The sequence below is a fragment of the Pleurodeles waltl genome, chromosome 3_1 (genome assembly GCF_031143425.1).
Source record: "Pleurodeles waltl isolate 20211129_DDA chromosome 3_1, aPleWal1.hap1.20221129, whole genome shotgun sequence".
Taxonomy (NCBI): Eukaryota; Metazoa; Chordata; class Amphibia; order Caudata; family Salamandridae; genus Pleurodeles; species Pleurodeles waltl.
The window spans coordinates 385,524,920-385,669,098 of NC_090440.1; positions in this window are offsets into that span (position 1 = coordinate 385,524,920).

The following is a 144,179-nucleotide window of genomic DNA, read 5'->3' on the forward strand; positions in this document are numbered from 1 at the left end:
CACTGACCACCTATGTAAGAAATAGGGTCATTGGTTGGCAGGGGTGGAAGCCCCACTCAAGCAACAACCAAAGTCCTTGTCAGGGTAAAACCACAAAAGTTACAATATTAACCTGTGCTTTGCTCTCTAGTAGCCTGGCACAAAAGGAGTCAGGCTTAACTTTGAGGCAATATGTAAAGTATTTATGAAGCACACAAGACGTAATAAAGGGAAAATACAACACAAATCCCAAACCAATTTTGAAAAATAGTACATAAAAAGATACAGAACGAAAAAATAAGAAGAACCAGAGATATTGAATTTTAAAATTTTAAGTAAAACTAGAACCAAGAAGCACGAAGTGACACTCGCATTTATCTTGTCGCGCAAGACCAGAGGAAAGCCACAAGTTCAGGCCAACTGTGATGGTGTGTGTGCCTGATACAGCGTCCAGGATAGTCCAGCTGATGTCCGTTGAAGGCCTCAAGTCCGGCACAAATAATTCCATTTGCATTGGAGGAGGTCAGGAGGAGAAGACTTTTGGTGAGAACAGCAGTTTGAGTGTTGCTGTCAGTCGTTGCTGTAGCACGAAGATCCAGCCGTTGCTGGAGCTCCGCATTGATGGATCATCGCGGATGGTTGATGTGAGGGCAAAGTGCAGGTGTCTCATTGCCAGTCATTGAGGATGGTCACTGTTGACACAAAGAGCAGGTTCCACTAGAACTTCGCATTGTGAAGGGCAACATGCCCATTTGTGGTTGCAAAGAGCCCAAACAGCAGAGTTTTCACTTTTTCTTTTGGGAGGTGCTCTGTCTGATGACAGCCAAGGGTCCAAGACCTTTGGGACTTCTCTTAGGGATAATGACTAAGTCAGCAGAGGCCAGCAGAAGGGCTCAGGCAGGTTCAGTTGGTGTTGTTCAGCTGAACTAGGCTTCTGTATTCTTGTTTTGTCCCTGCAACTCACATAGTTGAGTGGTCAACTGACCCTTGGAGTCACTCTGGGTAGCCTGGGAAGGCAAGCAGGTTGGATCTTCCTTCTTCAGACAGCAAAGGACGTCCCTCCGGCAGCAGGGCAGTCTTTGTGGCAGCAGGGCAGTCCTTTTTCTGAATCTCTCATTAATCCAGGAGTGTTCTTAATAGGTAGCCTTCTCAGAGCCATGGTCTTCTTGGGCAATGCTTGCTTTCAAGGCTACCATTTTCTTATGCCTTACCTGTAGGAGTGGCCTAGAATTTAGTTGTAAATTTAATAAAAATACCTTAACAGAATCTAACATCCTTTAAAAATGGTTTGCAGAGTTCAACAGAGCATATATTTTTCACCTTAAGCACAAAGACAAAATCCTATGGTTCATTTAGAAATTTACCATGTCAATAGCTGTCAGATCAATTGAGTGGTTGGCTCCGACCTCTGCCATCCTCAGTGTTTGCACAAGGTAACTCCATTGCTTCCTATTAGAGACTAAGCTCTGATGTGAGTGTGATGATCAGCTCTGCTTTAGTTAATGTTACTGATTTATATTTAGGCTCAACAAAATACTCAATGTCTGGGCTGCTCTGAATACAAAAGATCAGGTCTATGCTAGACATTCCCTAGAGTCAGTATCTCTCAGCTATTGTTGCTCTGTTGTTAAATGTGGCGTGACATTGTGAGTGTTAGGTTCTTGATGAAAATTAATACGTGTTGCAGGATGAAAGATGGCACTGGACGAGAAAGAAATTCCTTGTTTTTCGCCTCTTACCAATGACATTACCTCCATGTACCCCCATAGGAAGGAATAACTTTGCTTGCTGTTACAAAGTATTACAAATCAGTATATCTCCCAGAGTGTGAATGGCTTGTCCTGACATTGGGCATTATTCATTAGCGACTTGTATGTAGTGCTCCAGTAGGATTTACAGGGTTTGCTAGGGTCAGAGCGACGGCGACTGTAAACACAAAAATCCTTATCTATTACAACGCTCAAACATGAACCATAAACATCATAGTGTGAGAAGATGATGGTGGCCTATCCTGACAAATATATTTGACAACCTGTCCCCATCTCAAGGGGATGTATAGTTGTTTGTCCTTGCTTTATTTCTTGTACTACCTATATCACTTTTTTCCTCCTCATTATCCATTCTCTCAATTTTCTATCTGCTTTTTCTCAACACTCCCCTCTCAGGTACTCTCTCCAGTTTATTTCTAATTTGTTGATGGCCCTCCACTCTCAAGCTATTTCTTTTCAAGGATCATTCCTGTGTCTCTCTTTCACTCTGTTTCATTTGCATCCACTTTACTCACATGATTGGCCTCTCTCTTCTGTCCTCATGTTTTCCTACACTAACATTCTGCATTCGTATTTCCTCCTTCTTAAGCAATATGACCCCATCTGCCCTTTGGCCTGACACAGTACCCACAACCAATGCCTATCATTTCATATCTTGTTTTCAAAACCCCGCCCTTGCTAGCAGCTGCAGTTACTCACCCAAGTTTTTCTGGCTTTCCCCTCAGAGCAGCATTCTGCAGCATACTTAGAAAGAGGAAAATGCTCCAGAGGATTTTTTTTGTGCAGAAAGGTGCACATTTCTGCATAAAAATAATTCTGCCAAAAACGCAGACACCCTTGCATCACAGCACAAGGGTGCCGGCGCTGGTGCTATGCAGCTAAAAGTGCCCCACGCAAGGAAAAGGCAGGAATGTGCTGCATAATGTTAAATATGGTGGATTCCTGCTCTTTAACACAGCGCAGCAAGGTGGCTTGTTGCGCTGCGTGAAAGTTTGATAAATCGGTCTCTAAGGCCCATATTTATACTTTTTTAGCGCCGCATGTGCGTCGTTTTTTGACACAAAATTGGCGCAAACTTACAAAATAAAATTGTATTTTGTACGTTTGCGCTGCTTTTGCGTCAAAAAATGACGCACATGCAGCGCTAAAAAAATATAAATATGGGCCTAAGTGTCAGAAATCAGGATACATTTTATCTTGAATGCTCCTTTGCCCTTAGTTTATACTGTACAAAGTCTCCTTATATTTTAGCTGTGAGGGTGTACCTTGTGCGTTTTTTACACCACGGAACCATTTCTAGATTCATACCCTGGAAACGAAAACTAACGTGATGTTTTGTTACAGTGGAAGAGCAGCTTTTGACACCGGTGTCACATCTCACATCAGTCGATGAAACCACTGACACAACACAGAAGGAAAAGCCTGCTGCATTTCGTAACTCGCCTATTGACTCTCACCTGCCTTCAAATAAACATTTCCTTTATCCTATAGAAACCTTACTCACTCGGGCAGGTCAGCATATCAATTATCGTCCGCTTCAGACTACTGCTGCACAAAAGTCTTTTGAAGTTCAAACAACTTTTGTTTGCCTTGGGCCAACCGAGCTGACTTTATCCTTACACATCACGGAATATCTTACTTCCATGTGTCTCCCTTTGACCTTTTTTTTCTGTTTCTCATTTATAGGTCATCCGTCTGCTGCACCCTCACCCAGCTGCCAGGAACACAGGTCAGCTTTCAACAAAATGACTGGCTCTTTGCCACGCTCTGTTCACATGGGAATTGTTTTACTGCCTGTCAAGCGCATTCAGTTCACGATATGATCTGCGAGGCGACTGAGATTGATTTCAAATCCATCTTCAGAAAAGTCTCATATTTCTTTCTCCTAATTGTTGTTTCTTTTGGCCCATTGAACTTTTCTAGGCCAGTTTTTCATCTGTATTCAACTCTTAGAAAAGAAAGCAGTGGAAAAACTACACTTGCCAAGATTGTATAGACAAATATATTGTCATGTCATTAAAATAATGACGCATCGGGGATAGCAAACATGAGCACCTCTAAAGGAAATCATTTGAAAGAAACTTTTTAGACAAATTCCACCTTTTGAGAAAAGTATGGTAGGCACATCCACAGTTAAGATGAGAACAAGGCGGATCTTGCGGTGGTGGCAAAGGCTACAGAGGAATAACAAGAAATACAAACATGCAAGGCTGGCAAAAACAGAGATCAGGAAATGACCCCAGTTGACGGAGACATAAGGTGCCAGACAACAAACAAGAAACAATGAACAGGGTAAACAGTAATGTGATTGTTCTATTCAATAGACAATTAAACTCTAATGAACTAAGAGTGCTAGGATATGCTTATCTTTGTTTCACACTAAATGTTGGTGATGCCACAACTCAGATTGGTGTATTCCAGCCTATGCACACACTCAAACTGAAAAAGCCCTCTAACTTGAAAAGGGGTGGCATGAATGAGAGCGAGGGATAACCCTGGAGGAGCTTAGACTCTGAACATGTATTAGTGATGTTGGCATGTTCATAACACTCCATGAACTAGAATATGGGGGTGATATAGAAAGAGACAATGTGAAAGAGTTTTTGAATTATGCTAATAGAATCTGCATCTATAGTGGGTTTGAACCTATATTAAAATATATGCCCACATCACCCTATGATGTCATACGCAAATTCCAATGCACTGTCATAAAAAGCCTGTAAGACTTGAGGCACAGAAAGTATAGAGCTAATAAGAACTTTACATGGTGTCGGGGGAAAGATCTAGACTCCATAGTAACTAACAGGGAAATAGCTAGAAAACCGTCAGATATGGGAGGTTATATTGTCATCAGAGCTAGATGTTGGTGCATGGAAGAAGCACAAAGACATTTCTCAGATGGTAAATGCTATTGTGTGATTGAAAGCAAGGAGTACATTGCGACTATTGAAAGATACTGGGAGAGGTTGGAGAACTGTAGGGACTGTGGTCTGATTGAGTCAGAAGAATTCAGCCATTTGAAATATGACTATCCCTCATCTGCCATTATTATATCTTTTATCTAAACTTCACAATAATGAATACAGTCATTTTGGTGGCCCACAGTATAATCTAGGGGTAGTCTTAGAAAATACATCCAAATATATTGATCATTTCCTGAGACGTTTTGTAATGATTCTGCCCTCCTTTAGCTAAGATTTCCAAGCCCACATTGAGGGGTTAACATGGGAGAAGGATTATCTTCTTATGACTGTGGATCTCATATCCATATACAGAAGCATCATGTGGAACTACGGTGGGCACTTGCTTTTCCCCCAGCTACATGAACTTGCAATTGTGCTGGTGGGAGCAGCAGGTATATATTTCACCTGGCTTGGCAGAAGGGGATGGGTCATGTGGCCTCCTGACTGTGAATTATCGATGATCTCTTCATCACCTGGAATGGCCCAGAAATCCAGACAGAAACCTTTGTGGACAAACTTAATGAGAATTAATTTAACCTAAAGTTCTCATACAATATAAGTGAAACCAGAACTGTGTTCCTAGATGTTAAGGATGTAGTTGAGGAACAGAAGTTAGTAACCAAATTACACCACATACTCCCAGCACAAAATAGTGTTTTACATGCCGGAATAGCCACTCTGATCAACTCTAGTGGCATATTCCGTATGGAGAGCTACTAAGAGCCAAATGTAGCTGTAGCAATACTAAAAACTTGCACCAGGAACAAAATATCATGATGGAGATATTTTTGGAATTAGGATATCCACAATGTGTATTAGGCAGGGCTACGAAAAGAAAAATTGCTAAATTGAGAGAAGAGATTTTATATGGAAAAGATGTTGACAGTGAAAGAATGAGAGTGACATAAGTCTGATTAACACATACAACAGCAAAACACAGGATATCACAGGGATTGACAAGAAAACACATGGAGATTTCAAAATGTGACAGTGTTGTAGCTGGCATAATCAGCAACCAACCTAAGATTACTTACAAGAAAAGCTGCTCACTTAAGGACATACTGGTAAGAAGAGAGATCAAACACAGAAAAGCTAACACACTTTCTTAGATGAAGGAATCTTTTGTCTGTGGCAAATGCAAAGCTTGAAAAAATAGAGCGTGAAGAACGTGGTCTCATTTAGCATGGGCAAAAGGACAATGCAATGATTTATTATTTGCAGTATGGACCATGTTATCTATGTTCTTTTATGTCTCTGCAACAGAAGATACATAGGAAACATGATTAACCCTGTAAGAAAAAGGGTGTTGTAACATGTGGAAGACATTAGCAACAACAACAAATTTTGTTGTAATTGCAATTGTAATTGTATTTATATAGAGCTTACTCCCCCTGATAAGGCGTTGAAACGCTTTTCGGCTAGTAGCACGCTACTCCAGAACCCAAGAGGAATTAGTGGTGGATTAGTATAGTGAAATCTGAGTACAGTATTAGTATTATTATGAGTTAATTTGAGCAGAGGATATGTGAGTTTGTTAGTTGGATTGATTAGAGTAATGGAGGAGGGAAGAATCCAGAAGTGTTATTTGGGAGTTTTTAGTTATAGGATGAGGCTTGAGATGTGTAAAGGAGAGATGGAGGAGGGGAGAGTCTGTGGAAAGGGGTTAGGGAGATCATAGTAGCAGGAGGGGTTTTGTATGAGTCAAAGGTGAGATAGATGAGGGAGAATTTAGTAGGGTTGTTTGGGAGATCATGGTAGTAAACTGAGGTTTGGTGTGAGCTAGATGCGGTAGAGGAGGGAATAGCTTAGGCAGGGTTATTTTGGAGATGAAAGTAGTAGAATGGGTTTGGGATGACTCTGAGTGGGGATGGAGAATAGATTGATAGAGACATGGGGTGATGGGGAGACAGAGTAAATCATACGAGAGAGAAAAATGTATATTATGTTTTATTTATTTTATATATATATATATATATTCATTTATTTTTTATTTAATTTCATTATTTATATATTGAATTTCATTGGTAGATTTTTTTTTCTCTAGTACAGGAGGACTAGAATAATAAATAAATAGATATGTAAATACATAGTAAGGGAATATATGTGTAAGGAATATAATAATAGGTATAATATTTATGAGAAGAAGAGTAGTATGGTATAAACACATACCGTCAAGATTTGTACTATTTGATGTTAATTAATAAGTGTAATTTTCTAACATGCATTTATCTTTCATCAATTTTTCAATAGCTAAATGCTTGCTGTTAAATAGTTAAGATAACATTAGCTCATTGTGATATAAAAAAGAATGCAGGCATTCATCATTATCTAATATATAACAACTTATCTAGGAGCTATCCAATGACGTATGAACAAGTTAAGCATAGAATAATATACACATATGCATGTATATACACATATATATATATATTTATATATATACACATGCACACACACACACATACACACATATATATATTTAACCATGAGTAAATATTCATTTGTTAAACAGGCTTAAAGAGTATGTGTATAATTTATTAGTATGAAATAATAACTATACATATTTTTGAAAGAACCATACATATCTAGAATATACTCATAATAAGATTATAAATATTTATCGAGTACTGCTGCAGAGCGTGCCTACAACGACGCACATAGGAGGACGCGCAGCATAGTCGAGAGGACCTTCGGCATCCTCAAGTCAAGGTTCCGGTGCCTCGACATCACTGGTGGTAGCCTCCTATATTCCCCGGAAATGGTCTGTAAGATCATCCTAACATGTGCAATATTGCACAACATTTGAATCAAAAGGAACATTCCCCTCCTGGAACCAGAGCCACACATGCTTGAAGAGGAGGAAGAGGAGGATGCTGGCCTGCAACATGAGGGGAAACTACAGAACACGGCCGCTGGTATACGCAGGCGGCAACATATCGTCAACAATTTCTTTGAAATATAATCACCTTCGCCACTTTAGTTAACTAATTTAAATAAACACCTATAATAATTACCATATCATGGTCTGGCTAATCATTTTTGCACACCTTCATCTTTACATTGCTGAAATACTGATTAGGACACTGAAAATCCCAGAGCTAATGTGATGCCTAACATAAAATGGTCACATGCACACACATTGTAAATGATATTTATCATGTACATTTCCCCTTTGAAGGGCAATAGCAGAGGACCACACCTATTTCACACATACATGTTGAAATCAAGGTCCAACGCAGCATATGGCACACAACTAAGACACCATCACTCAATAAGGGGAAAACAAGCCTCATACATGAGGCAGTCGATGTGCTTTTGCATCAGTAACAGGAATATCTGACCAGACCCTTGACAGCAGTAAGTCCAACTGCATCCAATATTTGCAAGGACTATCTGTGACTAGAAGCAGAGCATAGACAGCACAAGTGCCATTCATATGAGCAGCATTGCACACATGACATTCCATGTACATGTCAGCCCATTTCCTAACTCCTGACACACCCATGCACCTGGTCACAACCCACCTGTCTGAGGAGGTCCCTGGAATACTAAGATGTGTACCCTGATATTACCTCCTCTACACACACAGACTAACAATAGCAATCCAGTGTGCTACACCCTTTCCTATGGTATGCCATTGTCATAGAACATCTGACTGCATGGACGTCAGGTTAATTTATACACTGTCTTCTAGTTTCTAAGCCCTGTTAGCACCTGTAGATTGCTTCCCGTGTGAAAAAGGATGTTGGCTCTTAGAATGCAAATCTCACCTACAGGACTGGTGAGAAACAGATGCAGCCCACACCTGTGATCACCTCCATGCACACCACCCATTTCAACAAGCACTGCCCCTGCTGATGCCTGGAACAGCATAGGAGTTGCCATTATGTCAAATACACCGTTAAGCATTGATACTAATTAAGCCGTGTAACACAGCCCTTGGGTTCATTTGTCACCTTCAAAAACACAGGACATAAACAGTTTGACATGTCAACTGTCTAGTTCGTCCTCCAAACAGTCTGAGTCAGACCACTGATTATGTAACTTGTCAAATTGCTGGATCCTGAATCACCCTGCATTCTGTCAGTCTGACTGGCATCTGTCTGTGCGTCACACTAAAGTATCCCTGTGTATACATATGTATCACACTTGCGTTAGCAAACCTCTCATTCATCAGGGGGTATTGGGCATGGGCTTCTTCAATGCATACCCAAATACATTGTATAGCATCATCTGCCTTTTAACTGTACCATTTGAGTAAAATCCTCTGGGAAAAGCAAAATTCATAGCCCATCCCTTGTCTGGGTCTCATTTATGCATGAATGACAAAGTGTGACAGTGTCCCAGGGCCGTATGCAGGGATTGGGTACGGGGCCTTCAGCAGAACCAGCAACCTCTGATAATGTCCATAAAAAATCCACACATGTCAGGACCCTGACAGTTCACACACGGAATCACAGTGCTCACAACATATTGATGGGCCGTGTGTGGTTAATAGCTGCGTGAATAATCAGCACAGAGGCTATGATGTTCCCAGATGCAGTGGGAATTGCAGAGGCTAACCTGTGTACAAATGTTGTAATGACACCTGCCGGAACATGACACCTGAGGCATTATCTCACTCAGCACACCAAGGTTGCCCTGTTGACTGTCTCATTACACGTCTTTAGTGACAGGGTGGGACCATCCCCATGTAGGTTCACATGTCCTCATCCACTTTACTCACATTGATCAACCAAGGATAGTCAGTAGATACAGGAATAGCTGCCACTGACTCATTTTGAGTCCTGGACCGAACTGTGACAAATTACACCCCAAACTATATACAGGATCATCATTGGACCACACACATGAACAAGACACCTATGTGCAATTGATCACTGGAAATATGTGGACACGTGCTGCCTTGTATGCTGGTCCACCACAGCCACTTGATAGTTGTGGCTCACTTCTATGGCCTCAACTGTGGTGTCATCATACATTTGAGAGTCACCCTCTGTGTCTGTGCAAACAACATGGTACCCACTTCCTCAATGCATGTGTATGACTCACTGTGGGATTCACCAACTAGTGCCTAGGAAGCTGTTACCAAAATTCTAGGACATAGGATGTTGAAAATGTGGACCATTGACATGAACAAGCGTCTGCCATCTATCTGGTGCATGCTTTGTCACATGTGGTGTCTACGTTACCCTAAATCTTGGATGTCCACATTACGGATGTTGCTACATGTATGACTAACACATGCCCTCTCTCAGTTCCACAATGACTTGCATCTAAGGATTGGACACATGAACGTCACATTCATACAAGCATATGTGCAATAATGCTTCACGTGATGCACACACACACTTGGTCAACAAATACATTAGTTGCCAAAGCACACACTTTGAGCCGAAGGCATTTAGGTATTGTACATATGTGCGTCACATTGCTATCTTCTCCTTATGCCAAACATGCCCAATTTGTGCAACACATATAAGTAGGCCACACTTATGACCATCTATTGCGTCAGCCAACCGTAAAAATACTGTGAAGGGAGTAGGGGATCATGGTCCGCTGCAGTATGATGTCACACGTGTGAACATACACCATCAACACCATAGTGTGTTCCATCAGCCTATCTCTGATGTGTCCCAAATGTAACATAACAAAAAATCAGAAAAATTGCCCAAAACCAGTTAATGCACTAATATTTTGACATTCCTAGCGATATGCGTAATTTTTTGGCCACCAATACGGTATTTGAGTCATTTTTTTGACGCACAGGAGTGAACATTAGGCCGCATCCAGATATTTGTACAGGCCATGTACTATTATTTGGATGCGGGCTAATTTTCACTCCTGTGCCTAAAAGAAATTACGCACATACAGTATTGGTGGACAAAAAATGACGCATAACGCGAAAAAGGGCGGACATTTCATACAGGACGTGATGTAATAGGATATCCTGTTTACAGATCATGTACAGTGGGTGTACTTTCACTTTCACTTTGCAGTCTATGATTCTTCTAGACTGTGTGGGTGTGTAGAGAGTGCTGTCCTGAGATTTTGTGCTTTTTTGTCCTGTGTGCTATCTGTATTGTCAATTTGTGAAATAAATATTGTTTGTGTATACTGTACTACTGTGTTTTGTGTCCATTTGTCCATTTACCTAGTGTTTTTCTTGTTTGTGGGAGTCTGTTGTGGGTAGTGGGAGTTTGGGGATAGTTGGGCTCTTTTAGTGGTTAAGTTTACTTTTCATCTGCATTTGTACCCCTGCTTTCCCCCTTTTCCCCTGTCTATTTCTTTAACCCCTATTCCCTTTCACATTTCCACTATGTCTGGTAGGCCACGTCTTGGCAGGATGGGTGAAGAGGAGTTGGGGGGGTTCATTTGGCTTGTGTGCCATTTCTTGCCACTCATGATCGAGGCAGGGGGCAGGGTGATACAGGGGTATCAAACAGAGGCGCGCAGAATCCGGTGGGGAAAGGTGCTGCATCACCTGCAGCGTGTGTATGCCAGCCAGAGGAGTGACCACCAGCTGAAGCACCGGTGGGCTGACCTCATCACCAGGGAGCAGGATCTCTTGGACCACCTGAGAATCGTGATTGGTGGCACTGTTGGTGAGTACTAATCATGTAAATGTGCACGATTAAATGCTCTGTAGTGACATAAGAGGATTTGTACTACATCTGCCAGCTAACTTGCTGACTATGTGTAATGCTGGGGAAACATACAGGGATAATTGATGCACTATGGTAAGGATCACAATTGCTAGCTGTCAGGTAGCACATGCTCAGCAAACTTACAGGATACTTTTCCATGAAGTAAATTTGTGCTGCCTTTGTGTCAGACAACCAAACAAAATAGGAGCCAATCTTGTCTATATAGGGCACTTTTGACACAGAAGTAAAGATGTACCAACATATTGGCTAACTTTGTTGACGCAATAGCTAGACTGACTTTAGAATCACTACATGATGCAGAAAATGAGTGCTGCCTTCACGTCAATTGATAATAGCAAAGTGGCTCAGACATATGTCTCAGGTGAGTCTGGTGAGTGTGGAAGGAAAGCGTTCACGGAAGTACTATGAATGTTTGGGATTATTGTGTTCCTTTATCTTTTTGGATACATGTCAGATCTGGATTTGAAAACATTGTGAAAAGGTGTAAGGTGCCCTTAGCTAACATCTTAGAATGTTTGTTGGAGTTAGTTGTGCCACATTCCAAATATGGATGGCAGTCCAAAGGTATGCACATGGCTTCACATCTCCATGTTTGGTGCAAATCACCATAGCTGGGCCACATCAATTGAATCAAATGTAACAACAGGAGGGCTTACAAAAGTCCCTGCCCCTCCCTCTGTACATTGTACCTATGTGTAATAAATGTGTCATGGCCACAAGGCATGTTTGACTGGTAATGCAGTCCTCAAGTAACCAGGCTTTGGATGTCTCTCTTGGATGCACATGATGAGACGATTACACTCCATATTTTTTTCTGGTCACCAATTACGGGGCATGTTTGCAACCACATGATAGTTAGGGCCAATGTATGTGTGCAGATATGTGTGTAACTGTCACAGGAGACCCATGCTATGTACAAGTTGGCCGTGATATATTAGATGCAGTATCATCATGTCTGAATGGCTGCCATTTACTCACACATTGTATATGTTTATGAAATTGTTGCTCTGTGTACAGATTTTGACCACATTTCTTCCTTCCATGCCTTACAGGTGGACCGGCACCCTACACTGTGGGAGAGGTGGCGACATTTGAGGACCCCGACCACTCCAGTAAGTGTTGATATGTCTGTTATATGTTGTGTTTGCTGTTTATGGACTCGTGTGTGTTGAACGCATAGCAAGGTGTGATGCGTTGGGCAATAATTTCTCTTGTTCCATGAGTGGGATTTCAGTTTCTCAAATGTTTTGAGTTGGCCAATGCGTATCCAATGGTATTATCTAGAGATTGTATGCCATTCCTGGAGGCCCCACTGTGAGTACTGGGGCTAGTCATGTGGATGACACTTGTATCAACAAGAGTCGCACTGGAAGTCAGCTCCGATTTAGTCAGCCTGTCAGACCCACATTCTCCAAGATTGGTACAGCAAATTGCTTTCCAATAGACTTCTGCTTCCCTATTTACCAACGTACTTATGAAACTGTAGGTAGAACCTCCTAGCAGCATGTACTTCCACATGTAGTGCTACAAGTATGTGGAACTTGAGTGCAATGGCCTAGGTGTGCATGCAAATCATGATCATGGGTGTTCTTGCAACTCTGTGTCTGATGTAAGTCAGGCCTTACTGGAAGTATATGTTGTGTACCAAGTTCTGCATTTCCTGACATGTGTGGCCCTATGATTGGTCTAGGGTTTGCTGACTCCTAATTGTTGATAGACCTTACCTGTGGTGTGTGTGTGTAGAGCCAAACACGTGTGGAGTTTTCTATACACTCCTCGGTGTACATGTTGTTGGAAATTGATAGTTGTTTATCCACCCTCAAACACGGGCATGGGTTTGTGAATGGGGTACCTAGTAGTGATGCTACCAGTATGTTACACATACATGTGAATAAGTGACTGTTTGGTTGGATCCTAGTATACACACTCAGGTATGGCACTTGGTACTATACTGGCAAGTCCAGTTACAAGTTGCAGACCATGTGGCTTTAGTTTTGCATTCCGTACACTGACATTTGTAGCCCACGTCTTGGCGGAGGATATGCAGCATGATTGTTAGCTGATAACTGGCAGAACTCAGGTGGCAAGTCAAAGCCAGTTGTTACCCACCTTGTAGGTTATGGATGTGCTATGTGTGATGTGACCTTTGTAGGCTGGCCTGCCATCTACTTCCTCAGGGACATTCAATGATCTGTATTGTGATATGAGCTGTTACAAGTACAGTAGATGTATTGTCTGATTAACTTCTTGTGCCATTTCACACAATGCAGTTACTAATGTAGAATATTTGCATTTGTCTTCACAGCTGCAAACATGACTCCAGACCAGATCCGTGAATTCCAGCGCTGGGCCATGAGATGCCAGCACATCCTGCTGGTGGAGTCGGGGTTCAGGAGGATGGCCCATCGATATCGCCATGAACAGGCCTCCGGGACATGGATGGCCTTCCCACAGGGTGGGCCTACGTTGCCCACCACAGCCACCACCAGCACAACCACCACTTCAAGCCAGGTGGCCCCATCCACAGCTGGGACTGTTGTGCCTACATCTGCTGGTCTTCCAGGCCCCAGCATTGCTACAGGTGCAGGACAGCCCACTGGGCCTGGCTCCACACACACACAGACCTCCTCCACCGGTACCCAGACTGCCACAGCTCCATCTGTTGACCCTGCAGCCTTCCACAACATGGAACGGAAGATGGACCGTGTGCTGCGCAAGTTAAGCCACCTGAGCTGGGATGTGCACCACATTAACCGGCGTGTTAAGTCAATCAAGAGGACCCTCCGCAGGGCCAACCTCTAGACTGTATTTGAAATGGAAATGATTCCCTCCCCTCCCTCCTCTTTCCTTGTTCTTATAGTTAGTGGGCTTAGGGGGCTTAGTATTAGGTTAGTATGGGCTGTTAGTTTAGTTAGTGTTAGTGGTTGGGGGGTGGGGGGTCCTGATTCTTTCTATTTTTACTTATTAAGTTTGTGTGGACTATGTTGGGGTTCTTGTGTGTTTAAAAAAAAATACAAAAAAATAAAAATGAGTACAAAAAAATATATATATTTGTTTAGGATAGTATAGTATGTGTTTAGGTTAGTATGTGTTGTCCTCCATGTATCCCGTCTCATAAGGGGGGTGCGGGGTGGATGTTTAGAACGTTTCGTTACATGTGATAAGTAAGTGTAACTTAGGTTAGTTAGAGACAGTTGTGGGTAATGAGTAGGCAGGGTAGATTAGGGTAGGTAAGATTTTTCCCTCAGTTTCCTCTTCTGTGATTAGCATTTAATAAATATTTGGTTAACCCTTAACAGTATGTGTTAAATGGTACTTGATCCTGGGTTTGGAATCAGTGTACATGAATTTTGTACTATTACATTTGTGTCCTATGCTACAAACAAATCCCAACTGAGCTGTATGATTGGCAGCTAGCCCAGAGCTACCTTGCAAAGTGTCCACCCTTCGTTGCAACCACCAATCACAGTTAATATGGATGACAATGTGTTTCTGTTGATAAGTGTGTTTTCAAAGTCAAAAACAGTGCTTCCAGACTGGGTATTGGGGGAACAGGTTTAGGTCTGACTGCAGTGTGATGATCAAGGACACCCTTATAAGATGAGTTCTCATTGGCACTCTTGTATTCTTGTCTTCATGACTCTCATACGTCATTTGTGACACAGTTCAGCATGATTACCTATTTGTATGTAAACCCAGACACCTTCATTTATGCAGTTTTTGTAGTGTTTGCTTAGATTAGTGTGCACTGTTATTTGTGTTATTATTGCATGGTGACAACATTTTGCAGTCACTATTTGATGACTTAGATATCCCTTGAGTAAGCATTCTTCTCTCCAGCACCGCATGATGGTGTATGGTTTCTCACTTCATCAGATCTTACCCTCAGGAAGGGCAGAGTATGATGCAATCATGGGCACTGTGCTGATTTATCTGACTACATAATATCAGGACAGTTGTATTGACAAGCTACGTAATTTGACAGTAGGCACATTTCAGTTATCTACTGCACAGTTGATATGTCACATTACCCAGAGACAGATTTGTTGTGTAAGTGCTATTTATTGAAAAGTGCTGTAGTGCTATCTGTACATTGTCCATGATTGTGAGTCCATTATAGTGACACCTTACATTGTGATCCTACACAAGGGTTTACCGAAATGCTTTTGACATGCTGGGGTTGATGTTTCAGACAGTGCAGAGGGACAGAATTTGCCAATGAGTAGGAGAGAGACAATCAATGAGCTGGATGACAAGATATACAGTGGTTTGCAGAACAGTGCTTGAGTACAGTTGTTGCAAGACTGGCAAGTTACAAAGCGCAGGACCTTGGTAATAGTTGGCCATGTGGCAGGGACTAGTGATTCCGGGTACTTTTCTGTGTGAAAGTAATCTGTTCCATGTCTTCTTCTTCTGATGTGTGTGTTGCCTCCTCTGTCCTTGTTGGTAGTGGTTGTGAAGGGGCAACACACACCTCAGTGTTAGAAGACGTGGAGTCAGACATCCCGGTCGCTGCTCCCTGTGAAGGTCTTAAGGGCAGTACTGCAGCAAGGAGTATCTGCTGGTTCTTGAGAATAGCAGCCACATCACGATGGTAGGCAGCCAGGTCGGCCCTGAGGGGTTCAATGTTGCATTTGTGCACGCGTTGACAGGATTGCTGTTGTAGGTGTTGGGTCAACTGTATTACAGCTGTGCTGATTTCCTTCTGGGTTTTTTGCAGTTCCTGGAAGATAGATGTTAGGGCTTGCATAGCTGCTGCCTGATCTGCAGATGACATCATGCACGAACGCACCCCCTCTAGGCTGGCTGCCATAGTTTGCATCCCCACCCTCACCTCCTTGGCCAGCTTCCGCTGTACTCCAACTACACTTCTCTCAAAGCTGGTGCCAGTGTCGTCTGAGTCCTCAGCTGTATTGGAGCTGGCAGGTCTTACAATTGGAGTGGTGGGTGGATCCTCTGCGATGGCTGCTTGTTCTGTGCTCCTCCTTGAGACTGAAGGTGGGGTCTGGAGGGTTTCAAGGACCTTTTGTATAGTCTCCTGGGGAATGTTTATCGGCTCGTCATCCATGTCATCAGGGTAATCTGGGACAGGTAAATCCGCAGGAGATCCATCTTCCTGTGCAATGAAACAGGGTACAATTAGTGTGTATGTGTTGTGGCATGGGTGATGTGACATGCGTGCCCTGTGATGAATTCACATTGTGATCTTGTTTCGTGTTCATTGCTCCAGTCCTTCAGATGGGCATTCTTCCAGGCCTATGGCCCACCTGCATGTCACATGTGTGTTATTGAGTTATTATACTTGTCGGCATTATCGCCTCTAGGTGTTGGTTTAGGCCAAATAGAGAATTGCTACCTTCTTGTCCTACTCAAGCCTCCGTCTACATCCATTCTCATGGTGAGACCTTTCACTGGCTGTGGGTGTTCTGATGGCCCTGGCAGCACACTTAACAATCTGGACCTGCCCCAATCTCTGATCTTTCACATCCACTTAAATGTATTTGACATGTGGCATATCCTATGCATAGCAATGTTATGACACAATATGGATGTTGGCATTGGTAATGTGTACAGCTGATGTTGGGGAATGTGTGTTATATTGAATTGCCCTGATAATCATATCAGTGTCCTATTTCCTCCTCTGACTGTGCAGGTGTATTTCAGTGACCAGTTACATGTGTCCCCCCATCAATGCTGTTGTCTGAGCAGTATGACATTTGGGATGTTGCATTGTTACCCAGGCACAGGATGGACCCTGACATATGCAGCATTGGTGTGTCCTTAGTGCTGTGTAGCTCCTATTCTTGTTTACATTGGCTGATGTTTGCGACAACTATGGGCATTGACATTTGACAGTACTGGGGCCTTTGTCTTGTTTCTGGGGATTGTTGAAGTTGTCATTCTCAACCCCCTAATTTAGATGTGTATGATCCATGGGGAGGTTACTGCCATTGGCTACTTGAGCTGCACACAGAGCGGAGGTGGTAGTGGCAACTGTTGTCGCAGTTACATTCCAGTTGTCAGTATGGCTAGAGGTTGTTAAGAGGGCCCTAGTTAATGTATGGGGTATGGTGGCTGACGTGTGCCAGGATGTCAGTTTGACGTTGTGGCTTTACCTTTGCTCCATTGTTGGCATGACATGTCTGATAAGTGTTCAGAGTAGAGAGTCATATATTAGTCCTTGAAAGCCTTTCTTCTTCCCTACTTAAATGCTCCTTTCCCCTCTCAAGGTAGATATGCTCTTGAATATTTGTGCTCTCTCCAGTCTTCTAGCCAGTAGATAATTAATTTTATTGACTTGTCCATAAAACATCTGGAGCTAGCACAACAGTGTTTTTTTTACTTCTCTGTTACCAAAAGGCCTAAGCGTTCTTTCACTCTAGTTAGGAATCAAAGGGAGCATATCGACCCATCCTCTAAAATGCATCCTTCCCTAACTTTAGTTCTGCCTCCAGAATTTCTCGGAGAGAATTATATTGCTGCTGCAGTTGAGTGCTATGCTATACCACCTATTCTTAAATGTGTCCCAAATTGTGCTCTGGGTGAGTGTCTCAGCATCATTCTGTTTAAAATAACTTGAGATGGATTCCCTCAGAGAGTAGAGTGCCAACCTGTCTCTTAGGAGTGTTTTCCCTCTTATGGACTTTATGAGTTTGCTCACCCTCCCATATCAACATGGCATGGTTTGATCCTACAATTGGCCTGTAAATCACATCCACGGTGCACCCCACCCAGTTATGTGACCACTAGGCTAGGCCTTTGCTTTCGCATGATCAATGGACATGGGAAGAAAAAAAGTATATTCCCTCCCAGCTGGTTTCCCTCCTCTGCCGAGGTCTATTTAACCAGAATCTCTAAACTCACTCAACAGAGACTTTGAATTTGCACCGTGGGAGTATCTGTTCTACAAGTGTCTAGTTTTACATCCGGTGCTATATTAATATCCCCCATCCACAGAAGGTTACTGGGATTCGAGGCCTTTACTTGAGGGTCGTCTTTAGAGAAAAACCTCCTGGGCCACATTCGGGGCATAGACATTAGGACTGCTAACTGACCCTTCTGAGTATGTACCTTCCAAATAGAAGGCCATTCACTACCTTTTTTCCACTCAAATAGGAAGTCTCTATGTAATTCTATTCTGACTACACCTTTTTTTTCTTGTCAGTGGCAGAGAAGAATTGCGGGGGACACATCTTTTTTACACATTAAGTGGACATCAGAAGAACGCAAGTACATTTCTTGGAAACATACTGTCAGGCAGTACTACCCTCACCTCTCTCCAGATTTTATAGCATTTATTACATTCCAAGACAAGATACTCACCACATTCTCAAATGTATTGTGTCAGAAATTAGGTAACTGGTTGAGGGGGATGTAACCCTTCTTAAGCAGAAACCACAATTCCTGTCAGAGTGAAACACAAACAAACCCCAACTTAACATGTGCTCAACACTCAGGTAGCTTGGCACAAAAGCAGTCAGGCTTAAGCAAGAGGCAAGGTGTAAAGTATTTATGAAACACACAAGCAGTAATAAAGTGAATGCACAACACAAGAAAAATCCATTGCCAAATTAGAAAAATAGAGTAACATTTTATAATTTTTTCACACTAAAACAAAACAAATCAATCAGTAGAACTGGAGATACAGTTTTAAAGATTTCAGGTAATTAAAGTGCCTAAGAGCACAAAGCTTCACTATTGGTTATCTGATCCTGCAAGACCTGGTGAAAGTCACAAGTTCAGGCCGACCTCAATGGAGCACAGAATGGATACAGCGACCAGGTTAGTCCAGTGGAAGGAGTTACCTTCAAAGTCCTGTTCGAAAAGTTTCATTCAGGGTAGAGCTGTGAGGGGCAGGGAGAGTGAACAAATGGTCGTTAGTGTAGCGTGAAGAGCAGGCCTGGTGTCACGGATGGTTTTCATTGTAACACGAAATCACTGTTGGACATAGAGGACGGTCATAGTGGAGCTGTGCATTGGCGGTCACCTTGATCTGTGGAGAGCTTGGTTTGCTGTGGTGCGAAGAGTCGGTTCGCTGGAACTTCACATTGATGGGTGACACGGGCAGCAAGATCTCTATTTGAATGGGCCTGTTTGCATTCACATAGGACCCAACATTTCAAGAGAGCTCAACTCAGCCCACACCAAGGTTTCAGGACCTGAGGGACACCACTTGGGGGTCTGGACCTCACTCCAGCACAGGCCAATAGGACTCAGGTGCATTCAGTTGCAAGTTAGGTTGAAGTTCCAGTCAGCAGGTCACCTGGGCTGTTACAGCTAGCCTATGGAACTTGCTGTATCATTTTAGCTCAAAACAGGTGCAATGTGCAGCCTTGCATTACTTTGCATCATGATCAATTCCATGGGTGGTGCATGGACGTTCCCATGCAACCTACCAAAGGTTTGATGCAAATCCCTGGCTATCAAGAGTTCTAGACTAGGATTTGTGCCAAACTCCTGTACCTTCATGAGGCAGCCGTAATGAGGAGTAATGTTTTCATTTCATACTTTGCATGTGTGCTGCACTGTACTGCATACATACAAAATGGGAAATTCCTTAGGGCATAGTTTGTGTGCCCATTCCAGCACAAAAAATATGTTTTCCATAACACAGACACACTTGCACTATAGCACAACAGTGTCTGCATTGGCAAATGGCAGCCAAAAGTGTGCCAGCGCAAGGACAGAGCAGAAGAGCACTATATCTTAGAAGATATAGCACTGTAGTGTAGCCATTTTTAATGTAGCTTTCTGCATGTTTGCTTAAAGTATTAGGCCTCTGTGCACTTTGCCCTAGATGCATTTTATTTAGCCTCGCACTGTTATTTTACAATAACCAGTTTCACAGTCTTGTTTCATTTTCTTCTATCACACTGTTTAGCTTACTTCAGCACTGAAGTTCTCAAACAATACATTCTTGCTCGCTCTGTGCTTCAGTCAAGGATACAGTCTGGTACATTGCCGATAGACGTGGTAGAAGTTTAGCCTTTAGGGTTAGTAGAAAGTACACATTCTTACGTGGGGACGTTTCTTAGAACACCGGCGTGTTCGTTATAAAAACACTTCCTAGTCCTGGTACACGTGAGAGGGAGATTCCGACCAGGAACCCACAACTAGACGCTGACTGCCCTGTTGCAGATGCTGATCCCAATCACAGGCCTTTGCTCAGGTATGTGGTGCCAAAGAAAATTGTTCTGTTTCTATTGACAATGTCAAGTTACAACATGTGGCCGATTCTGCACAGCAGACCAAGAGGAACATCCAGTAGTTCCCGAATCCCTCTCACTACTGGGTAAGATGTTGTGCTCCAAGTTATCAATACCAACACTGTTGCCTCTTCAAGCTTGGGGAGGGTGGATGATGATCTCGCTTTAGTTCCACTGACAACAAATAATTTAGAAACATTTGATCGAGTCACCATGACTACTGACATTGCGGATGGTGCTATCTACAGTGTACCATCGCGAGAAACACCAACACCTACATTGAATACGGCGACACCTTTTGCACAAACTACCTCCGGATACTTTGCCAACAACAACGATGGTCTATCGGACTCGTTTGCCTCTTCAACTACTGACCCAGGTCCACGTAAGCTGATGTGTTGGCTTAAAGATACGTATTTTGTTTTTCCTTGGGACTATCTGTGGCTCTTATTGACTATGTCAGCATTTTTTCTCTGGATAGGGTTTGTCATTACCTTTTTTCTGTTGATACATGGTCATTTTCTTCCTGAGAGATCAGCGGTTGAACAGGTGGAGGAGGTGTTGAAGCCACATTTTTCATCGCATAAGGTTCGAAGAGACTTGTCCTTTGTGAACATTTCTGCAGTGCCAATTCCGGATGGGATTGTGTGGGATAAAGTAATGTTTGATATATACGGTCCCACTGAGATAATTCAAATACCGTATGTCCTAAAATTATCTATGAATGATATCATAATACCTGGCATTGTATCTGATGATTGGGATGTGAAGACAGTTGATTCCGTGATGACTGAATTACAATGTTATACTGTCTATGAAAATGAAGATGTTTACCAGTTTAAAGACAATTATGGTGACATGTTTTGCTATAATTATTATGGGCACCATTTTATACATAGGGCAAGTAGTCCAAAAACGATATTTGACTATACGCAATGGGAACATTGCCCAACTCCCCCGCAAGGGAGTTCCAAAACTTGTTCTGACAAATTTACGTATTTTTCTGGGCATCATCAAATGAATGCTAAGTCATATTATTTTAAGTTAACTCCGTCTAAAGATAAGCAAATGTTGTTGACTAATACGAAATTCATATACTCAGATTCCTTTGTTTCCCGACTGTCGATTGAAGGTTATGAATATTGGTCAAATAATGTTGATTTGAAAAGTGTTTGGGGAACAAAATATTGGCAGACAAAGGGTAGAGAAACATTGTTTAGAGCATGTCTCATTCCCGTCCAAATTTTTTTTTTTAATGAAACAGTACAACAGACTAGCTGTTTAGGCTTAGCAACGATTAGAGAATTGAACATGCCTAGTATACCTGTCCCTGAAAAAATTAATAACTGGCAGAAATACATAAATGCCACTTTTAGTGAGCTTACAGACTGGGTCCATAATGGTACATTTAACACTTAATTGACACATCCGGGCGGGTGGTTATTGTGGCCTATAGACACCAACGAGTATCATCAACGTTTTGTCACCTCATCTGGGGGTTTCAGGGCGAGTCGGGCAGACCCTCGCTATATATCACCAGAACATACTGACATAATTACTACATATAGTGTGGGAAATTTGTGCCAACAATGGTTAAGATCATCCTCACTAGATGCAGTCAAGACACATCTCACTCTCCTGTCTAATAACATTGACTTGTAAGATTTTTTGTCAGGCCCGAAGACACCACGTAGGAAGTGTTTCTTGTACGAAGTGTACAATGAAATAAGGAAACTTTCCCAACAGGAGGCTGCAGCCCTGTTAAGGCAAATAGATCAGGATAATTTGAAAAAGGCATTAGCTGTTGTGGATAATGGAATTCACACCTTGTCCGACCAAATCTATACGATTAACAACATTGTTTCTTCTGCTATAGACATTATACGATCTGATATGTCTTCTTTATATCATGGACAAAGTCAGACTCGGTCCATTATGCAGTTGGGTTGGACACTTCAGACATTGAAGGCGGGTCGCGTTCCATGGAAGCACATCAGTGCCAGGGAGATATTACGTGACAACAACAACTAATGGCTAAGAAGGAGGCGACTTATGTCATGCTCAACATTGAGAAATTAGAAAGATTGCCTTTTACCGTGGCCGAAATACCGTCTGCTGAGTGGTTGATACACGGGGTTATTAATCTGCCTATTTCTACATTACAATTCACTTCTTGTTTGAAACATGTTCCGGTAGGCAGATATGAAAAGTTGGGAGATAGTTACATCCATGAGGTGTGGGAGCTTCCCTTCTTGTACAAATGCCTCAATGGCATGAAAGAGATCTTTCTTAGCGGCAGTGAATGTGAGACTTCAGTCAGCCATTCGTGATTTGTAAGCAGCTGTCCTCGCATGGGGCATGTAATGCCTCGGTTGCGAATTTGGCTTGGTATCTGAAGGGAGTCCCAGTCCCCTTGATTAAACGCATGTTCCAGGTGCTTTCAAACGGCAGCTACGTCCTCCTCAATAGTGAAGACTGTTGCGGCATGCGGGCCGGAATAGTTTACATTGTTTTGGTCACCAAGGTTGTTACTTGCTGCGGGAATGTGTTGTTTTCCCCCACTAAATTAAGGGAGGTAGCGGATATATGGCCTCACATTGCTACTTCCAAGAAGAATTTCGACAAGTTAAGTAGACCAAAGGCTTTATTGTTTCAAAAGCATGTGGCCCTTACATCTGCACGCGAGACCTACGCACTTCAGGTGGCAAGGTCATCAGCAGAAATACAGTCCCTGTTAAATACAAACTTTCCGAGCCACTTTGGTGAACTCGTGGGACGTATATTTAATGCGTCCAGCACGGCTAGCACATTTTTTCAAAGCTGTTGGTGTTGGTTTCGTTCACACCTTCTCTTCCATATTTGGTTTAATACCTTCAGCTATTCATTAAATTTTCGGAAGCATTTTTGGGGGATTTCCGATAACTTTGGCTTTATTAGCCGGTATTTTGCTGTTGCTGTTGTTTTTCCGCAATGGCTGTCCCGCCGCAACAAGGACGAATGTGGGCGCTCCCACCAGCGCAGCTGTGTCGTGAACGCATGATGCAGCACTTTGGAGCAACACTCCTGGAACATTTGAGGTGTGACTGGTCTCTGTCATTCAGACGGGTTTTGGATTGTGTGTAGCCTGTGTTTCGGTGCCGTTGGTGCTTTTTTGAACATGCACTAGACGTCTGTCTCTCACAGCAACACCCCCAGTGGTTGACGGCGATCTGTTGATGTTCCAGATGAGGGCTCATTCCCAGACTTGCACGCTGAGACTGCGTTTGCTTTGTGAGGCTGATTACGAAATACCCTTCCTGGAGGAAGTTGATATTAACTCGTTCACGGACTCTGTACGGGATGCCGTCTTGGTTGACACTGGGGCTTTGGAACACACCTGCTCCTTGATAGTCTTTCGTGTGGATTTTCCGGTCTTGTCATTTGCCGAAGTGGAGAACCTCCTGCTTTCCATGACCACTGCTTAAATTGGATCTGGTCTAAATTAACACTGTCACATGAATTTGGCTCTTAGCCGCATGCTTATTTCTAAATTGAGGATTAATGTGCTTTGGTGTCCTCTTGACTTGTTGAAATTCTGTAGGGTTTTAATTATCTTTTAGCGCAGGGCATTTTTAGCTTCAGCTTAAACCACTTTCTACTGACAAGGGGAGGGTGTAGTGTAGCCATTTTTAATGTAGCTTTCTGCGCGATTGCTTAAAGTATTAGGCCTCTGTGCACTTTGCCCTAGATGCAATTTATTTAGCCTCGCACTGTTATTTTACAATAACCAGTTTCACGGTCTTGTTTTATTTTCTTCTATCACACTGTTTAGCTTACTTCAGCACTGAAGTTCTCAAACAATACATTCTTGCTCGCTCTGTGCTTCAGTCAAGGATACAGTCTGGTACATTGCCGATAGACGTGGTAGAAGTTTAGTCTTTAGGGTTCGTAGAAAGTACACATTCTTACGTAGGGACGTTTCTTAGAACACCGGCGTGTTAGTTATAAAAACACTTCCTAGTCCTGGTACACGTGAGAGGGAGAATCCGACCAGAAACCCACAACTAGACGCTGACTGCCCTGTTGCAGATGCTGATCCCGATCACAGGCCTTTGCTCAGGTATGAGGGTCGATGTCCTCCTGGAGGAACCTGAAAGGCAGGCTTAGAGCTTAACATGCTGTGCTCAAAATAGAACTTAGAAGAGAGAACGTAATCTAGTTGCACCATGATAGCGTTATTCTTATGTTTCACTCTCCTCGTTACTATTTCAATCCTACTGTGTTGTATGGTTCTGGTTATTGCGGCTCACGCCTTGTTATCTAAAATGCAGTCGTTTTTATAAACCAATCTTTAAAACTCAAACTGCCTTTGTGATTTATATATGAGACCACACTGTGTATGAGAGAACTGGTTGGGATCTGAGTGACCACGACTTCCCTGGGAAGCACTAAGATGTCATGCGCTCGGCTGCCCAATTGTCTCTTCCCTTTGGGAGAGATGAGGCACTGCTAGTTAGCCGGAGCTCAACCCGGATTTGGGGTGACAAGGGTCCTTCACCGTGGGTTAGACTTAGTCCCCCACACTGTGAACGATCTTGCCACCCAAAAAAACAGTAGTCTCATTAGGATAATGAGAGCCTACGCGACAGCACTGTTCTGCTCCTTCCCTTTTCACACAAAGCAGTTCAGCGCAACAACTTTACTTGGTGTGCTGCGTCATATTAGTTCTCTGTAAACTGGAGTTTTGTTAATGAAACGTGTTACCCATGGTACCAGTTTGTGAACATGAACCCTTTATGAGTTATTGACAAATGCACAAATTGATTATTTGAGAATTGATTGGGTTTATTTTCTTTGCAAATCTAATGAGGATATATTGAAGACCTCCTGGTCAGCGTCTGCTGCCCTTCCCAGCTCCTCTGGCTGCTGCTGCTGCCTCTGCCTTGCCTGTGAATGATCTGAGAGCCTGCCTGACTCTCAGCTCGAGGCCCTCCTCCACCCGCAGGCTCCTGCCTGGACTTCACTCCTGGTGGTCTAGTGGCCATAACACGTATCTCTTGCTCCTCTCTCCTTTACTCCTGCTTCTTTATTTCTGCCTTTGCTTGTGTGTGTGCCTTTTCTTCACTTGTCTTTTGCTTTTTGGCTTTTCCTCTTTTTCTGTCTTTTTTGTTTTTTACTCTTTTCTGTCCATTCCCTGGCCCTCTCCCTCCTGTGCCACTCATGCAGCCCCACCCCCTCCCCGTGAAGCGCCTTTGCCGCCCTCCCAACTCCCAGCTGACTGGACCCCTTACCCCCTCCTTAATTGCAGCCATACGCAGTGGGCGCGCCGCTGGTGCACCCGTCTGTGCCTGTCCGTGCCCGTACCATGCCCAGTGCCAGGAACCCTGGAGATCCGTCAAGCCATCCCCTGGCAAGCATCCATTACGACGCCATGGCCCTCCACCACCTTAACACTGGACGTCTAAGGGACTGCAGCACCACATCCCCCAGGGACACCCACGGACCTTTTTTGTGCAACTTCCGTGCCGGCCACAAGCAGCAAAAGGCACTCCACACACCCAGAAACACCAACACCCACCACAACCCCATCAACTGCCGCCTCCTGTACATCCGCCCCCTCCACAAGCACGCCACTGAACTCTGGGATTTGAGTGACACGGCCCAACCGGACATCCCCTTCCTTACCGTGACCTGGACCAAGCACATCTCGGGACTAGACACCGCCATTGTCATCCTGGATGGATACAGCATCCTAAGGAAGGACCAGCCCTCCTGCCCGGGTGGAGGACTCGCCATCGTACACAAGTCCTCACTACGTATCAAGGCCAATTCAGAAGAACAGTGCACCACTATGGAACACCTTCACTTCTTGGTCCACACTGATCACAACTCTTCCATCCGCGGCACCCTGGTCTACAGACCACTCAGCCCCTGCCCAGCATTCATTGACAACATTGTAGACATTGTCACCTCCCAGGCCCTGGCGTCCGACGACTACCTCGTCCTCGATGATCTGAACTTCCACCTCGAGGACCGCAATGATTCAATCACCATCGCTCTACTCGACAGCCTCGCCACCCTCGTCCTCAGACAGCTGATCACTGCACCCGTGCACATTGCAGGACACACACTGGACCCCATCTTTACCCCAAGCATCTGGATTACCATCAAGACCATCTCATCCCCAGACTGGACCGACCATTGCTGCCTACACTTCACCATCACCGCACCCAGTAGTTGCATCCGCATCCCGAGGACTCCCCCACAGGAAATGGAATGAAATAACCAATGAGCAACTCACCACAACTCTCGCTAAATACCTCTTACCTCCCTCCTATAAAGGGAACACTGCAGCGCAATCTCAAGGCATGGATCACCGAATGCGCCAACACTCTAGCCCCCCCTCCGTCTGACATCGGTCAAGCGCATACCAAAGAAAGCCAGCTGGTTCACCATGAACTCCAAGAATCCAAATGCACCTGCAGGCGCCTAGAGAAAAGACTGAGATTTAGCCAAACCAGCGAAGATCTTGCCTCCTTCAGAGCCGCAACTGCCATCCACTGCTGACACATCAAGAATGCAAGACAGAACACACTCCGGGAACGCATCAACTCCTCCAAACACAACACAAAGGAACTTTTCTCCATCATTAACGAGTTCACAAATCCCCCCTCTGAAGCCACCAGCATCCACCCCGTCCTAAGACCTCTGTGACAAACTCACCACCTCCTTCCACCGCAAGATCCAAGACATGTATGACAGCTTCCTCCCAGAAAACGACCCCAGCACCAGAACCTACAACCGACCCCCCCCTCCCAGAGCCCACCCAGACAATCCACAGCTGGCCAGAGATTTGCAGTGGCATTCCTCGCTAGTGGTTGATGCTGCAGCACAAAGAATCGGGTTGACTGAATTTTGCATTGGTAGGCTTTGCGAACAAGGTTTTGGCACCAAATGACCCATTTGCTGTTGCAAAGAGCCCAAAAACTCTGAGGCAACAACAAGGGTCCATGACCTTTAGGGGCACCATTTGGGGGTCAGCGGCTTACTCCAGCTGGATCTAGATGCAGGTTCAGGTGGTTGGCACCTGTTATGTTCATGTGGCTCTGAAGAGGTCAGCACACTAGCCCTGGGAGTCATTCTGGGATTCCTGGGTTCAGGTGCAGGTCTAATCCATCTGACTCAGGCATGAGGGCAGCCAAAGAGAAATCCAGTAAGGCAGCAGTCCAGTAAGGCAGTTGTCCACCAGCACAGCAGTCCAGCAGAGTGACAGTTCTTTCAGCACTAAAGCAGTCCTTCCAGCACTAAAGCAGTCCTTCTTCATGGCAGAGTCACAACAGGTCCAGAAATGTACTGAAGTGTTGGATCTAAGGGTACAGCATTTACACCTGGTGCCCTGTTTGAAATGGAGGAAGCTTCCAGAGGTTTCCATCAGCTTGAGGTGTCAGGCATACCCTTCCTCCTTGTCCTGGCCCCAGCTTGTCTGTGGCCACAACAGACTAGTGTCAACCCCTTTGTAAGAGTGCTTAGGCAGAGCCTTTGTGATGTGCAAGTGGGGTAGGTGACAGCTCCTCCCGCTCGTTAACTCGGAGTGGCCCATCCTGCCAACACCTATCTTCCTTTTGTGTTACTCTCTGGGAGCGATACACAAACACCAATAGTCATGTGATCCAGGATTAGGCTGCAGGCACCAAATGGTAAGGACAAAAATGCCAATTTTCGAAAACTGGCATTTTCAGAATTGTAACTAAAATCCGACTTTACCGTTCTTCAGGCATCAAACTTGACCTGCCTACCTGCTCCCAAATGGAAGTTACAGCATATTAAATGTAATAAGGTAACTCAAATGGGAGAAGCACTCCTTGCAATAGTGAAGAAGCATTGGCAAAGCCAATAGGTTTGCTTATGCAAGAGCAATTGGCTTTATCAATAAGTTTTAGCCATGCTGAACACCAGTATGGCTGCTGTTCAACATGGCTGAAAGTTAGTGGGGTAAAGGGGAGTGGCTTGGAGTGCACTGTCAATCAGTGGAGCAGAGTGGAGTGGTGTAGAGTAGAACTGAGTGTCATGGACTGGGGTGGTATAGAGCGTTGTTGAATGTCAGAGTGTCATAAAGTGGAAAGGCATAGAGTGGAGTAGAGTTGAGTGGTAAAGAGTGAAGTATAATGTCATAGAGTGGAGTGTCATGGAGTGGTATAGAACAGAGTGTAGTGGCATGGATGGTGTTGTGTTGAATGGAGTCTTGTAGAGAAGAGTGCTATAGAGTGGTGTAGATTGTCATAGAGTGTATTAGCATAGAGTGGAGTAGTGTAGGAGAGTGGAATGGTGTAGAGTTGAGTAGATTGTTGTAGAGTTGAGTGGCATAGAGTAGAGTAGAGTGGTATAGAGTGGTGTAGAGTGGTGTACAGTGGAGTAATGGAGTGGAGTAGAGTAGATCAGTGTGTCATGGAGTAAAGTAGAATGGAGTGGAACAGAGGGTGTTGTGTAGAGGGTCATGGAGTGCAATAGTGTTGTAGAGTGGCAGAGAGTGGAGTAGAGTGTCATAGAGAGGAGTAGAGTTTCATGGAGTAAAGCATAATAGAGTGGGGTATAGTAGAGTGTTGTGTCATAGAGTGGAGTGTTGTAGGGTGGCCTAGAGTGAAGTGGAGTAAAGTACAGTGGTGCAGAGTAGATTGGCATAGAGTGCAGTAGTATAGAGTGCATTGGGTTTGAGTAAAGCCATGTAGAGTGCAGTGGCATAGACTGCAAAGATGTGGAGTAGAGTGGTGTAGAGTGTAGTGGTGCAGATTAGACTTCAATGGCATAGAGTGCAAGGACATAGAGTAGATTTTTTAAGAGTTGAGTGAAGTGGGGTACAGTGGAGTGGTGCAGGGTAGAGTAGAATGGTGCAGCGTAGAGTGCAGTGGCATATAGTGCAGTGGTGCAGAATAGATTAAAATGGCATGGAGTGATGCAGAGTGTAGTGGCATAGAGTGAAGAGTGGTGCAGATGTGAGTGGTGAAGAGTGGAGTGCAGTGGCATAGAGTGCATTTGCATAGAGTAAAGTGGTACAGAGAGCAGAATACCATGGTGCAGAGTCGAATAAAGTGGCATTGAGTGCAGTGACATTGAGCACAATATTGTAGACTGGTGTGCAGTGGAGTAGAGTGCATTGGTTTTGAGTAAAGTGGTGATGAGTGCATTGGAGTAGAGTGCAGTGATTTAGAGTAGAGTAGTGCAGGTTAGAGAGGTGTAGAGTAGTGTAGAGTAGGGTAGAGTGTCACAGAGTGGCACAACATAGAGTGCAATGATGTAGAGTGCAGTGGCATAGAGTGGAGTGGCACAGAATGATGCATAGAGTAGGTTGTTTCAGAGTAAAGTGACGTATAGTAAAGTGGTGCAGGTTATAGTGGAGTGATGAAGGGTAGAATGGAGTAGTGCAGGGTAGAATGCAGGGTAGGATGCAGTGGCATAGAATAGTGGTGCAGAGCAGAGTGGCATAGAGTGCAGTAGTGTAGAGTGGAGTGGAGCAGAATGGAGTAGAGTGCCATGGCATAGAGTAGACTATTTCAGAGTAGAGTGAAGTGGCGTAGAGTGGAGTGCATTGAGATAGAGTGCAGTGGCACAGAGTGCATTGGGATAGAGTGCTGTGGCATAGAGAGCAATGTTGCAGAGAAGAGAGGCTTAGAACGGAGTGGTGTAGATTGGAGTGGTGCAGAGTAGAGTGAAGTGCACTAGAGTGGAGTGGTATAGAGTAGAATGCAAAGAGTGCAGTAGTGCATAGTGGTGTGGGGTAGGGTGCACTGGCATAGAGTACAGTGGTGTAGAGTAGAGAGTCATAGAGTGAAGTGACATAGAGTGCAGTGTCACAGAGTGCAGTGGTGCACTGTAGATTTGAGTGGCATTTAGTGTAGTGGTGTTGAGTGTGCTGGCATAGAGTGCACTTACATAGAGTGCAATAGAATGGAGTAGAGTAGACTGCAGTACAGTGGTGAAGAGTGCAGTTTTCCAGGGTAAAGTGACATAGAGTGTAGTGGTGTAGAGCAGAGTGGCATAGAGTGCAGTGGCATTGAGTAGAGTATTGAAGAGTAGAGTGCAGTGGCGTACAGTGCAGAGGTGCAGAGTACATAAGCATAGACTGCAATGGCATAGAGTGTATTAGTTTTGAGTAAAAGGAAGTAGAGTGCATTGGTCGTGAGTGCAGTAGCACAGAGTACTATGGTATAGAATAGGGTTGCATGGTTTGGTGAAGGGCAGATTGCAGTGGAGTAGAGTGGAAAGGTGCAGAGTAGAATAGAGTGGCATAGAGTTCAGTAGCATAGAGTAGATTGTTGAAGAGTAGAGTGATGTGGCGTACAGTGCAGTTACATAGTATGCAGTATTGCAGAGTACAATGTTGCAGAGTGCAGAAGCACATAGTAGATTAAAATGGTTTAGAGTAGATTGGCATAGAGTGCAGTGGAGTAGAGTGGAGTGATGCAGAGTAGAGTGCCATAGAGTGTAATGACATACAGTTCATTGATGTAGAGTGCAATAGGGTGGCATAGAATAGAGTGGTGCAGAACAGAGCACAGTGGCCTAGAGTGCAGCAGTGCAAAGAAGAGTGCAGAGAGTGCAATGTTGCAGAGTAGAGTGGTGTAGAGTGAAATGGCATGGAGTGGCATGGTGAAGATTAGAGTAGAGAGGTGCAGCGTAAAGTGCAATGGAGTAGAGTATAGTGGCATTGAGTGGAGTGACAAAAAGGGCATTGGCATAGAGTGGGATAGAGTCGAGTGGTGCAGAGACTAGCGAAGTGGCATAGAGCCCACTGGCATGGAGCGGTACAGAGTACAGTGCTCTACGTAGAGTGCAGCAGCATAGATTGCAGTGCTGCAGAGTAGAATGGCATAGAGTGGAGTGGTGTAGACTGCAGTGGCAAAGGGTGCAGTGGTGCAAAGTATAGTAGTGTGGGGTAGAGTGCATTGGCATATAGTAGAGTGGTGTAGAGTAGAGGGGCATAGGGTGAAGTGGTGCAGAGTGGAGTGTTGCATAGTAGAGTGCAGTGACACAGTGTGGAATGGCGTAGAGTGGTGCAGAGAAAGCTGTAGTGGTGTGGAGTGGTGCAGAGTGGAGTGGAGTGGTGTAAAATGAAGTATGCATGGTTTGGTAGTATACTGTCATTAAAGACAGCACATCTTCGATTGAAGTGACCATTACATTTACACAGACATACAGTTTTATTGATGAAAATATATAGTGCACACACAATAATGTGTGGAAATGTTATCACCTAGTGTATTGATTTGATTTGTTTTGATTGTATTTAAATATTTGTTTACACCACACATCAGAATAAACAAAAACTGTGCTTCATTTGTGCTTTTCTAATTCTGATGCCTATATATTCGGAAATAACTACATAGTTTGCTTACAGGCATTTAAATTTTGTTGTGTGCTAGAAAAGAAAATAACATCGTACAGCCTTCCTCAAGCATACCTCCATTAGCCATCATGATTGTCACATAAACCCTCTCACTTTGAAGTCAGGGTAACAAAAGTAAGCACCAACATTCCTGTAAGTCAGAGCCTTGCATTTGACCTCTGTCTTTGAAGGCACAGAAAATGTGACAAGATAAGAACAAGATTTAATTGCCTATTTACAGAAATCCAGTCCTGGTGGAAGAATACAGTAAGTAGGGTTTGGGCAAAGAAGGCTCAAACACAAGCTGGACAGCCTAAAAGAAATAGAGTCAGCAAATGGTTAGCAAGCAAATGTGACTTCCAAACCACAAAGTCAACAGTAAGCAATGGGCGGAATGCATTCCAGGGAAGATTTTCGAATTTCCCCAAGATGTCTTTATGATAAACAAATTTAAGAGTTTTTTACTACTCTGTCAGTATAACTTAAGAGCACATGTCCCACTTTTCAAATACACCACACCCTGCCTTCTGGGTTGTTCGGGTCCTACCCTAGGGGTGACCTAAATGTATTAAAACGGAAGATGGAGACCTGGCAAAAGGTTGATTATGCCAGGTCATAATGGCAGTTGAGAACTGTACCCACAGGCTGCAATGGCAGGCCTGAGACATGTTTAAAGGGCTACTTAAGTGGATGATACAAGCAGTGCTGCAAGCCCACTAGTATCATTTAATTTACAGGCCCTGGGCACATGTAGTAGCACTTTAATAGGGAACTACAAGTAAATTAAATATGCCAATTGGGTGTAAACCACGTCTACCATGATTTAAGGAGAAAGCACAAGCACTTTAGCACTGGTTAGCAGTGGGAAAGTGCACAGAGTCCTAAAAGCCAACAAAATCGTGTTCGGAACCCAAAAGGCTGAAGGCAACAAGATTGGTGATGATGCTTTAGAAAGGGCCAAGTCCAATAAACACTCTGCAAGATTGCATGTGTTTTCCTGCTGTCTCCCTAGTGTGATTCTCTCTCCTCTGCTTTCTCCCTTCCGGCTCCATATTGCTGTCTTTCTCCCATTTGACACCCCCACCCATGCTCCTGTGCCTCTTGCCCCACCCACAGCCCTGTGTTGCTTCCCTCTCCACCTGCAGCCCCCTGTGTTGCTTGGGCCCAGTGTTGCTTCCCCTCTTCTTCATTGAAAAAGAAAGAAATAGGAGCCACTTCATTTTGTAATGTGGTGAGTGTGCCTACAAAATGACCTGACCAGACATGTCGATAGATTGTTTTAATTTCTTTAGCCATGCAGCATAACATCGGACATGCTGTGCAGTATGGCTAAACCCTTTGGCAAAGCCAATACGTCCCAGAAATCTATTGGCTTTATCATTGCCTGTTCTATGAGATCTTAGCTTGTGAGATCTATTTACAATAAATGATAGGGTTGTTTCTCAGAACTCGTGTCTTAACGATGTTTATAACCTGAAAGTTAGCTTGTAAAATCACTGTAAGGTCACTGTGATTAGACAAATTTGTAGCCATACATGGGAGCTTCATTGGCGTCCGAGGGTGGGTGGACGGGAGAGGGTGGTAAAGAGGAGCAAAGGAATTTAGGTACAGCTTGGTGTGCAGGCTCACAATGCAGCGTAACACTAATGCCGGCTGCGCTACTACGGCCACGGCCCTCGCCAAAAACAATCCGGGATGCCACCCCCTGAAAAAAATTCTGCGGACGCCCATGGTGAGCTTCTATAAACCTGTGTAAACTCTGTTAACTGTCCGATTTAATATTTGATACCTGCATCTGTAGAATGTTTTAAAACTTTGAGAGATTGTCATAAGCCTGTGCTTTTAAAATCTATGAAACCTGAGAGATGCTTGCCTGCCGGCTCCCTGTACCTCCATGAGCTCTGTAGACTGAAGGATAGCACTGGCATCAGACGCCTGAGCCTGTACAATGATCCAGAAGGATAACCTGTAAAATCTATGTAATCTGAGCTACACCTCGATTGTCAGAGGCATTACCTTGTATGATATTAGTCTCGAGGGAGCAGAGGTGAGATTTGCTGTCTGATACTTGAGCTGTAAGAGATCTGAAGTCAGGGAAATATTCCTGTTGTCAACGGCATGTGCCTTAGACATCTGTGTAACGTTGTGGAGATGTTTCCTATTTGGGACCTTAGCCTGCACGAACACTGTTATCTGAGCAATAGAGCTGTTGGCCGAAGTTTAATATATCTGTGTAACAAGTGTGGCAGCTCTGACGTCAAAACCCGAGTATTGGCGGTCTCTGTAACCTGAGAGATGCCACTGAGGCCTGAGACTCTTTAAATCTCTGCAACCTGATGGATAGCTGCCTGCGCCTTTTAGATATGCGTAACCTCGGATTTGCCTAACCTCAGAATAGTTTTCCTGAATCAACCTTTTTAATATCTGTGTAATACAAGAGTTTGCTTTGTGAGCTAAGGATTAAATCGTGTAATCTGGTCGATAGATATGTTCTCCAAAGATAGGGCCTCTGACATCTGGGCTTGACCCCCATATAACATTAAAACTAGCGCTGACTGGGGGAACTGGGGGCAGCCTCTATGCAGGTCACTAGCGTAACTTCCCCTGTTAAGGGCCATCCAGCTCTGTGCCATGTGGCCCCTCTGAAATCACTGGGTAAACTGACTTTAGTGCAGACACTGGATAATCAGAGACACTGATTTTTAGAAACATTAACGCCCTAAAACCGTCAACACATCACTGTAACCAAAAGATATCAAGATGTCCTCTGTGGTACCGTCAAAAAGAAACTGAATTGTATTATGCTCACAAATAAACGGCTAGTACATTTATTAGAGTGCTCTATTTTCATAAAAGTATTGGCACAAAATGTTCCCGAAAGAGGTGAAACATGCGACGCATGCTAATTAAACAAAACATGTACAATTGCAGTCGTTGTTTTGTGCAGGCTGATACTGCAACCTGTCTTGGATGTCTGTGTTAACATTTTAGCACTTTTATGTCTAACGTATCTTCGTGGTAGGGCCTGGGATTATCAGTAGTTTCCGAGGCCCAAAATTCTTTAATTTGGTTGTGTCTGTTCTGTGCAGGCAGACGTCGATGCCAGGCGCCCAAAAGGGTGCTAACAGGCAGTCCAGTGACTTAAGACCACCCCACGGATTAGTACCTCTTAATGTTGCTTTGTTACAAAATTAGATCGCTAGTTAAAAGGAAAACATTGCACGTATTGTGGATTCTAGAAATTCGTATCCTGCACTGCATGAACATTGTGGGTGGGCAGTTAATTTTAGCTACTGACCTGATTCTCTCCTGGGTGACAAATATCTAATAGCATCATCAAAGACCAATCAGCTACTGCATTAGTAAAGCTTTGTGAACAGCCAGGTGCATTTAATAATTGCATAGCATGCAGCCTTTAGGAATAAGAACATTCTTAAGCATGGAACTCTTCAAATTGTCAGACGTTTCCTACGGAGAAACTGCCTTAAATTGTGTTCGTTTTGTAAAGAGCTGCAAATATCCCTTTTGCTTACAATTTCTGGTTCACTCAATTACATTTAGGGACAGATTTATCATTATTTCACCCAGTGTAGCACAGTAAATCAGCTTGCTGCTCTGAGCTGCGTGAAAGGGAAAGGGCAGGAATGTGCCAAATGCAACATGATATGGCGCATTCCTGTCCTTTCCTTGCGCTGGCACACAATGTGTTGCCTTGCAGCAACACTTGCACCCATGGTGCAATGGTGCCTGCGTTGCAGGCAGAATTGTTTTTGTGCAGAAAGGTGGATTTTCCTGCACAAAAAGCAATCTTCAAAGGCATTTTCTTCTTTTTTTCAGGTCAAAATATTTTATTGATGGCCTGATTGTGAGTTTGGTGGTCATGGTACCGCTGTCGAAACGGTGTTCAAATCACCACTGCACCGCTGGCGGTCCGCCTGCCCTATTACGAGGCATGTGGTTACATAGGTGAGAGACAGCCGCGGTCCCACACCACCGCCAAGAAATCTCGACTGCAGTGAGATAGGCCAATGAGTCTTTCGGAGGGCAGCCCACTAGTTTTACCGCCGGCCCAGATCACAAAGTGCCTTTCCGCCGACGTGACTGTGGCGGTCCAAACACCATCAGAGCTGGCAGAAAGGGAAGGATATAAGGCTGAAACTCACCTGCATTCAGCTTCTTACATCCTGTGCCATCATGGAGCCGATACTACATGTCCTGCTGCTGCTGTTTCTGCTTGATGATGTCCAAAACTGAAACCATTGTGGACGCAAATGGCAGTAAGCTAATCTCTTACCCATTTCTATCGACTCCTCAGCAAAGAGATGCCCTGCTATGGACCTGGCAAGGGGTTTGTGGTCCCTGGGCCAACAATATTTTGTGGGCCCCTGTTTGGATTTGTTCTCAAGATATGGAAAACATACAGCTCTATGATTTCCTCTTTGGTCGGGTCCCTGACACTGCACAGGCACACTCTACAAAAGTCGACATGTGTTCACATCTCATCCGTGTGCATAATATCGTGTCACACAACAGAACCTCCACATCAATATGACAGCTATTAATCTCTGTGACACCCTCACCTTGCCCACATGTTAGGTCCTGTTGTAATATCAAAGAAACATCTGTATGGATGTGTAATGCAACTGAAACACACCTTCTCTGCTAAATCTCTGCAATGGACTCTCCCACATTTCCCACATTTCAAGGTAATGTTAGGCAAATGGGATTCAAAATAATTGGTGTGAAAAGCATTCAAAGGTCACAATGTAAAGACTGTCTGCAGATTAGGTTTGCCTCTACCAAGAGACCCCTGGAAGGCTGCAGCCGTGGGTCACAGTCCACTTTTTCACATGCCTCAAAACATCTATGGGACAACCAATAGCAAAACCAAGTGCCATGCATATGTGGGTAATGTGTAAGTGTAAGTCATGAAAAGCAAACACAGCAGTAACACCATTTGTCTCATATTAATATAAAGTGGACGTAAGATACACACACAAAAGTGCACACGTCAATTAAAATTTCTAATATGGTATGACAATTTAACATCCTCCATGTGTGGATGGACAAATAACTAACTTGCCCACATCAAACATGTATTCAACATCCATCATAGCGAGCCGTGCTACCTAAATGATGTAGACATTGTCCAAGCCAAACTGAAATACTTACCTTACGAAATACCACCCAATGCAATGTCTGCACCAATTGAATTTAATGGGATGAAACAAACACAACCGTAGTCACACATCACAAAGTATCCAATAACATCAAATAGTTAGAAAAGTAATGGCAAGACTAATGTGTTCCAAACAAAGCAAATCTTTAATTTTGCGTAAACAATCAGATTTTGTAAACCAAAGGCCAATTGCCAGTCTATGTCTACACTGTGTGGCCCAGCACATTGCTGTGTCACTAAACGTGGACTTTATAACACTGCCAGAGAACCCTCTTCACAAAGGGGCATTCATTGGGCATGGCAGGCACCTCAAATATGTTTCTAGGGATTGGGATGTTTGGGTTTGGTAGGGGTCTCCTTGGGTTTGGAAGAGGAAGAGGTGCCCTGATGTTTAGGAGGGTGGGTTTTGGAGTCAGAAGGGCTGGACCTTCATTTTGAAGGGAGACCCTTGCAAGTGGAAGAGGTGGATGGGTCTGGACTAGGGTGGAATTGGATGTGGAAGGGGTGGCTTTGGCTGTGGCAGGGGTTAGAATCTTTGTGGAAAAGGTGGTAGGTGGGTTGGCAGGGCACAGGGCCAGGTAAAAGATTGGATCCTCAGTTGGGAACTTGGAAGGGCTTTGGGAGTGAGTGGGGACTTGGAGGTGGAGGGAGTCTCAGAGTCTGATGTGGTTAGGACTGTTGCAGGTTCCATGTGTTTCAGCTGTATGTGCTACTAGTATGGGTGTGTGTTGTACCTCAGGTGTCTGTTGGGTGTGTGATTGTTTCAGTCTGAGTTTCTTAGGTGTGTATAGTGTGAGTGATATTTCTGTGGATGTTGCTGCAATAGAATTGCAGGGTGTGTGTATGTTGTGACTGCCAATATGGTGGTGACCCTGGCGGTAGATGCTTGTGTTGTCTGTAGGGATGTGATGGTGATTGTGGTGCTGCATGTGGGTATGAATGTGTCTGAGCTGGGGGGATTTGGTGGTGGGAGTGTGGTGTGTGCATGCATGTGTGTTGTCTCCTGTGCTGTGTGGAGGTGTGATGGGGGAGTGGTGTGAGTATGTAGGTGTGGTGTTGGCAGTGGTGGGTGTGTAGTCTGTACATTTGGATGTGTGTATTTGTTTTCTGTGTGGGGGGTGCTTGTGTGTTTGTGTGCTGCTTGGGTCTGTATGGGTGGGTGAATGACAATGTGTGCATGTACTTTGGGCAGGTTTGGTAATAGGGTATTTGGATGGGTACGTGCCAGGGGGAGGAAACACAAATTTGGGGTGGATGGGAGGCTACGGTGATTGAGGAGACTGGAGCCTGAAAAGATCTCTGTAAGCCAGACACAGCACTGTGAATTCCTTCCAGGTGGGCCACTATCTGCTGTAGATGGGTGCCTTGCCCCTGGATGGCATTCAGGAGTGCAGTCTGACCAACACGGATGTGCCTCAGGGGGTCAATAGCGTCCTCACTCAACGGCAGGGGAAGGCGCTGAGGTGCCTGGAGCAATGGAGATGGCTCCTCTCTTAGGAGAGTTGGCCAGGCCAACTGTTTGGGGAACAACAGGGAGCGTGGAGATGGAACTGGGGTCGGCAGACAAGGATGAAGGTGGAACTAATCCTCCGGAGTGTCCACTGGAAGATTACTCTGACTCTGAAGAACTTGAACTTGTGTCCTCCATGGCACTCCCCACACTCTCCTGCTCCCTGGGTCCCTCTGTGTCTGAACTGGAAGGTCCTGACCCACTGTGACCAGCTGTGTCCCCAATGACGTTGGCCCCTTCTCCTTCACTTTCCCTGGATTAATCTGAAATGATATGTCAAAGGAGGCCGGGGGGGGGATTGGCGACAGGACAGCTACAGTGCCCACATTACCTTATGGCTGGAGGGCCGTGCTGGAACCTAATTTTGCCTCCGGAAGCATATTTAAGTAGTGACTGTGTGGGTCAAACAAAGCCCGGGGGGCAGGACAACTACATTGTCCACATTACCTGGTGGTGGGAGGGCTGCGCTGGAACTTACTTTTGTGCCTGGAGGTGTATTTAACTAGTGGCTGAGCCCCACTGCACAGGATGTGTCAAAAGAGGCCAGAGGGGCAGGACAACTACATTGCCCACATTACTTGGTAGCAGGAAGGCCGTGCTGGAACTTACTTTCATGCTCGAAGGCGTATTTGACTAGTGGCTGAGTCCCGCTGCACAGGACGCACGTGGGACAAAATCAGGTGTGTGCCCGGGTGGAAACCAGGCCAAGAATGGGCCTGTCTGCGCCCGTCAGAGCCGGGAGGAGGCTGTGCTGGGCCAACCCTCTTGGCTTTGTTCTTTGGCTCCCAGGTTTTGTTCCATTTTTTATCATTGTTATTGGATAAGTTGATACAAGGAAGCACAAGGTCCAGGTAAAGGGGATATTGTGAAAAATACCCAGATAACTTCAACCATTACTTCTTACCTCACTTATGTGATGGGAGTGCTAAACGTGGAAATTGACTTAGTGAAAGATCGTATTGGCAAATTGCAAGAAAAGTCATTGGAGGGGTCGCCTGGTCCTGAAATAATAAGTAATTCAGTGGTAACCCACTTACAGTGGGGCCCTGAAAACATTGAGGCTATAAGGAATCCCTTTAGTCCCAGAGGAGTAAGTAATCCTTGTGTTGTTGCACAGCTGTACGTTACTGAGGTGGGTGTCATGAATACACCGCCCGCTAAAAGGAAGAGGAAAGTGATTTAAGATAGCTCCAGAGGGAAGAACAGGAGGGCCCTAACACCCCAGCGACCTATTACAGAAACAGAACGGGAACTGTAAGCTGAAGCAGACTTTGGGTATGAGTGGTGGGGGACAGATGCGGGGGGAGCACCTATCTAGTTCTTTTTCTCAGAAGTGGTGTATGGACTTTTTAGCTAGTTTGGACTCTAAATTGAATTCATTTTATGAAAGCATTTGTGGTCATTTAGAGTAGCTTGAGGCACAACTGGATGGTATTGGTCCCCCCTTAAGATGATCAGAGAATGAGAATCTAGTGGTAATGCCATCCTGCAATAGTGCTCCTATCTCCCCTCAATCTGAGTCAGGAAAAGGTGAAAAAAAAGAATAGGAAATAATGCTCTGTTGAATGGTGACCTTGTAGGAAACAGTGATATGGGCTTAAAGTTGCCAGGGGGAGGGTTCCTGCTCATACGGTCAGAGGCCAGAGGGTGTCAGATTATACTCTGAAGAACCATTACATTTGCCACTGGCCTATACCCAGTAAGTTATAGTTTTGAGAAATGTGACTACCTTATCCTCAGGGAAGGTTGAACATGTCTTAGACCTCAAATTAAATATGGCCAAGTGGCTAAGAAAAAACTTAGGATGGGGTGATGAGCTCTTTGGGGATATTATTCTCGTGACAAGGGTAAAAAAAAGTAGGATATGCCCGCTTAGTCAGGACATGGATTGCATGGTGGTAAATTTTAAGTCACCAAATACAGTAGCAGCATTATTAAATTCCCTCTCAGATACACAAGCTGCTGTTAATGGTATCCAGGCTCTACATTTAGTTTTTTTTATATGCTTAGAATTCTACCTCAGTCATTTTCATCCCAGACCAAAGTTAGAAGGGAAGAGCAGCCATGGGTGCCTTGTTTTACTACTCAGAATCAATTCACACCACTCATAGGTTTGGAAAGCGTTGATTGACAGCATGGGTTTGGGACACAGCCTAATAAGGATAAGGGGGAGGATAATAACTTAGTGGTTGAAAGAATGGGCTCGAGCCTTGTTCCCCCATTGGGTAGTAGGTAAACAGTGTGGGAGATTACAAATGGTGATAACGAGTTTTATTACTATTGTATCTTGGAATACTGCAGGTGTGAGATCCAAACTAGATAACCCAGATTGGTCTGTATTTTTAAAGAAATATGATGTAATTTTATTACAGGAAACATGGGCAGTCTCTCCAATTCAGCTGGATGGCTTTCACTCCTATTGCTCCCCTGCTGTATCATTACCTATGAGGCGTCACAAAGGGGGATTAGCTATTCTGACCTCTGTTAGTCTTTCTGGCATTATAGTTTCACATCTTCACACCTCTAGTTGGGTGTGAAGATGTGAAACTATAATGCCAGGTGTCATTTAAAGGCTTTGGAAATTTGTGGCCAGATGTACAAACCGTTTTGCATGGCGCAAACTGCGAAATTCGCAGTTTGCGCCATGCAAAACGGCCATCGCGATGCACATTCCCATTTTGCGAGTTGGTACCGACTCGCAAAATGGGAATGCGACTCGCAAATAGGAAGGGGTGTTCCCTTCCTATTTTTGATTTGCACTGCGATGCAGAATTACTTTGTGACCTCGAATGCGGTCGCAAAGCAATTTGCAGGTAGCACCCATGTCAAGTGGGTGCTAACTCATTCGCAAAAGGGAAGGGGTCCCCAGGGGACCCCTTCCCCTTTGTGAATGTCGCCCAAAATATTTTTTCAGAGCAGGAAGTGGTCCAATGGACCACTGCCTACTCTGAAAAAACGAAACCAAATGGTTTCATTTTTTCTTTTGTAATGCAACTCGTTTTCCTTTAAGGAAAATGGTCTGCATTACAACAACAAAAAAACTGCTTTATTGAAAAAGCAGTCACAGACATGGAGGTCTGCTGTCTCCAACCTCTCCGACCAACCTCATTAATATTAATGAGGTGGGTCTTTGCGACCCCCTTGCGATTCGCAGAAGGTGTCTGAGACACTATTCTGAATACGATTTTGCGAATCGGAAATTGCGAGTTGCACCGACTCGCAATTTCCGATTCGCAAAAACCTATCTTGCTACATCTGGCCCTTGGTTATTTTGAATTATTACTATAATATTTTTGATTATACAATATCGGAGGTGGTGGAAGATTTGGATTGTGTCCTGTAGAAGGTATTCACCCAATTATACCACCGAGTACTGTCATGGGCAGGGGATTTTAATCTAAAGCTCTGCAAATTCTGTAATACACCTGTCTGTGGGCTGACTAACCCAGAGGGCGATATGATTACGCATTTTCAGCATAATGCATATGGGAGGCTGTAGATAAGTAGCTTATGAAATATCATTTGCCATTTATTTCAGACCTTCATTTGAGCCCTTGTGGACACCCTCAACCTTCCATGGCCATGGTAGATCTAGCACCGTTGACCATATTATTGTTTCGGCGGAATTAACAACACAAGTGAAAGATTTTGTCATCAGGACAAATTGTATGAGTGATCATAGCGCTCTTTAATTGACAATGGTATTAAGTCATGATAGAGACCAAGAAAGAGCTGAGTGCATATTGACTGCCTCAGGTAATGGTGGTCGGAAAAGGAAATGGGAAAAGAGTGAAGGGGGAGTTTTTACAGAATTTGGTACAGGGGCAAAAGTCGGCTATTACCATTTGCCTTAATCCGGAAGCTGAACTGTATGCAATTATTAAGGGGTTTCTTCCATCTGTTGCAAGGTGTCCAAGTTATTGGATAGAAAAAGGGGGAAGGTAGATCATGATTCCTGTTTCAATAAGGCCTGTAGGGTGGCACGTCAGGAGTTACGCCAAGACCTCAAGGTGGTCCCAAGGGATAAGGGCCAGGTTCGGCGCGTGAGGAAGGCTTATAAGGACATCCTGTCTTTAAGGAAATCAGATATTCAGAAATTTGCCTGGGAAGATCTAGAGGGGGCTCTGAAATCGAGGGTTCAGGTCCATTTCTGAAAAATCATTAACTGCCCGTTCTTTACAGAACATAAGTCAGCTGGATTGAATGCTTTATTCCAGCAGAGGTATGGTTGGCACATTACACCAAATTGTTTGGCCACGTTAACTCCCATGGTAGGCTGGATCTGGATGCAACAGAAGGTGGCAACATAGATCAGTCCTTGAAGGTGGTGTTAAGCAACTCTATACATTGTAAGGAGGTACTGTTGGCAGCCAAAAATCTTCTTCTAGTAAAGCGGCCGACCCAGATGGTGTCCCCAGCGATCTCTTTAAGAACAATATAGAACTATGGGCCACTTGCTAATAAATGTTCTGTGGGCTACAGTATGTGGCCTTTTGCTCTCCTTTGGGCAAGAGGCAGTGGAAGTTCCCATTTTAAAAAAAGGGGAATAAAGCAGATCTGGCCTGTTATAGACCGATCTCCCTTTTGGATACAACATCTAAAATTTTGGGGAGCATTTTACTAACAAGTGCAGAGGCTTGGGCAGAAGATCGAAATATTCTCACCCCAGTGTAATTTGGTTTCTGCCCAGGAGTAGGTACAGTGGAACAATCTTTGAATTTAACACTCCTGGTGGGGAAGTATCTGAGCGCCAGGGGAGGTGCTTTGCATCTAGGGTTTTTGGACCTGTCCTGTGCATTTGACAATGTAAATCGGGTACAGTTGTGGGAAATGTTGACTTCCATGGGGGTGGAGGCAGTCTTGATTGATATATTTAGGAGACTCTATTCAAATAGCAGTATTAAAATACGGTATGGGAAGAACGGAGAATGTACTGACCCAATTATGACATCTAGAGAGGTAGACAAAGGTGCTTATTGGCCCTGTTTCTCTTTTTATTATTATATATAAATGAGTTGGATGTATATCTATTCACTAATGGTATAGACATACTGAAGGTGGGGGCAGTACGATACCGTGTCTCCTTTATGTGGATGATGCAGTACTTAGTGCCCAAACGGCAAATGGTTTGCAGAGACTGTTGGAATTGTTTATGTCATTTATGAGGAATCTAGACCTTAAGGTTAACTTTTCCAAATCGTTTATGATGATTATGGGTCATAATAATGTGAAGTCGAGGACTCCTGTAGTGGAATGAGTTAAGATAAACAGAGTTTTAAACTTTAATTATATTGGTATTCCCTTTGATCCACTACTAACGTGGGATTACCTCCTTAAAATCAGAAAGAACTAGATGCAGGGTGCCATGGAAGCAATATTTCATTTTTCATCCAGGTTAGGTTCCAAACGGATTAAATAATTGATACTTTTATATAAAAGCAAATGTGTAGAAGTTGGGCTTTATGGGATGGATGTTTGGGGCTATATAAATGCTAGCTGTTTTCGGGTGTTGAAAAATGTATTTATTAGTCGTATTCTGCAAACCCCACCCACCTCAGATACATTTATTGTGCATCAAGAACTCAGCCTGCATTTTTTGCAGGTTATGGTCCCGATTGCCCCTCTAATGTTATGGTTTAGGACATAGATTACACATAAACTTGCCTTCATAAGATCTATTATGATGGATTGCCTAGTTTGGACAGAATGGAAAAGATTCCTTGGTTGAGTTATATAAAACAGTCACTTAATAAAATAGGTTTGGGTGACCTGTTTACAAACCCTGCCTCAGTTACCCCTGCCTCTAGAGAAATGGCAAAAACACTTTTTATGGAGTATCTGCAAGACCTGAGACTGGCAAAAGTTGTGTGAATGCAGACAGTGAGGGATTATATAGATCTGGATCAGTCCAATGATGTTGAGGCATATTCTGTGTTTTTTGAAAATTCGCAGTATAGGTTTTATCTAACCAGGTTCAGGATGAACACAGTACTTTTCTTATGCGCTTTTCCCACTTCGGGAACCTGGTTTGAAATGCTGCCAAATTGCCCCTGTAATAACTGTACACCCCAGAGCCGTCTGCACTTTATTCTTTGTTTGCCCACTGTTTTCTAACCCACATAAGATGTTTTTATTACCTTGTCTGTATGCAGCAAGCATTAGACTCCACAGGAGCACATTGTCTTTCCTTCAATGGATAGAATCAATAGAAATTGGTATGGCCATTGCAAATGTTATAAGGAGTGTGCTGTTCTTCAGAAGGAGGTATGAGGGTTAATTATAGATTTGGTTGAGCACAAATAGTAATGGAATCTAAGATGATTAATTTTTTTCTTTAACATTTTATGTATGTTTTAACCATTGTAAATTATTGCACTGATTGCTATTTTGTTTTAAATTATGTGTCGTTTTATTTGTGTGGCTTTTATGACAGAAATAAAGTTTTGTTGATTGATTGATTGATATGTAAAATTGGTTTATTGCAACTGCATTTCCAAATCTGACCATCACAGATCAACAGAAAACATTTATTAAGCACAGATCACACCAGCTTCATGGTTCATTATGTAGTCTTCAACATTAGCATGAGCTAATGCATGCATGCTACATAACCTGGAAAGAGTTGGTTCCAGTTATCTTATAACCCCAGAGAGCTCCAAAAGCATTATTTGGACTTGTCTACACACCACCATTATGTCCACACTGGGATGATATTGAACAAAATGTTAATTTACCTTACAACACATCATGATGTCATGAAGATCAAGTTAAAGACCAATGTACCACCAATATGTGCTATAGCAGAAATCATGTCACATGCAAATACTCATTCCATACTGATGACACTATTGACTTGAAACTTCATTGTATGTCTACTTCAGAAAAAGCCTAATGAAAGTTGTACTGAAGTCGTTTAGCTAGATATTACATGTAACATAAAAAAGTAGCCTGGAGACATTGAGGGCCAAAGTTTTGTGAGATAGATACTCCAAATGCACACAGCATAAGACTTCTTATAGCCATATGAACATCTCTATTCCTGCTCGGTACAGGTGATCACATCATTCATATATTGCATTCCTACAGGCCAATGCATCTTTGAAGGTTGTTGTCTGTCAGCGAATATGTATGACATGAAGGCGTGAGATCACTATAATCCTAATGGGATGGCACATCACAGCAATGTTTGGTATAAAAAATACAAATTGTGTTGTAAGGATGAGTGTAGACACTCACATATGATATCTACATTTCTACATCACGCTACCTGATGCATGTCACTAGTCAGAGAATTAATTTTGAAACACTATTGCAGATGAACTAACAGTAGGAAAATGTACATGGGCAACATGCTTGGCACTAATGTTGATGGCACCAGTGATGTTTGCACACTCATGTCACTGTTTGAATTCTGACTTACCAATGGGAAGTTTTGTATGCCATGTCACATGTAAAAGGGCCACCATCACATGAGAGACAGTTGTGAGGGAACATCACTTCTTACAGAAGGAAGACAAGTGGCCTAGTGGCCTGCTTAGTACCTAGAACATCAGAGAGCCTAGTGGCCTGCTTAGTACCTAGAACATCAGAGAACATGAGAGGATTTATCAGGTCACTTAGCCATGTGTCTCGCCAAGGCAATAAATTGATATGGACTGGACACTGCTTGGTTCTTGGTCATAAAGACAATAGGCAGAGCACATCAGCATGCACCTACTACCAGACCTACACAAACAGTAATTCTTGTGTGTCACACATGAGCCACCCACAATATTGATGGGTAAATGCTTGCCTGTAACACACAAAGTTGGCAATGTAACGTGTATGCCTCTGGCCAGGACTCAACCCTTTGCAGCTGCTGTTGGGCCCTCAACTGCCCATCAAGCTCTGGGTAGGTCACCCCCAGTATGTGAGCCATTAGGGGGGCCAGTGTCCAGTGAGTGCCCCATTCATGTTGGGAAGACATCCCCAGTTGGACCTATGTGAGGACCTCCGTGATCTTCCGGTTTCAGCACCTCAGGTCCTCCCACCTCTTCCAGCAATGGACGCTGCAGCAGTAATAGACTCCCAGGGTCCGCACCTTCTAGGCAATGGCTTTCCAACAAGATTGTTTTTGATGGACCTTCATCTGTATGGATACAAATGATTAATACACAGATTATAACATCAAGTGTTTGGATATCTAATTGGTTGAGACATATTTTATTTACATTTAGCCCAAGCCTAAATCAATAGACAACACACTACATGTGTACTTCTCACATGCTGAGCAATACAAAAACATGAATACACATTTTTGGTGTCATCTGCTGCTATCCTCAACCTTGGCCATGTCCTACACTGACTCAGCCAGTCCACTAACATCATGTAGTCCAGGCTCATCCTACATATACTGTGATTTGAGCTTCTATGAAACACAACACACCATTGTGAGCTTCTGAAGGGTAAACTACCTTTGCATGATTGTACAGACCCCTTTACATCCAGGGCCATTGACATGATGCACATGACCCATACAGTCTGGTGCCACAGTATAGAATACATCCTATCCTAAGGCGTAGGTCAAAAAGAAAGGGCTAGCATGTGTGTCACTGAGAGTTTGCACTCTGGGGATGTGAGGGCATGTGCACTACTTAAAGGGATCTCATACTACGTCTGATTGAGTTTGTGTGGTATGTACTGTCATCACAGGACACACCTTTTGCCATACATGGCACTGTTACAGTTACATGGATGACATCAACATACCAATATATTTATTGCTTGTTTTGTTTAATGTAACTAAGCTGGTGAGTCTCATATTCTCTTCAGAAGTAACAAACAATCTGTACTGTTATTGTGTCATATGTGCAATAAGCCTGTACAGTGCAAACATGACTCATGAAAAAGTGACAAAAGACCCAATGGAGTAAGGGGCCAGTCATAAGTAAACAAAACACATTGACAATGTGGGCCTATGGAAAGAAGTATCAGGTCACTGGGTTACCTCAGTCACTATTCCAAATGTAGTCCGTGTAAAAGCAATCAGGGTTACTATTGTTTTAAAAAACTAATTTTGGGGACATCCAAGAATCTGCAGGTCTACAGGGAGATTACCCTGTGCATCAGTTGTATTGCCATAGTAAGTTTGCCCCAGCCTGTGCCATGGTCCATAATGGGCAAAACCTATTATCCTTCCTTGCTCTCACAGTCTGAGCATACTGATTCCACTTGAACATCACATTTCCACCAGTTCAATACACAAAGGTACATCTTGTGGCCATGCAAATGTCAGAAGAGTAAGCAGGATTCACTCTGGGACTCATAGGCACATTGTAGCCTGTGGAAAGGGAAAGGATGGAGTTAAACAAAGTAAAAAAATATATGTAAGATAGATGCCTAATACTCTGGTGAGCCATGGAGCTGGCCATACAGGGGAATCACTTCTTCGAACAGTAACTCCAGCTCCTCTGGAGAGAAGGTACGAGCCGTCTCACCTACTTGGCCTGGCATGATTGCTCCCAGAGGTGGCAAACAGCAGCTAAAGTGGAGGAGGTGTTGATAGCAGCAGTGTCAGGAGGCAAGTGAGTTGTTTTTCAAACCACATCGTACATGTACGCCATGAACCAGTCATCAGCGTAGACGGACACAGCCATTGGCCCTCTTGCATCACAATCACCAACTTTAGCCTATGGCTGTGCCGGCGGTAGAAGTTTGTGACTGTCCAATTTGCAAGGTCAGGCACCCACCATTTTACTGGTTGTAAGTACGGTATTGGTGACTGTTAAGTGTATCACAACCACTTCAAATGAGAACTAGCATGTTTACATATGGATTACTCTATTGCCATGTGATTTCCAAGACACAAATCATCTGTGTAGTGCATTGCTGTGCATAAAGGCAAAATGTGCACAGTGCAATGTACACCGCGGTTGACGGTTGTGGACCTTAAATATCCCAAATTAACCTGACTGTGCTAAGAATAATTTACTGAATGTATAAGTTACACATTTATGTTACAGACACATATGAAGGCCACAATGGGGATTATTGGTGGATGTTGGACAGTATACAATTAACATGTGGATAATGTGTTAAGCTTTCTGAACCAGTTATGTGTTGTCACATTAATTTTGGGTGACTCTTCACATATGTTAGTGCGGACATTGGGGCCATGTTAACAACCTGTTTTCAATTCATACATAGGTACCCTGGGAGAAGGAGCAAACTACAACCTCCAGTGTACCACCCAGTTCCAGACTTTCACACCATGGAAGAAAGAGATGTCATCAAGAAGTTTCTTTTGAATAAACAAACAATACAGGATTTCTGTCATAAGTTGGAGCCTGATCTCTTTCCTCAAAACACTAATCCTACATGTACCCCACCAATTGTGAAACTTATAGCAGTATTGCATTTTCTGGTCACAAATTCCTTTCAGTACGTACAACCTACGTACGACCTGGGACTTCCCTACCTTCAGGAAGCACCTCAAGACCTGGCTCTTCGAACAGTAGCACCCATCCCCACTCACCCACCAGCACCCTGAGACCCTATTAACAAATATCTGATTGATTGATATGATTAGAACAATGGAATAAAGATGTTGTTAGATAAGAAACTTGTATGTTTGTATTGGTGTGACATGGTTGTGATCCTGAGCTAAGCCTTGCGTACATGCAACATATCTATGCTTAAACAAGTAGTTTGTTTGTTTTAGCAATGTAAGGTTCACACAGTAGTACATACATACATTGCTATAACTGGTGGTGTGTCACAACCAATTGTTGGAAAGTGGATTATTGGTAAGGGCAGGTAAGCACCTTCACCTAGCAATAGGCCACTAAACCCCACTTAGGTCCAGTTGGGTCTCAATAAATTAAACCCAGCTCAACCCTTGGTAGCTTGGCAACAGGCTTAACTTAGGAGACAAGTGTGTAAAGCATTCAACAATCACAAAACTGTAAATAAGTTAAACATAAATTACAATAGAAATCCAACACCAATTTATAAAAATAAATTATATTTTTATCTTTAAAATGACACATGATTAGAATCTGATAAGCGGAACCAGAGATATTAATTTTTAAAGAATTATGGAAAGGGACAAAGTCCAGAGTTAAGGCCAACCACGAGTTCATCTGTTACACTAACTTTCAGAAGTGTTTCTTGATTCAGGAAAATGGTCCACAGCACCAGCCAAGGGTTCAGAGGCTCGGGTTTGCCTCTTGGGTGCTGAGACTACAACTCCCACAATGCCCCTCTTCAACTGTGGAGTGGCTCCAAACGTTTACAAACTTCTGGATCTTCTTCCAGAAGTCCTTTTTGGGTCCTTGAAGTGTCCAAAACATGATCAAAGGTTCCAGAAGCTCTGAGTTGCTCCTTGGGAGTTGGCACTACAATTCCCAGAAAGCACCTGGTCAGAATCCTCAAATGGCCACTGGACACTGGTCAGCTGGGCCCTGCTTGCAGGACTCGATGCAGGGGACTTTGGGCATCTCCTTTGTACCTGTAGCAAACAGGGAGTCCCTTCTTGAAGCAGTAGAAGACAGGCAAAGTACTTTTAGTGGTGAAGCCCAAGTGTGCAGCTGGTGCAGTCCTTCAGAGTGCAGTGTACAGGTGCAGGTCAGGGGTCCATCAGGGCAGTCCTTCTTTGTCTTGTTACTTGTAGAGATCTGAGGTGTGGGTGCTGCTCTGCCATAATTATCCTTGTTGATTTGTGGAAAGCGGGGGGGGGCTGTTTATCCAATCACAGGCAGGCTCATTCACCCTTTGATGACCACTTTCTGGGAAGAGTGGCAAAAATCAAACCCAGGGAGCAACATTCTTCAAAAATCCAACATGGCTGAAAGTGATTTTTGGAGGTTAGATCTGACTGAGCCTACCCACTGGTGTGGCTATAAATCCTAAACACACCACTCTCCTACCCTCTCCTAATCTAATCAAGCGGGCACCTAATTGTCTGGAGTTGCAGGATGTGAGGCAGGGCCTGAGCTGCTCCATATTACCTTCCCTGCCTTTGAAGACCAGTTTGGCCGCTCTCCCCAGATCCAGTTTCACCATCTTCTGAGGCAGATCTCCTCCTCCAGACACATCATTTGTGTTCAGCCCAGGCCACTTCACACCTCATCAAGGCAGCCTGGTGAGGCTGCCAGAGCCTGACTAATCTGAGAAGCGCACTACAGAGCTGAAGTTGGCAACTTTCAGGTAGAGTTCTTAAATTCTTTACCTGACATAGTTATATTAAATCGAACAATTGAAAGTTGTGGGATTTATTATAACAATTAATTTAATACAAAACTCAAGGTATCTGGCACTTAAGGGGACTTTGTTAATTAAAATAATATCTCCCCCTTTAAACCGATGGAGGCCATTCACTACAGTGAGGGGCAAACGAATTTGGTGATTTTACCTCACCAGGGCTTATAAAGCCCCCTGCATATAGTTACTTGGTATCCAACCCTAGGGGCACATAGGGCACACCTTAGGGGTGACTTATATGTACAAATAAGGTATTATAAGACTTTAGAAGTACTTTTTATTCCAAAGACGAATTTGCATATAACTTTAGTTTAAAAGCAGCCAGCAAGGCAGGCCTGCCTTTAAAATGACACTGGGCACCTCAGCAGTGTGCCTGCACTGCCTATGCTGGGGTCCATAAACCTACGTGCCCTACCATATACTAGGGACTTATAGGGAGGTTGACATAGCCAGTTATATTTAGCCTAGTTTGCATTCTCATTTTACATAGATCAGCAGTAGCAGGGCACCATCAAAGTCAGGAAAACACCAGCAAAAACTGAAAAATGAGGGCAAAAAGTAAGGGGGCCTCTACAATCAACCCTGTTTTCACACACCAATGTTCTGTGGTGTATTACAAGACGTGATTTAAGCAATGATTAAACACATTGACAGCTACATCCGGTTTCCCAGACATGAGGATTTTGCAAATGTGAAGGTTGAGTTCTATGAATTTGGTCGCTCACCTCCCACATGTGGTTGAAGCCATTGAATGCATTCATGTTGCCTTAGTACCACCACAAGTTAGGGAACAAGGAACAAGTTTATCAGAACAGGAAAAATTTCCATTCTATCAATGTGCAAGTTGTCTGCTTACCAGATTTGTGTACCTCACACGTCTGTGCCCAGTTCCCAGGATCAGTCCATGATTCATTAATACAGCAGAACAGCACCATACCCCAGCTGATGTCCCAACTACTATTGGAGAGGGCCCGGCTTGTTTTTCAAACCACAGCATATATGTACGCCACGTACGTGGTCATCAGCGTAGATGGACACAGCCATTGGACCTCTACTATCACAATCACCCATTTAGCCTATGGCTGTGACCGTCATGCATGACACCATCCACCGCGTGGTCGACTTCCGCCGGCGAGGGCAGGTTGTGAAAGCCTAATTTGCGATGTCAAGCACCTTCCATTTTTAAGTACAGTATTGGTGACTGCTAAGTGCATCACAACCACTCCAGACGAGCTACCATGTTTAAATATGGACTACTTAATTGCCATGTCATTTCCATGACACAAATCATCTGTTTAGTGCATTATTGTGCATTAAGGCAAAATGCGCATGGTACAATGTACACTGCAGTTGACGTTTGTTTACCTTAAATATCCAAAATTATCATTATTGTGTAAAGAATACATTAGTGAATGTAGAAGTTGAATATTTATGTCACAGATACGTGAAGGCCACAATGGGGATTATTGGTGGATGTTGGACAGTATACAATTAACTAGTGGATAATGTGTTATGCTTTCTGAACCAATTATGTATTGTCACATTACTTTTGGGTGACACTTCACATATGTTAGTGTGGACATTGGGGCCAATGTTAACAAACAGTTTTGAATTCACACATAGGACATTCCTCCAGATACAAAAACCACTGATTGGAATAACAATGTGATTAGAAACTGTTGTTCTGCCATGTGCCTGTTTCTTGGTTTAAATGACCCGGGATTCCTTTTGTGAGGTAGGGGATATTGCAGCAGCTGATGACATAGACCAATTTTATTTTGCTTAATCTATAGGAAAATGTCTGATGTATTCCCTACTTCCATAGTCTACATCTCAAAATGTGATTACTGACACAGAATATTTGAGTCATGTGTGATTTATTATGTTTCTGACATCGTACCAACCTACGATTAGAACAATGGAATAAAGATGTTATTAGACAAGAAACGTGTATGTTTGTATTAGTGTGACATGGTTGTGATCCTGAGCTAAGCATTGTGTACATGCAACATATCCATGCTAACACAAGTAGCTTGTTTTGGCATTGTAAGGTTCACATGGTAGTACATATATACATTGCTAGATGTGAGATGTACTACAGCAGACAATGAGTGTGTGACTTTTGTATTCACTAAAGTGGTAAAGATGAAGAGACACACTGTGCAAAAACAAACATAAAAAAATAAGTGAAGTAGGCAGTCATGGTGAATAAAACCATAGTTGTAGAAGACAAATTATCTGAAGTCCAAAGTCCAAAATATTATTCCCAGGAGAAAGGAAAAAGTGTCCAGAACTAGTCCATAGAGGGAATGTGCTACTCACACTGGAGGAAATTAAGGTTGAGGTTTCTTGCTTGGGGTGGTGGGTGTCTTGTCACCTGGAATTTTGCATGGATGTCCTTGCTTGCGAGGGCAGGGGGGATCTACTGCTGTAGACATAGAGGTGTCTGCAGGAGTCTCTTCATCTGGCAGGGCCTCCCTTCCTGTGGCTGCCATAGATGCAGATGGCCCTGATATAGTTGGACCACAAGAAGAGGTAGATGGTGGGGGAAAAACCTGCACAGGGTTGTGTTGATGTCCTGCAGCACCCCAATTAAGGAGTCCATGTTGGGGTTGTGGGCGTCCAGCTACTGGTGTATGTCCCTCTGCAGCTGCTTCATCTCCCGGATTTCCGTCAATACCTGGCCCATCACTTCTTGGGAATCATGATAGACTGCCAAGACTTGGTTGATGGTGGCCTGGGTGTGAGTGGCCCCAGTGGCCTCACTCTGCCGGCCCACAGTAGCCCTCCCACAAAACCTACCCATACAAGACTGTGCCCTTGGCCCTGAGTATTTCCATTTTCTTTTGGAGGAGTATGTTGGACTTGGACTTCAAACAACTTGGGCTCTACTTTTATAATTTCATCCACCATGCCTGACAACCTAGCCTCTGAAAAACTTGGATTTTTGACATGACATAACTCTAACTTGAAGTGAATGACAATGATTAAAAAAACATTAAGGAATATTAGAAAAAAATGCAACAAAGTGTGTGGAAAGTGTTAAATGAGGTATGGAAAAAAGGGCTGCCTTATCTTACCAAAAACATGTGGTCTCAGTCTTGCTGTGCTGCAGTGGAGAGGCAAAGGTTCATGGAGAGGCAAAGGTTCATGGCCTGGAATGGGGTGTGTTTTATAGTGTGATTTGTAGGTGTGTCCACTTGGCCAAAGGATATCAGATGTGTTGTTTTTGTATCCATCCAATTGGCACTGTTCTGGTGCTTTGCTGAGAGTGTACTGCCACAGCCTACTGCTGTTGGGGAACGGTCACAAGGGGACTACCACTTTAACTCTGTTTTCATAATTGGCTCAACAGGACAGCTCTGACAGTGACAGAGTATGCATTACCAACACTGCAGTCCTCTGTGCTGCTGGCGGGAACCACTCCATCGAAGCTGCTGGCAGTTTAGACTGTGTGCAACGTAATACAGCAGGCAGAAGACCGTCAGTTCAGTGGTCTTCTTGGGACTGCCATCACACCAGAACATGGTTAGACCACCAAACCCGTAATCAGGCCCTGAGTTTTGTAATAAAATGACAGGAGGGCATAAAAAAATAACTGCAATATAGTCTGTAAGTTAGAAGTAATACTAAAAGTGTTGCTCAATACAATCATGTTATAATGTCCATAAAAGAAGCTAAAACAAACAAGTAAAGGGCTACATATCTAATACTATTTAATTCTAGCAAGTTCATTTTGCACATTTAACTAGCATTAAGAAAAACATCCAAAATATTCCAAACTGATGATGTGAGATAAAGCAGCTTCTTATTCTTATTGAACGAAAATTCAATCCTGCTTCTCAACTATAATATCCAATCCCACCAGGCAGTTGAAGATATATTAATCACAGATTTCTAATTCATAGTAATAGATTTGATAGCAGGAGAAATTAGTAAACCAAACAATTTAGCGCCCATATACGAAAGCGTAAACAAAATGTGTGACGATTTACCTATTATAATCTTATACGTTATGGGATGATCAATATGAAAAATTTGAGAGATTTTACACCAGGCGTTACACCAAAAATTGATTATATCACTGGACATTCAAATGACATATGTTTAAATGAGCCTTGTTCAGTTTTACAATTCCAACAAGTAGGGTAATCAATTAAGTTAACCTTGTATAATTTGATAGGAGTCCAGTAGCAATTGTTCATTATAAAGAGTTGGTCTGGCATAGAGAAGACAGAAACCAATGTGAAATGATACATAACCAGATTGTTTTCCATGTTTGCAGAGAATAGTTATTATTTAAAATGGGATTCCAGAATTCACATATCTTTAATAGATTGAGAGAGTTTGTAAAGGTTAATTCTTTATATATTTTAGTAGCAACATGATTGGTGAGATTATGTATACCAATAAACACCTCAATAATATCTGAACACTTAAAACCAGGTATAGAACTATTGAATGCATTGAGAATTGCATTACATAATATAGCATGTCTATGATATTTTAAAGCAGAAAACATATATGTAGATGGTATATCTGAAAAAGATAAAACATATTACTAATGCAAATGTCAGAAATATAAATTATAACATCATTATTCTATTTCTCCCAGTAAGAGATTGGAGTATTCAATTTCATTGAAGGGTTATTCCACAGTGATATCTTCTAAGGAGATATAATTCTATTACTGAATGTTCCAAACTTAATATAGAATTTTAATAATGTTAATAATAAGGGAGGAAAACTTTGTTTTTTTAAGATTCATTGTAAGAGTGTCTGGTAGAGGGAATGGTGCAACAATGTTCCTCTCTAGTAAGAGCTAGGAAGATGCCAAGTAGGGCTCTGGATTAGAAAGCCAAGATATGCTTTGCACAGTTAAAAAGTGGGTATAATAGTTATTTAAATATTAGATACAGAAACCTCCTTCTAATCTAGTAGTATGCAAGTGACTGTATTTAATATGAAGGGCCTTATTATTCCTGATAAGTTTGGCAAGGGATTTATTAATATTTGTGAAAAAAGATGAGAGAAAAGTAACAGGCAGCATTGATAATAGATATAACACTTGTGGGGCTATTACCATTTTAATTCAATTCTCCTCCACCAAGATAAGTTGAGGGAAGACCATTTGTCTAAATTTTCTGAAATGTTTGTCAATAATTGTTTGCAATTAAAAAACTGTATTTTTAATTGTATTAAAAAATATACTACGATATTTAAGAGCAGTATTATTCCAAATAATGTTTGTATCGTCCAACATATGGTGTACACAAAAAGTATGGGGGGAACAAAAGAACAAACCCACAGTGCCTGATCAACCTGTGGTAGAACCACTCTTTTCCGTGATCCAGTCTAATGACACATGGGGGGTCATTATGACTTGGCGGTCTTTTCGCAAGACGGCCGAGGTACTGCAGTGCTGAAGACCGCCAGCGGTGGCGATCTTCCGCGCCCCGTATTATGACCGCTGGCAGGCCACCATCCTTTTTCGTACGGAACGCCGCCAGCAGCCATACTGTCGGACGGCGGGAAAGTGGAGGTTGCTCAACCTCCATCGCCACGTCAACGTCAACACCGCCCACTGAATCACGTCCCATGATTCGGTGTGGCGGTGTTCTGGTGACGGTGTTCTGGTGGCGGAGCAGCCCCCATGGATCCCGTCCCGTCCCGGAGGATCAACGGACAAGGTAAGTTGATCGTCCGTTAGGGAAGGGGGTGGGGGGACGTTGTGTGTTTTGTGCGTGCATGGGGGTGTGCGTGTGAGAGTGTAGAGGGGGTGAGTGAGTGAGTGTATGCATGCGGGGGTGCTGTGTGTATGGGAAATGTGTGCGGGTCGGACGGTGTGCATGTCTGTTTGTATGTGTGCGTGTAGGGGTGTGTATATGTGCATGTTCGGGGTGTGTGCGTGTAGGGGTGTGGATATGTGCATGTTCGGGGTCGGGGTGGGGAGAGGGGTTGTGCCACCTTTGGGGAGTGGCAGGGGGGTGGGGTTGTTGGGGGAGGATTCGTGGGGTGTGGAGGGGGGTGGGGGAGACTCCTATCAGTGCCAGGGAAGGAATTCCCTGGTACTGATAGTGCCTACCGCCATGGATCTCATGGCGGTTCCCAACCACCCGAGATCCATGGCGGTATGCAGGGTCCTGATACCGTCGGCGGTCTAGTGACGGCTGCCGGGCTGGAGACCGCAATCTCCAGCCCAGCGGTTCTCACCGCCATGGCGGTCGGAATGGTGAAGTGTCATAATTAATTTTTTTGTTCCGCCGGCCTGTTGGCGGTCTCACCGCCGCTTTACCACTGACCGCCAGGGTTGTAATGACCCCCATGATAGTGGTAACCATATATTAGGGACCTATCTCAGGGGTTCCTCCTTACGGAATAGGTGGTCTCACACACATTATAGTGTCATGCTTCATCATTTGGTCACCTATCTCCACCCAGGTAGGACAATACCACCTGGGCGGACTCAACCTCATTCATTTAACCACTATTTTTCATTTTTATGACAACAATGATTGGCATTCATTTACTTTGCGATTCATATGTAGTGCAATCCTACTAAAAGAAGAAAGGATGCCCAAAACATGGCACATGGAAAGTTTCAGAATTACTACACGAACTAAAAATCACATTTATGGTCATGTACTATGTAAACCAATAAACAAATATATAACAAATACAATCGATAAATTTAAAGACAGAAATCACATTAAATCGGATTGCCATTCTGTAGTTATATTTAGTATCCCAAACACAGAAATTCCTTGGATATTAGCTCCCTAATAACTTTCTTCCCTTTTGACGAATCACACAAAACTTTCCAGACCTATCGCATTTTCTGTTTTTCCAGACGAATTGTTAAGGGGGTGCAAAGATAAAAAGGGGTTCCCAAAACCCCTTTTTTCACTAATGCATTTTCCATAGACTATTGTATTTGAAGTGGCATGGAAACCGCTAAATGGATTTACATACATTTTGGTAGGATTGTACATTATGGTGCAGAAATTATGTTTTTTTGGTTACTGTAGTTAAGCAGGGTAAGGTTTTTTTTAAGGAATAAGGCATTTTAACTTAGTGATATCTGTTACTGTGGTACTTTTTAAAAATTTCACAAAATGTTGTTAACATTCTCAGGCACATGGCCGTAAACCTATTTAAAAATATATAAAAAATAAAAATAAATGTACATATGTATTACCACTTTAATTAAGTGTTTATAGTTAGAGACCTACTGCTTACCTACATTTAAGGCCCTGATACTGAACACAGCAAAAGTGTAGTAAAAACAATATGGCTGCCTTTTCATTCTCTAAAAACAGCTGTTACCCAATTATATACTGGCTTGTCATTGCCATGTACCACAGTATACTACAAAGTTATCACTGTAAACCATGGCCCAAAAATATAACTAAGACCTAGCTGTATTATTGGCCTGTGTTACCCTTGCGTCATGCGTGGTGTTGCATGGCAATGCAAAACTTAAGTCAAATTTACAAAGCTGTTAAATTTCACGCACATTCATATGACATGCCACTGTAGCCACTACATTCTATGCCCTTATACTGTATGCAACTGCACTCTCTGTCTCTCCAGTCTACATCAGTCCACTGTATGCCACCCCACTGGATGCCACTCTTTTCTACGCTATTACACTGTACACAGCTCCACTCTACGCCAGTCCACTCTATGCTATTTCACTGTATGCAACTCCACTCTAAGCTGCTTCCGTGTACGCCACTCCACTGTATGCCACTCTGCTATACGTTAATCCAATATCTACTATTCCACACTACCCCATTCCAATGTATGCCACTCGACTCTATGGTATTCCACTATATGCCAGTCCACTTTCTGCAACTCCAGTGTGTGCCACTCCACTCTACCACACTACATTCTATGCTGTTCCATTGGACGCCACTTCACTGATACTCCACTGTACGCTATTACACTCTACCATATTGCAGTGTAAGCCACTCCAGTCTATACCATTTCACTGTGCACCACTGTACCCTACTCCACTGCATGCTATTCCAGTCTACACTACTCCACTCTACACTATTCCACTTCATGCCACTTCACTGTATGCTACTCCCCTCTTTGCCACATCTGTGTACTCTCTTCAAATCTATATAACTCCACTGTATAAAACTCTATTACACTCCAGGCTGCTCTAGTAGACTCTGCTCCACTCTATCCCTGTACACTCCAAAGTCCATATTTGCACTCGACTCAATGACCGTACACTCTAATGTAAAATACTCTACTCCAGTACACATCAGTTCCCAATACTATACAACCCAGCTCTCCACTCTGCGGTATGAGATGCTGCTCCAATCTATAATGGTTTCCTTGACTCCATGCTACTCCATTTCAATGTACGCCACCCCACTCTATGCTGATCCATTGTACCCTACTCCCCTCTATGCAACTCCACCGTATACCACTCCACTTTATGCTATTCCACTCTATGACACTCCACTCTCCTAAAGTCCACTGTACAGTATTTCACCATGCAGTATTCCACTGTATGCTATTCCACTTTACGTAATATACTCTATGCCACTACAGTGTACACCACTCTATCCTCATACACTTCACTGTCCAGCTCTACACTCCACTCTATGGCCGTACACTCAAATGTGAAACACTCTATTCCATTATACAACACTTTTCTAAAGAACACAACACTCCACTCTACTGTACGAGACCCCACTCCAATTTATAACAGTTTACAACCTGAAATACACCTGTAAACTCCACTCCATGCCAATCTACTTTACGGCACACCAATACCCTGTATTGTACTTTACTCCACTGCATTACATCACTTGACTCCACTCCACTGTATGATAGTTTACCTCATTCTATGCTACTATACAACAATTCACTCTACGCAACTCCACTGTTTCACAAACTTCTGTACATTATGTAAATCTACTCTACAACACTCTACTACACTGTATGTCACTCTCTGACACTCTACTCCTGTCTATATCCGTTCCCTCCAAAGTACAACACTGTACAATACTGTATGCCACTATACAACACTCTACTCCACTCTACTCTACAATACTCTAGTCTACTATACAAGACTGTATGCAATTCTTTGTATGCCAGTGCGCTCCATTTGTCTCCACTGAACTCTGGCACTATACTGTACTCCACTCCACTACTCCAGTGTATGCCACTCCACTCTACATCACTCTATGCCATTGTACAGTATAACACTGTATGCCAATTCACTCTACCACACTCTGCAACACTGTACTGCAGTGTACACCACTCCACTCTGCAGAAATCAACTAGATGTTTACCACTCTACTCTACTCCTCTGTAGTGTACATCATTTTCCATTACTGTATGACACCCCACTACACTCTACTATACAACAAGGTACTCCAGTTTATGACACTTTACTCGACTGCATGCTACGTCACTACACTCTTCTGTGCTTTACGGCACTATGGCCTATGACACACCACTCCACTCTATGACACTTTACTCTACTCTACACTACCATACTCCAGTGTACTCCACTCCACTATACTCTACTTTACTACACTTTATTTCACTCTACACCACTGAACTATACACCGTCTATGCCACTCCACTGTCTGATACTCTACTCTACTATATGCAACTCCACTCTACAACACTGCACTACACACTATGCCACTCTATAACACTCTACTCCACTCTATGCCCGTCCACTCTATGCCACTGTACTACACTGTATGACACTCAATATGACAGGGCGCTCCACTCTATGACAATCTCCTCCACTGTACTCTACGACACTCCACTTGAGGATACTTCACTCTTTGGCAATCTACTTCACCCTACTCCACTCTAAGACACTCTACTTCACTCTATGACAGTCCTACTGTACTGTTTGACGTGCCATTCACTATACAACTTGCTCTTCCAGTCTATGACACTTGACTCAACTATATGAGACACCATTCCACTACACTATATAACACTTCACTACACCCTATTATGCGCTATTACACTCTACTCTACTCCACTCTATTCCAATCTACAATAATCCAGTCTATGACAATAGACTTTACAAAACTCTCCTCCACTGTACTGGATGACACTCCACATAACAACTCTCCACTTCTGACATTAAACTCTACGATTTGAAACAAATGTTTATTAAAAATAATTAAAAACATTGAAATTCAATTAAAAAAACAAAGGTTAAAGCTTAATATAGTTAGGAAAACTTATTTTTCCTATGCAAACCAGGTTTAACCTACACAAACTTTAAAAATGCTAAAGTTATAATTATAACTTTCATTTACAATTCATCCACCACCTCCAAATTATTATAAGTAGTGGACCTCATTACACACTCTATTCAGCTGGCTAATCAGGCAACACAGACTATAACTCACCACTCTCCCAATAATGATACTTCACCATACAACACTACACTGTATGAGACTCTTTACCACTGTACTGCATGACACTACACTCGACAACACTAAACTACACAACAATCTACTCCACTGAACTCCACTGAATGCCACTACACCATACAACACTCTGCTACACTCTATGCCACTCTACGACACTCTACTTAATGACAGTCCACTTCATTACAGTTGATATCATGACACTATAGTCAACCACACTCCACTTTACAACACTCTACTGTTTGACACACCACTACATTATACAACATGACCCACCACTCTACTCTACTCCACTCCATGATACAGCACACCATGCCACTCCACAGTATAACACTTTACTCCACAGTAGGCTACATGATTGCATTCTACTTGACTTCACTCTATTCCCCTCTACAATACACCACTCTATGACACTAGACTTGACAACACTCTCCTTTGATATTCTGTTCTCCACTCCACTTTATGACATGCCAATCAACGGCAACCCACACTGCGATTTGAAACACATTTTTATAAAAAAATAAAAACCATGAACATACAATTAAAAAAACAAAGTTACGGATAATTTACAGCTAGAAATACCTTATGTATTCTTTCTATACAAACCCAACTTAAAATACATAAACATTACAAATTGTAAAGTTCACTCATCATCTTCAAATTACTATGGGTCACGCACCTTCGAACACAGTCTTGTCGCCTCATTCCCCACACTATATTAACTATAACTCATGCCTTTTTCATGCACTGTTTATACCCTTGAATACTACATTACTTATAGCATGTGAAATCATAGCATTCATAACAACACGTATAGCTTCTCAAATTGCATTATTTGTTATCTATCTATCTATCTATCTATCTATCTATCTATCTATCTATCTATCTATCTATCTATCTATCTATCTATCTATCTGTCTATCTATCTCTCCATCCAGATATATATATATATATATACCATACACACACACACACACACACCACCTACTGGTGGTCACCAGTGGGTGGTTACAGTTAGGTGTGCTTTTCCATAGGAAGAGTGTTTTTTGGTTCGCTAACCACGGTTAACAATTGGTGCAATTTGATCAATCTTCATGAAAAAAAGTTCATCCACCTCAGCTCTTTCCTAGATAGTTTTGGGGTGATCCAGCAAGTGGAGGCTGAGAAAAAAGGTGGGTCCAAAGCCAAAGTCCCCCATGTATTTTCCTCAAATTTTTAGAGACGAACTACCACAAAAAAACGCTTTACAAGATTACACCAAATTTTGACGGAAGCTACATCTGCTAGGCTGGACTGTTCATACAGGGCATTGGACATTTCACCAGGAGGCTGGAAGGGTGGGGGGACATTTTTGTTACTGGGGGCCGGTTTTGTAGCAGTTCATCAGTTTTAAAATTACTGAAGAGTTCTTTGTATATCCAACAGTTTTCAGGCAACAACAAAAGTGCCAAGATAAATTTGGTGATTAATGTACCTGCCGGAGAGAGATTGGAGTTTCGTCTAGTGGCTGGTTTGACTCATCTAAGGTAGCACATAGCTTTAATATGTCTGCTGCAAAGAACGTGTACTATGCTAATCGCAGAACAGTATTTTATGTGCATAGCTTAGGGCCAAATTTATTTTGTCACAGAAATGTTTTTCTTACTGTGCAATTCATGAGTTACAAGTCATAATCTAGCACAGGAAGCTATGAACTGCCATCAAAGTCATGCATGCAAACTTAGAAAGTTATGTTTTGCCCCAGTCTTTGACTATCCTAATTTTGGTACAAAAAGGGTTTGTTTGGGTAGAAATACATTGTTATTAGTAAAGTCAACCCTAACCAATGCATTTCATTGTGAATACTGAGTTTATGTTTACCCATACTAAGCACTCTTACAACATGCACACCAGTATGGATGACATGTGAATCCTACACTTTGTGGTCCCTTTTGTCAATGTTTTCTATACACTGTATGATTCATTATATCTGCATGTGTGTGATGTAAAGTGTACCAACACCGTACACAGGTAAAAGAGGCTCTATAAAGCAAATCAAATACATGTGAGAGAGGGGTTATGCATAGATGAGAAGCACTATTAGAGGGTCATGGTGAGGGAATCATTGAAGAGCTCCAATAAAGATTGCCATATCCTGGTACACTGTAAGGTCATTGTTTACTATGCTTTAAAAACTAATACAAGTTAATATATAATGAAAAATGTGTTGTGGAATGGCCAGTTTTGCTATTGTTCCTAAATGTTCTTGTCGGCGGAGAACTCCCCAAGTACAATTGCAATGGTCAGGCTTGCTTGCTGTGCACCCATATGGGGGCTGGTCTGACATGGTTTGCAGGACTGGTTTGGGTTCCCAGTCCGACCGTGTAAGTCTTGGTCCAGAAAGCGTGTTTTTGTGATCTGTGTAAATCCGTACCTTTAGAGCTAAATTAGAGATATTAAAGGTCAAAAATATTTGTATATCTGAACTTTTGGGTTCAAGGTACTTTCACAAGAGTCCCTCAAACCCCATTTTTAAAAATAGAGCTTTCTGATTGGCCCAGGGACTTTTTTCCCCTTTAGCCAATACGCTTCTATGGGAGTTAGGCCCCTGTGCGAGCTAGCAAGTGCTCTGATTGGCTGCCTGCAAGTTTTGATCCTGCAGGATTGTGACTTTTTTATTTTTTAAAGAAACTGCCTCCCAGCATTATCTATCAAAAAAATTTATGAATATGGGGGAGGTGTTAGTAAGGTCCCTCTCCCTGGGCCAGGAAGGGCCCCGGACACCTCATCCCCAGGGGCCAATTATAAATATGATGGGAGTTTGGACATGTTGCCCTCATCCCATAGGAGTAAATCAAAATATGAGCGAAGGGGCATTCAGCCCCCCTCCTTAAGCCACCTATGGGCCCTGGGGACCCCATCCCACTGTGCCAAATGCCCTAAGATGAGGGGGGGACTACCTCCAACCCTTAATTTACTATAAAAGGCCTGAGGGATGGGGTCCCAGGGGCTCTTCGTGGCTCAGGGAGAGGGGCTCAAACTCCTTCGCTTAATTTAATAAAAGAAGAGTGAGAGACGGGGTCCCAGTGGCCCTTGCTGGCCCGGGGTAGGTGTGCATATCCCCTCCCCTTCATTTTTTAAAAAAAAGGCCCCAACAATGTGGTCCTCAGGACATTTGCTGGGTCAGGAGGGGGGGTATGTGCCCCCTCCCCTTATTTTTAAAATAAAACTCTTGGGATAGGATCTCGGGGGGGGAAAGGCATGGGTAGGGGGGCTGCACAACATCCTTCCTCTTAATTTAATAAAAAATAGCCTGATGGATGAGGTTCCCTGGCCCGTTCCTGGCTCGGGGGGACTATATCTCCCCTCCCATTATAAAAGCAAAATATGGGTGTCCTGGTGGGCACCAGGACACCCACAGTAAATTATTTTTTTAAAGAATTGAATACTAAATGAGTGGCAAGAGACGCTCAGTTATTATTTGCTGCTTCTTTCAAGATGCACCCATAATGCCCTGCAAGGGTTTTATTTTTTACATTTCTATGAGCTTGGTAGAGCCCGTAGAAAAGGAAAGTGCACCTCCAAGCCTTTTTTATGTTGCTGGGGGCTGCAGGGAGCCCTGAAGCCCCCCAGCGCCATTGATAAAAAAAACTGTGAATCTCCTAGGTCATTAAATCCGTGACCCCAGGAGAACTTACCACATTAATTTAAAGTCCTCCTAGCTGAAGCTCTTTGCTTTTCAGCTGGGGTGTAAGACCCTCTTGTGTTTGTTTTTATGATTGCATTTTCTGGACTGAAACATGTTAAAAGAAAAACTCAGAGATATGTCTGTTTTATTTTTATTAAATATATATATATATATGTCTCTGACCATTTGATTTTACATTTTTCACCCACAAAATGTAATAACAAATGCTATGTAAAATGAAAGGGTCACATAAATGTTTTTGTTATTTTATTAATTTTTTTTTGTAATAATCACTATTAATTAAAATGGTATTGTTTGAATTATTGAAATATACATTTGCTTAAAAATACTGATGATTTTTTTAGAAAGATGTTGTATCTGCTTTATATATATTGATTTGCTCACCCCTTGATGAAGCCATTTGGTGCACTTTTTATATTTTGGTGTTGCAGAAGGCTGTGCTTGGCACAGTTCGGGGGATTGGCCACAGGGTCTGGCCTTCGCCTGCGCTTCAGGGGGTTGGCTGCCCAGGCTGCCAACATCCCACCACACAGCTGAAGGGTGTGTTGGTGGGCCCTGCAGCCAAACCCCGCCACACATGGCCAAGGACCGTGGGAGCAGGGGATTGGCTTTATGTATGTGGTAAAATATTACTTTACATTAAAAAAACTAAATATTCATTTAACAAACTAAGGTTAAAAGTATGTTATAATTAGATGAAAATTTCAGTGACAACATAACATTTTAAACAAATACAAACACTGAAACTTACCAGTTATAGTTATCTGTAGTACCTATATCTTGTGCCATAAGGTAAATAGAACTTGTGCCCTTGCTGTGCACAGTTAAATGCCCCACATATTAAATGACTCATGACATGCTGTACAACACCATTGATAACATCACTGTAACATTTTCAATCACATTTATTATGACAAAACTGTGAATGGCAGGGCGTGAGGTATATTTACCTTAAGGCATGAGTTATATTTACTAGTGATAACTTATTTCTTACTTTACAACTTAAAAAACCTTAGTAATTCACTGAAAAAAACAAAAGCTAAAGGGGTGTTATATTTAGTTGAAAATGTCAGTTAAAACATAATCTTATGAAGAACACAACCACTAAAATTCACCAGTAATAGATATCCCAGGTAACTATAACTTGTGCCCTAAAGTAACTGTGATTCTCGCCCTTGCCATGCACTACTCATGACCTCACATATCACATCACTCATGATGTGTTCTATTACATAATTGATAACAAGACTGCAAAAACTGAAATTACATCACTTATGGCAACACTGTGCTTGGCGGGATCTTGGGAAGGCCGGAATCTCACCCCAAACTCTTTGTATCTAGTTGGTACCAGTGACATCCAGTGCTAAGAGGCTAACTAACCCTAGGCTGCCATGGTGTCATGGAAGTTATATCAACAGGATGAAAGGGGGTGACACATAGAACAGGAAGAAGAAAAAATGAAGGACAAACGTGAGAGCACTGTGAGATACGAAGAACATAAGAGAGAAAGATGGAAGAGAGGATGAAATGGATTATATTTTCATGAGCTCCTAATTGTAGGGTAGGCTGGGATGGTGACCAGTCTGCCTGGTGCCCCGGTAATTAGCATAGAGGGCAGTAAGATGGGGAGTGGGATGTTGGTGTTGTGAGGGGATCATAAAACGGGGAATTGGTGTGGGCTTAGCAACATCCAAAGATTCTTGAATCTGTCTAGCATGCCAGTGTGTCCCTTTGACATTTTTGTTTACAAAGTCTTCTTTGTATCACATGCGTGGAGCGTGGACAGATTTGTCTCAGTTTGAAGAGACTGAATTACCGGCAGCTACAGAGCTCTCCGGTTCCATTCATTTTTTTTTTTTATTTCTTGCACTTTTTTAATATGCTTTTATACTGCTGACACCACATATTCAGCCAACTGTTTAAAGTACAACATTTGGTCATTATTGTAACCGACAAACTGCATATTTATTTTGCTAAATGAAAGCTCCATCCAATTATCTCTGTGTTATATTGCCTGTTAGAAGCTGTGTGCTGAGCTGTCCTACAATTGTTGCACTTGCTCAATTTACTGTCCATAAATGCAGGCTCCTGCTGCGTTCCTTTCTCTCACGCCAAACTCTTGCCGTGCTCCTGCTGCTGGAGTCAGAGACAGACAGTCGTATTTATAGTCAGCACAGCATGAAGCAAGCAACACTATGCGCATTAGGGCCCATATGTATATTTTTTTAGCGCCGCATTTGCGCCGCTTTTTAATGTAAAAGCGGCACAAACTTACAAAATACAATTGTATTTTGTAAGTTTGCACCGCTTTTGCGTCAAAAAATGACACAAATGCGGCGCTAAAAAAGTATAAATATGGGCCTAGGGGCCAGATGTAGGTAGCCGTTTGCATGGTGCCTAACGCGATGCTCATTCCCAAATCGCAATTTGGGAATGCGACTCGCAAATAGGAAGGGGTGTTCCCTTCCTATTTGCAACTCGCATCGCAATTCAGAATTGCTTTGTGACCGCGAATGCGGTCGCAAAGCAACTCGCAGTTACCACCAGTGTCACACTGGTGGTAACTCATTCGCAAAAGTGAAGGGGTCCCTATGGGACCCCTTCCCCTTTGTGAATGTCGACAACAATATTTTTTCAGAGCAGAAATGGTTTCGGTATTTTTTTCATTTTGCAACTCGTTTTCCTTTAAGGAAAACGGGCTGCAAAATGAAAAAAAAAACTGCTTTATTTAAAAAGCAGTCACAGACATGGAGGTCTGCTGGCTTCAGCAGGCCACCATCCCTGTGAGTGCAGGGACTCGCTATGGGGTCGCAAAATGCGACCCACCTCATGAATATTGATGAGGTGGGTCTTTGCGACCCCATAGCGAGTCGCAGACGGTGTCTGAGACACCGTTCTGCATCCGGGATTGCGACTCGGAAATTGCGAGTCAGACAGACTTGCAATTTCCTAGTCGCAATCTCGGAGTTTCCTACATCTGGCCCTAAGTAACATACAATTTTTCCTATACAATTATTCACTGTTTTCCTTCTACATTGTTCGTCGGTAATCTGGAATTACCAGTGTGTCTTGGGAGCCCAGGGCCTAAGGAATCCTCTGGGCCACTCTTGCCATTGTAGTATGCATGCCCTGTTTCGGCAAGGGAATCATCATAGATTCTTCACAAGCCAGTGTGAGTGTTATTCCCACAAGCCAGCTTTGAAGGGTCACCAAGGGAACATAGACATCAACATGGTGGTACCTGCATTGAGATTCTGATCTCCACTATCACCCTTCCATGCTCTCAGTATAGTCTGCAAGGGCATCTACCAGTAGTGGTTACAGCAAGTTGATGGGATGGTAGAACAGTAATAAGGATTATTCAGTGTATTGGTTGGAACCATATTCTATACTAAGTACTATGCTTATATATCCCCCTGCTGATGGAAATGCCTACCTGTGCTGAGGTTTCTATCACATGTACTCTTGCAATCAAGGCCGGCCTTTCTTGAGACAGTGCCCAGGGGTGAAATTACATTTGCCCCCCTCCGGATCTTCCTCCTCCTGCACCCCTTCCCCATCCGCCCTCTCTTATTGGTGATCCTAGTTGAGTTAGGTTTGTGCTCACAGGTCATGTCCTGCTGAATATCTCAGAGCAGTGACATACCTGTGGACACACATGTGCCCCTTGTCCCCTCACCTGAATCATCTATACATTTGCTAAATTTGAGGGGAGAGTCCATGGGGCGAAGGTGAAAGGGAGAAGGAAGGGGGATTGGGGACAAAGGGAATCAGAGGCAGGCTAATGAAAGCAATGAAAATACAATAGTATAGACAGCCTAGAGACAATGAGCTTAGCCAACGGCCTGGAATAAAACCATTATTTAAGGTAACTTGGAAGTCAGTTACATGTGCACCCCTATAAACCTAGGTACCCTGGACTTGGGCCCAGCTTGCTCATGTGAAAAGATGGCCCTTCTTCCAATCTCCCATCTTATCCTATAGGGTAGAGTGATATTTTCAGTGCCAGTCTGCTTGGTAAAGGATTGCCTGGACCTGGACTTCCTGGAGACTAAACCCTCTTCGCATGGATCAAGCTGCCTCGTCCCATTTTGAACTGATTCAATGTGTTCTTACCTGATCCATTGTGACTTTTCCTCAAATGAAAATTGATAGGAGGAGGCACTCACACATCTGGAGGTACTCAACTGTGACACTGGACTGGCTTTAGGCAAGAAGTGTCTCAGTGCCAGAGGGCGATGACTATTGGGGTGGTGGAGTGTAAGGGGTTAACCAGAGTGTCCAAGATTATTATTAACAGAAGTTAAGAGGGTTAAATAAAGACCATTGTCAAGGGCTGGATGCAACAACGGTTTCTCTAGTTTCCTTCTTGATTGCACAAGAACATGTTGATTTCTCCCAATAGCCACAGAGCCACCCTGCACTTTAATACACACCATGAAAGAGGTCAAGGGTCTCCTTCAGAAAGTCTGAGTTACGAAAAAAGCCACAAGAGAAAGAAACAGCTTTGACAATCTTGATGGTTAGTGATTGCAGTTGAGAGGCATGACTAAGGTTAATAAACGAACCAAAACCAACTTGAATCAGGCTTGAGAAGGAGCTCAACATAATTCTTCTTGAGGGAAAAAAAAAACCTTGGGAAAAAATATCTTTCAGTGACATGAAATCCCTTACCCTACACCTAACAAAACAGGTGTTGTAGGAAATGTTTACATCAAATGTGCACAGTTACTCCAGAATTTGTTGCCACTGAGTGTAGGTATGGATTATGTGTTAAAAATCTTTTAGAAGGTTGGTGACTACCAGCAAAGTTACAACATTGTGTGTATTCACCAGGTTTCCAATCACCAGTTCCATTCCACTTTCTGGGAACACACGTTTCCCCGTGAACCCTTAACTTACATTTGCAGTTTGAAATACGTGTGATTATATGTTGGATGGGGAGAATACAATTTATTTCCAATGATGTTGGGTAATTGTGACCTTGGCAAATGTGGGTGACGTTCACCATCTTCGTCTGAGTTTGCCGAGGTAAAGTGTAAAGCATCTGCTCCCTGCAGTAGGATGTCTCAGGAGTGAGATATCATGAAGAAGATATCAGAGCTTCCTGCAACCCTCCTCTCGAAATCCAGCAAAGAGATGGAAGGATAGAGGGCAGGGTACTGTGTGGAGTGTGGCGTATTAAAGGAGTGCTTTCTGAAAGGAGAAGTGAAGAGCAGCAAAGGGATTGATGAAAGTCTAACAATGCTCTGCTAGGTAGACCACCTTGTGAGGATGGAGGAAGATGCAAACAGACTTGAAACGTTTACCAGGGGTAGGGAAGAATTGCTAAGCACCATTAGTCCATTTGCTGTTTTGTGTAGCCTCTTTTGTCAGTGGGCACCATTTCCTAATGCGTCAAAGGGCCAAACAGCCATTGTTCTTTTTTGTATACATTTGTAAAGCTGGTAAATTGAAAAAAAAAACTCGTCATCTAGTAGACGTTACACCGTCGCATAACTCAAGTTGCAATGTCTATCCGTGGGTGTAACCGCCATAGAGCTTGATTTGATAAACAAGGGTTGTCATTTGAACCAGAAAATGACTCTTTTTTGTGCAATTTTTTTTTTTACGTGTGCTAAACGAATGTAGATTGGGGAAAAAACCCTCTTTATTCCGTGCACAACCCAATGAAACAATGGGGGTCATTCTGACCCCGGCGGGCGGCATGCACATTGGCATGGGCACTGCAGGGGCCCCCAGGGCCCCACGACACCCCATACCGCCATCCTGTTCCTGGCGGCCGAAGCCACTAGGAACAGGATGGCGGTATGGGGGTCAGAATCCCCATGGCGGCGCAGCAAGCTGCGCCGCCATGGAGGATTCTACAGGGCAGCGGAAAACCGGCGGGAGACCGCCGGTTTTCCCTTTCTGGCCGCGGCTGAACCGCCGCGGTCAGAATACCCTGGGTAGCACCGCCAGCCTGTTGGCGGTGCTCCCGCCGACCCCGGCCCCGGCGAATCAGGCCCAATATCTTTTCCACAGATCTGAGAGTTTATACCGTGTTCATTTTCATTTGATTTTTGCCCATTCTTTCTGAATGGTCATTAGTTATCTTATGCTACTGTGAAATGCATACAATACAGGATGTAAGGCAGAAAATATTTTTCTGCTGCCTTCAAAAAGCTTCTTTACTTAAGCAGATGCATGTTGTCCTGAGATCTCAGGTTTTCTCAGGTGCAGTTGTCAGTCTTCCTCCAAATGTATCGTTATGTTTAGCTGGGATAGCCTGGTTAACCACGACCAACAGTTTGAACTTTTTTTTTTTTTTTTTTGTGTATTTGACCCTATAGGAGCATAGGACAGAAATACTTTGTGTACTGACGAGTTCTGCTCCCCCAGATGACAACACAGAAGTGTGAATAGTTCAAGAATAAAAACACTCCACCAACATTTTTCCGTATCTTTGCGTATTGTTTTGCGCAGTGTGTGTTATGTGATAATGAAATGTATTTATAGTATTATTAAGCAGTAAAGGAGCACACTGTAATGTATAATTTCCGGTGTTCATGTTTCATTGGCATCACTCGTCCTGTGGTGATGTTTCATTGGTGTCATGTCATTATGCCAACATTTCTGCACCTCTCATGGTGTGATGTTGTGGCCAGAAAGCCGCATTCCTTCTTTTTCACAATAAAGAAAATTGTAAGATATGTCCCATGTTTCCCATGGATCAGAATCCCTTTGATAAGGCATGGTCATGCGATTTTCTTTACACACAGGTGTTTTTTATGTTACATTTATATCTATGTAGTAATTTATACCTATTTTGTAACTGGAAACCAGTATCTTATTACACCAAAAGCAAAGGAACAGAGTTTGTGGTTCTGGCAAGCCGGGATAATAATTGCAACCCTAGAAATATTGTTTATTGGGAATTAATGGCCTCTAATGATGTGTTGTTCTCTTTTATGCAGACATTGTCATTCAGATTCTCATATGTTTGCTAAAATGTTTTTCATTCCGTTTTTCCACAGCTCAATTCCTATCATAAAAAGTAGGTAATCAGAAAACAAAGTCAACATCTGAAGCGTACTCACTTCTCTCAAAAGTATGTATTTTCTGTAACTTATAAATGCTAAGGATGTAGTTTGAATTAACCAACAAACAGTAGAATGGGGTATTTAGAGACACATCTATAGCAAATCAGATAAACCTGGAATCCCCCTCTCCTGCACGTCTCACACAGGACTTCCCAAACCCTTTTTTACCCAGACATTCTGAAATTCGCACTCTCCCTCATACTAATCTACATCATGTATCCATGCTTCACTGTCCCCTTTCCTCACTGGCTCTAAATGACCTTATTTTTCCATTGAGCATACTCCAACTCGGCACTTTCTCCAGTGCATACACATCCAACAACTGACCCAGCACCATCACTGCATCCTCTCACAGCCATCTTCTTTTCTTCCTCCTCTGTCCTTGCTCCGTACTTCCTATTCCTCATATCTCACTCCTTCTGCCTTCCCTTTCTCTTCCCATTCCTCAGCAATGTCTCACTTCAATTTCAGCCTATAAATCCCTTCTTCATAGGGCCTCATCATAGCCTTTAACAATCCCTCTTATCCACACATCCACTTATGTCGTTATCATTAATAAAGCCTTCTCAGCCAAAACGTCCCATCTGCTTATGACTCTCCTGTAAGTAAGGCAATTCCTTATCCCATCCAGCTCCAACATTTTCAATCTGACTTTTCCACAATGGCACCTTTGATTTACTGCTTTCATTTTCAATCTGCTAAATATCCAGAAGCTATTTACTCTATGTTGAGTCCTCTGGACCACCCAAATCTGCCCGAGGATCCTGTCAGTCCACTGGTGGAGCTTCACGATCTGTTTTCAAATTCCTTCTTAGACCGTAGAGGAACAGACTCCCTTACATACAAAACATTGAATAATAACATGCCAGATAAGTTAGGCAGATTGAGACAGAAATGGGTATGCAATGTGGGGGATATGGAGGACATAGATTGGGAGACACCCTGATGCACAAGAGAGAGGTGGCAATAAAGTCACGAAGACGATTGATTCAATACAGGATGCTTCACAGGGTCTACTACAATAGATCGAGACTTCATAGTATGGGTAGGACAACGTCCCTGAACTGTCTGAGATGCAAGGACGAGGTAGGATCTTTCCTCCACACACTAAGGGAGTGCTCACTAATCCATGACTACTGGAAGGGGGTAATTGGGGGACTCAGTGATGTACTTGAGGAACACATCCCACTTGAGCAAATGTTCATCCTTTTGGGGGATCCCTAATGATATGGACCTTCCACGGGCCAAATTAATTTACTGTGTCCTAGGTCTGATGATGGCAAAGAGGGATATAGCCAAGTACTGGGGGTAGGTGAGTGCCGACGACATAGGAATAGAGATGAGGCATGGATATTTACATGGCGGCAGAAAAATACATTATGCCAATAGTCTGCCCCCAAAAGTTTCACAAGGTTTGGTTTGGTTGGATCCGGCAGGCACTTGAGTTGTTGGGAGAAGGTGTGGGACAGTAAAAAGAGGCATTTGTTGCTCAACTGGAGAACCTATGGGTGATTAGCCGCCCTTTACAAGTCCTGGTTGTGAGAAAGTAGCCTCTTTCTAGCCTTGTTACCCCCACTTTTGGCCTGTTTGTGAGTGTATGTCAGGGTGTTTTCACTGTCTCACTGGGATCCTGCTAGCCAGGGCCCAGTGCTCATAGTGAAAACCCTATGTTTTCAGTATGTTTGTTATGTGTCACTGGGACCCTGCTAGTCAGGACCCCAGTGCTCATAAGTTTGTGGCCTATATGTATGTGTTCCCTGTGTGGTGCCTAACTGTCTCACTGAGGCTCTGCTAACCAGAACCTCAGTGGTTATGCTCTCTCATTTCTTTCAAATTGTCACTAACAGGCTAGTGACCAATTTTACCAATTTACATTGGCTTACTGGAACACCCTTATAATTCCCTAGTATATGGTACTGAGGTACCCAGGGAATTGGGGTTCCAGGAGATCCCTATGGGCTGCAGCATTTCTTTTGCCACCCATAGGGAGCTCTGACAATTCTTACACAGGCCTGCCACTGCAGCCTGAGTGAAATAACGTCCACGTTATTTCACAGCCATTTTACACTGCACTTAAGTAACTTATAAGTCACCTATATGTCTAACCTTTACCTGGTAAAGGTTAGGTGCAAAGTTACTTAGTGTGAGGGCACCCTGGCACTAGCCAAGGTGCCCCCACATTGTTCAGAGCCAATTCCCTGAACTTTGTGAGTGCGGGGACACCATTACACGCATGCACTACATATAGGTCACTACCTATATGTAGCTTCACAATGGTAACTCCGAATATGGCCATGTAACATGTCTATGATCATGGAATTGCCCCCTCTATGCCATCCTGGCATAGTTGGCACAATCCCATGATCCCAGTGGTCTGTAGCACAGACCCTGGTACTGCCAAACTGCCCTTCCTGGGGTTTCACTGCAGCTGCTGCTGCTGCCAGCCTCTCAGACAGGCAGCTGCCCTCCTGGGGTCCAGCCAGGCCTGGCCCAGGATGGCAGAACAAAGGACTTCCTCTGAGAGAGGGTGTGACACCCTCTCCCTTTGGAAAATGGTGTGAAGGCAGGGGAGGAGTAGCCTCCCCCAGCCTCTGGAAATGCTTTGTTGGGCACAGAGGTGCCCAATTCTGCATAAGCCAGTCTACACCGGTTCAGGGGACCCCTTAGCCCTGCTCTGGCGCGAAACTGGACAAAGGAAAGGGGAGTGACCACTCCCCTGACCTGCACCTCCCCTGGGAGGTGTCCAGAGCTCCTCCAGTGTGCTCCAGACCTCTGCCATCTTGGAAACAGAGGTGCTGCTGGCACACTGGACTGCTCTGAGTGGCCAGTGCCACCAGGTGACGTCAGAGACTCCTTGTGATAGGCTCCTTCAGGTGTTGCTAGCCTATCCTCTCTCCTAAGTAGCCAAACCCTCTTTTCTGGCTATTTAGGGTCTCTGTCTCTGGGGAAACTTTAGATAACGAATGCAAGAGCTCATCCGAGTTCCTCTGCATCTCTCTCTTCACCTTCTGCCAAGGAATCGACTGCTGACCGCGCTGGAAGCCTGCAAACCTGCAACATAGTAGCAAAGACGACTACTGCAACTCTGTAACGCTGATCCTGCCGCCTTCTCGACTGTTTTCCTGCTTGTGCATGCTGTGGGGGTAGTCTGCCTCCTCTCTGCACCAGAGGCTCCGAAGAAATCTCCCGTGGGTCGACGGAATCTTCCCCCTGCAACCGCAGGCACCAAAAAGCTGCATTACCGGTCCCTTGGGTCTCCTCTCAGCATGACGAGCGAGGTCCCTCGAATCCAGCGACTCTGTCCAAGTGACCCCCACAGTCCAGTGACTCTTCAGTCCAAGTTTGGTGGAGGTAAGTCCTTGCCTCACCTCGCTGGGCTGCATTGCTGGGAACCGCGACTTTTGCAGCTACTCCGGCCCCTGTGCACTTCCAGCGGAAATCCTTTGTGCACAGCCAAGCCTGGGTCCACGGCACTCTAACCTGCATTGCACGACTTTCTAAGTTGGTCTCCGGCGACGTGGGACTCCTTTGTGCAACTTCGGCGAGCACCATTTCACGCATCCTCGTAGTGCCTGTTTCTGGCACTTCTTCGGGTGCTACTGGCTTTAGAGAGGGCTCCTTATCTTGCTCGACGTCCCCTCTCTCGGCTGGTCCAATTTGCGACCTCCTGGTCCCTCCTGGGCCTCAGCAGCGTCCAAAAACGCTAACCGCACGATTTGCAGCTAGCAAGGCTTGTTGGCGTTCTTTCAGCAGGAAAACATTCCTGCACGACTCTCCACGGCGAGAGGGATCCGTCCACCAAAAGGGAAGTCTCTAGCCCTTTTCGTTCCTGCAGAAACCTCAGCTTCTTCTGTCCTGTAGAAGCTTCTTTGCACCCGCAGCTGGCATTTCCTGGGCATCTGCCCATCTCCGACTTGCTTGTGACTTTTGGACTTGGTCCCCTTGTTCCACAGGTACCCTAGATTGGAAATCCACAGTTGTTGCATTGCTGGTTTGTGTCTTTCCTGCATTATTCCTCTAACACGACTTCTTTGTCCTTAGGGGAACTTTAGTGCACTTTGCACTCACTTTTCAGGGTCTTGGGGAGGGTTATTTTTCTAACTCTCACTATTTTCTAATAGTCCCAGCGACCCTCTACAAGGTCACATAGGTTTGGGGTCCATTTGTGGTTCGCATTCCACTTATGGAGTATATGGTTTGTGTTGCCCCTATCCCTATGTTTCCCCATTGCATCCTATTGTAACTATACATTGTTTGCACTGTTTTCTAAGACTATACTGCATATTTTTGCTATTGTGTATATATATCTTGTGTATATTTGCTATCCTCTCACTGAGGGTACACTCTAAGATACTTTGGCATATTGTCATAAAAGTAAAGTACCTTTATTTTTAGTATAACTGTGTATTGTGTTTTCTTATGATATTGTGCATATGACACTAAGTGGTACTGTAGTAGCTTCACACGTCTCCTAGTTCAGCCTAAGCTGCTCTGCTAAGCTACCATTATCTATCAGCCTAAGCTGCTAGACACCCTATACACTAATAAGGGATAACTGGGCCTGGTGCAAGGTGCAAGTACCCCTTGGTACTCACTACAAGCCAGTCCAGCCTCCTACATTGGTTGTGCAGCGGTGGGATAAGTGCTTTGAGACTACTTACCACTCTTGTCATTGTACTTTTCATAAGAGAAAAATATACAAAACAAGGTCAGTGTATATACACATAGCCAAAAAGTTTTGCATTTCCTCTTTTCACTCTTTTCTAAGTGCTGAAAAGTACTTCTAACTTTCTAAAAAGTTCTAAAAAGTTTTAAAAGTTTTTTTTCTCTGTCTTTCTAAAAGCTCTGACAAACTTTTTATCTTTTACTATCACTTAAACTCTCTCTAAAAATGTCTGGCACAGGCCAAAATGTTGATCTGTCCAAACTTGCATATGATCACCTTAGCTGGAAAGGAGCAAGGAGTCTCTGCATAGAGAGAGGTTTGAGTGTAGGGAAGAATCCTTCCTTAGAACTGTTAATTAACATGCTTAGAGTACAGGATAAGGCCATAAGTGCCCAATCTGTTGAAAAAGTAGCTAATGGTTCTCAATCTGATCCAGGGACTCCCCCAGGAAAAGATTCAGGAAAGAAACTTCTCAGCCTGCCCAATTCTAGACAGTCTAGCATAGTTGGTAATGATGATGAGCCACACCATATAAATAGTGTTGTCTCACATCATTTATTCTCACCATACTGATGGTGTGCTCTCACATTATACTGTTAGCCAAGCTGTTAGGGTGCCCTCTGTAAGGGACAGGTCTCCTTCTGTTCATTCCCATCAAACCTCTGTATCTAGAAATGTCCCTCCCACCCACCCTGATGACAGATTGTTAGAAAGGGAACTCAATAGATTGAGAGTGGAACAAACCAGACTGAAGCTTAAAAAGCAACAGCTGGATTTGGATAGACAGTCTTTAGAATTAGAGAAGGAAAGACAGAAGTTGGGTTTAGAAACCCATGGTGGCAGCAGCAGTATTCCCCATAGTCATCCTGCAAAAGAGCATGATTCCAGGAATCTGCACAAGATAGTTCCCCCTTACAAGGAGGGGGATGACATTAACAAGTGGTTTGCTGCACTTGAGAGGGCCTGTGTTGTACAAGATGTCCCTCAAAGGCAGTGGGCTGCTATCCTATGGCTATCATTTAGTGGAAAAGGTAGGGATAGGCTCCTTACTGTGAAAGAAAATGATGCTAATAATTTCCAAGTTCTTAAGAATGCACTCCTGGATGGTTATGGCTTAACCACTGAACAATACAGGATAAAGTTCAGAGAGACCAAAAAGGAGTCTTCACAAGACTGGGTTGATTTCATTGACCATTCAGTGAAGGCCTTGGAGGGGTGGTTACATGGCAGTAAAGTCACTGATTATGAAAGCCTGTATAACACAATCTTGAGAGAGCATATACTTAATAATTGTGTGTCTGATTTGTTGCACCAGTACCTGGTAGACTCTGATCTGACCTCTCCCCAAGAATTGGGAAAGAAGGCAGACAAATGGGTCAGAACAAGGGTGAACAGAAAAGTTCATACAGGGGGTGACAAAGATGGCAATAAGAAGAAAGATGGTGAAAAATCTCAAGATAAGCATGGGGATAAGGGTAAAACCAAAGATCCCACTTCAAATCTTAAACACTCTTCAGAGGGTGGGGATAAAACTAATTCTTCTTCTTCTTCTCAACCCACACACATTAAAAAGCCTTGGTGCTTTGTGTGTAAAAACAGAGGCCATAGGCCAGGGGATAAGTCCTGTCCAGGTAAACCCCCTGAGCCTACCACCACTAATACATCAAGCTCTAGTACCCCTAGCAGTAGTGGTACTAGTGGTGGGACTGCTGGCAACAGTCAAGTTAAGGGTGTAGTTGGGTTCACTTATGGGTCCATCATAGAAACTGGGGTAGTCAGTCCCAAGACAGTTTCTGTCACACCTAGTGGCATTGGCCTTGCCACACTGGCTGCTTGTCCCCTTACAATGGATAAGTACAGGCAGACAGTTTCAATAAATGGTGTTGAGGCCTTGGCCTACAGGGACACAGGTGCCAGTATCACTTTGGTGACTGAAAACCTAGTGGCTCCTGAACAACACATCATTGGACAACAGTATAAAATTATTGATGTCCATAACTCCACTAAGTTTCTTCCCTTAGCTATAATTCAGTTTAGTTGGGGTGGAGTTACTGGCCCTAAGCAGGTGGTGGTATCACCTAGCTTACCTGTAGACTGTCTCTTAGGTAATGACCTAGAGGCCTCAGGTTGGGCTGATGTAGAGTTTTATGCCTATGCAGCCATGCTGGGCATCCCTGAGGAATTGTTCCCTCTCATTTCTACTGAAATGAAAAAGCAAAGGAGAGAAGGCCTGAAAACTCAGGATCCCTCTCCATCAACAGGTAAAAAGGGTATCACAGTATCCCCTAACCACCCTGCCATTCAGGATACCATTCCTGTGGTGGGAGAAACCTCTCCTGGGGTGGCACCTGTTCCAAGGGAATCATCAGCTGGCAAAGCTGTACTCCCTGAGGTAGAAGTACCTCTCTGTGGGATAACTAACATTGGTGACAAAAAGAGCACCATTTTAGTTAACATGGAGCATCCCTCCAACCCTCCCAGAGAAACTTTAGTGCAGAAACCCTGCACTGCCTCACAACACTTAGTACAGTATCCCTGCCCTAGTGTGGAGCTCATAGGACAGCATCCCTGCCCTGCTCCAACACAAGAGAAACAGCATCCCTGTTCTCTCTTCCAGCCATATGGACAAAGGTTTTGCCCAGCCATGGCTTTTCTGAGACAGCATCCCTGTCTGGCATTTCCATCACTACAAATAGGTTCAATGGACAATTCCCACTGCTCTAAACTAAAACTTACTGATAGAAACTCTGAAAATACATCTTCACATTGTTGCTTAACTAAAAAACTTCAAACAGGGTGGTTTACATCCCCACAGGGAAGTAACCATATAGTGGATGATAAAGGGAGTAACCAGTCTATTGCAGAGCTACTCTCTACTTATCACCACTTAGACAATAAAGTCTCAACTGGCCAAGGTTAGCCTTATTGTCCTTCGTTTGGGGGGGGGTTGTGTGAGAAAGTAGCCTCTTTCTAGCCTTGTTACCCCCACTTTTGGCCTGTTTGTGAGTGTATGTCAGGGTGTTTTCACTGTCTCACTGGGATCCTGCTAGCCAGGGCCCAGTGCTCATAGTGAAAACCCTATGTTTTCAGTATGTTTGTTATGTGTCACTGGGACCCTGCTAGTCAGGACCCCAGTGCTCATAAGTTTGTGGCCTATATGTATGTGTTCCCTGTGTGGTGCCTAACTGTCTCACTGAGGCTCTGCTAACCAGAACCTCAGTGGTTATGCTCTCTCATTTCTTTCAAATTGTCACTAACAGGCTAGTGACCAATTTTACCAATTTACATTGGCTTACTGGAACACCCTTATAATTCCCTAGTATATGGTACTGAGGTACCCAGGGTATTGGGGTTCCAGGAGATCCCTATGGGCTGCAGCATTTCTTTTGCCACCCATAGGGAGCTCTGACAATTCTTACACAGGCCTGCCACTGCAGCCTGAGTGAAATAACGTCCACGTTATTTCACAGCCATTTTACACTGCACTTAAGTAACTTATAAGTCACCTATATGTCTAACCTTTACCTGGTAACGGTTAGGTGCAAAGTTACTTAGTGTGAGGGCACCCTGGCACTAGCCAAGGTGCCCCCACATTGTTCAGAGCCAATTCCCTGAACTTTGTGAGTGCGGGGACACCATTACACGCGTGCACTACATATAGGTCACTACCTATATGTAGCTTCACAATGGTAACTCCGAATATGGCCATGTAACATGTCTATGATCATGGAATTGCCCCCTCTATGCCATCCTGGCATAGTTGGCACAATCCCATGATCCCAGTGGTCTGTAGCACAGACCCTGGTACTGCCAAACTGCCCTTCCTGGGGTTTCACTGCAGCTGCTGCTGCTGCCAGCCCCTCAGACAGGCAGCTGCCCTCCTGGGGTCCAGCCAGGCCTGGCCCAGGATGGCAGAACAAAGGACTTCCTCTGAGAGAGGGTGTGACACCCTCTCCCTTTGGAAAATGGTGTGAAGGCAGGGGAGGAGTAGCCTCCCCCAGCCTCTGGAAATGCTTTGTTGGGCACAGAGGTGCCCAATTCTGCATAAGCCAGTCTACACCGGTTCAGGGGACCCCTTAGCCCTGCTCTGGCGCGAAACTGGACAAAGGAAAGGGGAGTGACCACTCCCCTGACCTGCACCTCCCCTGGGAGGTGTCCAGAGCTCCTCCAGTGTGCTCCAGACCTCTGCCATCTTGGAAACAGAGGTGCTGCTGGCACACTGGACTGCTCTGAGTGGCCAGTGCCACCAGGTGACATCAGAGACTCCTTGTGATAGGCTCCTTCAGGTGTTGCTAGCCTATCCTCTCTCCTAAGTAGCCAAACCCTCTTTTCTGGCTATTTAGGGTCTCTGTCTCTGGGGAAACTTTAGATAACGAATGCAAGAGCTCATCCGAGTTCCTCTGCATCTCTCTCTTCACCTTCTGCCAAGGAATCGACTGCTGACCGCGCTGGAAGCCTGCAAACCTGCAACATAGTAGCAAAGACGACTACTGCAACTCTGTAACGCTTATCCTGCCGCCTTCTCGACTGTTTTCCTGCTTGTGCATGCTGTGGGGGTAGTCTGCCTCCTCTCTGCACCAGAGGCTCCGAAGAAATCTCCCGTGGGTCGACGGAATCTTCCCCCTGCAACCGCAGGCACCAAAAAGCTGCATTACCGGTCCCTTGGGTCTCCTCTCAGCACGACGAGCGAGGTCCCTCGAATCCAGCGACTCTGTCCAAGTGACCCCCACAGTCCAGTGACTCTTCAGTCCAAGTTTGGTGGAGGTAAGTCCTTGCCTCACCTCGCTGGGCTGCATTGCTGGGAACTGCGACTTTTGCAGCTACTCCGGCCCCTGTGCACTTCCGGCAGAAATCCTTTGTGCACAGCCAAGCCTGGGTCCACGGCACTCTAACCAGCATTGCACAACTTTCTAAGTTGGTCTCCGGCGACGTGGGACTCCTTTGTGCAACTTCGGCGAGCACTGTTTCATGCATCCTTGTAGTGCCTGTTTCTGGCACTTCTCCGGGTGCTACCGGCTTCAGAGAGGGCTCCTTGTCTTGCTCGACGTCCCTTCTCTCTGCTGGTCCAATTTGCGACCTCCTGGTTCCTTCTGGGCCTCAGCAGCGTCCAAAAACGCTAACTGCACGATTTGCAGCTAGCAAGGCTTGTTGGCGTTCTTTTGGCGGGAAAACACTTTTGCACGACTCTCCACGGCGAGAGGGATCCGTCCACCAAAGGGGAAGTCTCTAGCCCTTTTCGTTCCTGCAGAAACCTCAGCTTCTTCTGTCCAGTAGAAGCTTCTTTGCACCCGCAGCTGGCATTTCCTGGGCATCTGCCCATCTCCGACTTGCTTGTGACTTTTGGACTTGGTCCCCTTGTTCCACAGGTACCCTAGATTGGAAATCCACAGTTGTTGCATTGCTGGTTTGTGTCTTTCCTGCATTATTCCTCTAACACGACTTCTTTGTCCCTAGGGGAACTTTAGTGCACTTTGCACTCACTTTTCAGGGTCTTGGGGAGGGTTATTTTTCTAACTCTCACTATTTTCTAATAGTCCCAGCGACCCTCTACAAGGTCACATAGGTTTGGGGTCCATTCGTGGTTCGCATTCCACTTTTGGAGTATATGGTTTGTGTTGCCCCTATCCCTATGTTTCCCCATTGCATCCTATTGTAACTATACATTGTTTGCACTGTTTTCTAAGACTATACTGCATATTTTTGCTATTGTGTATATATATCTTGTGTATATTTGCTATCCTCTCACTGAGGGTACACTCTAAGATACTTTGGCATATTGTCATAAAAATAAAGTACCTTTATTTTTAGTATAACTGTGTATTGTGTTTTCTTATGATATTGTGCATATGACACTAAGTGGTACTGTAGTAGCTTCACACGTCTCCTAGTTCAGCCTAAGCTGCTCTGCTAAGCTACCATTATCTATCAGCCTAAGCTGCTAGACACCCTATACACTAATAAGGGATAACTGGGCCTGGTGCAAGGTGCAAGTACCCCTTGGTACTCACTACAAGCCAGTCCAGCCTCCTACACTGGTTGATTGACTAACATGTCCTCAACAGCAGGTGTCCTCCTGGGTGTACCTGTGATATGTGTATCTGGAATTCTGCTTTGGGCTTATTTATTTCTTGTATTCTTGTAATGTACTAGCTGAATGACGTATCGAAGAGAGGAGGTAGGGGGAGGGTGGTTTGGTTCTCAAAGTTTTATTTTATTTCTGGATGCAAATCCGGTGTCCTTTATGTTTAAGTTTTGCTTGTTTCATGAAATCAATAAAAATATTTAAATATTTAAAAGCAATCCTTCTCAGATTCCTTCACACAGACCTAGAGGCCTACTTCCTCCACTTTCCCCTTTTGCTGTTGCCCTCCTGGCCATATCCATATTAGCAAAACCACCTAGCATCCTGCATCCATATTCCAACCTCGCCCCCATCCTGCATCCTCTTTAGCACACAACCAATCAGTAAAGTCATTAATACATGTTTCTCCTTATTGCCGACTGTTACTTACACATTATCTTCATTGTAGAAATATGGTTGGGCCACGATGTTTCATCCATCCTCTATAAGACTGCATGTCAGATGATCTACACACAGAACTGGACAAGATTATGAAGGAGGAACCACCGTCTACATGAAGACCTTTGCCATCATAGGCTTTCCACAGTTCTCAGATGCAGAATATGAGCGGCTACTAGAAGATTCTTATTCTTACTGATCTACAGACTTCAACCACCTAACTTAGCCTATGGACAAGACTTTCAGGCTTGATATCAAGCGTCACCATATAACACCAACAATCTAGGTCTTAAAGACTACAGCACTTGCTTTAATAAGTCTGATGAACCCAAACAAAATCCCTACTCTTAACCCTAGAAGCACTGAACCTGCCCAAACTCACAGTTTGACACTCCTGTCAGACGCACCCTGAATGCCATCTTTGCCATGACTACAATTAAAACTGAAAGATCACCATCTCCATCCTCCTGTGGCACAAATATCCTGAGTTGCAAACTCACTCTCTCTCATATTCAAACATCAAAAAGAACAAGAGACACTGGAAGAATATTGACTTATTGATTTAGTTGCTATCGTCAAAGACACCATTTTCAAAAAATCTGTCACTACAATGAAGTGTTTAACTAATGCCTCAGTGCAGCCTCAATGTTCTTATCCCTACCAAACCAGCAAGAACCACCAGAAGACAGGACAGCTTTGTCTGTTCACCAAAAGCTCAAGCAAATGAAAGCAAACATTGGAGCATTGGATAGGCAATGACATAAAAGGTACGATGAAGCTGCTATGCTGTGCCTCAGCCATTGCTTTGGGTATACAAAGCCACCTCAGAAAACTGATGATAAAGTACTTTTGAGCATGCTCCAGTGAATCCTCTTGTCCGTCAAGGAATGGCGCAAAATCATAATTGAATTTTGAAAGCTTGAGACAACCACCATGGAAATCACATACTTGTAAGCCCTCTTTGACACTCCAGCAAGAGACTTTTTTCAAACCCCCAACCTAGAACCATACACATGCAACTTGTACCTCGCCCTGATATTCCAAATTGCATGACTGACCGTCACAATATTGACACAAATATCTGTGTCTTCAGACATCTAACAGCAGAAGAATTGAAAAACCTTGCCTCAAATCTGGCTCACCTTGTGCCACTGTCACCTGAACTTTCTCAAGGTTAACAAGACAGCCTACAAAAATTTCTCTTGAAAGACAAGGACTTGATCATTCGGACCTCACTAGCTTTAGATCAATTGCTAAGGGACATTTCTTAAGCAAGCTGATCGAGAGAGCATTTTTTAAATAACTATCAAAACATTTTTAAGACAATAACATATTCTGTGATGCCCACATGGGTTTTGCCCTGGTTGTTGCACCAAGGCATTACCGATTGCCATTTGAGATGACCTCTTATCAGCATTTCATTATATTAGGGTGGTAGCACTCCACCTAAAAGGTAACATAGTGCTAAGAGACAGGAGATCACACTACCCAGTTTAAAAAAACATCAAGGCTCAGGAAAGTAGTCCATAAACTTAATGTACAGTTAAGGGCTATATAATCAAGTTTTCACATACTTGACCTCAAAGTCCCATATGACACTGTCCATTATCCTCCCAACTATGCGGACTAAAGAAACTTGGAACCCAATGACTATATTCAGTAGTATCTCTTCTTTCTTTGCACAGAGAATGCATAAAAACACCTTCACATATTTTGAATCATCACCATTCAACCTAAGATGAATGTTGAGATTCAACTATCATGCCATATCCTTTTATGTTTATCTGACACTCCTTCTGGATATCATCAAATGTATTACCTTCTTCTAATACAATTTGCTTGTGACTTCCAGATCCTGAAGATTGAAAAACTTCAGACATAGACAACTGTGCCATTGTCCCTTGACTACTAACAGCTGGGAATGCTATAACCTGCAACCGCCTGCAATTCAAGACAAGTCTATTCCCTCCAAACAAATTTGTATATGAAGCTCTCACTAACACCTTAGCTAGAGAAGATAATTAACCTCTCTTCAAATTCTCAAGTTCCTGAGATGCATTTTCTTTTCTGTAGTTTACACAATGGGCTACACCACCACTGGCAAAAATGCTAATGGTTCATATTCTGTAACTTATTGAGGGCAACACAATCAGCCTTGATATTAAAAGTCAAAAGGAACATAAAAAAAAAGGGAGGAAATGTCAGATAACTCAGATAACCACTAATTAGTCCATGGAAGGAAAGCGTTTTGCTTTGTCACAACATGCATCCTTGTGTTCTAACTGTAACAGCAGTGGACAAAAGGAGACTGCTCAAACGGGCAAGAAGCAATATTTCAGTCTAACCGAGAACAAAGTAAGGTTAGCATAAGTTGGAGAATGGATTTAGGTCATACTGCATGAACAAGAAGAATTACTGATGATTTTCTGTTAGTCTGTCCAAGCTCAAAATTAATAAGGGTCAGAAGTCTAAATGCAATTATGTTATCATCAATCAGAAGAATATCAGAAATGATGATCTATTGCCTAGGTGACCAGCTCCCTGATCGCATGGTTAACATGGAAGCTTCCTTGGTGAATCCTGGAAACTAAGAAAGAAGAGGCACAACCAAATGATAGCTACTAGCTACTGGTGGATAGGCACAATCTGTGCACTTAGCCATAAAAGTAATCTGATGGGATATTTTGAGTAAAATTGGGCAGCATCGAATGGTGATCAGAATCCATGGGGATGACTATAAAGTATATGATAACGATTATACCTTCACCGTGGACTTCGAAAATGGAGACAGAATAGCAGATGTGAATGTTTATATCTTTTTCTCTTTCTTTATTTTTGACGGTTTGTAATATGCTTTTTAAGGATGAGCTTTCCGAAAAGGCTGAACTTACATAAGTAAATATATTTATATTGCTAACTGAGGTTTTCAGCTTTTTTCTATACATGCTCAATTTGGGCAACAACAGAACTGCATACACCTTATTGCATTTACGAACATAGGCCCACATCATGTTAGCTCTTCAGTGGATCCTTCTGTCAATAGGCATCTCCTTCATAGGTCTCTGCATTGTGCATCAGTGTATTCACATTGTAGACCTGAACATACTTGTATTGTTTTTAACTAATAAATTAAAGTTGTTGAGACGCAGGATCAATCCTTGTGAATCTCAATACGTGGGAACCCTAAGACAGTAAAAAAAAACCTTCACAGGACAAATTCAAAGTCAAAACCATACAAGTTTTTTCAAATTTAAGAATCATTACATGTGGCAAAAGGTGGCTAGACATATTCAAATCAGCATCAATACTGCATCAAATAATGCAAACTGTAAGAGGCAACAACATAAGGTCCCCTCAAAAGCAATTAAATAGCCAGAACCAATATATAGTCCAGCAAAGGACTAGCATAATTAGGCTCAGTTCAAACATCTAAGAAAGTCTAAATATAAATCATTAGATCGACTAACATGATGTCTGCACTGTTTAAAAAGCAAGAAAAGCCTGAGTATTAATCACATAGATGGAGCAGTGTGCAGCTTGCAAAAAACACAGGGTGATGGAAGGAATGCTTGAATCAATCCTAGCCATGGGCAATCACTTAAGGCCACATTCATGGCTTGTTCCTGACTGAAGTAGCTTAGAGCGCAAAAAACTAAAATAATGGAATGGATTGTGGCCCAGAATATTTATCCATGTCTGAAAGTAGTTCAAGAATTCCATCCATCACTTTTTTGTTAACCTCAGTGCGGTGCCATAAGTGCAAAAGGTGTGCCAAGACTAGGGTCCCATGCTCAGTGTGCTGTAGAAGTCAAGCTGCACCCTACTCATAAGGCCCAAATAAGCTGAAAACAGTCTGTGGTTGCTGGTGTTCATGCTCCTAGGGGATTTGGCCTGGCAGTTCAGGCTGGATTGTTTTTATTGGAGCAGGGCCAAGGCTGATTTGCATATGGCTGTCTCCTACTTTATATGGCAAAAATGATGGATTGAATTGTAGCTCAGAGTAATTACCAGTGGCTGGGATTAATTAACGAAACATAACGTGTATTTGTAAAGTGCATGTATCCTCCGAGGGCATCAACAGATGTTTATTGTTATCCAACTCTATGGTATTCATTTTATCGACCTCAGAAGGATGAAAGGCTGAGTGGACCTGAACCTGTGACCATGAGATAAAACACAGGCCCCTACATTGGATGCATTAGTCCACTAAGTCACCAGACCCAGCTTATTAATTAAACTACAACAAACAACAAAGTGATCGTTGCAATGCTTAAACTAATCTCGGTCTGGGGATTGCTCAGGGTCACATCCACTTCATTGTTTTTTTTGGCCACCATGCCACCCTAGACAGTGGCACATAGTATGCAAATTAGTGTTCATCCTCATGGGAACAGTCTGCCCTGAACTGAAAAAACAGGCACCCTCCAAATGGGAACACAAGCATTTCCAGACCAGTTTCATCCTATCTACGCCTTGTCAGTAGGTTTCAGATTCAGTCCTATGGCAGTCCTATGGTCTTCAGACCACCAGGGCCGTGGTGGTGGTTGGACCGCTACCAATGTGGCGGTCCAGGGCCACATTACAACCCTGGCGGTTGCACCACGGTCGGACCGCCAGCACCGCCAGATGACGACATACCGTTGGTTTGGCGGTCCAGATCCGCCAGGGCAGCGCTGCTGGGGATTACAAGACTCCTCTCCACCAGCTTTTACATGGCAGTAGCACCGCCATGTAAAGGCTGGCAGAGACGAGGTGCAGGGGTCCCATAGGGGCCCATACACTTGGCATGGGCAATGCAGGCACCCCATGGCCAGCCCCGTTGTGCTTTTCACTGTCTGCTTTGCAGGCAGGTAAAAGCGCAAGAGGTGCTGTGCACCATACGCACCACAACATTGCCGCCAGCTCAATTATGGGCCAGCGGGTGGAAACTCTGTTTCCGCCTGCAGACCAGCAGAAAACTCTTAACAGGGGCCGTGGGAAGGTCACTGCACTGGCGCTAACCCGACTGCGGGAGTTTGGCGGGCAGCCTTTTCCACCTGCCAAACTCATGAGGGTCTGTGTGTATGACTAATATGTAAAAGAATGTACTAATAAATAATAACTCTATTACCCATTTAAACCTCTGTGATAGAAGCATGCCTATATGGATTATATGAACTCTGCTGTAGCTTTTTGCAACAAGGGTGGTCCTGAGTTATGAGTGGAAGCATTAAATTAGCACATAGTTATTTAGCGCGGGTCCCCATCAGTTCAGAACGGTACAGTGCACCTGTGGTGTGTTTGCATAAATTATTGAATAAAAAAATATTGTAAAAAACATTGGGGGTCATTACAACCCTGGGGGACGGTGTTAAAGCTGTGGAAATACCGCAAACAGTCCGGCGGACAAAAAAAGGGAATTATGACCCTGGCGGAAACCGCCAACAAAGATAGCCACTTTAACACACCGCCCGCCATGGCGGTGCAAACAAGCAGATCGGCGGTCACCGCCAACAGACAGGCGGAAGACAATGTACCGCCCACAGTATTACAACCCGCCAATCCGCCACCTTTTCCGGGGCGGATTCACCGTGGATAAAAACACGGCGGAAACAGCTTTTGCTATGGGAAAACGCTCACCTGAACACATCCCACGAGGAACGACGACTCCATGGAGCCGGAACTCCAAATACTCCCTGCCCTTGTGTTTCTGCTACTCTACGACCAACAGCTACGTAGGCGCCAAAGACAACGGTGAGTACTGCACCTACGACACGGGAGAGGGGGAAGGCAAAAGTTAGGGGGACACCCACCAAACACACCCACCCCCACCCTCGCATATTACAACATACACACCAATGCATTCACAAAAATCACAGTAACAACCCACAATCCCCCCGGAAGAATGAAAAGACAATGCGAAATTCGGTCAAACATTGTAATGTGGCAATATACATGTAAAAAAAAAATACTCAGATATATCTTTGAAAATCAGTCATAAATATATACAATACGAGAAGTGGTGCAGATATGTAAATTACAATTCCCGTGCACCAACAGTCCAAAAATGCATGGGCGAGGCCCACAAAGGATACCTGACCAAAATCGGAGAGAACACTGCCGGGGCATCAGATTGAAATACTACAGGCACCTCAGGGGGAAGGGAAGGGGTGGCACCTCAGCCGGATGACTGCAAAGCCAGATCCACGACGGGGCTCCATGTCCATTAATGCATCCTGGGGAGTGCAAAGCCACAGTCTCTCAAGTCTCTACAGTGGGTGGGTTGCCCACTGTTACATCCTGGGGAGTGCACAGCCACAGTCTCTCAAGTAGATGCAGGTCTCTACTGGTACTGGGGGGGACTGGTGCCGAGACTGGATGACTCTCCCCGTGAAAGTTCCTGTCCTGTCACTGTCCCAGCTGCACATGGGATAAGGATGCCTGATGTGGCGGGCCATTCATTCCTACCCGGTGCTTGCCCTGTTCAGCGGTGCTTTGCCATGGCGGTCTTTGCCCTGTTCAGCGGTACCTTGCCATGGCGGTCTTTACCCTGTTCAGCGGTGCCTTGCCATGGCGGTCTTTGCCCTGTTCAGCGGTGCTTTGCCATGGCGGTTCTGGACTGTTCAACGGTGCTTTGCCATGGCGGTCTTTGCCCTGTTCAGCGGTGCCTTGCCATGGCGGTTCTGGACTGTTCAGCGGTGCTTTGTCATGGCGGTCTTTGCCCTATTCAGCGGTGCCTTGCCATGGCGGTTCTGGACTGTTCAGCGGTGCCTTGCCATGGCGGTCTTTGCCCTGTTCAGCGGTGCCTTGCCATGGCGGTCTTTGCCCTGTTCAGCGGTGCTTTGCCATGGCGGTCTTTGCCCTGTTCAGCTGTGCCTTGCCATGGCGGTTCTGGACTGTTCAGCGGTGCTTTGCCATGGCGGTCTTTGCCCTGTTCAGCGGTGCCTTGCCATGGCGGTCTTTGCCCTGTTCAGCGGTGCCTTGCCATGGCGGTCTTTGCCCTGTTCAGCAGTGCTTTGCCATGGCGGTTCTGGACTGTTCAGCGGTGCTTTGCCATGGCAGTTCTGGACTGTTCAGCGGTGCTTTGCCATGGCGGTCTTTGCCCTGTTCAGCGGTGCCTTGCCATGGTGGTTCTGGACTGTTCAGCGGTGCTTTGCCATGGCGGTCTTTGCCCTGTTCAGTGGTGCCTTGCCATGGCGGTTCAGGACTGTTCAGCGGGGCTTTGCCATGGCGGTCTTTGCCCTGTTCAGCAGTGCCTTGCAATGGCGGTTCTGGACTGTTCAGCGGTGCCTTGCCATGGGGGTCTTTGCCCTGTTCAGCGGTGCCTTGCCATGGCGGTTCTGGACTGTTCAGCGGTGCTTTGCCATGGCGGTCTTTGCCCTGTTCAGCAGTGCCTTGCCATGGCGGTTCTGGACTGTTCAGCGGTGCCTTGCCATGGCGGTCTTTGCCCTGTTCAGCGGTGCCTTGCCATGGCGGTCTTTGCCCTGTTCAGCGGTGCTTTGCCATGGCGGTCTTTGCCTGTTCAGCTGTGCCTTGCCATGGCGGTTCTGGACTGTTCAGCGGTGCTTTGCCATGGCGGTCTTTGCCCTGTTCAGCGGTGCCTTGCCATGGCGGTCTTTGCCCTGTTCAGCGGTGCCTTGCCATGGCGGTCTTTGCCCTGTTCAGCAGTGCTTTGCCATGGCGGTTCTGGACTGTTCAGCGGTGCTTTGCCATGGCGGTTCTGGACTGTTCAGCGGTGCTTTGCCATGGCGGTCTTTGCCCTGTTCAGCGGTGCCTTGCCATGTTGGTTCTGGACTGTTCAGCTGTGCTTTGCCATGGCGGTCTTTGCCCTGTTCAGCGGTGCCTTGCCATGGCGGTTCTGGACTGTTCAGCAGTGCTTTGCCATGGCGGTCTTTGCCCTGCTCAGCAGTGCCTTGCCATGGCGGTTCTGGACTGTTCAGCGGTGCCTTGCCATGGCGGTCTTTGCCCTGTTCAGCGGTGCTTTGCCATGGCGGTTCTGGACTGTTCAGCAGTGACTTGACATGGCGGTTCTGATACGGACATTGGTCTGTGGCATGACGTTCTCTATACTGGGCATTGGTGTGTGGCATGACGTTCCATCATTGCCCAGCGGGGCTGTGGCATCCGGGGCCCTCCAGGGCACTGACTCCGGCGGTGGTCTCTGGACCAGTGACGATACTTGTGCCCTCCTGGGCTGTGACTCCGGCGGTGGTCTCCTGACCAGTGACGATACTCGGGCCCTCCTGGGCTGTGACTCTGGCGGTGGTCTCTGGACCAGTGACGATACGTGTGCCCTCCTGGGCTGTGACTTTGGCGGTAGTCTCTGGACCAGTGACGATACTCGGGCCCTCCTGGGCTGTGACTCCGGCGGTGGTCTCTGGACCAGTGACGATACTTGTGCCCTCCTGGGCTGTGACTCCGGCGGTGGTCTCTGGACCAGTGACGATACTCGGGCCCTCCTGGGCTGTGACTCCGGCGGTGGTCTCTGGACCAGTGACGATACTTGTGCCCTCCTGGGCTGTGACTCTGGCGGTGGTCTCTGGACCAGTGACGATACTCGGGCCCTCCTGGGCTGTGACTCCGGCGGTGGTCTCTGGACCAGTGACGATACTTGTGCCCTCCTGGGCTGTGACTCTGGCGGTGGTCTCTGGACCAGTGACGATACTCGGGCCCTCCTGGGCTGTGACTCTGGCGGTGGTCTCTGGACCAGTGACGACGGTGCTGGTGGTTGTGTGTTGACCGCCGGAAATGATGGCACACTTCTCTGCCGTGACACTCACAACAGGCTGGGCAGACTTCCTCAGGCCCTTCCCCACCTTTGGTGGAGTCACAGCTGACTCTCCAATCCCCTTGGAACCCATTTCAGTTGTTTATCCACCAGGAGTCTTAACACGGTCCCGTCGTCCACTCTCCAATTTCAGAGCCTTTACAGGTGGTGGGCTGCCAGTGCCTTGGCTCCGGGTCCTACTGCCTGCCCTGGTGGCCGGTGCACTCCACAAACCTTGAACAGGCACCACTGGTATTGGAGGCTTTTTGGCTGAGGCGCTACGGCGGGACTGATGAATTGGAGGGGGTGGGGTGGGGGCAAAAAGGTCAACTTTACAGAGGGACAGTTTCTGACAAACACTGGGATGGGTAGCTGGAGGGGGTCTGGGAGTGGAGGAAGAGGAGGTGGTTGTAGGAGGTGTCACTTTGGGTGTTTTGGGTGCAGGTACTGGAGGCTGTTGTGAGGTGGACGGATGTTGGGTGAGTGATTGCCGGCGTTTGTGTACTTTGGGAGGGGGCGTCACAGACACACTGGGAGAGGACACAGGGGACGTGTAAATGGCAGTGGAGGTGGTGAGTGCAGGTGAGCGGCGTGTGGTGCTGGGTGTCCTTGTACGATTCATGGTGCCTGTCGATGTGGTGCATGCAGGTGTGTGTGTAGACGAGACTGGGAGGGAGGAGGGAGAAGAGGAGGAGGGGGACACAGTGGAGGCAGTGGATGTTGCTGTGTCTGTACGTGGGTGAGGCTTGCATGAGTGCCTGTGGTGTGCGTGGTGCCTATGTTTGCTTGAGCTACTTGTGTGTGTTGACTTGTGTGCATGCTGGTCTGTAGGTGTGCTTGGGATGGGCTGGGGTACAGGAGATTGGGTCTGGGTGGAGGAAGTTGGAGGGGGAGGCTAGACACAGGGACAATGGCTGCCATCAGTGCTGAGACCAGAGATTGCAGGGTTCACTGAAGGACAGCCTTACCAGAATGAATGCCCTCCAGGAATGCATTACTGTGTTGCAACTCTCGTTCTACACCCTGGATGGCATTCACAATGGTAGACTGCCCAACAGTTAGTGACCTGAGGAGGTCAATGGCCTCCTCACTGAGGGCAGCAGGGGTGACTGGGGCAGGGCCTGAGGTGCCTGGGGCGAAGGTGATGCCCACCCTCCTGGGTGAGCGGGCACGGGGCAAGCGCTGAGGGGCTGCTGGGAGGGCGGTGCTGGTAGGGGAGGTGGCGGCTGTACCTGTAGAGGTGAGGGGCACAGATGGTGCCACCACCACAAGGGAGCCCCCATCGGCGAACGAGTCCGTGTCGCTGCTTGGTGATCCGGTGGCCGACGTGAAGCTCCCCTCGCCCTCCGTCCCACTGGTGCATTCAGAGTCCGTGGTGTGGCTCTCCATGGCCATGTGGGATGCAGCTCCCTCGTGCTCCGGTGCCACTGTACCTTCGCCTATTGATGCTGATGTACAAAAGGACAGGGAGAGCAGAAAAAGCGGGGGAGACAGAAGAAAGAGAGTTTTAGTGCATGGATTACCGCTACCGTTGGCGGACAAGACAGACGCAGCAGCCCCCTGCATTACGCCGTGCTCCTGCCCTCTGCACATGCAATTTCTGGGATATGGCCTACATGGCAATGGTGGACATCTGCGCACATGTATGCAACAGGGACAACTGTACCTCGACTTGGCACTCTGCTGAGGTGGGGTAGAGTGCCACATGGCCTACATTACGGAGGGGCCTTGCCTACCTAACTCGCCCTGGCCTAGGGACACCCACAGCCCACCTCCCCCACCCAGACACCTCCACTACGAGCAAAGTCAGCAGAATGAGGTTGTACTCACCCCCTTGTGTCTGCTGTGATGCCCTCAAGTGCCCATCCAACTCCGGGTAGGCCACCGCCAGGATCCGGAACATCATGGTGCGACGGGCACCCCTCCCACGTTGGGAGGCCATCCCCAGCTGAGCCTCCGCCGTCTTCTTGCTGCAGCGGCAAATGTCCTCCCATCTCTTACGGCAGTGGGTGCCCCGTCTCTGGTGGGCCCCCAGGGTCTGGACCTCCTTGGCGATGGCACGCCAAATGTCCCTCTTCTGGTGGGCGCTGACCTACATGACATGCACAAGGGAAGAAGAGAAGCCATTACCAACTGCACTGTAGATGTAAGTGTCCCCCCTCCCTACCCTTGCTATTTGGCACATGCATTAATGTTCCCTGAACTCTGCCCCCTTCCCTCTTCCAACCAGCCCTCTCCACCCAGGCCTAGCCCATACAACGTGCTCCCTGTGTACTAACCTGTTGGTCTGGAGGACCGTAGAGTAGCGTGTACTGGGGGAGGACCCTGTCTACCAGTTTCTCAAACTCCTGTGCAGTGAAGGCAGGGGCCCTTTCCCCAGACACAGCAGCCATCGTCGCTTCCAGACCGAGGTCACAGCAGCACTAGCAGTGTAGGTCCTCTCCTGTCAAAGGTCAGGTATCTAGTGATTGAACAGATAGAAAATGGCGATGACGTCCGCGGCGGTGCGCATCATCACCGCCAGCGCACCTGTTCATTGGCTCCTGGGACCCATAGGGTCCAATGTTAACCAATGCAGAATTGCGCCGCGGTCTACGACCGCCTACCGTGACGGTGTGCAACGCCAGCGCAGTTACCCCACAATCCCATTGTCCCAGTTTAGAGGTCAGGCAGCCACCATTTCAGGGGTCCACATGGCTTAATTTACCTCTGCGTCACACATAGCTAGGCCTACACTCAACACACATACAGGAAGGGTTTTGTGAGTGGTGTAGTCTTGTGTGTAACTGTGGGTACATACCTGGAGGAATAATGACTGGTTCTTCGCTGTTGTCCTTCGTAGACACCGTCAGCTGGGACATATGAGAAGATGGCGGAATCCTCCAGTGTACCGACCGCTGGTGGACCTGTTGACAATGGAAGAGAGACATGTCATCGTCACCTACCGGTTTGACCGTGCCACAATCCAAGAACTATGTACCCAGTTGGAGCCAGACATGATGTCACCAATCCGCCATCCGACTGGAATCCCCCCTGACGTGCAGGTGCTGTCAGTGCTCCATTTCCTTGCAAGTGGGTCTTTTCAGACAACTGTGGCCATGGCATCAGGGATGTCCCAGCCTATGTTTTCCAACGTGTTGTCCAGAGTGTTGTCTGCCCTGCTGAAACACGTAAGGAGATACATCATTTTCCCTCAGGTGGAGGATTTGCCTACAGTGAAAGGTGACTTCTATGCCCTTGGACATATCCCCAACGTCATAGGTGCCATTGATGGGACCCATGTAGCTCTGGTCCCCCACCACAGGAGTGAACAGGTGTGCAGGAACAGGAAGAGTTATCATTCAATGAATGTCCAGATGGTCTGTTTGGCAGACCAGTACATCCCGCAGGTAAATGCTATGTTCCCTGGCTCAGTGCATGACGCCTACATCCTGCGGAATAGCAGCATCCCTGATATGATGGGTCAACTCCAGAGGCACCGTGTATGGCTATTGGGGGACTCTGGTTACCCCAACCTTTCCTGGCTATTGACCCCAGTGAGGAATCCCAGGACCAGGGCAGAGGAACGGTACAATGAGGCTCATGGGCGGACTAGGAGGGTGGTCGAACGCACCTTCGGCCTCCTGAAGGCCACGTTCAGGTGCCTCCATATGACAGGTGGATCCCTATTCTACTCACCGAAGAAGGTGTGCGACATCATCATCGCCTGCTCCATGCTCCATAATTTGGCTTTGCGACGCCAGGTGCCTTTTCTGCAGGTGGATGATCCAGATGACGGTGTTGTAGCAGCTGTGGAGTCTGTGGAGCCTGTGGACAGTGATGAGGATGAAGCTGAGGAAGAAGACAACGACAACAGGGAGTCAGTCATACAGCAATATTGCCAGTGACACACAGGTGAGAACATTTTCATTTTTAGCATTAGCCTTAACTTTCACACGTCTACCTCTGTCCTGTTTCTCGATTTAAATCACTATTTGGTAACTGAGTTGTACCCTTCCATTACGGTTTCACAGGTGTGGTTACCTACGTGTCAACTGCTTGCATCCTTCAAGGGTTTGTGATGTGTGACATAGGTATGTTAGCCTTACAATGGTAAACCCATTATGACACTGTCATTGACAATACATATTTTCTAAATCACAGACTGACTCCAGATTGTTTTGTGCTTCAAGGGTGTTTATTTAAGTGCTCAAAATTGGAGGGGGTTGTAAAATGGTGATGGGTGATGGCGGAGGAATGTCCATGGCAGAGTCCAGTCTATTAATCTCACAGGTGCACTGCCCATCTGGGCATAGGAAGTGGAGCTGGGGCAGTTTAAGTATGGACAGGGTTACAAAGTGGGACTGTGGAGGACAATCAGGGTGGTCTCATTTCCTGGCGGGGTCTTGCCATCTTTCTCTGTCCTGTTCCTGGATCTCAGGGACCGCTTGCGTGGTGGTTGTCCGTCTGCAGGGGGTGGGGTGCTGGTGTGGTGGTCCTGTGGCGGGGCGTCCTGTCCACTAGCGCCGGCGGAGGTGGTGGGCATTTCATCGTCCTGGCTAGTGTCAGGGGCCCCTTGGAGTGCCACGGTGTCCCTCAAGGTCTGCTGTATGTCCTTCAGCACCCCTACAATGGTGCCCAGGGCGGAGCTGATGGTCCTGAGCTCCTCCCTGAACCCCATATACATTTCGTCCTGCAGGCGCAGGGTCTCCTGCAACTTGTCCAGGACCGTGGCCATCGTCTCCTGGGAGTGGTGGTATGCTCCCATGATGGAGGATAGGGCCTCGTGGAGAGTGGTTTCCCTTGGCCTGTCCGCCCCCTGTCGCACAGCAGCCCTCCCAGTTCCCCTGTGTTCCTGTGCCTCCGTCCCCTGGACCGTGTGCCCACTACCACTGCCCCCAGGTCCCTGATGTTGTTGGGGTGGCGGGTTATCCTGGGTTCCCTGTAGTGGTGGACACACCGCTGATTGACCTGTCCTGGGTAGGGAGGTTTGGGCCCGCTGTGTGGGTGCTGTGCTGGTGTTCCCAGAGGGTGGAAGCTCGGTGTTAGGCTGTGCCTGTGCAAGGGGAACCGACTGTCCCGAGGCCCACGATGGTCCGGGCTGGTCATCAGGATCCAGTAGGGCAGAGCTGCTCTCGTCACTGTGGGCCTCTTCTGGGGGTGGAGTGGTGTTGTCTGGTCCCTCTGGTGTGGTGACGGTCCTTCGGGTTCCTGCAGGGGCATAAGAGCATGATTATTGCATGTGTGTGTGTAATGGTGTGCAGTGGGTGGATGTTTGTGTACCCCAGTGCAAGCATTCCTGTGTGTGGGTTTGTGTGATGATGGTTGGGGGGTGTTCTGGGTATATGCAGTGGGCATGCTTTAGTGAGGGGTGTCCATGCTTAGTTGTGTCATGCAGGGCTTGGTGTTGGGATGGGTGGTTTGTGTTATGGGTAGATTAGTGAGGATTTGGAGTGATAGGGGAGGGTGTGAGGGTGGGGGTGTGTGATAGCATGCAGGTAGGGTGGGGGATATGATAGTTATGATTTGACTTACCAGTGTCCCATCCTCCACCGACTCCTCCGAGGCCCTCAGGATTCATGATGGTCAAGACTTGCTCCTCCCATGTTGTTAGTTGTGGGGGAGGAGGTGGGGGTCTGCCGCCAGTCCGCTGTACCGCGATGTTGTGCCTGGAGACTGTTGAACGCACCTTCCCCCGTAGGTCGTTCCACCTCTTCCTGATGTCCTCCCTATTTCTTGGGTGCTGTCCCACTGCGTTCACCCTGTCCACTATTCTGCGCCATAGCGCCATCTTCCTGGCTATTGATGTGTGCTGTACCTGTGAGCCAAATAGCTGTGGCTCTACCCTGACGATTTCCTCCACCATGACCCTGAGCTCCTCCTCGGAGAAGCGGGGGTGTCTTTGGCGTGCCATGGGGTGGTGTAGGTGATGTGTGGGGTGGTATATGTGGTGATGAGTGTGGTGAGTGTAGTGGTGTGTGGTGTTTTGTGCGTGGATGTTGTGTGGGTGATGGTGTTGTGTGCCTCTGTGTGATGGAGTTGTCTATTCTGTGCTCTCTCTCTGGCCTTCGTTCGTGATTTTTTTGTCGTAGGGGTTTGTGGGTGATGTGGGTGTGTGTTTTATATTGTGTTGGGTGTGTGGGAGTGGTGTTTGTATGTGTATCAGGTGTGTGTATTTTGAATTGTCCAATGTGGCGGTGTTTTGGAGATGTGTGTGTATTTTGAGCGCGGCGGTGTGTACCGCCAATGGAATACCGCGGTTGAAAGACCGCCGCGTGGATTCGTGGGTCGTAATAGCATGGGCGTGTTTCTGTTGGCGTGGAGGTGGCGGATTTGTTTCCGCCAGTTTATCACTGACCTTTGGTCTGGCGGTGTTGTGTGGGTGTCTGAATTTTGGCGGATTCCAAGATGTGTGTCATAATAGCTGTGGCGGAATAACGCCGCCGCAGCGGTGTATTGGCGGTCTTCTGCACGGCGGTAAGCGGCTTTTACCGCCAATGTTGTAATGACCCCCATTGTGTTAAGAATATCAGGATATCAAAAATATTGTAGAGAGGAATATGGAAGGTAAAATATCGTTTTTAATATTGTTTTTATTATTGTTAAAATATTGAATTATAAAAAATTGTATATAGAATTGTAAGAGTTATTTTGTATGTATTTTATTGTAGTGTGTTTCATTTTATATGTCTAATCTTTTTTTATTTGTGTCTTTACTAAGATAATTTGTTACTTGTGAAATATGTGAAATTTGTACTTTCAGTTATTAGAAAGTATAAACATAATGTGTGTATATATATATATATATATATACATATATATATATATATAGTAGCAGGGTGTTGGGTTATTAGAGAATAAGGGTTTTAAAAGTGAATATTTTAATTTAAATTTTATAATAATTGTTTATTGGTAAGCAAATTAATGTTAATTTTTGTATAATTATTTTATTATAGTAAAATGTTTTCTAAATAGTTGTTTATAATTGTTGTTAATGTATACATTTATTATTTTAAATGTAAAAACATTTTATTGTGAATACTAGAATAATTATTACAGTGTTAAAAATTTTAACATTTAAAATATATGAAAAATACACTTAATAATGTAAAATATTTGAACATTGTTTATGAGACATTTTGGGACATACTTATAAAAAAATCATGCAGCGCAGCAAATTGCCTTGCTGTGCTGCACTGTGTGATAGAGAAAGGGCAGGAATGCACTGTGCAGCGCATTGCTGCCTTTTCACTGTGCTGGTACCAAATGGTCTGTCTCGCACCAATGCAGGCACCAGTGCAGACGCCAATCCAGGCACCCTTGCACCAGCATTGTTTTTGTGTAGTAAGGGACACCTTCATGCACAAAAACAATCCTTAGAGGCATTTTCCTCTTTTTAGGTCTACTGCAGTAATGGTAAATCTGGGAATGCAGCACAATCCATGGGCAGAGTAATGCAGCGATTTGCGCTGCATTCTGGTACTGTAGATTTATCAAGTCAGGCAAGGCAATACACAGTGGCTTTTTGTGGCTTGATAAATCTGACTTAGGAGTTGTGTCACTCCTATGCCCCGTTGCATGGTGCAAGGGAGATGCAAGTCTTTAATAAACATGCCTCTTTATATTTAATATTTCTTGTAAATCAATTTTTATTACATTGAAAATATTTCTAAGAATTTTTTAATGTTGAAAATTATAATGTCCTTGTACATAAATTGCTTGAAAACATTATAAGTAAGTACGATTTTATTTCAAAATGAATTAAAACAGTTGCAAGACATGGACAATTCATAGAGACAAATACAATCATAATTTAATACATCAGGTGGGTGGTGAACTTAGATTTGTTAATAAGAATAATAAAATCCATTAGAAAATGCAACAACTGAGTAATAGAAGAAAAAGATAGTTATTAAAAAAAAATCATTAACAGGGTTCATTATAGTGACTACAAAAAGAACAAGAGTCAGAAATTGCAACCATGCAATCTGTTCAGAATGGATTTTGAAAGGTCATCATGTACAAATAACATAAAGAGGTTCATATAAGAAATCGGAGTGGCAACTGCTTGTCATTATTCATTTCTTTGATGGCAAATTCCGTATACTTGAGGAAGCGGGACGTCATCTGGACAGATTCACCCTTAAGACAGATCTCCACTGCTGGCAGTAAAGTTCTGATAGGCAGGCACCTAAACATCAGTTTACCCAGTATTTCTGAGGCTAGGAAAAAATACAGAATAGATAAGCTAATGAATCAGACTCTGCTCTGCGTAAGCAGCAACAACAATCTGTGTCTTGCCCAACCTGCCATAGCAGAAATCTCTAAAAGGTATGAATCCAAAAAGGTATCTCATTTGTGTAATTTTCCATTGAAGTGGACAAGGCTGTTTCAGATAACGAGAATCCCCTGAAAGGTCATATGGCATAACAGTTTCTTTAAGGTTCATTTATTACTCAGTTCTTCAACATCCTGGTTAATCAATAGCAGTTTAGGCTGCTTATTTACTAATTTAGCCCAGAATATTATCCGCCGTTAGACGATTCTCTACGCATTTTCAGACTGACTGAATATACTGACCGGTCAATACGTATTCCACAACAATGGATTTTCTCTGATGACCATCTGTTAGCCTTGAAAAAGCCCCAGGCAGACTTGCCATAGGGGGCGAAAACATGTTGGCTTTTGCTCACAAGTCTACGACCTCCTGTCCAAAAGAGTACTAATAAACTACTTTGAATCTACCATCTTGACTCTACGTGACAATTCTATACTTTATATTACCATACACTACAAGTTTGGAATCTTACATGCGGATGCATTGCGGGTTTCGCAATTCTCTTTAATCTCAAGATTGTAATTGGGGCAAATTTGTCCATACCCCATTTTTATAACCCACATTTGGTTCAGATCAGGCATTCTGAAGGATGAGAGAGTTGGACCATAGGAACTCTGTTTCTTGATTCATCTTCCTCAAATTAGTTCAGATTATAATGTGAATAGTACATGTTACCTCTTTAGTGTCCAACACTTTATTCAAAATCATTTATGTAGGAGTGGGAATAGTAATTGTCACCCCTTTTAGTGCCCATCACCTTCCTCATATTGGTATAGATTGATCTGAGAATAGTAACTGCTACTTCTTTAGTGTCCAACACCTTTCCCAAATTGATATAGGTTGGAGTGGAATAGTAAATGCCACCTCTTTAGTATCCAACACTTCCCCAAATTGGTATAATGTGGCGTGAGAATAGTCAATGTCATCCCTTTAGTGTCCAGCAGTTTCTTTAAAATGCATGGAGTGTGATTTTTTAATTTAATTACTTTAGTGTGAAATATTTTTTAAATTGTATTTCTATGTAGCAGAAGTAGTTATGTTATTTAAATATTATTGTTGGTGTTTAGAAAGATAATGTATATTTTTCAGGTTTCATCCCATTGTTTTACATTTTTTCAACATTTCTTAAATTGTTTCATATACATATTTTCAATATCATTTTAACATGTTTATTGTGTATGTTAAATAATTGTATATTTGTATACTATTATTTAATTTATGATTTGCAATGTTTAGAATTTTTTACAACATTTACATATTTTACATGTTTAATATTTTTGTACATTTTTAAAGCATTTATTCAACATGTTTTACTTATTTTTCCTTTCATTCTTATGGAGCGATAGTATTTTTTTTTAGTTTCATTTGGTGGCCATTTTTTAAGACTTTAGTTGGTGGCTCCTAGGACCTAATGCTTGCCTCTCTTATATCATGCAATACCTCCCCTATTTCTATTTCTGTCACATTTGGGGGGTAGTTGTATTCTCCCAAACTAATTACAACATCATCTTTTGTATATGCCCTGACATATTTATGGCCTTATTTTGAGTCTGGCACTCAATAGACCACCAGATTCGCGGTGTCGGTCGGACCGCTCCGGTTGTGGCGGTCAGACGGCCACATTATGAGGTTGGCGGGCAGACCCGCTGACCTACCGCTGTCCCTGCCAGGATCTCCGATGGGCTGACGGTGGTGCAGGTTGTAATCAGCCAGGGCGGCGCTGAAGTCAGTGCTCTTTTCAAGGGTGCTGGTGCCTCTGCAGGCAGAAGTATTGCCTCTGGCTCTCTTATGAGCCGGCAACAATGCTGCAGCACTTTTGCCACTGGGCTGATGGGTGGGAACCAGCCCGTCAGCCCAGTAGGAAAGTCGTAATAGGGCAGGTGGGGAGACCGCTGCCTCAAGGGCGATCCCCTCACCACAGGTCTGCTGACTGCCAAACTTGTAATCAGGTCCTTAGTACATTTCCAATTCACATTTTCCATCCAGTTGTTGATTGTAGATGTAGCCCATGTGACATAGTAGTTGCTTTCTTTTCTGGAATGTTATGTATCTTGCTCTTTCTATCATTGTGCCTGAAGTAGTGTGATAGCATAAATAATTACAAATGTAAAATATATATATGTTTATTATTTATATATAAAATTATGCAACTACTTTGAATATAGATAAATGTATGTTCCTTGATGTTTCACACTTACTTTGTTGCAGCTTTTCTGCTGAGGATGTTGTAATTTGGAGCAGGTACTTTCTTTTCTATTGGAAAAACAGAGTGACAGTTTCATTTTAAATGTTTTTTTATTGGTAGTTTGAATTGTGATTGATGTTCTTTTTCAACAGGTTAGCAGTTTTCGAAGTAGTAGTTTTTCCTTTCAATCAGTGCAAGTAGAGATAGAAATCAGAACATGTTTTGTTAATTATTTGCCTTTTTACAGTTATAATTTTAATTACAAGTACATTTTAGTGTAATTATAAGATTTACTTACTTTGCAAGGTAGTTGTCAATATGTGTATATATTTGTTTCTGGTTACAGAATACGGCAGAGTTTCCTTGTCTTTCAGCTTTTGTCATTTTTGAAGTATCAGTTGATGAAATTAGTGTGCTGTATTAATTGTTTGTGTGAATTTATTTATTACATTTGTTTGGTTACATTTGTAAATTTGTTTATCCCAATACTTGGGATAGTATTGTTTATTCAATGCAGAACAAAGCCTGTCTCTAATATGGAAATGCGCTATGATCAGTGCTATAAATGGATACAGGTATTTAGTACTGCACTTCTTTAATTTGAAAGGTATACTACCTATATTCTCAGTAGGAAGCAGGTACCTCTCACTACGTAGAAAGCAGGCTCTCTGATGGTGAATATCTGAACTTCTATATTTCCGTTTTAAGCACTGGCTACAAGTATGCTCAAGTTTGCACATTCTGGAACACATCAGCATTCTGCCAGCAACTGCATTTTGTACAGTAGGCCCACTGAATGGTAAAAAGAGGTTCTGTCAGCAATAGTTTTCAAAAAGAGTGTCTTCTAATTGCTTTAATTTATTAGAAAGAGTGATGTATTACCACAAAACTGTGACTTAAGGAGCTAAGTTAAGCAATGAAATATGCAATTAAACACAGCTTTAGTGTGCAACCATTATGTGATACTAGTAAATGTGCAATGTTGTCAATTTAATAGACATCAATGGAGTGGCATCTTTCTCAGAATAAAGAGGCTGAGGAAGGCAGTAATGGTGACCATTGTCTGCATATTTATACATGAATCCAACCTCAAGTTGCATAATTTTAGAATTGTAGACTCCACAGCAAGTTAGGAAAATAGATTTCAATTTAATGAACAAAAGAAGACCAAAACAACAAAAATCCAATAAGTTGAAGTAGAAATATGGATTTTTAAAGAGTATCTGCAATTGTAGTACTTAAAAGCTTAAAGCACCAACTAGGGCTATCTAGTCGTGCTAGACAGGCAGACCGTGATGGAGCACAAGCCCGCTACAGGGACCAACCTTGTCCCGCTGAACCAGCATCTTGGATGGGTGGTTATGTCAACGCTGAAGATCTAATGCGAGGAGCAGAGGCAACATTGCAAAGGCGATGTGTCGGTTTTGCTCCTCGCAGTCACAGGATGCGTCATCGGCGAGCCATACAGTTATTGATACAATGTCTTTGAGATGCGGCATTGCCTACTTTGTGATGGAGGTGATGTGTCGTCATTGAGTCATGCAGCCGGCGATGAGAAGGACGATGCAAAGGTAATGTGCCAGGGCTGATGGTGATACATCGATCCTGAGCCGCTCAATCAGGGATGTGAAGTCTTTGTCCTCATTGGCAGTGGTGATGCATCCGGTCGAGGAGAGATGTGGCAGTTCCAATTAGTGCAGTGACAGCACACAAAAAACTGATGGATTAAACCCTCATCTGTGACTGGGGGTGAATGATTGATTTATTCTGCATTCCGTCCATCAACTGTTCTTTTTGCATTTGTCGCCCCAAGTGGGAAGGGTATGCCCAGACATGGGTCCCGTGCTCACTATGCTGCCACATTCAAGCTAGCCTGGCTGAAAAGGGATGATACCCCGAAACCGGTCCCAGGATGCTTGTTTCTGGTTCAGGGAGGACCTGGTCTGGCAGTTCAGGCTGGACTGTTGCCATGGGGAACAGGGTCAAGACTGATTTGCATTTGGCTGGGTCCAAACTGGAATGGCATGGTGAGCAAAAAAGCTGATGGATTAACCCCTTCGCTGCCAGGCCTTTTCCCCCTCCTGTGCTGAGCCTTTTTTTGGCTATTTGGGGCAGTTCGCTTAGGCCCTCATAACTTTTTGTTCACATAAGCTACCCACGCCAAACTTGCGTCCTTTTTTTCCAACATCCTAGGGATTCTAGAGGTACCCAGACTTTGTGGGTTCCCTTGAAGGAGGCCAAGAAATTAGCCAAAATACAGTAAAAATATCGTTTTTTTCAAAAAAATTGGAAAAAGTGGCTGCAGAAAAAGGCTTGTGGTATTTTCCCTGAAAATGGCATCAACAAAGGGTTTGCGGTGCTAAAATCACGAGCTTCCCAGCTTTCAGGAACAGGCAGACTTGAATCAGAAAACCCAATTTTTCAACACAAATTTGGCATTTTACTGGGACATACCCCATTTTTAAAATTTTTGGGCTTACAGCCTCCTTCCAGTCAGTGACAAAAATGGGCGTGAAACCAATGCTGGATCAAAGAAACCTAAACATTTCTGAAAAGTAGACAAAATTTTAAATTCAGCAAGGGGTCATTTGTGTAGATCCTACAAGGGTTTCCTACAGAAAATAACAACTGAATAAGAAAAATATTGAAATTGAGGTGAAAAAAACATCAATTTTTCTCTACGTTTTACTCTGTAACTTTTTCCTGCAATGTCAGATTTTCGAAAGCAATATACCGTTACGTCTGCTGGACTCCTCTGGTTGCGGGGATATATAGGGCTTGTAGGTTCATCAAGAACCCTAGGTACCCAGAGCCAATAAATGAGCTGCACCCTGAAGTGCATTTTCATTCTATACCAGGTATACAGCAATTCATTTGCTGAAATATAAAGAGTGAAAAATAGCTATCAAGAAAACCTTTGTATTTCCAAAAAGGGCACAAGATGAGGTGTTGAGGAGCAGTGGTTATTTGCACATCTCTGAATTCCGGGGTGACCATACTAGCATGTGAATTACAGGGCATTTCTCAAATAGATGTCTTTTTTACACACTCTCTTATATTTGGAAGGAAAAAATGTAGAGAAAGACAAGGGGCAATAACCCTTGTTTTGCTAATCTATGTTCCCCCAAGTCTCCCGATAAAAATGATACCTCACTTGTGTGGGTAGGTCTAGCGCCCACTACAGGAAACGCCCCAAAACGCAACGTGGACACATCACATTTTTTTAAAGAAAACAGAGGTGTTTTTTTAAAAGTGCCTACCTTTAGATTTTGGCCTCTAGCTCAGCCGGCACCTAGGGAAACCTACCAAACCTGTGCATTTTTTAAAACTAGAGACCTAGGGGAATCCAAGATGGGGTGACTTGTGGGGCTCTGACCAGGTTCTGTTACCCAGAATCCTTTGCAAACCTCAAAATTTGGCTAAAAAAACACATTTACCTCACATTTCGGTGACAGAAAGTTCTGGAATCTGAGAGGAGCCACAAATTTCCTTCCACCCAGTGTTCCCCCAAGTCTCCCGATAAAAATGATACCTCACTTGTGCGGGTAGGCCTAGGGCCCGCGACAGGAAATGCCCCAAAATGCAACGTGGACACATCACATTTTTTTAAAGAAAACAGAGGTGTTTTTTGCAAAGTGCCTACCTGTAGATTTTGGCCTTTAGCTCAGCCGGCACCTAGGGAAACCTACCAAACGTGTGAATTTTTGAAAACTAGAGACCTAGGGGAATCCAAGATGGGGTGACTTGTGGGGCTCCAACCAGGTTCTGATACCCAGAATCCTTTGCAAACCTCAGAATTTGGCTAAAAAAACACGTTTTCCTCACATTTCGGTGACAGAAAGTTCTGGAATCTGAGAGGAGCCACAAATTTCCTTCCACCCAGCGTTCCCCCAAGTCTCCCGATAAAAATGATACCTCACTTGTGTGGGTAGGCCTAGCGCCCGTGACAGGAAACGCCCCAAAACACAACGTGGACACATCAAATTTTTTGAAAGAAAACAGAGGTGTTTTTTGCAAAGTGCCTACCTGTAGATTTTGGCCTCTAGCTCAGCCGGCACCTAGGGAAACCTACCAAACCTGTGCATTTTTGAAAACTAGAGACCTAGGGGAATCCAAGATGGAGTGACTTGTGGAGTTCTGACCAGGTTCTGTTACCCAGAATCCTTTGCAAACCTCAAGATTTGGCTAAAAAAACACATTTTCCTCACATTTTGGTGACAGAAAGTTATGGAATCAGAGAGGAGCCACAAATTTCCTTCCAGCCAGCGTTCCCCCAAGTCTCCCGATAAAAACGATACCTCACTTGTGCAGGTGCAGATTGACCTAAAATCGGCTGGGCAGAAATGGTCTAAATGCAATTTGCCCCCGAGGTGAGCGACCCTTGCCTAATGGGTCGCTCCCCATCTCTAAAAAAACAAACAAACAAAAAAAAAACACAAAAAAACTATTTGCCCTGGCGCCTAGAGGTTTCTGCCCCCCCCCTGGGGGCAGATCGGCCTAATAACAATAGGCCGATCTGCCCCCGGGGGGGCAGAAATGGCCTAAAATAAATTTGCCCCCCACCCCCACAACCCCCCCTGGGAGCGACCCTTGCCTACGGGGTCGCTCCCCCTGCGTGACATCGGCGCCAAAAAAAAAATCCCCGGTGCCTAGTGGTTTCTGCCCCCCTTGGGGGCAGATTGGCGTAGCAAAAATAGGCTGATCTACCCCCCAGGGGGGCAGAAATGGCCTAAAATAATTCCCCCCCCAGGGGAGCGACCCTTGGCTAAGGGGTCGCTCCCCTTGTGTGAAATTTACGAAAACAAAAAAAAATCCCTGGTGTCTAGTGGTTTCTGCCCCACTTGGGGGCAGATTGGCCTCATCAAAATAGGCCAATCTGCCCCAAAGGGGGGCAGAAATGGCCTAAATATAATTTGCCCCCTAGGGGAGTGACCCTTGCCTAATGGGTCACTCCTCGCCTAAAAAAGAACCAAAACAAAACAAAAAGAAAAAGAAAAAAAAAATGATCCCTGGTGCCTAGAGGTTTCTGCCCCCCCTGGTGGGGCAGAAAAGGCCTTCCCCAAAAAATGCCCAAAATGCCCCCCCTGGGAGCGACCCTTGCCCAAGGGGTCGCTCCCTTATGTCCATTTAAAAAAATAAAAAAATTCCTGGTGTCTGCAAACAATCCGGCTTTTGAAACCCTGGGAGAGACTTCAAAGGGAAGGAAATAAATTTCCTTCCCTTTGAAGCCTCTCCGGGCCTCGCTGACGTCACGGGGGAGGTTGGGGTGGAAGGGGAAGGGCTTCCCCTTCCATCCCTGACTTGGGGGGGTGGGGGGAACCCCACAGAGGGAGCGCTAGCGCTCCCTCTGAGCTCTGTGACCAGGACGTAATGGTTACGTCCTGGGCACAGCAGCACTGTGCCTCAGGACGTAACCATTACATCCTGGGCACAGAACCGGTTAAACCCAGATCTGTGACTGGGGTGAATGTTTGATTTGTTCTGCATTCTATCCTTCAACTGTTCTTTTTGCATTTGTCACCCCAAGTGGGAAGGGTATGCCCAGACGTGGGTTCCTGTGCTCACTATGCCACCAGATTCAAGCTAGCCTGACTGAAGAGAGGTGATACCCTGAAACGTGTCCCAGGATGCCTGTTTGTTGTCCAGGGAGGACCTGCTCTGGCAGTTCTGGCTGGACTGTTCCGAAGGGTCAAGACTGATTTGCATATGGCTGGGTCCAAACTGGAATGACATGGTGAGCAAAAAAACTGATGGATTAAACCCAGATCTGTGACTGGGGGTGGATGTTTGATTTATTCTGCATTCCGCCCATCAACTGTTCTTTTTGAGTTTGTAGCCCCAAGTGCCCAGACGTGTGTCCCGTGCTCACTATCCCACCAGATTCAAGCTAGCCTGGCTAAAGAGGGGTGATACCCCGAAACCGGTCTCACATGCTTGTTTCTGGTCCAGGGAGGATGTGGTCTGGCAGTTCGGGCTGGATTGTTCCCATGGGGAAGAGGGTCAAGACTGATTTGCATATGGCTGGGTCTCAACTGGAATAGCATTGTGAGCAAAAAAACTGATGGATTGAACCCAGATCTGTCACTGGGGGAGAATGTTTGATTTGGTCTACATTCCGTCTATCAACTGTTCTTTTTGCATTAGTCACCCCAAGTGGGAAGGGTATGCCCAGATGTGGGTCTCGTGCTCACTATGCCACCGGATTGAAGCTATCCTTGCTTAAGAGGGGTGATACCCCTAAACTGGTCCCAGGTTGCTTGTTTCTGGTCCAGGGAGGACCTGGCCTGGCAGTTTGGGCTGGACTGTTCCCATGGGGCTGGGTCCAAACTGGAATGGCATGGTGAGCAAAAAAACTGATGGATTAAACCTAGATCTGTGACTGGGCGAGAATGTTTGATTTGGTCTACATTCCGTCCATCAACTGTACTTTTTGCATTAGTAATTCCAATAGCATACCTCATATTGTACAAGTTATGTCAGTGCTACACTTCCTGGCCACTGCGTTCTTTCAAACTATATTGGCCCTAGCTGCAGGGATGTATCAGCCCATGTTCAGTCTGGATTTGAGAGCTGTACTGTCTGCATTATTAAAACACCTGGACAGCTATGTCAGATTTCCCCAACATGAAGATCATCCCAGAAAGGCAGATTTTTATGCTTTGGGACACATTCCACATGTGGTTGTGTTTGAAGACTGATATAGGTTAATGGCAAGCCTACAGAGACCTGACCGTGTAAGCAGAAGGTTCAGTGACTGGGGACATTAGTACTGACCTCTGTCTGTTACATGGGTTATGATTATTTGGGAGCTATGGTATGGGTATGTGATTAGGCTTTAGCTGATGATGCATTGAGCACATATGTTTGCCTTCTAGCATTGTGAAACACTGACATGTCCCTAACTTCATAAGTATGTAGTGTGTGAAACCTATGCTGAAACTCAGAAGTTAGCAGCAGTACTACACTATGTGGACATTGGCATTCTCCAAATAAATTTGTTGGAAAGTGCAATACAAATGATCTGTATCATGTATCTTATACTTTGCCAATGCAATATCTAGCCTGGTTATACAGTAATGTGTAATGAAGATGACAAAGAGTTAATATTAGAGATTAACAGTTTAGTACCATAGTTGTTATACACGATAGTTGTTTATGGTTGATAAATTACACTAACACATGATCTGTGCTTAGGTGGTTTATTGGGGAGTGCACAATAAACAAATTGAAACAAATATGATACAGAGTTAGCAGTGAAGGGTTCAGTCATGGTGGATGACATCATCAGGGCAGCTGCTACACCATTTGCAAACACAGGTCCAGTGTCCTTGTACCATAGGAAAATAGAGATAGGTTTCAGAACAGTCAACAGGGTGTATCTGTGGCACATAAGGGGAAACAGTCAGTAGAGGTTCACTTCCTGGCAGAGTCCTGGTCTTCCATCGGCTCCTCCAGGATGTCCTGTAGGTGGATGTCCATGTTTGTGGCGGGTTCAGCTACAGAGGGTGGGGTGTCTGAGGCATTCCCTAACCCTAGCAAGGTCGCCATTCCACTAGCTGCTACAGATGTAGAAGGGTCTGATGTTTCATTGCTAGTGGAACAGGCCTGATGTTGAGTACACAAGCTACTCATGGTGGTATTCATGTCTCTCAGCACCCCAACAATGGTAGCCCAGATGGCACTTTGGGCCTGCCACTGATGCATAGCTTCCTGGTGGTTGTCCCTCTGCAGATCTCTGATCTCCCCCATCAAGGTCAGTACCTGTCCCATCCTGCCTTGGGAATGTTGGTATACTCCTAAGACTTGGGAGATAGCATCCTGGTCAGTTGTGTCCCTTGGAGCCCCCATCCTATGGCCCACAGCATTCCTCCCATGCACCCTACCCCCATGTGCCTGTGCCCCTGGCACATTGTGCCCACTCCCACTGGTGGCAGGTTCATCATTGTCAGGGGTGACAACAGGAAACTCAGATACCTGTACTTGTGGGCACACGATGAAAGACACTATCCTTGGGACACAGGTTTCATCCAGCGGGGTAGTGTCAGTCTCTGGTGTCTTCTCCATGGTGAGACTGGCAAGTTTTGGTTTTTTTAAACACAAAAAGAGAGTGTCGGGAGTGGTTCAATCCCACACATGCTCCCGTTTTGGCTAGAAAATTATCAATACACAAAAAGGTGTAACTGGATGGAACTGGACTATTAGGCCCTGTTCAGGAGGCGCTAGTTGGGCGTGTATTTTCCAGGTAGGAATGGGTGTACGAAGTGGCTGTGCCTTTTGAGGGAGTTCCCTTTACAGCTAGGTGGTCTTACACACATTATGGTGTCAGGCTTCATCATTTGACCACCTAGCCCCACCCAGGTAAGATGATACTACCTGGGCAGACTCAACCTCGTTGTTAAAAGAACTGCCAAGGGAGTGCTGAAATTAAATCTAGCTGGATAGTACAGGGATCCTGATAAAGAATTGGTGAATAAAATTACCTTACAAATCACCTGTTTCGATTGGAGATTAATTAATATAGGTGTTTGTAGGTAAGAATAAAAACTGGGGTAAGGACTCTGTTGAGAATGATGACTCACGGAGTCTAAAAATAAGGGACCAACATGTTTCTGCCCGCACTAAGAGCTGGAAGGTCTAGGGTATTCCTCAGGGTCGGGGATCCCTATAGGACCAACAGCATGAAAGCATCCTTGAAAGGTAAAGTAAATAAATGTCAGGCCTACCTGAACATTTTGTTTTGTAGGGGGAGGCCTAAGAGGATGATGAAAAAACAGTGGTGAAACGAAGGTGCCACTTCAATCAAAAACACACAGCACACAAGGGTGACAAAAACATGCAGTGAATGTCACACACAAACACATGCAGGATAGCAACAGGCAGGGGAGCCCAGATAGATGGACTTACCCTCCGAGATAAGGCAGATTGCCTCTGGTCTGGAAGATAACGGAGGGGGGGTTGCCCCTTATAGTCACACTCTGTTGAGAAGATGGAGCAAAAAAACTAAAGAGGCGAGAAGCTAGAAGAAGGTCATGGCAGGCAATGAGTGTTAATCAAGGAACCAGTATCAGTGAAATAAAAAAGACTATGGGGGTCATTACAACCCTGGCGGACGGTGTTAAAGCTGCGGGAATACCGCAAACAGGCCGGCAGAAAAAAAAAGGGAATTATGACCGTGGCGGTACAGACAAGCAGCGCGGCGGTCACCGCCAACACACAGGCGGAAGACAATGTACCGCCCACAGTATTACAACAGGCCAATCCGCCACCTTTTCCGGGGCGGATTCACCGTGGATAAAAACACGGCGGAAACAGCTTTTGCAATGGGAAAACGCTCACCTTAACACACTCCACAAGGAAGGAGGGCACCATGGAGCCGAAACTACAAATACTCCCTGCGCTTGTCTTCCTGCTCCTCTACGAACATTAGCAACGGCGGCGCCGAAGACAACGGTGAGTACTGCACCTACGACATAGGGGAGGGGGAGGCAAAAGTCAGGGGGACACACATGCAACACCCCCACCCCCACCCCGTCCCTCGCACACTACAACACACACACCAATGCATTTCCAAACATCACAGTAACAACCCACAACCACCCCGGAAGAATGCAACGACAAAAGGGAATCAGTACAACCATTGTAATGTATCAAAATACAGTAAGCTCATATATACAGAAATATATACAGTACACATTCCAAATATATACATCACGATTAGTAGTGCAGGTATGCACAATTCAATGTCCGTGGACCACTGGGCCCACAATGCATGGGCGAGGCCCACACACGATACCTGTCCAGAAACGGAGAGAACACTGCAGGGGCATTAGATAGAAATACAACAGGCACCTCAGGGGGAAGGGAAGGGGGGGCACCTCAGCCGGATGAGTGCACGACGCCAGATCCACGACGGGGCTCCATGCCCATTGATGTATCCTGGGGAGTGCAAAGACACAGTCTCTCAAGTCTCTACAGTGGGTGGGTTGCCCACTGTACCATCCTGGGGAGTGCTAAGCCACAGTCTCTCAAGTCTCTACAGTGGGTGGGTTGCCCACTGATTGTTCCTGGGGAGTGCAAAGCCACAGTCTCTCAAGTCTCTACAGTGGGTGGGTTACCTACTGTACCATCCTGGGGAGTGCAAAGCCACAGTCTCTCAAGTCTCTACAGTGGGTGGTTTGCCCACTGATCAATCCTGGGGAGTGCAAAGCCACAGTCTCTCAAGTCTCTACAGTGGGTGGGTTGCCCACTGTACCATCCTGGGGAGTGCAAAGCCACAGTCTCTCAAGTCTCTACAGTGGGTGGTTTGCCCACTGATCAATCCTGGGGAGTGCAAAGCCACAGTCTCTCAAGTCTCTACAGTGGGTGGGTTGCCCAATGTACCATCCTGGGGAGTGCAAAGCCACAGTCTCTCAGGTCTCTACAGTGGGTGGGTTGCCCACTGATTGTTCCTGGGGAGTGCAAAGCCACAGACTCTCAAGTGGATAACAGTCTCCACTGGTTCTGGAGGGGGACTGGTGCCCAGAGTGCTTCATCCTGTGAAGGATTCAGGTAGTGGATGCAGTTCTCCACTGGTTCTGGAGGGGGACTGGTGCCCAGAGTGCATCACGCTCCCCGTGACAGTCCCAGTTCCGTCACTGTCCCAGCTGCACATGGGCTAACGATGCTTGAGTTGGCGGTGCTTGCCCTGTTTAGCGGTGCTTGCCATGGCGGTCTTTGCCCTGTTCAGCGGTGCTTTCCCTGTTCAGCGGTGCTTGCCGTGGCGGTCTTTGCCCTGTTCAGTGATGCTTGCCTTGTTCAGAGGTGCTTGCCCTGTTCAGCGGTGCTTGCCATGTCCAGCGGTGCTTGACTTTGCTGTCTCTGACCTATGCAGCGGTGTGTTACATGACGGTCCCTCAGTGCCCAGCGGGGCTGTGGCTGCCGGGGCTCTCCAGGGCACTGACGCTGGCGGTGGTCTCCGGACCAGTGACGATAGTGCTGCCCTCCAGGACACTGACTCTGGCAGTGGTCTCCGGACCAGTGACGATGGGGCTGGCGGTGGCGTCCTGGCCAGCGGGGAGGATGGCGGCCTTCTCCGCCGTGCTGCTCTTACCAGACTTTGGAGACTTCTTCTGCCCCTTCACCACCTTGGGAGGAGTCACAGCTGACTCGACACTTCCCCCGGGACTGCTTTGCCGGCAGGAGTCTTTCCCCTCTCCTGTCGGGCACTGTCTGGTGCTTTACAGGGGGTGGACTGGCAGTGCTTTGGCTCCGTGTCACACTGGCTGCCCTGGTGGCCGGTGCACTCCACATACCTCTAACACGCACCACTGGTACCGGACTTTTTTTGGCTGAGGTGCTAGTACGGGACCTATGAATTGGAGGGGGGGGGGGGGTGGGACAGAGGTCAAGGTTGCTCAGGAAAAGTTTCTGACGAACACTGGGACGGGTAGCTGGAGGGGGTCTGTGAGTGGAGGAAGAGGAGGTGGTTGTAGGAGGTGTAACTTTAGATGATTTGGGTGCAGGTGCAGGTTCCGGAGGCTGTCGTGAGGTGGATGGATGTTGGGTGTGTGGGTGCCCGCGTTTGTGTACTTTGGGAGGGGGCGTCACAGACACACTGGGAGAGGACACAGGGGACGTGTAAATGGTAGTGGGGGTGGTGAGTGCAGGTGAGCGGGGTGTGGTGCTGGGTGTTCTGGTGTGAGTCCTAGTGGCTGTAGTGGTAGTGCATGCAGGTGAGAGTGTAGACGACACTGGGAGGGAGGAGGGAGACGACGGGGAGGGGGACACAGTGGAGGCAGTGGATGTTGCTGTGTCTGTATGTGGGTGATGCTTGTGTGTGTGCCTGTGGGATGTGTGGTGCCTATGTTTGCCTGAGCTGCCCTTGTGTGTTGAGGTGTGTGCAGGCTGGTCTGATGGTGTGCTTGGGATAGGCTGGGGTACAGGGGATTGGATCTGGGTGGAGGAAGTTGGAGGGGGAGGCTAGACACAGGGACAATGGCTGCCATCAGTGCTGAGGCCAGAGATTGCAGGGTTCGATGATGGGCAGCCTGACCAGAATGAATGCCCTCCAGGAATGCATTAGTGTGTTGCAACTCCCTTTCTACACCCTGGATGGCATTCACAATGGTAGACTGCCCAACAGTGAGTGACCTGAGGAGGTCAATGGCCTCCTCACTGAGGGCAGCAGGGGTCACAGGGGCAGGGGCTGAGGTGCCTGGGGCGAAGGTGATGCCCACCCTCCTGGATGAGCGGGCATGGAGCGAAGGCTGAGGGGCTGCTGGGAGGGCAGTGCTGGTACGGGGGTGGCGGCTGTACCTGTAGAAGTGGGGGGCACAGATGGTGTCGCCACTACAAGGGAGCTCCCATCGGAGGACGAGTCCGTGTCAGTGTTTGCTTATCCGGTGACCGAAGTGAAGCTCCCCTCGCCCTCCGTCCCACTGGTGTATTCTGTGTCCGTGGTGTGGCCCTCCGAGGCCATGTGGGATGCATCCCCCTTGTGCTCCGGTGCCACTGTACCTCCGCCTGATGATGCTGATGCACAAAAGAACAGGGAGAGCACAAAAAGGGGTGGGGAAACAGAAGAAAGACAGGTTGAGTGCATGGTTTACCGCTACCGTTGGCGGACAATATAGACACAGCAGCCCACTGCTCTACGCCGTGCTCTTGGCCTCTACAGATGCAGTTCCTGGGATATGGCCTACATGGCTATGAGTGTCATCTACCCACATAGATGACACAGGGGCATGTACTTGGCACTCTACAGAGGTGAGGTGGAGTGGCACATGGCCTGCATTCCAGAGGGGCCTAGCCTACGGAACTCGCCCGGGCCTAGGAAAACCCACAGCCCTCCTCTCCCACCCAGACCCCTCCACAGCGCGCAAAGTCATGAAAATGTGAGTGTACTCACCCCCTTGTGTCTGCTGTGATGCCCTCATGCGCCCATCCAACTCAGGGTAGGCCACCGCCAGGATCCGGAACATCAGGGGTGTCATGGTGCGACGGGCACCCCTGCCAGGTTGGGCGGCCATCCCCAGCTGAGCCTCCACCGTCTTCTTGCTCCAGCGGCGAATGTCCTCCCATCTTTTACGGCAGTGGGTGCTCCGTCTCTGGTGGATCCCCAGGGTCCGGACGTCCTTGGCGATGGCACACCAAATATCCTTCTTCTGGTGGGCGCTGACCTACATGACATGTACAGGGGAAGAAGAGAAGTCATTAGCAACAGCACCGTCGAAGTGAGTGGCCCACATTCCTGCCCTTGCCATGTGGCACATGCAATCACACTTCTTCATGCTCGCAGAACTCTGCCCCCTTCCTACTGACATCCAGCCCTCTCCACCCAGGCATAGCCCATACAACGTGCTCCCTGTGTACTTACCTGTTGGTCTGGAGGACCGTAGAGGAGCATGTACTGGGGGAGGACCCCGTCCACGAGCTTCTCCAACTCCTGTGCAGTGAAGGCAGGGGCCCTTTCCCCAGACGCACCAGCCATTGTCTCTTCCAGACCGAGGTCACAGCAGCACTTGCAGTGTAGGTCCTCTCCTGTCGAAGATCAGGTATTGAGTGATTGAACAGACAGAAAATGGCGGTCACGTCCGCGGCAGTGACGTCCGCGGCGGTGCATATCATCACCGCCGGCGCACTTCGTCATTGGCTCCTGGGACCCATAGGGTCTAATGTTAACCACTGCAGCATTGCGCCGCGGTCTTTGACCGCCTACCGCGACGGTGTACAACGCCAGCGCAGTTACCTCACATCCCATTGTCCCACTTTAGAGGTCAGGCAGCCGCCATTTCAGGGGCCCACATGGCTTCATTTACAACTGCGTCACACATACCTAGGTCTAGACTCAACACACATACAGGAAGAATTTTGTATTTAGTGTCGTGTTCTGTGTAGCTGTGGGTACATACCTCAGAATTGGTTGACTCTGTGGTCTCTGTTGTCCTTCCTAGGCACCGTCAGCTGGGACATGTGAGGAGATGGCGGAATCCTCCAGTGTACCTGTTAACAATGGAGGAGCAACATTTAAATATCACCTACAGGTCATAATCACATACAGGTTTGACCATGCCACAATCCAGGAACTGTGTACCCAGTTGGAGCCAGACCTGATGTCACCAATCCGCCATCCCACAGGAATCCCCCCTCAAGTGCAGGTGCTATCAGTGCTCCATTTCCTAGCAAGTGGGTCATTTCAAACAACAGTGGCCATGGCATCAGGGATGTCCCAGCCTATGTTTTCCAACGTGTTGTCCAGAGTGTTGTCTGCCCTGCTGAAACACGTGAGGAGCTACATCGTTCTCCCTCAGGTGGAGGATTTGGCTACAGTTAAAGGTGACTTCTATGCCCTGCGACATATCCCTAACATCATAGGTGCCATTGATGTGACCCATGTAGCTTTGGTCCCCCCACAGGAGTGAACAGGTGTACAGGAACCGGAAGAGTTATTATTCGATGAATGTACAGATGGTATGTTTGGCAGACCAGTACATCTTGCAGGTAAATGCTATGTTCCCTGGCTCAGTGCATGACGCCTACATCCTGCGGAATAGAGGCATCCCGTATGTGATGGGTCAACTCTAGAGGCACTGTGTGTGGCTATTAGGGGACTCTGGTTACCCCAACCTGTCATGGCTATTGACCCCAGTGAGGAATCCCAGGACCAGGGCAGAGGAACTAACAACATGGGAGGAGCAGGTCTTGGCGATTCTGCATCCTGCGGGCCTCGCAGGAGTAGGCGGAGGAATGGACTCTGGTAAGTCAAATCTTAACTATTACATCCCCCACCCTACCTGCATGCTATCACTTACCCCCACCCTCACCCCCAGCACCCCAACTCCTCACATATGTCCCAACATCACAAACCACCCATCCCAACACCAAACCCTGCATGCAACAACAGAGCATGGACACCCATCACTAAAGCATGCACACTGCACATACCCATACAACCCCCTAAACCACCATCACACAAGCTCCCACAAAGGAATGCAAGCACTGGAGTACACGCTCACCCACCCATTGCACACCATGACACCTACAGATGTAATAACCATCCTTTTATACCCCTGCAGGACCCCTACCCAACGTCACCAGACAGGAGGGTCCACACATGTCCACACCACCAACAGAAGAGGCCCACAGTGATGACAGCACCTCTATCCAACTGGATCTAGATGACCAGCCCGGCCCGTCGGGGACCTCTGGACAGTCGGTTCCCCTCACACTGGCACAGGCCATCACAGACCTTCCCCCCTCTGCAAACCCCAGCACAGCACCCACCCAGCGGGCCCATACCTCCGTCCCCAGGACACGTCAATCAGCTGTGTGTCCACCACTACAGGGAACCCAGGCTAACCCACCACCCCAACAACAACAGGGACATGGGGGCAGTGGGAGTGGGCACACAGTCCAGGGGACGGAGGCCCAGGAACACAGGGGAACTGGGAGGGCTGCTGTGCGACAGGGGGCGGACAGGCCAAGGGAACCCACCCTCCACAAGACCCTCTCCTCCATCATGGGAGCCTACCACCACTCCCAGGAGACAATGGCAACGGTACTGGCCAAGTTTCAGGAGACCCAGCGCCTGCAGGAGGAACAGTATATGGGCTTCAGGGAGGAACTCAGAACCATCAGCTCCACCCTGGGCACCTTCGTAGGGGTGTTGAAGGAACTTGTGAACACCAGGAGGGACACTGTGGCACTACAAGGGGCCCCTGACACTAGCCTGGACAATGAACTGCCCACCACCTCCGCCGGCGCTAGTGGACAGGACGCCCCGCCAAAGGACCACCACACCAGCACCCCACCCCCTGCAGAGGGAGAACCACCCCGCAAAAGGTCTCTGAGATCCAGTACAAAGACAGAGCATGATGCCAGAAATGAGACCACCCTGGTTGTCATCCTACTGTCCCAATTTGTCACCCTGTCCATACTTAAACTGCCCAACCTCCACTTCCTATGCCCATTTGGGCAATGCACCTGTGAGACTAATAGACTGGACTCTGCCATGGACATTCCTCCGTCATCACCCCTCACCATTTCACTACCCCCTCCAATATTGAGCACTTAAATAAATACACTTAAAACACAAAACAATCTGCAGTCTGTCTGTTATTTCGAAATAGTGTATTAGCAATTACAGTGACAAAATGCTCTTTCAATTGTAATGTCAACATACCTATGTCACACAGCTCAAGTCCATGAGGAATCAAAGCAGATGTCACACAGTGGGACCCACATCTGTGAAATCGTAAGGGAAAGTGACAACTCAGTGACCATACACTGGGTGAAAGCGACAGACAGTAGAGAGGTAGTAGTGTTTAAGTACATGTAGTTGACAGGTCTGTACTCTTAACTGTGTCTCACTGGAAATATTGCTGGATCACTGAGTCCCTGTTGTTCATGTCTTCTTCCTCTGCTTCCTCGTCTTCACTATCCACAGGCTCCACAGCTGCAACAACACCGCCATCTGGACCATCCTCCTGCAGAAAAGGCACCTGTCCTCGCAATGCCAAGTTATGAAGCATACAGCAGACCACGATGATCTGGCACACCTTCTTTGGTGAGTAGAATAGGGATCCACCTGTCATATGGAGGCACCAGAACTTGGCCTTCAGGAGGCCGAAGGTCCGCTCGATCACCCTCCTAGTTCGCCCATGGGCCTCATTGTAGCGTTCCTCTGCCCTTGTCCTGGGATTCCTCACTGGGGTCAGTAGCCATGACAGGTTGGGGTAACCAGAGTCACCTGCAAATGGTGAGGGACAAGTATTAGACACACACTAACCTGTATGGTAACCCCAGACCCAGACAACCATTCCCACTGTCTTGCTTCCAGGTGCTCACCTAATAGCCACACACGGTGCCTCTAGAGTTGACCCATCACATAAGGGATGCTGCTATTCCGCAGGATGTAGGCGTCATGAACTGAGCCAGGGATCTTGGCATTCACATGGGAGATGTACTGGTCTGCCAAACATACCATCTGTACATTCATAGAATGATAACTCTTCCGGTTTCTGTACACCTGTTCACTCCTGTGGGGCAGGACCAAAGCCACATGGGTCCCATCAATGGCACCTATAATGTTGGGGATATGTCCCAGGGCATAGAAATCACCTTTCACTGTAGGCAAATCCTCCACCTGAGGGAACACGATGTAGCTAAGCATGTGTTTCAGAAGGGCAGACAACACTCTGGACAATACGTTGGAAAACATAGACTGGGACATCCCTGATGCTATGGCCACTGTTGTTTGAAATGACCCACTTGCTAGAAAATGGAGCACTTACAGCACCTGCAGTTGAAGGGGGGTTCCTGTGGGATGGCGAATTGCTGACATCAGGTCAGGCTCCAACTGGGTACACAGTTCCTGGATTGTGGCATGGTCAAGCCTGTATGTGATTATGACATGTCGCTCCTCCATTGTCGACAGTTCCACCAATGGTCAGTACACCGGAGGATACCGCCATCTCCTCACATGTCCCAGCGGACGGTGCCTATGAAGGACAACAGCGAGCACAGAGTCAAACAACTCCGAGGTACGTAAACACAGTTTACACAGAACACCAATCATACACAAAAGGTGGCCTGTATGTGTGTTGAGTCTAGGCCTAGGTATGTGTGACGCAGTTGGAAATGAAGCCATGTGGGCCCCTGAAATGGCGACTTCCTGACCTCTGAAGTGGGACAATGGGATGTGAGGTAACTGTGCTGGCGTTGTACACCATCGCGGTAGGCGGTCAAAGACCGCGGCGCAATGCTGCATTGGTTAACATTGGCCCCTATGGGTCCCAGGAGCCAATGACGATGTGCGCCGGCGGTGACGGTACGCACCGCCGCGGACGTGACCGCCATTTTCTATCTGTTCAATCACTCGATACCTGATCTTCGACAGGAGAGGACCTACATTGCAAGTGCTGCTGTGACCTCGGTCTGGAAGAGACAATGGCTCGAGTGGCTGGGGAAAGGGCCCCTGCCTTCACATCGGAGGAGTTGGAGAAGCTCGTGGATGGGGTCCTCCCCAGTACACGCTACTCTACGGCCCTCCAGACAAACAGGTAAATACACTGTGTGCATGCTGTACGGGCTATGACTGTGTGGAGTGGGGTGGATGAAAGATGGGGGGGAGATTGAGGCGTGCATGAAACGACGGTGAGTGCATGTGCTTCATGGCAAGGGTAGTGATGGGGGCCAATCACTTTGATGGTGCAGTTGGTAATAACTACTCTTTTTCCCCTGTACATTTCATGTAGGTCAGCACCCACCAGAAAAAAGATATTTGGCGTGCCATCGCCAAGGACGTACGGACCCTGGGGGTCTACCACAGACGGAGCACCCACTGCCGTAAAAGATGTGAGGACATTCGCCGCTGGAGCAAGAAGACAGCGGAGGCTCAGCTGGGGATGGCCTCCCAACGTGGGAGGTGTGCCCGTCGCACCATGACCCCCCCTGATGTTCCGGATCCTGGCGGTGGCGTACCCGGAGTTGGATGGGCGCTTTAGGGCATCACAGCAGACACAAGGGGGTGAGTACACTCTCATTCTGCTGACTTTGCGCGCAGTGGAGTTGTCTGGGTGGGTGAGGTGGGCTGTGGGTTTCCCTAGGCCAGGGCGAGTTCCGTAGGCAAGGCCCCTCCGTAAGGCAGGCCATGTAGCACACCAGCCCACCTCTGTAGAGTGCCAAGTACACCTAGTCATGCCCCTGTGTCATCTATGTGTGCAGATGTCGTCCATAGCCTTGTAGGCCATTTCCCAGGAATTGAACAGTGGAGCCCAAGAGCACGGCGTAGTGCAGGGGGCTTCTGTGTGGTTGTTGTGTCTGCCAATGGTAGCGGTAATGCATGCACTCAACATGTCTCTCTTCTGTCTTCCCCCCCTTTTTGTGGTCTCCCTGTTCTTGTGTGCATTAGCATCATCAGGCAGAGGAGCAGTGGCACCGGAGCAGGAGGGAGCTGCATCCCACATGGCCCTCGACGGTGACACTACGGAGTCTGAATTCACCAGTGGGACGGACGGCAAGGGGAGCTCTACGGTGGGACAGGAGCTGAGACCAGCGACACGGACTCGTCCTCTGATGGGAGCTCCCTTGTGGTGGCGGCAACATCTGTGCCCCCCCCCATCTACAGGTACAGCCGCCACCCCCCCCACCAGCACCGCCCTCCCAGCAGCCCCTCAGGCTTTGCCCCGTGCCTGCTCACCCAGGAGGGTGGGCATCACCTTTGCCCCAGGCACCTCAGGCCCTGCCCCAGTTACCCCTGCTGCCCTCAGTGAGGAGGCCATTGACCTCCTCAGGTCCCTCACTGTTGGGCAGTCTACCATTTTGAATGCCATCCAGGGTGTAGAGAGGCAGTTGCAACAAACTAATGCATTCCTGGAGGGCATTCATTCTGGTCAGGCAGCCCTTCAGCGAGCTTTTCAGACTCTAGCCTCAGCACTGATGGCAGCCATTGTCCCCGTCTCTAGCCTCCCCCCTCAAACTTCCTCCACCCAGACCCAATCCCCTCTACCTCAGCCCATCCCAAGCACACCTACAGACCAACATGCACACACCTCAACACCCAAGGGTAGCTTAGGCTGCCAGACATAAGCACCACACATCCCACAGGCATTCACGCAAGCATCACAAACATGCAGACACACCAACATCCACTGCCTCCACTGTGTCACCCTCCTGCTCGTCTCCCTCCTCCCTCCCAGTTACTTCTACACTCACAGCTGCATGCACTACCTCTACAGCCACTACGTCCCTCTCCAGCACACCCACCACCACACCCCACTCACGTGCAGTCACCACCCCCACTACCATTCACATGTCCCCTGTGTCCTCTCCCAGTGTGTCTGTGACGCCCCCTCCCAAGATACACAAACGCAGGCACAAACCCACCCAACAGCCATCCACCTCACGACAGCATCCAGCGCATGCACCTTCACCCAAAGTCACCAAACGTACACCTCCTACAAACACCACCTCTTCCCCCACTCCCAAACCCCCTCCAGCTACCCATCCCAGTGTCTCCAAAAAACTTTTCCTGACCACCATTTGACCTCTTTCCCACACCTCCCCCACCCCGTCCATCTCATAGGTCCAGAACTAGCACCTCAGCCACAACATCTCCGGGACCAGTTGTGCCTGTAGTCACCGGAATCTGGAGTGCACCGGCCACCAAGGCAGCCAGTGTGGCACGGAGCCACAGCACAGACAGTCCCCCACCTGTGCAGCATCAGAAGTTGCCCTGTGCCCGGCGGGAGAGGGGGAAGACTCCAGCCACCAAAGCCGCTCCCAGGGATCCAGGTGGGAGTGTGGAGTCAGCTGTGACACCTTCCAAGGTGGGGAAGGGCCACAAGAAACCTGGCAAGTCTGGGAAGAGCAGCACGGCGGAGAAGACCACCATCATCCCCGCTGCCCAGGAGGCCACCGCCAGCTCCAGCCCAGCTACCCAGGAGGCCACTGCCAGCACCAGCCCTGCTGCCCAGGAGGCCACTGCCAGCACCAGCCCCGCTGACCAGGAGCCAACCAACAGCACCAGCCCAGCTGCCCAGGAGGCCACCGCCAGCACCAGCCCAGCTGCCCAGGAGGCCACCGCCAGCAAAAGCCCCGTTGGGCCATGAAGGACCGCCAGCAAAAGCCCCGTTGGGCCATGAAGGACTGCCAGCAAAAGCCCCGTTGGGCCATGAAGGACCGCCAGCAAAAGCCCCATTGGGCCATGAAGGAACGCCAGCAGCTGAGACCCTGCAATGGAGACCGCCATCTCAAGCACCACTGAACATGGCACCGCCGTCTCAAGCACTGCTGAACATGGCACTGCCGTCTCAAGCACTGCTGCACAGGGCACCGTCGTCTCAAGCACCGCTGCAAAGGGCACCGCCATCTCAAGCACCGCTGGCCCATGAGCAGCAAGGGCACTGACGCAACTGAGTCCGTCACGGGGTGAATGATGCACTCTGGGCACCATGCCCCCTCCAGAACCAGTGGAGACATACATCCACAACCTCTTATCCACTTGAGAGACTGTGGCTCTGCACTCCCCAGGATGGAACAGTGGGCAAACCACCCACTGTAGAGACTTGAGAGACTGTGGCTTTCCACTCCCCAGGATTGAACAGTGGGCAAACCACCCACTGTAGAGACTTGAGAGACTGTGGCAGAGACTTGAGAGACTGTAGCTTTGCACTCCCCAGGATTGAACAGTGGGCAGCCCACCCACTGTAGAGACTTGAGAGACTGTGGCTTTGCACTCCCTAAGATTGAACAGTGGGCAGCCCACCCACTGTAGAGACTTGAAAGACTGTGGCTTTGCACTCCCCAGGATTAAACAGTAGGCAGCCCACCCACTGTAGAGACTTGATAGACTGTGGCGTTGCACTCCCCAGGATTGAATTGGGCATGTGGCCCCCTCGTGGATTTGGTGTCGTGCACTCAAGCGGCTGAGGTGCCCCCCCTTTCCCTCCCCCTGAGGTGCCTGTTTAGTTGCTGTCTGATGCCCCTGCAGTGTTCTCTCCGTCATGGTCAGGGATCTTGTGTGGGCCTTGCCCATACCGTGTGGTCCCGGTGTTCCACAGACTTTCTTAGAACACTACCTGGACTACTATGCTTGGTATATATTATGTACATGGTGTATATATATCTATTTCTGCCTACTTGCTTTTAATATGTTACAATGGTTACACTCATTTTCTATTGTCTTGGCATTCTTCCAGGGGGTTTGGGGGGCGTAACTGTGATGTATTGATACGCATTAGTGTGTGTGTTGTAGTGGGTGAGGGTGTGGGTGGGGGTGTTGCATGTGTGTGTCCCTATTTTTTCCCTCCCCCCTCCCCTGTGTCGTAGGTGCAGTACTCACCGTGGTCTTCGCCGCCGGCGCTCGTGCTCCTGGTAGAGGAACAAGAAGATGAGGGCTGGAAAAATGTGAAGCTCTGGTTCCATGGCGTCCTCGTTCCTCGTGGAGTGTGTAGAGGTGAACGTTTTTTCTTCGGGATTCCTGTTTCCGCCGTGTTTTTATCCGCGGTGAATCCGACCCGGAAAAGGTGGCGGATTGGCCTGTCATAATAGTGTGGGCGGTACATTGTCTCCCGCCTGTCTGTTGGCGGTGACCGCTGCGCTGTTTGTTTGTACCGCCGTGGGGGTCGGAGTGTTAAAGTGGCTGTCTTTGTTGCTGGTTTCCGCCACGGTCGTGATTCCAAATTGTTTACAGCCGCCCTGTTGGCGGTCTTACCGCCGCTTTAACACCGACCGCCAGGGTTGTAATGACCACCTATATGCGTAATGCGGGATTCAGGAGATAAATATTCAATAAATCTTCGATGAAGACGCCTAGAGAACCAATAAGCTTATTGTGGAGCTGGTCAATGATCGAGAAACGCTTTTCCATAAGGAAATAAACAATATCGTATCGTAAAATGAGTCAAAGAGGGCCCCCCGGGGCGGGAGAGTTTCAAAACTTACCACTCGAAAGGGTGCAACCGGTGTGAGCCCCTGTAGTCCGTTTTACAGGCACTCGAGTAATGCTGTGAGCGAGCTCAAGGAATTTAAGGACCCGGCTGGCACCAATAAAGCACCAATTAAATCCAAGTGGCCTCGTGGGGTCGGGAACCCCAGAAATACTAGAGAGACGTGTTGCGTCTCGCCGAGCCTGGAGCATCCAGGAAACGTAGTACCCAGCTTCCGAGGATCGTATGTATCTGCAGTGGCCGTACCAATCAGACTGTTTACACGCTCCACTCTGAGTCAGTGGAGACGTGCGATCTAATGTTTATGCCATTGCTGGACGTGGCTATCAGAGAGAAAGAAAGAAAGAAAAGGAGGAAGGGAAAGAGAAAGGAAAAACAGGGGAGGGGGGTGCGTGGGAGGGTGGAAGGAGGAGGGGGGCAAGAAGGGAAAAAGGATTGTGGGAGGAATAAAGAATAAGGGCCAGCTGAGTGATGGTCAGAGAAAGCAGGAGGAAGGAAGTTATAGGGGGGAAATTAAGAGAATAGGAAAAAGAGGGGGAGGGAAGAAGAGGGGCTGAGGGAAGAAATTTATATTGGGACAGGGAAAAGGAGAGGAAGAGAAGTTAAACTTAGGAAGTAGAGTCAATGCAAGAGGGGGACTAAAAGACAAGGAGGAGAGAGAGAAAAGAAGAGGACAAATGGAGGACCTGCGAAAGAAAGAAGGGGGGGGAGAGGATAAAGGGGAGACCGGGAGAATAGAAACAGGTAAAAAGGAGAGGATAGTAGGAAAGTGGAGGAAGGGAACGGAGGGTTTTTAGATGAAGATGGGAGTGATATTGTTATTACATGGCTGACCGTTGGATATTGTTGTTCAGTCCCATGGTATCGGTATGTAGCCTCCACACCCATCTCTGTTCATAGAACAGTTGTTTCTGCTTCAAGTTCAAGGTTGGGTGGTTATGTTTATCAATGACACACTACTCCATATCGTAGGGATTGTGGTTGTTGGTGAATTAATGTTCAGTGAGTCAAGTGGCATCTCGTTTGCATCTGATTGTACTTCGGTGTTCGCAGATGCGAGTACCCACTCTCCTGGTGGTCATTCCAATATATTTGAGTCCACACGGACACTTTATCATGTAAATAACATTCTTGCTGTTGCAATTGTTGAAATTCCTCAGTTCCCATGGTGTCTGTAGACCCAATTCTAACTTAAGGGTATTCTTTGTAAATTGACATACACTGCAATTCTCGCATGGGAAATGTCCTTTCGGTGGTGGTAATCCCCATAAAGTCCCTTGCCTGCTGATAAGGGGCTTATCCCGTGGTCGAGTATGGATGATTATGTTGCGAATGCGTTACATTGATGACATCCTCCTGATTTGGAAAGGCACAAAGGAGGAAGCAACCACTTTTGTGACATGGCTAAACGCTTTAAATCCTTTCTTAAAATTGACATAACTATAGGTAACCCAGAAATTTCCTTCCTTGACCTTCTCATCACGGAAAAAGATTGCTTTCTTAAGACAGAAGTTTTTTACAAACCGACAAATAGGAATAATCTGTTACAATTCCAAAGTTTTCATCTGCGCTCTCTAAAGCAGAACCTCCCAGTGGGACAATTCTTGCGCCTGCGGCGTAACTGCACAGAAATAACAGATTACAACAAACATGCCAAAAAGCTCACCAATAAACTACGGGCTAAAGGATATCCTGCACATCTCACGAGAAGAGCCAAAAAGTGAGCTCGCTCAAGTCATAGGGATACGCTATTGCAACCCTCTGTAAGGACTGATAATAAAGACAGTATAATCTGTGTAACAACTTTTAATCCTGTATCTAATACAGTAAAAAAGATAATCAAAGAGGACTGGAAAATCTTAACCTCAGGAGGCCTCCCTTTCAAGCCCCCCCTCAATGCCTTCAAAAAAGCTAAAAGCATTCGCGACATAATCATCCATACTCAACCACGGGATAAGCCCCTTATCAGCAGGCAAGGGACTTTATGGGGCTTACCACCACCGAAAGGACATTTCCCCTACGGAAATTGCAGTGTCTGTCAATTTACAAAGAAGACCCTTTAGTTAGGATTGGGTCTACAGACACCATGGGGACTGAGGAATTTCACGAATTGCAACAGCAAGAATGTTATTTACATGATAGTGTCTGTGTGGACTCATATATATTGGAATGACCACCAGGAGAGTGGGTACTCGCATCTGCGAACATGCAGTACAATCAGATGCAAATGAGACGCCACTCGATTTACTGAACATTACATCACCAACAACCACAATCCCAACGATAGGAAGTGGTGTGTCATCGATAAACTTAACCACCCAACCATGAACTTGAAGCAGAAACTACTGTTCTATGAACAGAGATGGGTGTGGAGGCTACATACCAATACCATGGGACTGAACGACAATATCCGATGGTCAGCCCTGTAATAACAATATCACTCCCATCTTCATCTAAAAACCCTCTGTTCCCTTCCTCCACTTTTCTGCTTTCCTCTGAAGCCCCGCCCACCCTCTCCTTTTTACCTGTTTCTATTCTCCCGGTCTCCCCCTTTTTTCTCCCCCCCCTCCTCTTTCTTTCTCAGGTCCTCCATTTGTCCTCTTCTTTTCCTCTCTCCTCCTTGTCTTTTAGTCCCCCTCTTGCATCTACTCTACTTCCTAAGTTTAACTTCTCTTCCTCTCCTTTTCCCTGTCCCAATATAAATTTCTTCCCTCAGCCCCTCTTCTTCCCTCCTTCTCTTTTTCCTATTCTCTTAATTTCCTCCCCCTAAAACCCCCTCCCTCCCTCCTGCTTTCTCTGGCCATCACTCAGCTGGCCCTTATTCTTTATTCCTCCCACAATCTTTTTTCACTTCTTGCCCCCCCTTTATTTCCCCCCTCTCTCCTCCTTCCACCCCCCCGCACACACCCCCACCCCAGTTTTTCCTTTCTCTTCCTCCTTTTCTTTCTTTCTTTCTCTCTGATAGCTGCATCCAGCAATGGCATAAACATTAGATCGCGCGTCACCATAGACTCGAAGCGGAGCGCACAAACAGTCTGGTTGCTACGGGAACCGCAGATACATATGATCCTTGGAAGCCGGGGACTACGTTTCCCGGCTGCCCGAGGCTCGGCGAGACACACCGTGTCTCTCAAGTATTTCCGGGGTTCCTGACCCCTGCGAGGCCACTTCTGGACCCTCAGTCGTTGCTGGCATTGCACTGCATCAGCTGTGTCTGCTTAATGGTTTAATTGGTGCTTAATTGGCACCAGCCGGGTCCTTAAATTCCTAGGGCTCGCTCACAGCATTACTCGAGCGGCTGGAAAACTGACCATTGGTGCTCACACTGGTTGCACCCTTTGGAGTGGTAAGTTTTGAAACTCTCCCCCCCCCCGGGGGGCCCTCTTTGACTCATTTTACGATACGATATTGTTTTTTTCCTTAAGGAAAAGCGTTTCTCGATCATTGACCAGCTCCACAATAAGCTTATTGGTTCTCTATGCGTCTTCATCGAAGATTTATTGAATATTTATCTCCTGTATCCAGCATTACGCAAATAGGCCCTCATTACAACCCTGGCAGTCGGTGGTAATGCGGCGGTAAAACCGGCAACAGGCCGGTGGTAAATAAAATTGAATTATGACCATGGCGGAAACCGCCAACATAGACAGCCACTTTAACACTCGGACCGCCACGGCGGTACAAACAAACAGCATGGCGGTCACCGCCAACAGACAGGCGGAAGACAATGTACTGCCCACACTATTATGACACCTTTTCCGGGGCGGATTCAACGCGAACAAAAACACGGCGGAAACAGGATGTGGAAGGGAAAACAATCACCTCTACACACCCCATGAGGAACCAGGACGCCATGGAGCCTGAACTCCAAATCCTCCCTGCGATAGTCTTCCTGCTCCTTTACCAGGAGCACGAACGACGGCGGCGACGACAAGGTGAGTACTGCACCTACAACACAGGGGAGGGGGAGGGAAAAGAGAGTGACACACACACGCAACACCCCCACCCCCACCCTCACCCACAACAACATACACACAAATACATGCTGCAACATTACATTTACACCCCCCAGCCCCCACTGGAAGAACGCAATGACAAAATGAAATGATTGTAACCATTGTAATCAAGAATAATCCATTAGTCAAAAAGTTACATACACTATAAACAATTATGTACACCAAGAAATTCAAGTCCAGGTACTGCACCTATATAGTCTGTGGGCCACTGGGCCCAAAATGCATGGGCGAGGCCCACACTCGATATCCGATCGAAACGGAGAGAACACTGCAGGGGCATCAGATCGAAATAAAGCAGGCACCTCATGGGGAAGGAAAGGAGGGGCACCTCTGCCGGATGAGTGCACGCCGCCAGCTCCATGAGGGGGCTCCATGCCCATTGATGTATCCTGGGGAGTGCAAAGCCACAGTCTCTCAAGTCTCTCCAGTGGGTGGTTTGCCCACTGCTTTTTCCTGGGGAGTGCAAAGCCACAGTCTCTCAAGTCTCTTCAGTGGGTGGTTTGCCCACTGCTTTATCCTGGGGAGTGCAAAGCCACAGTCTCTCAAGTCTCTCCAGTGAATGGTTTCCCCACTGCTTTTTCCTGGGGAGTGCAAAGCCACAGTCTCTCAAGTCTCTCCAGTGGGTGGTTTGCCCAATGCTTTTTCCTGGGGAGTGCAAAGCCACAGTCTCTCCAGTGGGTGGGTTGCCCACTGCTTTTTTCTGGGGAGTGCAAAGCCACAGTCTCTCAAGTGGATAACAGTCTCCACTGGTTCTGGAGGGGGCTTTGTGCCCAGAGTGCTTCATCCTGCCAAGGACAGAGGTAGTGGATGTCTTTCTCCACTGGTTCTGGAGGGGGCTTTGTGCCCAGAGTGCTTCATCCTGCCAAGGACTGAGGTAGTGGATGTGACACTCCACTGATGGTGGTGCAACATGCAAGCTGCCGAGGCCCCTGGAACTGACCACCAGCCTTGTACGAAGGACCACTGGGGATGGCAGCCATGTCTGCGGTGGTGCCACTGGCTCAGGATGTCGCGGGGCCACTGGTGGTGCTGGCGGCGGGGTCAGTAGCGGCGGTGCTTGCGGCGGTCATTGTGGCGGCAGTGATGGTGGTGGCCTCACTGACTGCGGTGCAGGTGACTGGTTCACTGACTGCTGTGCTGGTGGCTGGCTCACTGACTGCCGTGCTGGTGGCGGTGTCAGTAGCGGCGGTGCTGGTGGCTGGCTCACTGACCGCGATGCTGGCGGCGGTGTCAGTAGCGGCGGTGCTGGTGGCGGGCTCACTGACTGCGGTGCTGGCGGCGGTGTCAGTAGTGGCGGTGCTGGTGGCGGGCTCACTGACTGCAGTGCTGCTGAAGGGCACAGTGTCTGGGGTGCTGGTGAAGGGCTCAGTATTTGGAGTGCTGGCGACGGTGTCCGTGGCGGCAGTGCATGTAACGGTGCCGGTGGCGGTCTTATCCGCCGTGCATGTTGGCGGCGACGTTGACTTGCCATTCATTTTCAGGTCCTTCCCCACCTTGGATGGTGGTGCAGCTGTCTTGCCACTTCCAACAATTGTCTTGCCTGAGCCCTTGGTGGCAGGTGTTTTGACCTTCTCCCTCTGGGATGTGGGCAACTTTTTCTGTTTTGGAGGTGGGGGAATGTCCTTGGCCTCGCTCCTTGGGACACTGGCAGCCCTGTTGCTTGGCGCACTCCAAAATCCGGCTATTGCTGGCACCACTGTGCCCTGTGATGTGGTGGCTGAGGTGCTGGGGTTGGACCTGGAAAGGCGGGCCCTAGGGGACGGACGGGGTGGGGAGATGGAGGGAAGAGGTCAAGATTTGATAGGAAAAGCTTTTTAGACACACTGGGATGGGTAGATGGAGGGGGTTTGGGAGTGGAGGAAGAGGTAGTGGTTGCAGAAGGTGTTCGTTTGCTGACTTTGGGTGAAGGTGCATGGGCTGGAGGCTGTCGTGAGGTGGATGGCTGTTGGGTGGGTGTGTGACTGCGTTTGTGTAGTTTGGGAGGAGGGCTCACAGACACACTGGGAGAGGACACAGGGGATGTGTGAATGGTAGTCGGGGTGGTGAGTGCACGTGAGCTGTGTGTGGTGATGGGCGTGCTGGCGATGGAGGTAGTGTCTGAAGATGTAGTGCCTGCAGGTGTGAGTGGAGACGTGACAGGGAGGGAGGAGGGAGACGTGGAGGAGGGGGACACAGTGGAGGCAGTGGATGTTGGTATGTGTGCATGGCTATGATGCTTGTGTGAGCGCATGTGGGATGTGTGGTGCTTATGTTTGCCAGAGCCACCCTTGTGTGTTGAGGTGTGTGCATGCTGGTCTGATGGTGTGCTTGGGATAGGCTGAGGTACTGGGGACTGGGTCTGGGTGGAGGAAGTTGGACGGGGGAGGCTGGACGCAGGGACAATGGCTGCCATCAGTGCAGAGGCCAGAGCCTGAAAAGCTCGCTGTTGGGCTGCCTGGCCAGAATGAATGCCCTCCAGGTATGCATTTGTCTGTTGAAACTGCCTCTCTACACCCTGGATGGCATTCAGAATGGTAGACTGCCCAACAGTGAGGGATCTCAGGAGGTCAATGGCCTCCTCACTGAGGGCAGCAGGGCTGACTGGGGCAGGGCCTGAGGTGCCTGGGATGAAGGAGATGCCCACCCTCTTGGGTGAGCGGCCACGGGACACACGCTGAGGGGCTGCTGGGAGGGCGGTGCTGGTAGGGGGGGTGGCGGCTGCACCTGTAGATGCGTGAGCACAGAGGGGCCCGCCACCGCAAGGGAGCTCCCATCAGAGGAGGAGTCAGTGTCGCTGGTCTCTGCTCCTGTCCCCGCTGTGGAGCTCCCCTCGCCCTCCGTCCCACTGGTGACTTCAGACTCCGTTGTCTCGCCCTCCAGGGCCTTGTGGGATGCAGCTCCCTCCTGCTCCGGTGGCACAGCTCATCCGCCTGATGATGCTAATGCACACAAGAACAGGGTCACCACAAAAAGGGGGTGGGAGAAAGAAGAAAGACATGTTCAGTTCATGCAATACCGCTACCGTTGGCGGACACTACAGACACAGCAGCCCTCTGCACTACGCCATGCACTTAGAGTTCCCTAATTAATCCCAGGGACATGGGGTACAAGGCCTATGCCAGATTGCTGCACACATGGAAGTCACAGAAGCCTGACTAGAGGTAGATGGCTCTTAACACTGGTGGGGTGAGGTGCCACATAGCCTGCCTCACGAAGGGAACTTGCCTACAAAACTCGCCATGGCCTAGGGTAACCCACAGCCCACCTCCCCCACCCAGACACCTTCAATGCACGCTGAATCAGATGGATGTGACGGTATTGACCCCCTTGTGGCTGCTATGATGCCCTCAAGCACCCATGCAACTCCGGATATGCCACCGCCAGGATCCGGAACATCAGGGGGGTCATGGTGCGACGGGCACCCCTCCCACGTTGGGAGGCCATCCCCAGCTGGACCTCCACTGTCTTCTTGCTCCAGCGGCGAATGTCCTCCCATCTTTTACGGCAGTGGGTGCTCCGTCTGTGGTAGACCCCCAGGGTCCTGACGTCCTTGGCATTGGCATGCCAAATATCCTTCTTCTGGTGGGCACTGACCTACAGGAATAGTACAGCGGAAAAGGAAAAACTATAACCGTCCGAACCGTCACAGTCATTGGCCCATGTTCCCACCCTTGCCCTGATGCACATCCACTCACCGTTGTTTCATGCACGCCTCATTCACCCCCCCCCATCTCCCATCCACACCACTCCAAACAGGCATTGCCCATACAGCATGCTCACAGTGTACTCCAGACACTTGAGCCATTGTTGCTTCCAGACTGAGGTCACAACAGCACTTGCAGTGTAGGTCCTCTCCAGTTGAAGATCAGGTATCAAGTGAGTGAACAGAGAGAAAATGGTGATCACGTCCATGGCGGTGCGTACCATCACCACCGGCGTACATCGTCATTGGCTCCTGAGACCCATAGGGTCCAATGTTAACCAATGCAGGATTGTGCTGCGGTCTTCAACCGCCTACCGCAACGGTGTACAACGCCAGCGCAGTTACCTCATATCCCCTTGTCCCACATTACAGGTCAGGCAGCCGCCATTTCAGGGGGCCACATGGCATTAATTTTAAATGCGTCACACATATCTAGGCCTTGCATACACACTAAGACAGGCCCATAGCAGATTGACAAATGTGTGCAATAAAGTTGTTTATTTCGTACCTCAGGGTTGGCTGACCCTCTGATCGCTGTTCTCATCCATAGGGCATGTCCGCTGGGGCAGGTGAGGAGATGGCGGCATCCTCCAGTGTACAGACCGCTGGTGGACCTGTCGACAATGGAAGAGCGACATGTAATAGTCACCTACAGACTTGATTGTGCCACAATCCATGAACTGTGTGCCCAGTTGGAGCGAGACCTGATGTCAGCTATCCGCCATCCCACAGGAATCCCCCCTCTAGTGCAGGTCCTGTCAGTACTCCATTTCCTGGCAAGTGGGTCCTTTCAAACAACAGTGGCCATTGCATCAGGCATGTCCCAGCCAATGTTCTCAAACGTGCTGTCCAGAGTGTTGTCTGCCCTTCTGAAACACATGCGCAGCTACATCGTTTTCCCTTAGGTGGAGGATTTGCCTACAGTGAAAGGTGACTTCTATGTCCTGGGACATATACCCAACATCATAGGTGCCATTGATGGGACACATGTGGCCTTGGTACCCCCCCGCAGGAGTGAACAGGTGTACAGAAACCGGAAGAGTTACCATTCAATGAATGTGCAGATGGTGTGTTTGACCGACCAGTACATCTCCCATGTGAACGCCAAGTTTCCTGACTCAGTACATGATGCTTACATTCTGAGGAATAGCAGCATCCATTATGTGATGCACCGTGTGTGGTTATTAGGGGAGGACAAGGACCCTATACAGGGTGAATAGTTGTCTGGGTCTGGGGTTGTCCCTAAGGGTTAGTGTGTGTCTAACAGTTGTCCCTCGAAATTTGCAGGTGACTCTGGCTACCCCAACCTGTCATGGCTACTGACCCCAGTGAGGAATCCCAGGACAAGGGCAGAGGAACGCTACAATGATGCACGTGGGCAAACTAGAAGGCTTATAGAGAGGACCTTTGGCCCCCTGAAGGCCAGGTTCAGGTGCCTCCATATGACAGGTGGTTCCCTATACTACTCACCAAAGAAGGTGTGCCAGATCATCGTGGCCTGCTGTATGCTGCACAACTTGGCTTTGCGACGACAGGTGCCTTTTCTGCAGGAGGATGGTCCTGAAGGAGGTGTTGTGGCAGTTGTGGAGCCTGTTGACAGTAAAGAAGAGAAAGCAGAAGAAGAGGACATAGACATCAGAAACCCCGTGATCCATCAATACTTCCAGTGAGACACAGGTAAGAAGACATCACTGCCTCCTACATCTGATAAAATTGTTCGACCTCTCATCTGTCTGTCACTTTCACCCAGTATGGACCCTCATTTGTCACTTTGCCTTTCGATTTCACAGATGTGGGTCCCACTGTGTGTCCTCTGCTATGTTACCTCATGGACTAGAGCTGTGTGACATAGGTATGTTGACAATACAATGGACATTGGTATTTTCCTTAGTTATAGCAAATACACATTTGTGAAAGCACAGACTGACTCCAGATTGTTTTGTGATTCAAGGGTGTTTATTTAAGTGAAAATAAGTGGAGTGGGTTGGAAAATGGGCAGGGGTGATGGTGGAGGAATGTCCATGGCAGAGCCAAGTCTATTTGTCTCACAGGTGCATTGTCCAAAGGGGCATGGGAAGTGGAGCTAGGGCAGTTTAAGGATGGACAGGGTGACAAAGTGGGACAGAGGATGACAATCAGGGTGGTTTCATTTCTTGGTGGGGGTCTTGGCACTGTTCTCTGTCTTTGTCCTGGATCTCAGGGATCGTTTGCGGGCTGGTTCTCCATCTGCAGGGGGTGGAGTGCTGGTGTTGTGGTCCTGTCCACTAACGCCGGCAGAGGTGGTGGGCAGTTCATCATCCAGGCTACTGTCAGGGTCCACTTGTTGTGCCACAGTGTCCCTCCTGGTGTTCACGAGGTCCTTCAGCACCCCTACAATGGTGCCCAGGGTGGTATTGATGGATTTGAGTTCCTCCCTGAACCCCAAATACTGTTCCTCCTGCAGCCGCTGGGTCTCCTGAAACTTGGGCAGTACCATTGCCATTGTCTCCTGGGAATGATGGTAGGCTGCCATGATGTTGGAGAGGGCCTCGTGGAGAGTGGGTTCCCTGGGCCTATCCTCCCCCTGTCGCACAGCAGCCCTCCCAGTTCCCCGGTTTTCCTGGGCCTCTGTCCCCTGTACTGTGTGCCCATTACCACTGCCCCCAGGTCCCTGCTGTTCTTGGGGTGGTGGGTTAGCCTGGGTTCCCTGTAGTGGTGGACACACTGCTGCTTGACTTGTCCTGGGGACAGAGGTATGGGCCCGCTGGGTGGGGGCTGAGCTGGTGTTTCCTGAGGGGGGAGGCTCTGTGGTGGCCTGTGACTGTGTGAGGGGAACCAACTGTCCTGAGGTCCCAGATGGGCTGGGGTGGTCATCTAGATCCAGTTGGACAGATCTGCTGTCATCACTGTGGGCCTCTTCTGTGGGTGGAGTGGACATGTCTGGAACCTCCTGTCCAGTGACGTTGGGTAGGGGTCCTGCAGGTGTGTAAAGGCATGATTATTGCATCTGTGTGTGCCATGGTGTGCAATGGGTGGGTGGCCCTGTACCCCAGTGCTTCCATTCCTGTGTAGGACCTTGTGTGATAATTGTTTAGGGGTCTGTGTGGGTATTTGTAGTGGACATGCATTGGTGATGGGTGTCGATGCTTTGTTGTTGCCTGCAGGGCTTGGTGTTGGGATGTGTGGTTTGTGATAGTGGGACATATGTGAGGAGTTGGAGTGATGGGGGTGAGGGTGAGGGTGGGGTATATGATAGCATGCAGGTAGGGTGGGGGATGAAGTAGTTAAAGATGTAACTTACCAGAGTCCATTCCTCCAGCTACTCCTGCGAGACCCTCAGGAAGCAGTATAGCCAAGACCTGCCCCTCCCATGTTGTTAGTTGTGGGGGAGGAGGTGGGGGTCCACCGCCAGTCCTCTGAACTGCAATCTGGTGTTTTGAAACCACGGAACGCACCTTCCCCCGTAGGTCATTCCACCTCTTCCTGATGTCATCCTGTGTTCTTGGATGCTGTCCCACTGCGTTGACCCTGTCCACGATTCTGCGCCATAGCTCCATCTTCCTAGCTATAGAGGTGTGCTGCACCTGTGATCCGAATAGCTGTGGCTCTACCCGGATGACTTTCCTCCACCATGACCCTGAGCTCCTCCTCAGAAAACCTGGGGTGTCTTTGCGGTGCCATGGGGTGGTGTGGGTGATGTGTGGGGTGGCGTGTGTTGTGATGTGTGGGGTGATGTTTAAGGGTGTGTGTTGTTTTGTGCGTGGATGTGTATGTGTGATGGTGTTGTGTGCCTCAGTATGCTGGTGTTGTCTTTGCTGTCTCTCTGGCCTTCTTCAAAATTTTGTGTAGTAAGGGTTTGTGGGTGTGCGTTTTATATTGTATTGGGTGTGTGGGAGTGGTGTGTGTATGTGTATCAGGTGTGTGTATTTCGATTTGTCCAATGTGGTAGTGTTTTGTAAATGTGTGTGTATTTTGAGCGCGGCGGTGTGTACCGCCAATGGAATACCGTGGTTAAAAGACCGCCGCGTGAATTCATGGATTGTGATAGTGTGGGCGTATTCCTGTTGGCATGACGGTGGAGGTTTTGTTATCGCCAGTTTATCACTGACTTTTGGTGTGGCGGACTTGTGTGGGTGTCTAGGTTTTGGCGGTTTCTGAGCTGTGGGTCGTAATACCTGTAGCGGAATTCCACGGCCGTGGCGGTGTGTTGGTGGTCTTCTGCACAGAGGTAAGCGGCATTTACCGCCAATGTTGTAATGAGGGCCATAGTCTTTTTTTATTTCACTGATACTGGTTCCTTCATTAGCACTCATTGCCTGCCATGACCTTCTTCTAGCTTCTCGCCTCTTTAGTTTTTTTGCTCGTCTTCTCAACAGAGTGTGACTATAAGGGGCAACCCCCTCAGTTATCTTCCAGACCAGAGGCAATCCACCTTATCTTGCAGGGTAAATCCATTTAGCGGGGGTCCCCTGCCTGTTGCTATCCTGCATGTGTTTGCGTGTGACATTCACAGCATGTTTTTGTCATCCCTGTGTGCTGTGTGTTTTTTATTCAAGTGGCACCTTTGTTTCACCACTGTTTTTTATCTTCCTCTTAGGCCTACCCCCCCAAAACAAAATGTTCAGGTAGGACTGACATTTATTTACTTTATCTTTCAAGTATGCTTTCATGCTCTGTGTCCTATAGGGATCCCCGACCCTGACGAATGCCCCAGACCTTCCAGCTCTTATTGCGGGCAGAAACATGTTGGTCCCTTATTTTTAGACTCCTTGAGTCATCATTCTCAACATAATCCTTACCCCAGTTTTTATTCTTACCTACAAACACCTATATTAAATAATCTCCAATCGAAACAGGTGATTTGTAAGGTAATTTTATTCACAATTCTTTATCTGGATCCCTGTACTATCCAGCTAGATTTAATTTCAGCACACCCTCTGCAGTTCTTTTAGCAACGAGGTTGAGTCTGCCCAGGTAGTATCATCTTACCTAGGTGGGGCTAGGTGGTCAAATGAAGTAGCATGACACTGTAATGTGTGTAAGACCACCTAGTCCGTAAAGGGAACTCCCTCAAAAGACACAGCCACTTCGTACACCCATTCCTACCTGGAAAATAAGCTCCCAACTAGCACCTCCTGAACAGTGCCTAATAGTCCAGTTCCTTCCAGTTACACCCCACACCTTTTTGTGTATTGAGAATGGCAATGTTACCTGTAGGAGAAGTGGGACACACAGTTGCTGTAAGTGATGCAACAAATGATGTTTAACTTTGACTACTAGACATGCCATGTGACATCCCCACAATACCTTAACATGATCCCCTGATATGACAATGACAGTTGCTTCCAAATCTGGGTAAGAGCAATGTGGGACACAAAGATTTGGAATTGCATGCACCATGCTCCAAGCTGTTGGAGTCTGTTAGTTGATAGATGTCTATTGATTCCTTCATATCATGTCTGAGTAAAGACATGACAATGTACATGTATCTCCTAGGAAGGTGTATGGCATCATTAATTCAACTAACAGCTGGACAATGCACAATGGTGACAGAGCTGGCAAACAGTATGGGAGTTACCATTTGACCTGGACCTCTGTAAGGCTGTATTGCAAGTACATCCTGTTTCCAATATACTTTCCCCCCAGGTGAGTATGAGACATTGTTTGCAAGGTTTTAGTAGGGGGCACAGCTTTAGCTGTGTTTTTCCTGTGATACTACTGGTATGTGGTGTGTGGTTTGGTAATTGTGGTGGGGAAAGGTGATCAGTAAGCATGCAAGTCAAAACTTTTTGGTGACATTATTGGTGTAGTGACTTACCAGACTCCACTCCCCCAGGTATTCCTGTCAGGCCCTCAGGATGCAGGATATCCAAGACCTTCTCCTCCCATATGTGAAAGTTGGGGGAGGAGTTGGGGGCTCACCGTCAATCTTAAGGACCACCAGCAGGTGCCTGGCGACCATGGAACGTGCCTTCCCCCTGAGGTCATTTCGCCTCTTCCTGATGTCCTCCTTTGTGAGTGGGTAACTGCCTACAGAATTCACCCTGTTGACTATCCTTTGCCAAAATTCAATTTTCCTGGCTATTGATGTTTGCTGGACCAGTGCTCCAAACAGGTGTGGCTCTACCCTGACAATTTTATACACCATGACCCTTACCTCATCATCAGTGAAACATGGATGTTTTTGTGGGGACATGGTAAAGGTGTACGAGACGGTGAGGTAGTTCAAAATGGTGAAAAAAATAATTTGGTGATGAGGTGTGGATGCTGTGAGTGGTTGAGGGTTGTTGTATATTGTGTGGGATAATAAATTGTGTGTTGTGTATGTTGTGCAGGTGTGGGATGAGTGCTGAGTGAAATGTGTAGGGGTGCCTAATGTGTGTTTTCGTATATCTTTAATTTTTGACTCGTGTCTGGGTGTGTGGCGTTCTGGTTGCAATGGATTGAAGGTTGTATAGGGGTGTGTTTTAGGTGTGGGGTTTTAAAAACTATCCAATGTGGTGCAGTGTTTAACTGATGTGACTGCTGACTGCTGCGGTTCGTATCGCCAATGGTTTTCCTCCATGGAAGTTCCGCTCTCATGATTTGTGAATCATAATATGATCGGATGTTTTTTGGTGGGCTTGCAGTGGCGGTAGTGGTACTGCCTCTTTTCTGTCCTCTAATGTCCTGGCGGTTTCTGAAATTTGGCTGTTTTTTGGCAGACTGTGTTGTGTGTGTCTTAATAAGGTGGTCGGATTACTGCCAGCATGGTGGTATTTTGGGGCTGTCACCGTGGTGGTCTTGCCAAAAGACCGCCAAACTCATAATGAGGCCCTTGTTTTGTTGATGAGCAATAACTATAAGGGTAATTAGCTTTGATACTGTTTCTTTTTTTTAAGATCAATTGGTTTATATTTCAGGTATTGAAAAGAGACTTTGTTAATAAGAGGCACTTGTAATTTGTTTTTCTTTTTTTTTAAGACCTTTCCCTAATCGAACTTATATTTTCTAATAAAAATAAAAGGGTTGAAATCTAACAGGATGATTAATAAGTAATGGTAAAATGCCTACTTTAAAACCGTAAGAAGGCAACATAACTAAATGCAAGTACAACTTACACTTAAAGTACGAGTGAAAGTAATGGAACAAAGTTGCGCCAGAAGTTGATTCCATAAGGGAGTATGAACAATGTGCAAGCCCTTACCACACACTTATTGGGAGTAGGTGTGTTTCAGGGCAAGGGGAGAGAGCACCTTCTTTTGTTTCTGGAAAGAGTGACTTTTGTTACTGGGTGAATTGTTCTATTATTGTGTCTAGGGAATTGAGCACTTAATATGGGAGGGGAGGTGTTGCTTTTGGGGCAAACGAGTGCCATTTTGCTGCAGGTGTTAGAAAGACGTCTATTCCATTGTAGGAAAAGGGTTTACCACGGCCGTGGTAATTAATTACTTTTTGGTCGTACACCCCACAGTTGGGCAAACGTTAGACAACAATTGCTAATATCAACTGCCTTGTTGATTTCCATGTATTCTATTTTTCAATGTGCTGGACGTGTATCTGAATTTTGATGCAGATAAACAGAATAGCATCTTAGTGCTAACAAACATTTCACAGTATGATACAACTTGAACATTTATTTATTCTTATGACTATTCTGTGTCAGGGTTATGGAAAAACTGTTCACCAGGGTCATCATTCAGTGGGTTATCTTCCATGGCAGGTCATGCTTAAAACAAAAATACACACTGTTTTGCCTTAAAAACAACCTACAACCTCTGAGCTGAACAAATAAATAAATTAAAGATGACACTAAACATATACAAAGTGATCTGAGGCAAAGGTAGAATAAAATGAAACAAATTTGTTTCACTGCTGGTACCAAAACCTGCACACTGCTAAGCCTCTTTAAAAGAAGGGCACACGACAGGCCTCAGTTTGGAACAGGTTCGGCAGGTGTTTATGGAGTAAGCCAAGAGAAATACCGCAAACCCTTTTTTATGTAGACTAACCTTTGAATATCAGTACACCGTGGCAGGAATATCTTACCCTTCTCTCGAATGGACTTAATGCATCGCCTGCACTGCTAACTTTAACTACACAAGGCAGCCGTCCAAGCATATCCTGTAAGCCCTTACACATGGATCCTGGGGCACAGACAACTGGACAGAACCAAGAAAGAAACATCTTGGAGTGTTTGGGCATGAAGGAAAAATCCTCCATGGCGATATACACCACCAAATTGGCACAATGAGTGTGCTGAAGTGCCATGAGTGTATGTGCTACACCATAATGCAAAAATAAACACTATGGGGCATATCTATGACAGACTTGTGCCACCACTGTGTCACTTTTAGTGACTTTGTGTGGCTTTGAATGGCCTCATAGATATGAAGTAAGGCAGCGCAAATTGATGCATTGCCTTACTCTGCGCCAGAACGGTGTTCCATGGGCATTGCGGTGGGTTTTCCCATGCAACACCCATGGATTTTGACCCATCCCCAGATTTACAAGAGCCTGTAACCCTTGGGGTGCACCAAAACCATATGCCTCCCCAGGGAAGGCGCAATGAGGAGAAATAGTTCTCTTCGTTTTTACCTCCCTCTATGTGTGGAATGCAGCACAAATAGAAGGGTTAAAAGCCTCCCAGGATTGTTTTTGTGCAGGAAGATGCCCCTTCCTACACAAAACAATCCTGCTGACAATGCAGTCACCCTTGCATCATGGTGTAAGGCTGCCTGCATTGGCGTTAGGCAGCCAAAACGGGAGCAACGCAGTTGGAATGGATAGGAATGCACAGTATTGCATAGATACAGCGCATTCCTGCCCTTTCCTTTTGACCCAGGGCAGTGCAGGAAGAAGACTTGAGGTGTTGCCCTGCTCCAAATTCTCATAGATGTGGCCCTTTATCACTTGATAAGGGTATCAGTTTACTTAAGAACACCGGGGAAAATGATAGAGATGCTTCTCATCAAATCTTTACCATTGTTTCAAATCGATTTGATTGGCTTCATTTATCAGTTTCCCAGATATCAATGGCTGATAGTAGTCGATCAATGCTTAATAATAACGAAGTCTCGCAGCATAAAAACATCACATTTTTATTGAACACATGCTTTTAATAATTATGAGTACGTTTTTTCAATAGGATTGTTACATTAAAGCAAAATCAGCTGTGCCTAGTACATAATTCATTATTTTTAAGTTTCTGCTTCGTGTAATTACAACTTCTAAAATTGTAGTATTATGAAATATTAAGTTTAATATGAAAGGTCGACTCAGGAGAGGAAACAAAAAATAAAACATGTAACTAATTTTAGAATATCCTACATATCACACCACCTCAATGATTCAGTACACTGGCCCCACCAGCTGTACTTACCTCATTAAGCAAAATTCTACATGTTTGCTAATGTGTACAAATTTAGGCGAAAGATTGGTCGAATCCCACATCGAGCACAGATGTGTGCATTTATCAGACGTATTTAATTAAATTAAGTGTTGTAGGTCCCACAATCTTGAAGCTGTGCTAATATTCCCCCGCCCCCACTCTGAGGTGTGCAAAATGGAATGGTTTACAAATTGTGCAGCCAGTAAATAGCAAACGTCGTGCCTGCAGTTCGCAGTTTGCACACTGGACAGCATGCAATTGGCAGGAATTACTTACACTTTGCCTGAGTGGTTACATTTTTTAAATTACAACTGCATTTCTTCCATATTTGTTCAACCTTTAGTATTGTTCAAATCAGCAATTAGCAATTTAATGATCAGACGATTATGTATTATGTAAACCAAATATCAATTATTATCAGTATGTATTATTGTGCATATAAAAATCAAGCTACATCTATTGGGGACATATACACAAAACAAAGGTTTTAACGTTGCAAAATAAAGCAACATAAAGCCATAGTCAAATTGATTTGTTCCCTTCATTGTTTGCAGTAGAGAGATTAATTATATTTAAAATATCATGTATTTAGGTAAAGAAAACAACCCACAATTTGGTTTCAAAAAGGTGGTACAGATAGGTGCATTGCAAACAATGACAAATGAAGCAAAATACATCTGTGAGCACTGAAGTTGCAGTGATTGTTGTACATAATCACTGATCATGTACATAAAATGGCAATTATAAATTGTCTTTCCCCACCAACCTGTGTAACGTCTACCATCTGAAGAGTTGCGTCTTGGTGGCTCAGACGGGACTTAGGGCGAATTGTATAAAACGTAATCTATACAAAACTGACAAAACAGACTTTTTTCTCTTCTTCCCATGGAAGATCAGTGCGGTTCCTCAATCTTGTATCTCTTCTTGTTAAGGTTGCTTGTTACTGATCCTGGTGAACCTGTGCTAATCCTTTTTTATATATATACTGGGCTCCAAGTTTTCCCTGCAGGAAAAGTAGCTACATGCAGTCAGCCAGATTTCAGCTTTGTCTTCTGAAATACATCAATCCTTTACTTCCAGCTCAGCATCTACTCTTTCTGTGAGGGTGATGCGGTCCCATGTAGATGGAGGGATGATGTTCTCTGTGTCCTTACAAAATGTACAGTTTAACCCATAATCTGTTTTTCAGTTCCGCTATTAGCCTTGTTTTCTCCATGGATCGGCAAGGCATGTGGTCTGATACCCCTTCCCCCTGTATCCCAGTTAATAATATCTGAACTACAACACTCGGTGTGACATATTTGTGTGCATGCTTTGTTTTAGGAGACATACATTCCTGGATCAGTTAATCCAGGTACAGGCACAGATGTATAGACTTATAAATTACATTCATGGTTTGGAATTATATTGGAGTAGCCCTTTCTACCACACAAATTTGGCCTAATTCTGATGAACCGGGCCACTTGTGTACCCTCTCCTGATGAGGTCATCACGAGTCACCCACAAATTTAGGCAATCAGCGACCCGTTGCGTTGGTTGATGAGAAACAAGTAGTTACATAAAGATGCAACAAAGGGACTAACTGGGCCTGATTACAAGTTTGGCAGTCGGTGGCGGCGGTCCAACCACTGACGGCTTGGCGGTCCGATCATTGTATTGCGATGCATGTTGTCCCATAGAGGAAAAACCTCCGCGGTCTGCCGGCACCGGCACCGCCAGGCAGCGTTGACCATCGCATTGGTGAGCCAGGCCAAGGAGGCATCAGAGCCAGAGTCTCTTCCAGACAGATTATGATGAAGACTTCTGCCAACGTGACTATGGTGGTCCAACCACCACATCCCAGCTGGTGGAAACTGAGAGATCAAAGGAAGGAACTAACCTGCCAGCAGCGTCCACATTCTGTGCTGCCATGAAGCCGATCACACACGTCCGCCGCTGCTCATAGATGGAGCCCAAAACCTGTGCCGCCATGGACACAACCGACAGTAAGATCACACATCTACCGGTGTTTTGAAACACAACAAAAGATCGAGGCGTAGCCATCCATCTGGTATGTGTGTTACGCTATGTGGACCAAGTACACTATTCATTGTGTTCTGAGTCGGAGTCGTACACAATGAATGACCCATTCACAGCCTCATGAGGCCCCCTTTGGGCAGGTCGCTGACACAACACCACCAGACTCCACAAAAACACACATGTCT